Genomic DNA, 144,179 nt, shown 5'->3' with positions numbered 1-144,179 from the left:
TCCTCAGAGGGACCGGTCCAAACTCAGAGCTTTCCCCGCGGTGAGTCCTGAGTTAAAAGTAAGCGAGCTGTTGAGAAGGTTCTGGGGTTTTGTTCATCTGTTAGGTTTCTTTTGTAATCACTCAGTGAAGGATCTGACCTGGTCCATGACTGTTTTCTGGAGGACCTACGTGTGACAAGGCCAGCTGGTCCCGATGCTCACAAAACGTCCCTCTCGAGAGAGCTCCTGGGAGAAGTTGCCAGAACGTGAGATTTCTGGTTAAAAGGAAAGCATGTGGTAACTACTCAAATCGATAAATGACCACACCCACCATCTGTGTGGCCACAGGTGTGGAAACAGGCTGGCAGCACAACCAGTGTCTATGCTCATGTTCCCACACTCAAGGAGAGCCCGGCTGTGCTGTGTAAGATGGGTGGGCCTCTTAGAAGGCCCCCTCCCACCATCTTCCATGGGACAGCTGTCTAGGCAGCGTCCTTTCTCATCTCAAGGACAGGCTGACAGTGTCTAGTCTCCTCCCCACATAATTTCCTACCATCCCCGCCTACACTGACAAACAGGTGATTGGATAACAAGAGGAAGCCAGGCAGATCCCACAGCCAACCCTCCTCGCTCTCAGGCCCTACACACTTGGTGTCCCCTCCACCTGAAAGCCGGTCCCCCAGGTATTTCTTTAGCTGGCTGCTTCTCACCGAATTCAGACGCCCTGACTTCCCCTGGTACAGTGGGGTCCATTGCCCTCCAGAGTGACAGGACCGCACTTGTCACTCTGAAATGACCTGAGATGTTCATTTTTCTTCTACCCCACCTGAACACAGGCTCCATGATGGCGGGCACCTAGCCCATCCTCCATGCTTGGACCAGCGCCCAGGACAGCAGGCACTAAATATTATCATCCGAGGAGCAAAGGCTTGACCTCAGTGACTTGGGTGGTGGTCTCAGCGCCTGGCGGCTAAAGATCTTTTTTTTTTTTTTTCAATTGCTCCATTCCGATGGGTTAAATCCTTCATAAGCAAGTCAAAGGGAAGGGTTGTAACAATTATCCGGAGAATTCAGGTGCAAACATCCCACTTTGACCTCAGATATCCATTTCAAGAGAAAGTGAATCTTTCCAGTTCCTTCAGTTTTATGTGTAAATCTGGCTGTAAACATGTACTTTTCTGCTGAATGTGAGCTCTAGGTTCTTCTCCTTTCTCCACAATTAGGGAGTTTCACACCAGAAAGCTCTAAAGAATTAGGGCTACATGTGCACTGGGTTTTGGTTTTACAATCTTTACTTAGAAAACAATTGGATCGAGATGGGTCCAGTCTTCCCAGCTGGGAGTTCCTGACCACTGCGCAGCTCAGTTTCCTCCATTTTTTGAATGATAAGTTTTAGCTAATAAGAACATTTTTTTCCACCTCTCAAAATTACAGATTTTTCTATAATTCTAGGATGATTTTTGAGCAAGATTCTGCCCTTTTGTTTTAACACGAGGGAGGAAACATAGTTCTTTTTGTTAGCCAGATCTTCAGTATGTCCCCTGGCCTGTTGAACTTTGCTCACCATAAAGGATTGAAGATTTCTGTAAGCAGAGTCTCCTCTAAAAGAATCTCATGGTCAGTGTTTATGCACCAAATGTTTCAACTGTATTATAGAGTTAAATGTACAATAACCACAGTGAATACTTATCTGCACAGCACTTAGCATGTGTTCCTAAGTCTCTTACATACTGTCACTGAATCCCCACATCGGCTTTGTGAAGTAGGTAATAATGTAACCTTTTCCGCTTTACAGATGAAGAAACTGAGGCACACGGGGGTCAATGACCTTTGCTTCAAGTCGCAGAGCCAAGTGAAAATGTGAGCTGTCGCATGGCTCCAGAGCTCACACTTAGTCACCATGTCATATTGTCCGGGGTGCAAGATTTTTCCAAACCCGGAATGGGGAAAGATGATGTAGGCCTTAAAAAGAAGGAAGTTATCAAATATTTGGCTATGTGGATTCATCTACTTAAAAATGAAAAGTGCTCTATGTCAGAAAACAGCATATAATTTAGAAGGCAAATAAAATTTGAGGAAAATATTTACAACACTCGTGACAGACAAGCTAATATCCTTTTCATACAGAGTTCTTTAAATAAGAAAAAGGCCAATACCAGAAAAGAAAAATGGACAGAGGATATGAACATACAATACAAACGAATGAATGCAAATTGCAAACAGAATTTTAAAATATCTTCAAACTCTTGGCTATCGAATAAATGCAAACTGAAAGAAAATCATTTTTTTCCTACAAAATTTGTTTTTTTATGCAATAATACTTTCACTAAGGCAGCTCACAGGAAAACAAACTGGCACAACCTTTCCTGGAATTTTTTCCCAGAGTACCTGGAACAGTAAAATTAATCATCCATAGATGTGGAAAAATATTGATAATTGTGAAATTCTTGATAATTGCTGAAATTGAATGACAGGCATATGGGGCATTCACTGTATTGGAGTCAACTGTGTTTGAATTTTTTCACATTAAAAATATTTATTTAATTTGTAAACAGTCAATTCTTTTTATGCAACAACTCAAAAAGCTTATGTACAAGATTATTCATTTTGGCCTTACCTGTAATAGCCAAAAAGTCACCAAAAACACATTTCTAACATTAGAATTTTTTTTTAAATAGTGCCAGTTTGATACAATGGAATATTAAGTAACTGTGAAAAAATCATATTTATAAAGACAGTTCCATAACGTGAGAAAATATGACGGGTAAAACATCAAGTGGGAACAAAAGGAAGCTCCAAGATTTTCTGTCTTTCAAAAACATATTTGTATCCCTAAGGAGGCAGAAAGAAAGAAATTCTCAAATTATACACAGATTTTCTTTGATGTTAGGATTATAATTTTTTTTTAATTTCTTACACCTTTAAAAATATTTTCTACATTTTTCTGCAATAGTCATGCAGCAATGTTACAATGAGGGGAAATGTAATCTAAACATTTCCAAAAATTGAAGACAAGGGTGGCCAGTTTGCTCCGTGGTTAGAGCGCAGTGCTCCTAACACCAAGGTCACCGGTCCGATTCCCCACATGGGCTGTTGAGCTGCACCCTCCATAACTAGATTGAAAACAATGACTTGACCTGGAGCTGATGGGTCCTGGAAAAACACACTGTTCCCCAGTATTCCCCAATAAAAATTTTTAAAAAAAAATGAAGACACAAAAAGAAAGAAAAAGCAAGAAGAAGAGAATCCCAGATGTAGAAACTACTCCTGTGGGAACACATTTTGCTGAGTTTCCCTAACATGGTGCCGGCCACCCTTGAGAGGCCTGTGCAATAAACATGACAACGTCGTGAGCTGTGTCACTCACAGCCCGCATCTCCTGACAGGACTCTCCTCCTTATCAAGTCCTGGGATTTTACAAGGACTGGCATTTGGTCAAACAGAAAGCATGTGCACACTCCCAGTTCCAATGCCTTAGGGGCTCCGGTCTGCAAACATGCAGGAGAACAGAGTCGAGCTGGGCCACAGGTGATGGAATAGCATGTCACCAGCCTCCAGGGACCCGAGGTGACCGTGCTGGCTGGCAGCACATGTGTGAGTCTGGCTGGCTTTTCCACTTAATTACAGAACATTCTCTGGAGGACAGACTTTATAAACAACAAAAATAATTCTGACGGCCGACGATAGAAACAATCATTCCTCCCTGTATTTCATTAGTATCACTCCCACTTTTTGGGGTTTGTTTTTTAATGTTCTTTTCAAAATGGAAAGTCTGCATGGCCCTACTCAGCCAGTGTGCGTTATCTGTTTTTTTCTATGACCAGCAATGGAATGCCCAGGATTTGAAGGTAGACGAGATGGCTGATAAATACTCCACTTCTCCAGATGGAAGACATTTGAGGAAAATTCAACAGAATGTCAAAATGTTTATAAGAAATGTGAGATGGGAGAATTTGTGATGCAGAACAGATAGACACAACAAACAAATTTAGCCTCTGCCACCCGTAGGCCTCATTACAAATCCCCTAACCCCCTGAACACAGCCTGAATTTGCTCAACTGGGGGAGAGTTGAGATGAACCAAAAGCACAGACACAGAACAAGTCAGGGAAACCATGTCTTCAGTGACATAGAAACCGCTGCCTTCCTTTGGTCCTGCACATCCAGCCTTGGGGAGCCCAGCGACCTCCTTCTGCATCCTTTTGCCAAGTGGAGTGCCCTGCATGCCCAGGTGGCCTGTCACCTGCTTCTGGAGTACAGCAGCAACCAGATGACTGGGTGACGACAGGGAGTGGTGACTGGGGATCCATCGTGATTGAGGGGCTGTGTTTTAAGGCATATGTGAAAGGGGACTGCCCAGTTGACAAATAATAGAAATGTAACGTTTAGAATACGACAAGTTAAATTATCTCTAAAGGTGTGGTTCTATTTTTTAGTTTTTTAAGGAGGGCGCAGCTCACAGTGGCCCATGTCGGGATCGAACCAGCAACCTTGGTGTTAAGAGCACTGCGCTGCAACCAACTGAGTGAAGCGGCCAACCCTGTAAAGGTGTGGTTTTAAAGAAGCAGAGATGAGATTTTAAATCATAGACGAAAAATCAAATACTTCATACATTTCTCCCTAGCAAGAGTGCATTTAAAAAAATTTTACCTTGGTTATCTCAAATTAAATTCTAAAAGAAAGAAACCTACGTATGTCTATTACTCACTTGTGTGGGGTCTTTTTACTCTGTTTTCAATATACTTTTTTTTTCTTTTTAGCACTTTCAGGTTCACAGCAAAATGAAGTGGAAGGTACAGAAACTGTCCGTGTACCCTCTACTTTCACGCATGACAACCTCCCCGTCACCACCATCCCCACCAGGTGGTACATTTGTCACCACTGATGAGCCTACACTGACACGTCATTGCCACCCAGAGTCCACAGTTGACATGAGGGTCACTCTCGGTGTTGTGCATTCTACGGGTTTGGACAAATGTATCATGGCACGTATCCGTCATCATAGAGTCACACAGAGCAGTGCCACTGCCCTAAAAATAAAAACCCTGTCTGCTTTGCCTCTCTTGTGTGTGTGTGCGCGTGTGTGTTGTTGTTATTTTACTCTCCTGTGTTCTTAAAAGTCCAAATGCATGCTTCACTGTTATCCTACTCAAGAAAAAGATGAGTGCCGAGTTCCCAACCTATGTACCATGATGTCTGGCATTCACATTCAAAGAGATACAGAGTAAGATTAACAAGTGAATCAACTTAGCTTTCCTTTTGTTAGTTCGGGAAAGAAGTCGGCATTCAAGGCTCTTCATATCAGACTCAGAGTACCTCCTCATCATCCTATCCACACTACCTGTCCTGTTTCATCACTGTTTAATCACCTCTTGGGCATTCCAGCTTCTTTCTCTTTCTTTCGGCTACTTCTCACCATAATGTCCTCTCATCTCATTGCCCAGCCATCCTTTAAGATGCCGTCATGTCCAGCTCACCTTAGAAGCTGCTGCCGACGCCCCCACCTCTGAACTCCTGTTCAGTCACTGTCCCATCACTTGGCTCCAATTTGTATTCTGGTTTTCACTGCAGGTTAAGTTTTCCTGTGTGTAGGTCTCGTCTCCCAACTGAGCTGTAAACAGCTAAACCACAAGGGCTCTGTTCTCCCCTTAAAAGAAAACATACTCCCATGCACATTGGTGCAGCTCACTAAATTCCTTGCATTTTGGACTAAAAGGCATCAACCCAAGTCCCATGTGTGCACACCATAAGAAAAGCAGGAATGGTCTGAGACCAGAAAGCCCATCTCTTTGTGCCTCCACTGAACTGGAAAAGAACCAGAAACCTGGATCAGCTGGATTCACTATGGCTCATCCAGAATTATCTCCAAGCAAAGCTTCCCATTCAAGAACCAAGCGTGCAGATCCCACTTCACTAGAACGGCCTACAGCTAAGCAGCCAGGCTTTCCGCAAATTCCACAGCCTGTTGAGTCACCGTATTCCTTCCTAGATACTGGAATTGTATACAACAGACCAGTTATTAGCAAGGGGGTACATTTGCTCTGGACCCAACCTGCCCTGACATGCCTTAATGAAAGCCAGCTCCCGGTCCTTCTAGAAAATAAAGTACTTTAAAAATATTTCTGTACAAACAAATATATTTTCGGCATAATCTCGCCTGGAGTTCTGTACATGTGGAAACAATTATAACATAAAAGGACCGAATTGAGAAAGGTGTATTTGTGTAATGAGAATAACCTGTCTTGGTTGACATAAGGCTATTTTCTGTCTAAAAGCTATTTTAGTGCTGTTGTAAGAACCCCCCCTCCTTTTCTTTGCAAGCCCATCCCTTAGAAGAAAAGAAAATATGGTTAGTGATCATTAGCCTGTTTTATTTTATTTACTCAGATAAGATTTATAGCTTTCAAGTACGAATAAACTCTTGTGTGCTACCCACAATTGTCTTGTGACACAGAAAATAGCGACTGGGTCTCTTTGTAAATGCTGGACTCTCCCAAGACTGTGAAAATTCCTGGACACCACTTGCCCCGATGACCTCAAAGAAATGGTCCAATCACAGCTCATTACTAATTAGAACAGTCACATAACAAAAGGTAATGTATGAAAAAATAAGTTATCATAAGACAATGGAAAAGAGAAGAGTCCTTTTAAATGGTTTTGGGATAATTAGCTAATTCTATGAAAAAGGGAGGTAAGACCATCCCTGGAAAGCCAGGGTTTATGCTTTCTCCAGCCTGGTATCTCCAAAACCAGCACAGTGATTTAGAATATGCACTCAATAAATATGTGTTAAATAAATGAAGAAACAGCAAGGCAACAAAATCTTTGGCAGGTCAGAGGCGCAGACAATACTGGGTCAAAGCATTGATGAGGCCGATTAAATCAGTAATCAAACCCTGCCCGCCCACTATGAGTCAGGACTCGCTGAGGCCACTGCCGGCAGCAAACTGCCCAATGACAGACTGAATTCAGGGCTGGAACCAGAGGGGTGTCCTTGGGGGCTCCTGGCAGCACTCAACCCATCGGTTATGCTCGCTGGCTTTCTACTTCTTGGTCTGAAGGTTGGGGCCAGTAGGTTCAAGCAGCCTAGAGATAAAATCCTGAAAAACAACGAATCTACCAGGAGGACAGGAAAAGCTTTTTCTAAGGTGATGGGGGGGAAACGTACGCTATGGCATAAGTTCAAGTGATTCAAAACAGCACGTGGAAATTAAACCCCAATTAGAAAGTGGAAACTATGAGGATTCCCCAACCGACTTCTATGATGCTGGCCCTATTTCGTCAGCAATCTGAACCTCATCAAGTTCACCATGGGACAGTCTCTTTCGTTTGCATGAAGGATTGTATTACCGGATTATACAGGTTTCTGCAAAACGACCCTTTTGGCGTATGGTTGCTTAACTAAAAACAGAGGAAAAAATTCATAGAGATAATTATGCATCTAAAGGGGAAGAACTTAGGTCATTCTCATCAGTGTTCTATATTACTTGAAAAAACAACGTATCCTCTTTTGGTTGTAACCTTCCCAAGGCCCATAAGGAAAGGCCCTGAAAATCGATCGCTAGTATCAAATTGTGCCTTAATGGCCACAAAGTATTGTCACAGACTACAGTGGGAGAGAGGGGCTACTCAATGAAGACAAGATATTGCCACAATTTAATTTTATTCTCAGCCAAACCAACTTTACAAAAACTAATGTTTTTCAGGGCCACTGGAATGTCAGCTAAGAAGTGTTATCTGACTCGGCCAGGTCAAGGTCAACTCCCATCTGGGGTTAGGGCTTCCCACCCATCATCTCCCAGCTCCTTACTAACCTAGTGCGACCTGAATTCTTCTCTTCTTTCCTCTAAGCAACCGGTGGAAGCCCATATAATTCTCATCTTATAAAAGAATTCATTTAAAGGTGGTTTGAAAGTTAATGGTTAAACCCATTGTTTGTGGTTCCATGAATATAGGTCACAATGGTAACAAGCCTTTAGACAGAAGATACACAAAGAGGTAGTGAGCAGTTCAGGACCTTGTTACGACATGTCTGTCAAACCCAAAGGAACAAACAATGTGTCTCATTGATTTTTTTTTTTTAAGTCTGGCCCAAAGCTCCCATTGTGCCATTAGCCCCAAATGCTGCCCCAAATTAAAACTGGAAGTTGAAGCCAGAGCTTCCTGAGTCAGCGCCGCAGGACACACTCCCTTCAGGGCAACACTCTCAGTCACACTTAAGATTCTCATCTTCCATCTCACAGATTCTGCTGCTGGTGACCCGGAAATGTCTATGTGAACACAATCGTCCCAAGGATGGAGAGATCTCAGGAGAAGAAATCCAGACCTGCCCATCCCGCCCCAACAACACACAACATAAAAGCTCCTTTTCACTTTTAACACTTCTGGTCCAGTCAATTCTCATCTTGTTATGGGAAAGGCCAAATACTAACCCTGCAAATGAATATGAGTGTGAGGACATTTATTTCTCCAACTAATATTACATCTAAGATCTCAATACCAGTTACTGGCACTCTTTAAAGCCCATATACAATATAATGGTGGCTTTTACCACATTAGATTGCTGTCTCCTATGTGATCATGAACCCTTTAAAAATATAAAAGAATAGCAATGATCAAATCAAACACTAGCTAGTTTTCAAAATGATAAAATCTTTATGTTCCAAGACAGTACTTCCAGTGTTTTTAACACATCCATGCACACACGCAAACACACGTGTCTCTAGATGTAGAATTATGCTTTAAGCTAAGCCGAGAAGAATAAAATATTTAATGTGGATTACAAGAGCTATAAAGAAAAATTGTCTAAAGTTATAAACTATGTTGATAAGTTGAACGTAGAAAGGTGATTAAATATTCCATGAAAGGCTCTGGAATAATTTCTCTCCATCATCCCTTTCAGAGATCTGATAAAGCAGATATATAATTACAACCAGTTTTTACAGATAACGTAACTAAAGTTGAAGAAAAAAACATCAAACTTAAGCTCTTGAAATCATATTCCTTAGTATTTGGGTATAACAAAAGAATTTATTTTCAAATTCACAAGTTTATGGCAAATTTAATGAAAGGTCTTTAGATGTTAGATCATGGCTCAGAAATGTTTTTGAAAATGGTATTTCTTTAAAAAGCTTCGTTTGAAGTACATTTGAAATTATCTAATAAAACATTTAGAAAGTGTGAACATAGTCTCAATTCCCATAAAACTTTAAAAGTTGTCGATACAATAGGTCTCTGTTCCTCTTAGTGATTTTAGGACTAAAGCAGATCCTTGCAGTAATTCAAAATTGTCCAACCACCTTCTAGAACGGCAGTCGTCCAACTGAGGCTTAAGATAAGATACAAAGTTTTGTGGATCCCTAAATTGGGCCAACTTTTGATAATGTTTTCCAGGAATACCTAATGTCTTATCAAATGGCTTTGAAACCCATTCTTCAAGAAAATATTCCTAATCCCTGAAGTCATTTCATACATGCAAGCATTTCTCGAAGGTGTTTTGCCTTTTGACTCCCACTTCTAAATGTGGGCAAATCTCATACACCTTCGTGGACCAAACAGTTAATGGATGGATACTCCTACAGAAAATAGGACATACGCATGTGCAGGTGGGAAATAGACGTATAGCCCAGGTACCAGCAGGTGCCACCTCACCTAGTTCTCCCAAGTTGAGACCAGATCAATACACTCAGTGCTACCACCTGCCCACCCCCATGAGAAGACTTCTAGGAGACACTGCTCACTTCCCAGACCACACTTCACAGCTCATCTCATGCCACATCCACTTTGGTATCAAGAGAAGGACAGCAAAGCAGCTTTTCCCAAAATGGCAATTTCCACGATTCTGCCCACACAGATATTAGGGTGTTTTCTATTAATATATATGCAGGTTTAAGATGAAAAAATGATTGTTAGGGGGTGGCCGGATGGCTCAGTCGGTTAGAGCCCGAGCTCTCAACAACAAGGTTGCCGGTTCAATTCCTACAAGGGATGGTGGGCTGCGCCCCCTGCAATTAAGATTGAAAACAGTGACTGGACTTGGAGCTGAGCTGCGCCCTCCACAACTAGATTGAAGGACAACAACTTGGAGCTGATGGGCCCTGGAGAAACACACTGTCCCCCAATATTCCCCAATAAAATTTATTGAAAAAAAAATACTTTTTATAAAAAATGATTGTTAGAATCAATTCCAATCAACATTCAGTAATTTTTTAGCTCCAGCCAGAAATGTCTATCTTGGAAGCCCTGGGGGGTATGCAAACAGTGGGGAGGAACTCAAAGCTAACATTGACTGTGCCTCTGTGCCAGGATTTCGGTCTAATTAACTCTTAACGCTCATTGCAACCCTAGGACACGAGTACAATTATCATCCTTATTTTACAGATGAAGAAAATGAAGCACAGAGAGGTTAAGTAACTTTCTCAGGGTCATCCAGCTCAGCTGAGCTTAAATCGATGAAGTTGTGGCCTTTGGAACTGAACCCCAGCACTCTACTGCCTCTACACACACACACACACACACACACACACACACACACACACACACACGTGCACACACATACACTCACCACTTCAAATTACCATCCTCCTTCTCATGTGGTACTACTAGGAATGTACTTTCTTAGAGGACACGCAGGGGACAGTGTGAGCTGATAACTCACCGAACACAAGTAAGGAACTAAAACTACAAGGATCAGTTAGTTCTCGGGGGAGTGCTGCCTCTTACTTTGATTTTAATAATACTGACGGGTGGACAATGGAGCTCAAAACACAAAAGTCAGCCCGGTTTCACTGTGCGTTCATTCAGACATTAAGATCGCCCCTTTCTATCAGAGGTAAACACCTTCTGAGAACAAGAAGAAAAGGCTTCGTGGTGTGTTTAGGGCCTCTGTGAACACAGTGCCTGAGTGGTCACATACAGTCACCACGGCCTCTCAGATTGTGTATTGGCCAGTTCATACATGGACTCACAAATGTGTAATGTATGAGGTGTCAACCAAAGTCTGCCTTGGGATTCCAACTGAAACTTAGGAGACGTTGTCAGACGCCAAACAATCCTCAAAAGGGCAAAACTCACTAGTGAAGAGACTAACGGGAGAAGACGCTTTTGCCATTCTCCTGCCCTGAGGGTAAGTGCAGCCGCTTCCAGTAAAGACTCCCTCAGGTGCCGGTGGCAGGCTCCAGGCTCAGGGACCGGCTGCACAGCAGGGGTCACAGTGTCGTCCACTAGAGTCCCCTGGGCCGCGTGCACATTGCACAACCGCCCCGTGCGTCAGTTCTTGACCTTTCGATTGGGAGTGAGGATGACACTGGCTCCCGGGGTCGTTGAACAAGTGAGCGAATGGGCTAAGCGGTGTCTGGACAGAGATGTTTCCTGCCCTCAGTGACACAGAGAGAGGACAGGAACATTCGAATGAGATCACATGGGTCTGCCCTTCTGCTGAGCCGATTTTCTTTCCTTCCTTCAGTGTGTACAGCATGGTAACGATGCCCAGGGCAGTGAGCCGGGGCTGGTTTGTGTGGCTCTGTTGACAACAGAGAATGTCTGGGAACGATGGCGGCTCCAAGCTTCAGCACGGCCCCAGGCAGGGGTCCTCAGGGCGCCCAGCTCTGGCACATCTTCTGCCCAGGCGCTTGGGTAGGAAGTGGTGCTTCGTGGGGAGCTGTGACCGCCAGCCAGCCCGCGCCCCTGCTCCGCGGACACTGCTCTCACCTCCTGGAGTGAGTCCCCTGTCCCCCTCACCGTGTCCAGTGACGCCCCACAGACTGCTGCTTCCTAACTTTGCAAACTCCCCTCCCTCGTTATGTGAAGTGAGCGGCTGCCACCATGACACAGGTATGGACAGGGCAGGAGGAGGACACAGTTACGGGGCACAGCAGACACAGTACCTGCTCCCCCAGGCCATTTTCTCTCTCTTGTCCTTGCCAGCAGGACCCTAACGTTCCCCACCGGAAAACGGACCCTATCGTGAGCTCAGCTAGAGGCTAAATCCTGAGTATTCCTGCGAATCGTGGTCACTCCACGCCCCTCCCCAGTGACTGCATGTGACCAGGAACTCATCCATTACAGGAATCCGCCAGGCATTACTGATTTCTTTTCTGATGAAAACGTAGAAAAATAGGACACCTTCATTGCTTACATTGGACGTTATTTTTTTGTCTGATGTGATTCATGAAATTGTACAGCCACCTGGCAACAATGAAAGCCACCTGAGGACATGTTGCCATACAGGCAGGGGCAGGGGGAGAAAGAACTAGGACGTGATGACATCCCCAAGCCCTAATGTAACCAGCCCTGGAGCCACCCCACCTCTGACGATGTGACATTCGATTTTCTCCTCAGCTCAGTTGGGGACTTTCTGCTACTTACAGCTTAACTAAACCAAGGAAAATGCACTGTTTTTAAAAGGGAAATAACTTAGAGCTATGCATGGAGAGAGAGAGACAGACAGACAGACAGACACAGACAGAGACAGAGAGAGATGCTTAATGAAGGATATAGAATATATTTTAATCTACTGTTTTAATTGTAAGAATGGCCTATCCTTTTACTTACATAAAAGCTGCTTTTTAACATTCCTTCAGTAAACTTGGTATGAAAAGTGTTCAGTGCAATACAGACTACAGAACTGTTCTTTACGGTGAAAACCCAAGTCACTTTAAATGTTTCCTCAAAAGCCTCAAGTTCATCAGATAACCACACAGGACGTCAAGTCTGGCACCCCTCCCAAAGGTTGGAGCTCACCTTACACATTATTCTGGAAAGAAAATTGGTGTCATTGTTCAAGCCATTAGCCCCCATTACCTGGCAATCGAATCGCCCCCCAGGGTGCTTAGCCACAAACAGCCCCAAGCACCCAAGTGACTTCCCACTGAGCGGGAGCCAGAACAGGGAGCCTGTGAAAGTGTTCCTACTTTTGATGAACTCAGTTAAGGGGGAAACATCCCTCCACTGGGCAGACCTCTTTGCAAGAACCTCAAGTCCAATCAGGTCAGAAATGGGAGCGCTGGTGAGCTGCGGTCAGCCCCTAACAAGTGTACATCCAGCTCGGAATCCCCCAGTAAGAGAGCACAGGCAGGGCCGGAGGGCTTGGCCGCCCTGGGCCCTTCTGCAGCAATTACTCCTTCACAGTCCACTGCCCCGCACAGCTCTCCAGAGCTGCGGTGAGAAAGCTTGGTGTCCTCAGCCTACAGGCTCAAATCTTCATTGTAAAGCAGTCCTTCCCTACAAAAATGTAATTAAATTAAAATGGTAAAGTAAAATAAAATAATAAATAAAATGAAATGAAAAATAAAGCAGTCCTTTCCTTCCATATACTCTGGACTGTGCCTTTCTTGAGGCTCACACGTTTGGGATTTTAAAAAATACAGAGGGTGCCAAAAGAATGTACACGCAATTTAAGAAAGGAATAAACTACTAAAATTGTAATATTCAATATATACTGATAACATAATATGAATACAAGTCATGTGCATGCATTTTTTGGCACCCCTGGGATATTCTCGTGTTTTAACCATTAGCTCCTCCACTGTTGAAGGTTTCCAGATTCATCTCTCTGTTTAAGAATAATCTCTCTGTTTACCTTGCTGACGTTTCCCTGCCTCTTTAACCAGCACTGCGCGGCCGTCACCGCTGAGCACAGGAAAAGACCACCTCTCGTCCCCACCTGTGGCCGCCCAGTGTCTTGTCTTTTCGCTGATAACTCACAAGCAATGAGATAACAGCTGTGACTCTGCAGATGTCCCAGCCGCACGACTGTGGATGAAAAAGCACGAGCACTGCGGACCTTTAGCAGGTCCACTGAATGCAGGCTTGGTGCCATCTCAGGGACACTCCGACCTTTTCACGTTCCCGCTGCAGGACTGTCTCTTTTCAGATCCCTGGAGAGCCCCGGAAGAATGTCCATTACTGTACGCCAAACTATGAAAGGGGCCCAATCGAGGGCCAGGCTGGCTGTGCAATTTACCACGGTGACTGACAGGACACACTTGACCTTATTTGCCGAACACTGAAGCCAGGGACCGGAACCAGACAGAGGCATGAATCACAGCCCCATTCCTTACTAGCTGAATGACCTTGGGCAAATAATTGAACTTCACAAATCTCCAGTTTTCTCATCCTTAACACAGTGCTGGGGCACAGCTGCCCCACGGAGGAAGCCATATCATTTACCTAAGACACGGTGCTCAAAATGATTGAATAAGACAATCCATATCAAAATTTAGCTACCTGACGGGCTCAGAAGTTAGCTGTTCATGGCGGAGCAAAGGACCCCCGCCTGCACCCCGCCAGCCAGGCAGAGTCTCTTGTTTCCCCCCGAGTGATCAGCCTGCTTCTCACCACAGAGATTCTCACCAAATTCACCACCGCTCCCCTTATCTGCACATTGCCGTCCCTTGTCACCTTCTCCATTTCCCCTACAGTTTGATCTCGTTCCCCATGGTCATTCTTCTTTTGTTTTTTTCTTCCCCGTTCCTTCAAATAACTTTCCTCTTAAATCTTCCTTCTCTCACTACCATTCCTTCTGAGTCATTGTGTGGGTGCTGGGGACAGACAAATAAAGGGTGCACATCGTCACAAACAAGTACAAGAGAAAAGAAGCCCTCCCATACAGGGCGCTACATCCTAGAACAGAGTGATGTGTGGGTGCTGTGTGAGCACAGGAAGAACACTGTACTCACCCCAGAGACCCCCAAAACCCTGCAACATGTCAGATGCCCGGAAACCACTCACAGCGGTGATGGGAGGCAGCCACCGTCATCTCCACTTCACAAGAGAAAGTCTCACTCGCAGCTTCACAGAGCTTCCTAAGAGCGGGCATTTACTGAGCACTTACTACTCACCAGGCTTAGTTATAAGGAAATGTTGTTGAACTCATTTACACATTACAACTACCCTATACTATTCCTATGTCCTTTTCACTGATGCACAAAAAGATTAAGTAAGTGATCCATGGTCACGCAGCTAGTAAGTAACAAAGCCAGGATTATTTAAATCAGCAAAATACATACATACACACACACACACACATACATACACACACACACACATACATACATACACAGTAAATGACCAACAAGAGAAGAGTGGTAGCTTATAAAGGATCCAGCTGAAGGAATGGTGGCTAGAAATTAAAATTGTATTTCAGAAAAAACATAATGGGATGGAAAAACACCAATCATATAACATTTAAAAGGGCAGAATATGAAGCACTATATAAAATATGATACTAATTTTGTATGTATTTCAGGACTTATATACATAACAAAAGACTAGAAGAAAATGCTTCAACTATTAAGATCTCAAGAGGTCATGATTATAGGGGATTCATAGATCTTTCCTTTATACTTGTCTGCATTTTCTAAGTTGTTTTAGTCTGTTTTATTTGTATACGTACATATGCACATGTACACACATTTTACATAAATGCCTCTACTGCATTTCCTCTGTTTGGTCGGTTCTCCCACTCACATAGTCACCTTGCTTTGCTCAAGCAACAGTAAACACTTCCCATGATCCCGCCCCCATCCCCTGGCCATCCAGTAAGGCCACAGTAGACCCAATGAAGTGGAGATACTAGGATTTACTCAGCCATTCCCCCATTGTTGGCCATTCCTCTGTTTGCATGTGCTTCCATTTTTGGCCACTATTAAAGAAAAGCTCCAAGGACATGTCCTTCAACATGGGCCAGGCTCAGCTCCAGTGGACTATTTACAGCACTGAGCGTGCCGTCGCCATGCTTCCGGGGCACTCTACGTGCTCTTCCTCTCAGGAACCCTGGTTACCTGGCTGACTCACTCTCCCGCTAGAAAGCCCAAGCATTCCTCCGGGCTGTTTCCTCTCATCTTTCCTAAGGCTGATTCAGGACCCCGAGTTCTGGTAAATAACTGTCATTTGTCTCTTTCCCCAAATTGAACCAGTTGGATCTGTATCCCAGCACCAACTGCTCCAGCACATTTTAGTCAGTGAAACAAATGGATGGATGGGTGGGTAGGTAGATGGATAGGTGGATGGATGATGGATGGATGGATGGGTGGATGGATGGATGGATGGATGGATGGATGATTGATGGATGGATGATGGATGGATGGATGGGTGGATGGATGGATGCATGGATGGATGCATGGATGATTGATGGATGGATGATGGATGGATGGATGGATGGATGGATGGATGCATGGATGGATGCATGGATGATTGATGGATGGATGATGGATGGATGGATGGATGATTGATGGATGGATGGATGGGTGGGTAGGTAGATGGATAGGTGGATGGATGATGGATGGATGGATGGATGGGTGGATGCATGGATGATTGATGGATGGATGATGGATGGATGGATGGATGGATGGATGCATGGATGGATGCATGGATGATTGATGGATGGATGATGGATGGATGGATGGATGATTGATGGATGGATGGATGGGTGGGTAGGTAGATGGATAGGTGGATGGATGATGGATGGATGGATGGATGGATGGGTGGATAGGTAGATGGATAGGTGGATGGATGATGGATGGATGGATGGGTGGATGGATGGATGCATGGATGGATGCATGGATGATTGATGGATGGATGATGGATGGATGGATGGATGGATGGATGCATGGATGGATGCATGGATGATTGATGGATGGATGATGGATGGATGGATGGATGATTGATGGATGGATGGATGGGTGGGTAGGTAGATGGATAGGTGGATGGATGATGGATGGATAGATGGATGGATGGATGGATGGGTGGATAGGTAGATGGATAGGTGGATGGATGATGGATGGATGGATGGGTGGATGGATGGATGGATGGATGGATGCATGGATGATTGATGGATGGATGATGGATGGATGGATGGATGGATGGATGCATGGATAGATAGATGGATAGGTGGATGGATGATGGATGGATGGATGGATGGATGGATGGATGCATGGATGATTGATGGATGGATGATGGATGGATGATTGATGGATGGATGATGGATGGATGGATGATTGATGGATGGATGGATGGATGGATGGATGGATGGATGGATGATTGATGGATGGATGATGGATGGATGGATGGATGGATGGATGGATGGATGCATGGATGATTGATGGATGGATGATGGATGGATGGATGGATGATTGATGGATGGATGGACGGTAGATGGAGAGAGGAAAATAAGATGGATGGATAGATGGATGAATGGATGGAGGGACAGAAGATGGATGAATGTGTGGATCAAGGTTAGGTCCTAAAGGGTCTTGTGTATCACACTTAAAGAGTATGAACTTTATCCTAAAGAATATGGCAAATTGTTAAAGAATTGTAAGCAGCAGAATACCATTATTAAATTTTTAAAATGTTTTGGGCATGAGTGTGGTAGATAGAGTTGAGGAAGCCAGAGTAAAAGCAAGGCCCTGCTAGGAGACAACAGAAATGATGTAGGTGAGAAATGATGAGGGTCATGTCCATGCTACTCATTGGGCAGACATACCGCATATGTCCATTTCATCTCCCACATCCCAGGAGTCTGGGTCTGCAATGTCAAGGGGACAAAGACCTCACAAGGGTCACGCTGTCAATCAGTGCTGTGCTCTGACTGGACCTCAGGTCCCGCTGGCTCAGAGCAAGTGAGTCCTCCAGCGTGGACATTGCTAAGCAAAGACAATGGCAGAATGATGGGGCTGGGGGGTGGGGGAAAGGTGCCATTGGGAGATGGTAAGGAAATGGACGGAGCTTGTCAACTGAATAAAAGGAGTAAGTATATCAGAGGGAGATTTTAGAATGATACCCAAATTTCTGATTTAGCAACTCATCCAAAAAAAAAAAAAAAGTGGCATTCGAAATGAAAGATAATGAGTTCCATTTGGTACCTGATGAATCGGATTTGTACTTACAATTGCCTCGTATTTTGTATATGTTTGCCTCATTTGTGGACTCAATGCATTACCAACTCTCTGTTTAAAACTCTTTGCATTTCCCAGGGCAAACCTTCCCAGACATCAATATCAATATTGATCACTGATGTTTACTGAATGGTTGTCCTGTGTGAGGCGTACCTACCATTTAATTCATAACGTAGTTTTTCAAGGTAGGATCTTATAATCATTAAGACCTTGAGCATTGAGATCAGACATGAATTTGAATCTAGCTCTACGATACACTACCTGTGTAGGACTGGACAAATGACATAAATTTCCAATTTTTTCATATGTGAAATGGAGGTAAATAAAATAGCGTGACAATTAAGTGGTAGAGTGCATGTAAAGCTCCAAGCAGAGTGTCTGACATATAAGAACTACTCAAAAAATTTAGAAATGATACACAAGTGTATAGAGGTAAAAGGGGCTGAAAAACTAGTCAAAAATGATATATCAAGTAACTGCTGTTCTAAATCTCTTATATATTCTAATAGTAATAGAATTGATTGGAATAAAGCTTTAAGGTCATAATAAAGGCCAAAAAGGCAGTAAATTTAAGCACAGCACAATTAAGTTTGGGTGGTAATGGAAGTTAATGAAAGAGAGAATAGATAACTGGAAACTGACCACAATTCCAAATTTTTTATTTACCCGTAATCTCAACTTTCTCTCCTCCTAGTTATTAGTTAAAAATCAAAAAATTAAATAGTTTATGGCTTTCTCGGAAATGCTAAAGAACTTGAAAAAAACCTAAAATATATTTGTATCTAAATCAATACTGCTTGAAGAAATAAACAGGGAAATAAAAATGACAGGTAGACAGTAAGCCCGCCTCTTTGAAACTCATTTTTGGCTTTTTGTGTTTTTTTTTTAAATTTCATATAGTATAAGATGACACTTCTAAGTAGCTTCAGATTTTTTCAATTAACCCTTTCTGTTTGAGGTTTATCTTTTCTTTCTCAAACTATAATGAAAATATAACATATGTGCATTTACGCCTTTATTTTATTACAATCAGTAGTTTTGACTAATCACGGATTACTCTGTGTTGGGAAACTATGTAAGGAATAGCTATTTCTAAATTCTACAATATTTATCATTTTTGAGTAAAGATTTTCTTTTTTCACAAAGAATTGAGAGGGCAAAAAGAATGCCTATTGGAATAACTGAAAGATTCAGTTCTGTATCCCCGTATAAGTTTGACCCATATAAAATATTTCATTCTAGAGGAATGCTTATAATTTGAAAGATTGTTTTATTCATGTGGTCTACCAGATCACGTTAGCTAATCCATAACATCTCATTTCATGAACTAAGGCTGTCTGACATCTGTTTTTTGGGTCCGTATTTTAAAACTAATTGCTATGTGATTCCTAGGCAAATCACGTTGGATGTGCTACAGACAATTTAGTTAATTGCCTAAATGTTAAAAGGCCTTAAATGGAAATAAAACGGTACCAAGTTTGTTTCCTTTACTCTAAATAAATATATGTGCCATAAGTCAGCAGACATAGATCACAGATTGTGATAAAAATGGGGAACTCAGCACAAGCCTAAGAAAGTCTAGAGCACTGCAGTTACCGAAACATTGACTAAGGCTCTGTTTAATTATCAGCGCTATAAAAAGTGAGTAATATTTACCTGACCATAATAGTACTGTGTAAAAGTCACTTATCTTTTCTGCCAGGTGCCGTATTTCTCACAGTTATTACAAAGAATGAGAAGAAATCTTTAGTTAGTCACTCCTTTCCCAATTCTGCCATCCCACCATCTTATATAATTTGGGGGTTGGGGTGTTTTTTTTTTAAAAAAAAAAAAAGGTAGCTGATATAAAAAATAAAAACAAAAGTGCCAGCTAGCCCAGATCCTAAACAAAGACAGTGACTAACACCTTTGTTACTGAAGGGTACAAGCAAAAGTTAGGCAACGGTTTGGCAGGAACTCACTGGCTCAGTATTTCTCAGTCTTCTGTAAGCTGCCGAGTATCTGGTGTAATCAGAGTGGTGAGTAATCGAGGGTGCTTGTTCTTAGCAAGCCCAGGTTATGAGCAGACTGAAAGGGTCCTTCTGGTATATGCTCACGCACGGAGCGCATCGGAAATCCAGTGTTCCCAGAATCAGCTCCTAACTGACATGGAAGCGTGCACCCAGGAAGTTCAGTGAATGTAAGTCATTAACCGAGCTTCACCATCGTCGTGCAACGTGAGTTCCGGTGACATTGTTGAAGGCCTTTTGGATTTTGGCAAAGATGCTTTGGAGTCATTAGTTATCTGTCAATCATTTACAAACCTTTTCTGAAATCAGTGAGCAAATAATGCTTTATCACTATAAACATGTATCCGTGTAAATGTGAGTCATCATAAGAGTGCTCTGTGGAGCAATCTGGGAAGCTGAGTGGGGGAGTGAAGGTGTTTCGAACAGAATGCGGTGATGGAAAATGCCCACACGTGCCAAAAAAAAGTGGTTAGACTGTGCCTTGACTGGGAAAAATAATTAATAAAAATTGAGGCCGTGATTCATGCTGTGTTTTGCCCCAGCACAGGCGGAACATAAATTGCTCATTAACTGTCGTCACCCGGGCTGAGTTCTGAGCACCTGTTATTTGTGTCACATGGGAACCTTACTCCAGCACCTCTTTCACAAAAATATGTTCATTTCTCACAAAGTACCCAGTATCTATTTCTATTAAATTCGCCTGACAGATAAGCTTCAAAAGACCAAAGTAACTCATTAATGCAATGTTTCCTCAGCCTGCCAGCCAGCCAGCTCTACAGAAAAGTAAGACAGTGACAAATAGCAAAGAACATTTTTAAAACCTCCTAGTAGGACTTATTAGGGATCTGATAATGCTATGAAGCCTCAACAATTTTTCGTACATTTTGTAAAATAACTCTGTCTCATCAGAAGCACGTAACAGAGCGTGAAATTCAATTGTTCTTGTCATTGCATGTTTTATTAGCCATATACCACAAGGAAGAGAATCAAAGCAAATCAGTACATAATGCTATTAAGTTATAAGAATCCTGTGAGATCTTCCATAGGGTCAAACAGTATCTGTGACTAAGATAGAACTGGTGCCAAGCACGAAAGGCAAACAAGGAAACGTGTGTATGTCTTGCAGAATTCCATTCAGGAGGGTGGGTAGGACTCACCAACCAAACTGCGAGTTCGTCAGGGAGGCCACTGGGTCTCCAGCAGCGTCCGGAGGGTCAGATGGACAACACTCTGTCACCGGCTGGGCAGGACGCAAAGCCTTGACAAATGCATGCTTGATACTTCGGCGTGAACAACGGGAGACCCGCAGTAGTGAGAGACCCCAAAGGGGAGACCCCAAAGTAGTGGCGGGTGTAAAATGTGCCCACAAAAACATATGTCCCTCCTGAGTTTCCATGGGGAATTAGGGAAGAATCCTCGGTTTCAATACAAATCATAGTTTGAAATCCACTACGTAGTGCAAAGAAAACACTAATCGAAATAAACAATGCCCACCCCGGTGTTAATGCACGGCAGGCTGCTTGGTTACCTGCAGACATGAACCTCAAGTTCAGAGGGAGAGCGCCGCGTGTCTCCAGCCCTCCCTGGCCAGCCGGGCCCTGGAGGGTGTTCTGTTCACAAACGAAATCTTTGCAACATCCGGGGAGGGGGGGCTCATAATATTTAACAGAAGAAGGTGGAATCGATTTTCCTCCAATTCGCATTTCTTCCATACCCCCTATTTCATGAAAACACAAATACAAAAGTATATTTTTGAAACAGACCCAATCAACGGACCATTTCGTTCTATAAAAAACTTCCAAACGCTGGTGGCCTGCCCAGAGCACCCACGCGTGTATTCCGTAGATGATGTGGGTTGTAAACACGAACTGGGGAGCTGCTCTTAAGACCACGGCTCCGTCAGGACGCAAAGCTCGCCACTAACCAAGTGGAGCCATAGAATTAAATCCCCCCCCAACTGGGCGCACCCGGCAAAGGTCTTCAGGCATCTTTAAGGCTGAAGCCGAAGGATGGCAGCTGCCTGCAGGCGCGGGCTGATCAAGCTGCTTTGTGTAGAGAAAATTATTTTTACATTTTAAGAATGACTGGCACACAAACGATGGTTAGTTAGACGTGGGTATTTTGGAGACAAATAGGAATGAAGTGAACCTGTTACTTTAAAAACAAACTGATGGTATTCAGGGTGATTTAAAAAAAAACTGATGGTAATTTTTTTCCAATTTTAAAATTCAAGTTTTTGAAGTGAAACGTTGGATTTTAGAAGCTTGTGTGTGGCAGCGCCCCAGTATTTCAAGACTTCTGACAGGCTGAGTGGTCATATTAAGGAACACAATAATCAATATTGTATAATGAAACGTGTCAACATTTGGAAATTGGTCACATTTGATTAACCTATATTTCCCAAACTACCAATTTAAAATGCAACAAAATCATGAACAATGAAGCTGCATCTGGAGCACCAAGCAGGCTGATATGGTGTCAGACCTCACAGTGAAGTAATGTTTTTGAAATAGCACTTGTGGTGTTTTGCTGCCACATCGAATTAAATTTGCCACATTTCAAATTAAAATTATTTGAAAAAGCTATTATAATACTCCTCCTTTTTCTAACCTCATAGCTTGAAAATCATATGGTCTTCTATACGTCAGCCAAAACAATATATTGCTACAGACTGAGTACAGAAGCAAAGGTACAAATCCAGCTGTCTTTTATGAAGTTAGATGTTAAAAATATTTGTGAAAATGCTGCTTTGTTTATGAATTATTTTGTTTTGGAAAACAGTTCTTTGTAACGTAAAATGGGTTGTTTAAATTAATATGTAGTGGGTTTATTATTGTTATTTTAATGACCGTCAATAAATTAATATATTTATAAATAATTATTTTGTACTTTCCTAATTTTAATATCTAATACAATTAATACCAATGGATACAATTCACATAAGCAAAAATTTGGGAGGTCCCAACAATTTTTAAGAGAACAGTTGCTATGTCCTTTGACACATACATAGGTATACTTCTAGTATTGTGCCATGCAATTTATTGATTATTGAAGCAATAACAGCAAAGAATTGACATGGTTGATCATAGTTGCCCAATCCTTTTTAGTTTAAAACACATATTTACTTGCCCCCATAAAATACTTTACGTCCCAGCCTCCCTGGCAGCTAAATGTGAGTATGTGTCTAATTTCTGCTCGTAAGATGCAAGCACCGGGCTTTTGTGGTCCTTTCAGAAAGTGTCCTTAAAAAGGAGCGTGCGTTTGTTCTCTTCCTTCCCCTATGCTGCTTCCCAGGAGTAATGGCTGGAGCTCTAGCAGTCATTTTGGAACGTGAGGATGAGAGACAGATAGTAAAACAGAAGGAACCAGATTCTGGACAACTTTGTAGAGTCATGTCACCTCTGAACATTTTATACAAAAGAAATAAAAGTTCCATTTAAACCTTATTAAACTATTGTTCTGGTTTCTCTATAATATATATACTATCCCCCAAAATACAATTGTGATGGAGAAAATGCTGTATGTAAACATTTTGGGTTTTCCAAATAGAATATCAGGGGGGAAAAAAGTTTGCTCCATTAGCAAAACCAAAACAAACAAGAAAATAACAAACAAAAATCAAAACAAAGAAAACAATATGGGAAAAGACGTCTTGCTCTAAGAATCCAGATTTCATTACTTTGAAAAAACAGGGATACGTGACAAAAACCTAAACCTACGCTTAGTCATTTGAGTAATAGTGCTTTCATGGTGAAGAGTGATACAGATTTTTTCCAGATTCCATAGAAAATGTATCACACATTCATCATTTTGCCAGCATTCACCTCATAGTATGTTTTCTTTTATTGAGACAAAGAGATAGGCTGTCCTTTTAATCAACTGACCAATGTACAAATAAGCTCAGATTAACTCCTTGGCTAATTGCTAGGCATGATAAAAACACTGGTTGACAAAACATGAATAAATAAATGACTGTAAGCTTGGAATTGCTACCTGCAGTGTTTCAAAGTGTAAATCCTATCTCTAGTCATCACTTACAGCATTAATATCTGCCAACGTTATCGTCTAGAATGTATTTGCAGAGGTCAGAAGAGCTACGTCTCACTTCCCCTAAGCACAGAGGGGGTGACATCAAGGAAGTATGTGACGAGCCTAAGGTGAGGTCGTGGATTTAAGCTGGTCTGGAGTTTCCTCCATACACCACGTCTCGTGGGCTGATGCCCCATCCCACAGCCTCCCACCCTGCACTGCATAGCACCTCTCCACTTCTGAGTTAATCATTTCTTGGCCATTATCTGCCAAGAGTTCTTATCTCTTCTGCTGTCACTTTATAACAGGGTCCTCTTATCAACCTGCATAGAATCATGTGATCAGTTCAAACCTATCAAAAGTTTCCATTCTTCAGATTAGACACCATCATGAAACTGGATACATGGTTTACAGCAGGTCAGTAATCCGGGAAAAAGTACAGAGTCCAGGGAAAGACTTGCTTGTACCTTTCTGAATTCTCGGATTTTTTGTGTGTGTGTGGTGTTTTTTTGTTTGGTTTTTTTTTTGGTTTTTCATAACTTTCACTAAGGATCACTGTAGTCTGATGTGTCGTCCCCCAAGGACACAAAATTTGACAAGCTGCATTTTTTTCTTATGCTCAATGATTTCTGCTTTAAGCCAAAGGACCGCCTATAATTTCACTAAGAATGTGTTCTAATTTGGATACTGGGAATTTACAAGAGTCTCTAAAGCATGGATTTACACCTGTTGGTAAGTAGGAGCTGCTCTATTTATCATCTTTTTATACTTTGCTATCAGATTAATACATGTAGGTTAATCTCACTGATGCATTTAGTATTATAAATCACTGCTTTTCCTCGTCTGTTAAAAGCACATAAGCACGTGTACATATCACACATTTATCTTTCTTGAAGTTCAAAGAAAGTAAATGGATATTTCAAATATTATGACATCCACTATTTTGGGATGTCATTCTATTAGCCTAAAACAGCTGGGAAAATATATCGGTTTCATCCCTAATATTTCCTGATCATTTTTAATCAGAAATAATCAGCTAAAACTTGAACGACTTGAACAACAAGTTGAACAAGTTAACCATATGGAGTGATCGAACATTGACCCAACTTTCGTGCACAGCTTTCAGGTATTTGTGAAGTTTCCAGCCACAGCACAGGACGGGTATCATTCACTGCAGACACTGCAGAAAATCGTTTTGGTTTTTCTGGCCCATGGGAGTCATGCCAAAAAAAAAAAAAAAGAAAAAAGGAAAAAAAAAATCGCACTAGCATTAATTCAGGATTAGAAGTTAAGGGTTACTGTTTGTTTTTCAAAATAATGAAAAACGTCTTGTTTTCCTAATCATTAGTGCATAAAGCTAATCTTCAAAGCAGGCGAGGCGCGAGCTCGTTCTCGCCCCAGCCCGAGTCCACGGAGTTCCCGGGACGCGCAGGGCTGAAGGGCGAAGGGTCCCAGCGGCCGGGCCCCGCCCGTGGCCCGCGGAGCCACGACCGCTTGGCCGCAGGCTTAGGAGGCCCGCGCCTCCCGGGGCCTTTCCCGGCTTCGGGGCTGGGCCTGCGCCGCGCCCGCCGCCTCTGCGGGACGCGGTCGGGAACCCGCGGTCGGGAACCCGCGGTCGGGAACCCGCGGTCGGGAACCCGCGGTCGGGAACCCGCGGTCGGGAACCCGCGGTCGGGAACCCGCGGTCGGGAACCCGCGGTCGGGAACCCGCGGCCTCCGCGCTTCCTCCGTCTCGCCCGACACCCCGCGGACCCCACTGGGCGCAGCGATCGCTCTTTTAGGGCCCGCACGCCCGACAGCGTCTCCGCGGAGGACACGGTTACACGGGAAGCCCCGCACTTCCGAGAAGGAACCCGGGCTCGATTGCTCTGCCGATAAGAGGCTGAAAGGGACGCGAAACGACGTCAGATCTTCTCGCGGAGGACGCCTCCCGGCAGGGGGCGGCCGCGCGCGCGGCGTCGGGGGCGCGCGCGGCGTCGGGGGCGCGCGGCGAGAGCGCGCTCGGGCCGGGGACGCGGGCGGCGCGGGCCCCGGGGCCACACACGCCGCCCGCCCGCCGCGTGGCTCGGACCCCGGGGTGGGTAACCCCAGGTCGGGGGGTGGCAGGGGGCGCGCTCGCATTGCCCTGCGCCGCTGCGGAAGCACCGCGCGTCCCCCCGCACGGGCTCTGCGGCGACGGGCGCGTCCCTCGGGAGCCGAGAGGACAGCTGCCAGGCGGGTGCGCGGCTGGCTGCAGGGCCGGGGGACCCGCGGGGCGCCCGCCGCGCCCGGAGACCGGCCGGACACTGGCCTCCACGGAAAGCACCGGGGACCGCGCTCACCCAGCCGCCCCAACGCCCTGCACCTGCCCGGGCACCTCCGGGCGCCAGAGGGGGGGGGGGCAGAAGTCCAGGCAACTTTCCGGTCAAGGAGCCCCCTTTGCGGATCTTGCTCGCAGCCACCCGCCCCCGGCCGGCCCGGGCACACTCCTCCCCCACCCCCCGGGTTGCAGCCCCCCCAGGTGGCTGTGAGACGACCCTGTTTTCAACATCTTAGTCGCCGAGAGGCGGCTGCTGGCACTGGAGTCCATCTGTTCTCGGGGTAGGGTAGCCGCTGAGCGTCATTCCCTGGGATCTTGGCTAGACACTCACGCAGAGGACCCACAGGAAGGCAGAGAGGACAGCGTGGAGCCGTCACACACTGGACAGCTGGCTGGAAGGGGCTGACCCCGGCGCGGAAGGCCGTTGCCTCTTGGACTGGGGTCTGGCTGCCCAGGGCCGGCCCGCTGGGCGGAACCCACGGGGCAGCTGTGCAGTGTCTGGGGGCCTCCCGCGGCTGTGAGAGGGGATAGGGGTGCCGCGTGGTGCACAAGACTGTCCCCAAGTACGTGAGCTTTCCAAGTCGCCATTAAGTCCCATGTGTCCTGTTAGCAAATGTGTCTGTTTATTTTAAAAGCTGCCTCTGTAGGTCCCAGCTGGACACGAGTTTTGTTCTGTGCACATTGGTGGCTCCATGAAAAATGTGTCCAGATGTCTGCACTCAGAGAAAAATGGGAAATGACAAAGTGCTCCTTCTGCCTACCTGTGATGGGATAACCAAGCAGAATGGGGTCCCGGAAGAGCAGCAGACACGGGTTATACCCAGACTGTCCCCTTAGGAAACGCTCTGGCACACAGTTCTTCTGCCTCCCAAATGGTGATTTCACTGAGTGACATGCAGTAGTAACTTAACAGAAAGAGAGGAACTGAGAGAGAAAATAAAATACTTGTTTGTATCAGCAAGAGCCAGCTGTGTGTGGTAGGAACCAAGCCACATAAGAAGCATCCGTTAGTCCTCCCGCCGTGTGCCCATAGTACGCTTGGATTTGTATTACATGTGTGTAACGCTGCAAATTAAGGGCACTCATGGAAAATGTTACATACATTCGATACAACATTGTGTATTATCCACAGGAAGGCATGTCTGCAAAGTGAGGGGCGCATAACGCCCAATGCAGACGCCGTATTGAGAGTGGGACATCAAGTTGCTATCTGGTCCTTAGCACTCTTGGGGGCTGCTTTTATCCAGTGATAACCTCCAGTAAGCTCCGTGCCCACAGGATCTCTGAAAGGAGGTATCTTGAAGTGGAAAGTGACAAAGCCCACTTTGTCACCCTAACCTCTAGCCAGCTTTATGTGCGGTGGACCTAGCCTGCCAGTCACTCAAGCCCAGGTTCGGATTCTGGCTGCTGGAAGCTAAGCTCTGCGCCCCCTGTCCTTTCAGCCCTGCCCACCTGCCCAACAGTACTTTCTGGAGTCTCTACTGGCCTCCACCCACCACTTCTGACCTGACCAAAGGGAAAGGATTTCTTTAGTGCCTCTCTTAAAAAAGCAAGAGAGATTTACGGAGGAAGGGAGAACAGAGACTCGGCAGGGCTTTTTCACTTGCTGCCTCTACCCAGACACAACGCCTAGCGCTATCTTGGATTCAGCCTTGAACTTGAGCTGAGCTAGAGAAGGGCTCTGGGAAGGTTCCCACCTGGAGGCCCTGCCCCCTCCCCGACTGCCAGGGAGGCTCCTCCCAGATGCCTCTCTCCGCAAGCCTGTAACCCACCTCAGGATAAAGCTACTTCTTTGAGTTGAACTTCCTCACTCTTCTCCTTATTGGAACAAAAGCTTCTCTGAAAAATCTGGTTGGCTTCAAGGAACTTCAGGAGTTTGGGGGAGGGGGGTCATGGTAGCCTGGGGGGGTGAGGGAGGCCTGGGGAAGAGTTGAAATGTGACCAACGTGAGCTTGAAGAGAGTAAGCCTGGGAGGGCCTTGCAGACTGAAATGAAGCAGGCACGTTAGTGAAGGTTGTTATTTCTTTGTCTTACGTGAAGTTTTAAGTGTGTTTTTGTGCGATTGATAAGCAAGACATACTTAACTTTTAAACTCCAAATAATCTGAATACAGAAGAGAATAAACAGTTGAGTCTGGGGGTGATGTAATTGGCCCTGGGGACAATGGCATGCCCTGCAAGAGGGTCCCCTCAGCAGGGACCTTGGTTGGGATGGCCATCCATTCCCTCTGGTCAGTTTCCTGACACAGATAAGTTTGGATGAACTTAGAGGGGAGGAGACAAAAGAGACAAATACCAAGGACAGCTGGTCTTCCCAGCAGTATAATAGGGTGCTTTCCTGACTCTGTCTCTGCAGCTATCTGGTTGACTGGTAGGTAACCCCACTGATGAAACGATGGAGTCCAAAAGGTCAAGTGACCTACCTAAGGCCACTCAGCTTGTCAGGAGAGTAAACTGGAAACAGAACCCAGGGACTTCAATCTGAAACCCCTGCTTTTTCCTCAAGGGAGTAACAACTGTCCTTATTGATGTAAAGGAATTATGATTAAAAACATGGCTGGTTGACTCAGACTTTCTTCCGAAAGGCATTTGGGGATTAAGACAGACATTTCTAAATAGCCCTTTACCTCCCGTCTCATTCCACACTGGAAATCAGATTTAGATCCTGGTAGGCTGATTCAGAAGGATGGGATGGGAGAGGTGGACGGCAGGGTGGGGACAGCACCGGGCAGCCCTGAGGGGGGGGCGGGGTGACAAGGGACTCCTGGGGTCCTGGAGAGGATCTCAGGGTCTGGCTGAGGTTTCGCATGTATGATGATGGCTACTGGGCTACTGAGAGCGGCCCTGCAAGACACTCAGAGCGTCTATTGGGTCTGAGGACCGCAGTAGAACCACTCAAAATGAGTGCGTTTCCGGAGAACAGGACTTGTTTCCCTAAGAAGCAAACAGCAGTGGTTCCAAGGGGAGAGGAGACCGGGTAACCACTCCCCCGCCGCGTTTAAGCACGTTTGACAAACCCAGGTGTGCCTGGAGCAGGGCGACTCTGATCCTGCGCCCGTTTACCAGGGTCCGTGCTGATTCCTGTCTCAGCCACACCAGGCTCCACCTGCTCCCGCGGTCTGTACAGGATGGGGAAGAAAACCCCTCTGAACCCTGCGCCAGGTCCCCAAAGCGACTTCCCACAGTTTCCACAGCAGAAACACAGGGAGAAAGCGAAAGAAACTGTCCCCAGCTTCGGTGCACGCTGGCCACCATCTCTTAGTCGCAGAAGTTTTCTCGAGATTGGAAAAGCCAACACCCTCCGAATCGCGCAGCCCTAAGGCGCCCAACTCCTGTGCCGCGAGCCCGAGGTGACCAAGCCACCGCAAGCCAGGCCTCTCCAAACCACCACTTAATCTGCGGTCCAAGAGGGACCCCAATTGCTCAACGGCCCGGCCCTGCGCAGCACTCTGAGCTTGAGAATCAGAGCCCCCGGGGGGATCTCCCACGGCAGAAGCCCTCAAAGGTCCATCCCAGCGCTGCACGAGCGCAGAAATTCGGGAACCTTCCCTCAAGAAACTGCCAGTGTGGCGGGGTTCAGGTGGCTGCTAGTCCCAGAATACACTAGTCCAAGTGGGGGGCGCTGGGGTCCCAGGGTTAGAGCTCAGCGTCATTTAGCGCTGGGCGGCCTGCTGGCCCAGGAGTACCCTGGAAAACGGCCGCTATTCACTGTTCTGCTTTGTTCTGAAGAGGGTCGGGGTGGTGCCCGTCAGGAGTCTCCCAGTTTGTAGTGGGACCTGACTCACATTTCCACGTCACTTGCAGAGAAGAAGACCACCTACCCACCGTCATGTCCCCAGCCAGGCCGGCTCTCCAGGTTCACTCCGAAGGGCATCAGCTATCCCAAGGCCAGACCCCTGGGTGGGGACAACGCACCCCAGAGAACATGAAGTCCAAAAGTCCTACAGTGAAGCCTTTTTACAGAGAGAGGCAGCTGCCCAGCATCGGGGCCCAACTCCCCAAACCTCACCTTGCCGTCCAGGGCAGGAGGGAGGTTGTGTGGGGGAGGGGCGCAGGCGCCCGCTGTCCCGAGGTCATTGTGTCCCGTGCAGTTCCTCCCCAGTAAAGACGCCTCCGTGTCCTACTGACCGTGAACAAGGCCACGTGCGGGCACCCCTGAGGTCTACACCCGCAGTGGGGTCCCCTGCAGCAGGGCCGGTGCCGACATCTGCAGTAGTTATTTACACAGACGCAGAAAGGGTTTTGTTTTGTTTTGTTTTTTAACGAGGCACGACTTCTCACCCATTGCAGTTTATGTTTTTCAAAGCCTCAGCCCATACGACGCTCCTCGGTAATGTGTGTAGGTCTGCGCTGAAATCTAATCCCTCTTTTCTTAAAATCTAGTGCCGGGGCCGCGGGGGTGGGGGCCTGGGAGGCGGGCGTGACAGCCGGGTCCCCTAAGCTCAGACGCCAGCTCTGGAGTTATCGCCAAACTCGATTTTCAGAAGAGAGGGAAGAGACTTCTGCTGAGCTTTTCGAGTGGGAGTGGCGGGGAAATCAGGCGAACCGCGTCCGTGGGCTGAAGGGCTCGCTTCCTCTCTCCCCTCAAGCCCTCGAGGCCTCTTCTGGAGTTTTTTCTAGAGACTTTCAGGGGGGAAAAAAAGCTAGGTTTCTTCTGGGGCTGAACAGTACACACGTGCTACAAGAAAAGTCATTATTCTGGTTTCTTAAAAACTCCAAAAACATAGGCCTGGGAGAGGCGTTAGCAATTGTGTGCATCCCTGTAGATTTGCAAGTTTTGTGTGGGGCTGGGTGGGTGGTGCCAGGCTTGTCCCCGCCGCCCCCGCCCCAGGCGCGCGGGACAGGTGGGTCTCCCACTCAGGACTTGCGGGGACCTGCGCTTGCCATGCCCAGGAAGCCCGGGCTGGACGCGAGGATCTCGACCTGGTGTCCGTCTGCGGCCGGCACACGCGCAACACGGGCGGCGGGCACCTCTCGGTCAGGTCCAGGGCGGGCGCCCCCGCCCACCCTCCGGCTCCGACCTGAGGCCGCGCCGAGGGGCGAGCGGACCGAGCGGAGCTGCGCGGCGGGTCCTGGCGGTGGGGAGGGCGAGACCCCGGCGCGCGGCCCCGCAACGCTGAGCCCGCATCACATATGCCAGGACTGGCTTCCCGCGCTCCTCAAGGCTGCGGGAGCCTCCCCGAGCCGTCAGCGTTCGTGATGGCAACCGTCAATCAACGCTGTCAGACGGTCGGACCCCGCCTGCGCGAGCCCAGGAGACCCGTCTCGCCGCGGGAAAGGAGCTGGGGAGCGTGGGGCGCGGGGAGGAAAGTTTGCCCGGAGTTGGCAGGCGCGCAGGGCGGGGAGCAGCGCGGCTAGAGCCGGCGACCTCCCCGCCTCGGGCCTCGGGCCTCGGGCCCCGCACCAGCCACGCCTCCCGCAGCCGGGGGGGGGGTTCCTGAGCGCCCCCCCCAGAGGCAGTGTCCCCGGAGGAGGGAGGGCGCTCGGCCCGCCCGCGGGGGCTTCACCACTGATTCCCGCGGGTCGCAGTGTCTGCGTCCGTGCAGCGCACCGCCGGCCTCCTGTTCAGACCTCACAGGCCCCGATCCCCCTCCCATCTCGGCGGCCCCCCCGTCCCGCTCACACGGCGGCCTCCGCCACCCGGAGCCGTCCCCCGGTGGCCGAGCCGAGGCACCACGGGGGCCGCTCCTCGCCTGCTCTCCTGGGGAGGGTCCTCTGGGAGAGGCCGGGCCCATCCCAGGCGGCTGCTGGAGGGGTGGGGAGCTGCACAGCAGAACTAAGGGTCGGGGACCGAGGCACCGCTCGGGAGGAGGCGTTCAGAGGGTGGGACCAGGTGACACTGCGGCGCGGAAGCCGGGTCCCGCGCCTCCCTTTGCGTCCGCCCCAGGTTTGGGGCCACCGCTGCTCCCCTAGGTCCCTCGCGGAGCAAGGGAGGAGGTGAAGTGTGCCCCCGGGTCGCTGACCAGAACCGACTCCAGTGGAGGACTGCACCCGCCTCGTCCCCCGCAGGCCGGGTTTCGAGGTCTCCGAGGGAACCTGGAGGGGCCGGCCCTGGGGAGGCGTCCCTCCGGGGAGTGGAGGCCTGCGGGTCTCAGACGAGGACGAAGTCTCTCCGCTTGAGACCGCCCTGCGCCTTCGGTGCCCCTGGGCTCACTGCTTCCTAAGCAGAGCGTCAGCCTGGCCTGGCCCTTCCAAGCAAGGCCGAAAGCCTTGGACCTTTCCTGAGAGGCAGACTGCGCCTTGTTTTAAGGGCGGGTTTTGAAAACCTTGTCCCCAGCCCCTATTCTCCTCCATCTCATTTTGTTAGGAGATAACTGAATGCCAGCTGGCCCTTTGTCACCGTCACTGCTGGTCTTTGGGGTGCGGGTGATGGAAGGCCGCCTGGTCTGGACTTCAGAGCGTCCCTGGGTAACGAGCATGATCACGAAGTCCCCTGGGGCTAGTTCAGGCTGAGCCTCAAATCCAGGCAAGGACTTCTGCCCCATTCCAGCGACGAGGTCCTGTCAGACCCTCTCCCACTTTCAACTCTCCTAACCTCTTCCTCCTGCCACCCCCAGCACAGGACCTGTCCTCCCCTCCCAGGACCCAGCGTCAGGAGTGGGTCTGAGCTGCCGGCCTGGTGTTGGGGGGTGCCCCACTTCCCAGTGGGAGGAGGTGTTCTGAAATTAAGGCTTTGTACTAACCTGATTTTCATACTTCTGAATCCACAAGCTCTGAGATGAACTCTCTTTCTGAAATATGTATACATATATTCTTAACTCACAATGATATTCAACCAGTCTAGGAAATTCTGGAAAAGGACTGGCAGGGTTACTTGACAGGCAGGAAAATCTGAGCATCTTAAGCGTTACTCATTTTGCCCACTCCCCCCTGCAAACTAATGGAGCCCCCACCCCAAGTTTAAATGTCTCCATGAAACCAGAAGATGATACTAATACTGAAATGTAAATAAGGAAGATTCCGACTACATGCTGAAGAGCAAAATGACCAGTCAGTATGGAGAGCCAACAGTGTCTGAACTGTGGGTGAGGATGGGTGGTAAACCATCCATTTCATAGAACAGTGTAGCTTATGCAGAGTGATTAGCGTATTTCTCAGTTCCTCAAACACGGGCGGGGCAGGTTGAATGTGTGGTCTCTATACCATTCATTCACACAGAAATCAATTCAGATCTTTTGAGATTGAAATTCACCCCCTCCCGCATGGACTCCGATGATGACGGGCTCTCAGAGCAGACACTGACGACGGGGCCTTTCACACGCAGTCGGGGGGACAAACCATGTACGTGTCGTTGGGATGAGATCTGAAAACTTGCGAGGTTGGCTGGGTCGCGGGCCCAAGACCTCGCCTAACAGATGCTTCTATAAAACTTTTTAAAAGTGCTGGGCCTCTGGGCCTCCGGGATTCGGCCACCACGGAAACCCCAGAATGAAAAGGCAAAGGCCAGACCGACTGCGCTCTCGGTGGAAGCACAGTTCACTGGAACTTAGGAAGTGTGTCGCCCCGATGGGGGGGGGGCGCATGTATAAGCGAGGGAAGGAACCGGGAAGAGCGGACAGACGGGGGTAGCAAGGGAGCGAAGTCGAGGCCACGCGGCCGCTCCAGGGCGCCCGGGGCCGCCAGGGCCTCTCCGCGGAGCGCGCGGGGCGGGAAGCAGCGGGGCGACGGTGGAGAGCCGGCCGGCTCTGCGTTTGAAAGGAGCGGTCAACTGAACTCAACGTCTCTTTCCCTGTAGGTTGTTGAATTGGGTGTTCAAGGCCCCCCCAGCCCCTCACGGACGCCGACGCGGGGGCACACCCCAGCCCCCCACCCCAGCCCCCCACCCCCGCCCCCGCCCGGCTCCCCCGCGGCTCACGCCAGTCGCCGCCCGGCCTTCCACCCGCCGCGCGCTCAGACAGAGGTCGCCGCTCGCCCGCCGTACGCGCCGCCGCGCTCTCAGCCCCCGCCCCGGGCCAGGGTGCGCAGGGAGGGGGCGAGGCGGGGTGAAGGGCTGGGGCCGCGAGCGGCTGGGGCGTGCGCCGCGCGCTCATTGGCTGGCGGCCGGGGCCGACCCGAGTCCGGACCCCGCGTCCGCAGTCGCTGCGGGCGGCCCCCAGCCCAGCCTCCCTCCCGGCACGACCTCCCTCCCTTCGCCTGCTCAGCCCCTTCCTTCCCGCAGCGGCACCCGCGGGGCTGCGAAGGGCTGTTCCGGGACCCGCGGGAGGAGGAGAGGAGGCGGGAGCGAGGCTGCAACTTCACCGCCCGCACTTGGGAGCGAGCGCGACGCCGCGGGGAGCGGGAAGGGGTGCGGCGGAGGGGGACGCGACCGTGCGGGCCGCGGGCGCGCGGTGCAGGGGCCGTGGGAGGCGCGCGCCGTCCCGCAGCAGCGACAGCGGCCCCGCGGCGGCCCCTCTCCCCGCCGCCCGCGCTGCGCGCCGGGATCCGCGCCCCGGGCGGCTCCGCCGGGTCTGCAGCCCCGGTCTCCTCGCCAGCGACTCGGGAGCTGCGGGGCTGGACGGCGCGCAGGGGTCCGGACGCGCGGCGCGGGCGAGCAGGAGGAGGCGCACCCCCGCGAGCCGACTGACCGGCGGGGAGCCCCCCAGGCGCCCCTTCCCCCTTCCCGCCGGAGGTGAACCTGCGGCCACGTTCAGGTGCGGGGCTTGCGGACCGCACTGAGCCCCTCTCCCCGCCCGCGGCCGCCTTGTCATGCTGCCCAAAGTGGAGACGGAAGCCCTGGGACTGGCTCGATCGCATGGAGACCAGGGGCAGATGCCGGAAAACATGCAAGGTAAGCGGGCGCGGCGCTCGGGTTCCCGTGGCTACCGCGCCCCGGGCGCCCCGAGCCTGAGTGGCCGCGCCGGGCCGCGCGCGGGCGTCAGGCCCCCTCTCCAGGGCGGGCATCAAAGTTTACGGCTCTTGAACCGTGCGGGGCGGGGGTTTTCCTAGCGATGCGTAATTGGCCGCTTCTAATTAAGCAGAGGCGGGGGGAGTTCTAGCTGTCTGGCAGCCCGAACGGTGGCTTTAGGCTAAAGGACTCGAGAATGGGAAAGTCGGTCGTTCTAAGACGTGGGGTGTCGCACTGGAAACCGGGGCAGGATCTCAGTCACCGGAATCGGTGGGAAGGTAACCAGTGCTCTTGCGTGGAGGAAAAACGCGCTGCCTAGGAAAGTCACCTGCAGAAAGAGAGGGTCACCCCGGCGAGGCTGGTCTTAGGTTTTAGAAGGTGGGCACCCCCAAAAGCCCAGGCGATCCCCGGGCAACAACTTCAGACGTGTGGGCAGAACTGAAGGACCAAAGTTGGCCCCGACCCCAAGCTCAGCGCGGGTCCTGCGGAGGGAGAAGGGCGAGCTCAGCAGCCTCAGCTTCATTTGCACCCCGAGAACTGGGAATGTGGGAGCCCTGGGTGTTTTCCCAGCGCCTGATAAGTAACAGACACAGCGAATCTCGCTGGTCATCTTTTCACCGCATTCCCAAACAGCGCTCCCCGATCAGGCTGTACCAGGCCCTTCAGAAGTTTGTCGCAGTGGCTCTGGGCCGGGAAGGGAACAATGCTAGGAAGAGTCACCGGTGCTCTTCCATCCTCGCCCCTTCCCGCGCGCAGGAAGAGCGGGCCGGCGGGCCTGTGATCCCCGAAGGCTTCCTGCCATCCCCGTGGGGAACTTGAAAGGGCCGGGAGGTGCGGGGAGCCGAGTTCAGGGCTGGTGCACGCCGCGCCGAGCCCTGGGGCCTGGCGTCGACCCGCGCGCGCTGCGCAAAGCGGGTGGCCAGGAGGCGTGCGGAAGGCCTGGGGTCGGTTAGCCCTCGGCGATCTTGGGGTCTCTCCAATCCTCCAAGAAGGGCTGTGTAAGTCCCTTGGGCTGAGGACCCTGAGACTAACTTGAAGATTGGCTGCGGGGCCGAGGGTATCCCGGTTGGCCCAAAGCGGCCTTGCTGCTGGTCCTGGGATCCTCGAGAAGTGGGGCCGTGGAGGGCGCGGCGCCCAGAAGCCCGGTCCCCGGTCGCCTCCGGCGGCCGAGAGGGATGGTCCGTTGGGCGCCCGTGAGGCTGGCGCGATTCTTGGGTTCAAAAGGGAACTTGCTGCTACTCGTCCCCGCGCGCGCTTTACCGAGGGACGCGAGGAGACGCTGCAGCCCGAAGTCGAGGAGGCAGGGGGAAGGGTTTGGGGAAGGAAGATGGGAGGGAAAGGCCATTGTAATATTTTCTTTGTAAAGTTGGAGAGGGGCGTTCGTGACACCACGTAGTGCCCCAAGGCAGAAGGGTGGCTGTCCCTGTGTCCAGGGCTGCAGAAGAGCCGCCGGCCGCGCGCTCAGCCCTGAGCTCCGAAGCAGCGTGGGAAGCGCCTGGACACCGCTTCCCCGAGGCTCCGCGGCCGGAGAAGAGCCCCTGGGGACGGGTCTCCGTTCCCGTGTTTGCTCAGGTCTGAGCCGGGGACGCACCACAGTCTGACCGGGTGGGGAGGTCCCGCTGCAGCGCCTGCGGCCCCAGCTGCCCAAGGCCCCACGGTCCCCTCCACTTTCTCAAGACGGGGACTTCTGGGTCCCGACGGATTCGGTTCTCCAAACGCCTACCTGGGTTGCAGCACCTAGAAAACTCTGCGAGACGCCAGGTGTGGCGCAGCGGCGTGCGTCTCCTCGCACGGCCTCCGACTTCGCCTTTTCCAAGCTAGTCCCCACCCGGCCCGGGTCTTCGCGGGGCTGGGTCCCCTAGCAGCGGTGGCCTCATTGCCCCTTAGGTGCGAAGTCAAAGTTTACTTCGTTGGGGGACGGGGAAGTAGAAAAGACACGGTAAAAAAAGTACACTTTTCTTCCGTCCCTCAAACGTGCCTCAAACAATCGTCACAAGTTTTCGGAGACGTGGGGCATGAACGAACTTCTCGAACCGTCTGCCTCCCCGAAACCCGAGCGCGGCCCCCTGAGGGCTGGGACCCCGGCCGGCGCCGCAGGAGCGCCGCGCTCAGTCCCCTTAGTTCTGTGTCGCGGAGCTCAGCGCCTGACTTTTCTGGAACACCTTCTCCCTGAACCCCCCCCCCCCAATCCCCACCCCCCAGCAAACTCTGCCTGTCTCCGGCTTCAGCCCCAGCCCAGGGTCTGCGTGGTGAAGAGACGGCTCCACTCAGCGGGTGGATGCTGTGCGCCCAGTGACACCCCCTCCCCACGGCCCCTTCCGGGGCCCTGCAGAATCCTTAGAGAAAAAAAAGAATTTGAAAGAGAAGAGGGGGACGAGAGCAAGTCTTTGGCTCGGAGGCCTCCACAGGGCTGGAGTGCCAGGTACTTTGGGGGGGTCGGGGGGGTGCTGCTTCTCTCTTTCCCGTTTGGTAAACAAATCCGGAAACTTCTGCGCGGTCATCGGTTCCCCACCCCCCACCCCGCCCCCTGCCAATGCCACTGATTAACTTAAAACAAACTGGACCCGGTGTTTGCGCGCCTGTGTTAACCGAGATTGAGCAAGTGCGCCCCGGGGGTTCACAGGACGGGGCCCGAGGGCGCGCGGCGCCGGGCTTCGCGACCTGCCCCTCGCCCTCGGTCCCCGCGCGCGGACGCCGAGGCTCGGGAAGTGACCCGACCAGGTACGATCCCGGGCCTCCTGGCCACTGTCCTGCGCGCGAAGACGCCTCCGCAGGGCTGCGTCGGAGGCAGGCGGTCACCCGATCCCCGCGGCCTGATTTCTGTTTAACTTTCACGGGGCGATCCGGGGTGTTTAGATTTTTCAGGGAAGATCGGAAACATGTGAAGTTCATTACAGGACTTCAGGGCTTTGCAACGAGACCAAACCCTCCTGTGCCTCTTGTCCTCCCCCCCTGCCCCCACCCCCTGGTCCGGGAGCCCTCCCGTTCCCCTTTTAATTTTTACAGGAGATTTTCAAATGCGTGGAGATGAAAGTGTCCAGATCGGGAGTCCTGTCGGTGCGGAAATGCCTGTTTCCACAAACGCGCCCGATCTGAGCGTAGGGAGCCGCCGGCTGCCGGGACAGTGGGGCTGCTGAGAACCGGGTTTCTGGGGCTGGAGTTTCTCCGCCAAGTGTTTGCAAACCGGTGTTGCCGTCCTTACTTACTATCAGCGCGGTGCTTGCTGCAAACTTACTTCAGGAGTGGGGCAAGAGTGGGTATGCTTGTTTGCCTTCCTCCCGCAAAGGCGACGGTGTTGGAACTCTGAGCAGGGTTCAGAGAAATCCCGAGTTGTTACTGTAGGCGATTCCTGTGTCTAGTCTGATTGGTCGTTTTGCAGACTTGTGTTCAACAGTGGCCACTGGATACATGTTTAACAGAAGTTGGAAATATTTTTAATTAAAAAAAATACACAAACTGCGCGCTCATTGATGCCCAAAGATGCTTTACTTTCACTGCAGAAAAGTAGTTCTCTTCAGTACACCTGGGTAAAAATGATTTTCATTTTATGTTTTCCCTGGTGGCATTTGCCCACCCATCACCGCAGTGCTTTTCGTTGCAGGGTGAAAACCTGCCTAGGAAATTAATGGGATACCTGTGTCCATTTCTCTTCTTGTTCCAGGGTCTCAGTTTAAAATGGTGAATTACTCCTACGATGAAGACCTTGAAGAACTGTGTCCGGTGTGTGGAGATAAAGTGTCCGGGTACCACTATGGGCTTCTCACCTGTGAAAGCTGCAAGGTGTGCTCCCAGGCTGCTACCTGAGAAACGGGGTTCAGAGCCCAAGCCAACCGCTGGGTTCCTGGTTAAAGCTCAACTGGGGCCGTCTTTTTTAGACCCAATTAAACATGAGAGGGAGAAAGCGTCTGAAGGAGCTGATTCTTAGAAATATGTGTCTGATTTAATTCAAAAGGCAAAGAAATTTATGCTGTTTAGAAAACTGCCACTCTCGTGGCTTTAATATATTTTATTGTAGTGAAGTGATGTCGCTGTAGGAAGACTTCTATTTCTAATGGTCCTAAATATTGATTTTGCTTGACTTATATATATTTAAAGCATCGTTGTTCATGAGAGGAAACATGACAAAGTATTTTCCAAATACCTTTTAACTTCAGCGTATTCTGTGCTGCAAGTCTACACGTTTTATCCACAGACATCAAAGTATAAATTCCCAACGGTATGATTTCATCCTGATTTATTCTAAAAATAATTTTTGGAAATTTATATCATACAGAACAAGAGAGCAGATCTTAGTTTATAATAGAGCAGTTTTCACAAATATATTATAGGACCTATTTAAATGCAAGGAATTTTAACACGTAAAATGTACTCTATTGTTACTAATATCAACTAGACATTAAGGATTTATCTCAGACCTTTTTGATGTGTTCCCAACAAATTTGATACTCGATGTTTCTCAACGTTTTTTTAAAGCAGAAAACTCAGTACGATTACTTACAACATTGCCAGGAAAATCCCTTCATTTTCGATAACAAAGTAAGATTGTTTCACTTTATGGCTAGTAGGATAAACAGAAAGAATACAGCATCCTGGTAAAGCTGTTATTATATTATAAAGCTACAAGTGTTATTTTCGATTAATTTCTTGAGTGAAATACAAGGAGAGCATACACTGCTAAAATTCAGCTCTCTGCTGTACATGCTTTCATATTAGTTTCACCCCCCCCCCTTTTTTTTTTAACAGAGTTCCCATACTGGAATGCATTCCAGTGGAATTATGAACATTTTCCCATTTTGCTCTTTAAATCCTTTTGCTTTTAACTACCTAATGTTGACATTTGTAAAAGATCTGACATGTTTTGCTATTCAGTTTTTCCACTGGAATTTTGCAGTAGTTTGTCACTGAAATTGTATTAGACTACTTAAAAACAGTGCAGATTCTCAGAGTACCTGTCTCTGGACGTGAAGGTTAATGGGAAAACAGATTGTTTTTTAAAAATTGGTCAATATAGAGTGTATTTTTCTCTGATGAAATGGTGTGGAGCCAAATCTTCCCAAGATTTGATGTAATTCTTCAGGAATATAACTCTGATGCCAGAAAACCCCTCAACTGTAGCCTGATGCTGTTTTGGGGGTTGATTGTGTTAACGTGTAAAACAAACCACAGACTCTCAGAAAGGCTCAAGTGGTGCAGTGGAAAGATTGACTGGTGATTTCCTTAAAATGAAACAATGGAAAAGAGGCATGTTAGACCTCTACGATATGTCTCACTATTTTTTCTGTCTTATAGGGATTTTTTAAGCGAACAGTCCAAAATAATAAAAGGTACACATGTATAGAAAACCAGAACTGCCAAATAGACAAAACACAGAGAAAGCGGTGTCCTTACTGTCGATTTCAAAAATGTCTAAGTGTTGGAATGAAGCTGGAAGGTAAGATTCTTCTCAACTTACTGCCTGTGCAAAGTCTCCAAGGACATAGAATTGAAAACAACAGTGTACTTATAACATGGTAACATTGCTTCCCTCCTCTTGTAACACTACTGGCAACAATGTAAGAGTTTTTATGTTGTGTTACTCAGAGTAGTGTGTCTCATTTGAACGCTGGCAAAATCAACCAGGAAAAAAAATATTAATGTCAGTTATGCCCCTCCCGTTTGTTTTGTTTCGTTTTGGCAGTGGATGCATTTGACACTAAAAAAGCCAGGTCGATGAAAACAAAACCCAAGAAATTCCACTGAGAACAAATAAAAATAATTTGTAAAAAAAAAAAAAATCCTCAATTTAAGTTTTCAAGTCAGGATACCCTAGTAACAGTTTGATCGGAATCTTTTCTAATAGGTGTGCTTGTCATAATTGTCACTGTCAATTCCATGATTCCTGAGCAAGGGTTTAAAGCCCTGAATTATCAGAAGGGGTTTCTGACGTAGAGTGTCGTTTTTGATAGGGTGGGAAAGCACTTTTTTTTTTTCTTTTTTTAAGATAACGACTGAGCCTGCAAAATAGAGAGTTGAGAAGCGGGAAACATGAAACATAGTGAACTATGAAACCAGTAGCAAGGGTGACACAAGAACAAGAGAATGCTTCCCCAAAGGCCACATACAATTTTACGTTGATGGAGCAGAACCCGTTTGTACAATGTACAGATTGGCAGGTGGTAACGTTAACATGTGACGGCTGAAAAGATTCTGTAGTTCATGGGCTACTGTGGTGTGTTGCTGTTTTTCTGCCTCTCACCTACTGACTTCCACAGATTAAAGCCACTGCAAAGATAGTAATAATAAGGACTACATATCACTGACATGTGCCAGGTACAGAGCGCATTTTCTTTGATCAACGAGGCACAGGCTAGTAATGGTGGGAGCTTTTCTGTTGTGTGGAACCCAGACTTGATAGAAAGACCCCCCCAAAATCTCCAATAAATCTGCTGAATTACTAATAGATCCCTTCCCAACAGAAGGAGCCATCTTGGGTATCACGAGAGCTGAGAAGTCTGTCTTGCTTTTAAGCAGAGACTGAAAGGAAGCAGTTGATGCTTCTTAGTTTTTTTGTTACCAATCACTTTTTATTTTCCAACAGTGAAATATTGTAGTAGACACTTACTATAGTAGGAGACCTTGAAAATAAAATGTTAAACATTAAATCTTGTGATTTCATAGGATGTCATTTAATTAATTAGTTTATTTTAAAAAAGAAAAGAAAAGAAAAACACTGCATTTCTTTACCTTAAAAAGTGTGCTTTCTTAACTATAAGTCACAACTATAAGGACTCATACTTCCTTATCAGGGTTGTGAATCTTCAATAAATTATCATCCACATGAAAAGCTCTTTATTAGCTCATGCAGTATTCTGGATACCTAGTATTCACAATAAATTTTTAATGCTACACTAATCCTACGATAAAAAGCTCAAAAACATCACCTCAAGCCATTGCAGCGTGACATAAGCTGTCTGAGTTGCTGGTTTCGGCCTAATTGCCATTGGCCACCGTGGGATCGGAGAGAACGGCTAACTTATGAGACAGGACCACAGACATACAAGCATCGTGACAATGGGCTGTCTTCACAGCTTCTGAAATGAATGTGCTTTCATTATATCCAGTTTTGCTTAAGTTAAAAACAATATCTGTGGTTATCTGATGGGTTCTCATCACGTCCAGGTGAAAATGATTTTCTAAGAAAAGTACGTACCGAACCCTTCTGCTGCAAATCAGCCAACATGGCTTTGGAGGAAGACGTTCTAAGGGAAAATATTCATGATTTAGTCCAGAGATGGGTTACTTCATTTTCTTTCCCTTTCAGCAGTTTGAACTTCCATTAAGGAGAATCACAGTGGAACTGGCATAATAAAAACGGGTACTCATAGTAGAAAAACTGATCCTGTTTCTCAACCATAGAAAGTGCCCTCTGTGTGTGGCCCGATGAGGACGTCTCTGTAGCCCAGTGAAGGGTTAACACAACCCTGCGTATCCCAAATATGTTTTTGATGACAAGCACACTTGGAGGAAAAAATTCATGAATAAGGGAAGAGGCCAGGGCTTTGGGGGGAATCTCTGTGGGCTATTTTGAAGAAAACCACACACATAGCACTTCTGGTCAATTTGCAGTATTTTCCAACAGCTGGAATTCTGGGGGATGCTAATAACTTACATCTTCATACCCTTACTTCCTTTTCTTTTTTCCCCCCCTCTAGCGGTAAGGGCTGACCGAATGCGCGGAGGAAGGAATAAGTTTGGGCCAATGTACAAGAGAGACAGAGCCCTGAAGCAACAGAAGAAAGCCCTCATTCGCGCTAACGGACTGAAGCTGGAAGCCATGTCTCAGGTGATCCAGGCTATACCCTCAGAGCTGAGCATCTCTGCAATCCAAAACCTCCATTCCGCCTCCAAAGGCCTACCTCTCAACCATGCCGCCTTGCCTCCCACCGACTACGACAGAAGTCCCTTTGTCACACCCCCCATCAGCATGACAATGCCACCTCATGGCAGCCTGCAAGGTTACCAAACCTATGGCCATTTTCCCAGCCGGGCCATCAAGTCCGAGTACCCAGACCCCTACACCAGCTCGCCAGAGTCCATCATGGGCTACTCCTACATGGACAGTTACCAGACGAGCTCTCCGGCCAGCATTCCGCACCTGATCCTGGAACTTTTGAAGTGCGAGCCGGATGAGCCTCAAGTCCAAGCCAAAATCATGGCCTATTTGCAACAAGAGCAAGCGAACCGGAGCAAACACGAGAAGCTCAGCACATTTGGGCTGATGTGCAAAATGGCGGACCAGACCCTGTTCTCCATCGTCGAGTGGGCCCGGAGTAGTGTCTTCTTCCGGGAACTTAAGGTATGTTGCCTGCCATGACCACTCACAACGCCCCTTTCCAGAGACACCTCTCTCTCTTCCTAATTCATACCTCCCTGCTGCTGGACATACATTTCTCTTGCCTTCCTTCTTTGTGTGATTTACAGAAGTAAAAGAATTGTAGGACCTTGGCTTCAGGACTAGAGCAGCTTAACTCTGTGAGGCTTTTATTCTGCGTATTCTTAATTGGCAGGGTGGGGTGACATTTAGTGTAAAAGATAGGAAAAAACGGGTTTGTTTGGGCTTTTTGTCCGCTTTTTTTTTTTTTTCTGGAACAGTAGGATGTCTTTATTTATTCCCTGTAACTCAGATGGTTTATGGCTAGAAAATTTAAGTCTGTGTGAAAGAGCCTGGTAATCTTTTTAAAAATTATCAAGTCCAGAGCTGAGTTATGATGGTGCCATTTCAAAAGGAAGAATGCCGGCACTCAGCAATGTGTGGATCCTAAAGAACGTGGGTGAGCCCACTGCTCAGTGGGATCAGGTCTGTATTTACGACCTGTTCCCCTTGCCACTGGGTGGGTAAAGCCTTGGTTTTCGGAGCACATTCCAGTGGGTGTTTGCTGTCAACGCAGGGGGGATTGGCAAGGGCTGGGGGCCAGTCTGCTGGGCTCGGGTTTTAGGTAACCTGTGTCTATCGTTGATTTTAATGCACTAATACATGGTAAACACAGTGCTTGTTTGTAGAAGGGTCTCTGTTTAACTGCATCATTATTTTATTTCCTGAAACTTAAGCCTGAATTAATTTGGGAAAGTCATATAGACGTTGGGAATTGCAGAGTGGCTATCACACCAACCACACTTGGTAGTCGGTGGTTTCATTCTTTGTCTTGAAAACAAACGTGGATTCTGGATTTGATTTCTAAGTGTATCTGTTACAAAATCAATGTCTTCCTTTTGCTGTCGTGGGGGTGGGGGCGTGGGGAGGAAGGAAGAGGGGGCGATGTGCCTGCTTAATATTCGCCATCTCTGATCCCCTTGGACCGTTGGGGGAGATTTTTAAATCTGAGAGGAGGACAGTAGAAAGCAGACTTTTTGTTTAAAGGGTTTTTTTGTTAAAAACTGTAGATGGACTAGAGACGATTAAGCAATGAAGCGCTGCTATTTGTTCATGGAAAGGAGAAAGTTATCTGAACAGATCCAACTCAGTGAACAGACCCCAGCATACTGCTTTTCTCTCTCACGTCCCTTAGTGCTACAGGGGAAGGTGGCCGAAGCCGGGATGTCAGGCTGCTGAGTTAGCACCCTTAGGCCACTGCGTTTCCGAGTGTGTCACCATCTGTGATAATCAGGGTCTTTGTCATGAAAACAGAAAGCCACAAAAACTTTCCTGGTGTTCTCACACTCACAACTTTGTCTTTAAGAGAACAGATGAGCTTTTTGAAAATGAAAATGAAAATGACAATTTAAGTACAATTGAAAGGTCAGGAAATATCAAAACGGGGAAAGCAGAGCCTTTCCTGTGAGATGGACTGGATTTGAATTCGGCCTTCGCCACTTTAATACCTGTGTCTTATGGGCGGGCTGTCAATCCGAGGAGTTTTCTCATCTGTAAAACTGTTTATGTGATGTTTAGAGGGCAGGGTGTGGAGGGAGTAACAATACTTCTATTGAGGTTTAGCAAGAAATAAATGAGGCCAGTACCGGGAGCCTAGCATGGATGATACTCAATACATCGGTGCTCTTTTAAAGTGGTTATTATTACTGTTTATGACAAGTGTGTGGAGACTTTACAAAAATACTCTCATATTCAGGAAAAAGCATGCAGTTGTTGTTGGGAAACAATGTCCCTACATGTGCTGTAGTAGCACGATTGTATAATAAACAGTCACCACTGGTTCAGGACCTCAGACTTGCCCGGCAGTAAGTTGGGCATAAAATGGATACAAAGTTGAGTAAGACAGAAATATTTCCTGTCAAAGACTTCAGGAGAAGACGGTTTCATAAATAACTATTAAAAGAAATAAAGACGCTGAAGTTGCATTTCACAAATCTTCAGACGCCAGGACCCTGCACATTATTTTATGTAAAAAGGAACCTTACAGAGGGAATATGGATCACTACGGTGGAAAGTCGAGTACTGGGAAAACACTCTTTCTCCAAATTTCTCTGTTCTTCCCCCTGTAGCGAAATTCTATGAGACTCTTTTATAGGTCAGAAGCTTTAATATTTGGCTGAAATACAAGTACCTTTGGGAACGGGCATGTTAAAGTGTCACCAGTCATTTACATTGTTGTGTAATGCATTTGTCAGTCTTTCGTGAGACTATAATTTAAAAAGGAAAGGGAAAGTACAAACCACTGGGGGTACCTGCAGAAGGGGGCGGGGCCCCAAGAAAGACAGATTGATGTCGCCTCAGTTTGCCTCAGGCTTACGTTGAAAGGCGTGATTCAATTCAATTATTTTTCAGAGGAGGAAAAGTAGAATTCAGGATAACTTAGAAATAGTTTAAACACAGAGTTGTGAGGTGACTTTCCCATTTGGAAGAATTCCTTTTCCTTTTTTTATAAAGTTGCTTTGAAGCTAGCATTGAGATATGTGCGTCGCAGTATATTTCTCCAAGGCCACAGTTTTTTAACTATGACCTGCAATACGAAACTTATTTTGCACTAGAACTTGGAGTACCAAACGCATCTCACGCATGCACGCACGCACAACTGAACCAAAGTTTCACTAGGCAGTACACGACCTTCTCCATGCCACCCACTCTGATATTTTCTATTCTGCTTCAGTTTAATTTATTTCATGGTTTTTTCAAACTTTCTGGTCGTGCCACACTGCGTTGATCTGACTATTTAGGCATGAGCAGCAGCAGCCCTGTGGCCGCTGCTCCAGTGATGCTTTTGGGGCCATCCCCGGGTGCTGCCCACCTGCCACTCCACAAGCCCCTACCTCCTGGCGTGGCCTCCAAGAGCCCTGAAGCCCACAGCCCATCCTCACGCTATGTCCCTGCAAGCGTGGGGACCTGGGGAAATGCATGCTTCCGCGTTAAACGTTTGTGTCTTTCTTCTAACTTCACAGCAAATTAGCCACCGAGAGACAGACGAACAGGGCAGATCGTTTATAACTGCACCACCCCGAGAGGAAAAGTCACATATTTGCTCCTGGAAAGTAATAGGATAATAAGGCAATTTTGCAAATGACCTCTTGCTCACGCTCCCCGGACACGTTATGTTCTCTGCCGTGTATGAAAGAAAACATGGATTCCATTTGTTGACTATTTAAGGAAACAGAGGGCCAGAGGAATTGTGGGGGGATTGTTTGTGTTTCTACATATTTACAAGGTGTAAAAGAGGTATTGTGGTTCTCGTTCAAAAGACTAGAATGAGAAAGGAAATTAGGGCTCCCCAATTTGCAGCTTGAGAAATTGCACAGGAACAGAAAAAGGGAGGGAAAGATGGTATATTCATGTATAAAATGCAATGTCAGAGGAAGGTGATGGGGGAAGACAGCTAGAGGACATCTGTAGAAGTGAGCTGCTTGTTTTCCTCTGCCCCTGAGGGGGCCAGTTCTGATCTCCGGCCCAAGAGGAACCAGTACTCTGAAACAGCACGTAGCCTCCAGACACTCTTGTCCTAGCAGCACAGATTTTCCAGAACTGGGAGGGCGGGTGGAGATGCCTTGACCCTGCCTCCTGCTTTTACAGATGGAGAAACTGAGGCAGGAGAGGGCGCATGACTTGCCAAGATTACCCAGCTGTTGAGTGGCAGCTCGGGGACTGGTAGATTCAGGTCCAGCCCCCCCCCCAGCCCCACCCCATACACACGCACGTGGACCCTATAACCTTTGACTCCAGTGAGGCTAAAGCAAACCCCTGGGTTGTCAGAAATCCATCACTGCCATCAATTACTAAATCACTGGTGATCGGCGAGACAGATTTTGTCCAAGTCCAGCCTCCAGAAGCGAATGAGTCGCTTTAGAAGCTCTGGTAATTCTTTCTGGCCACTGGCGGGGGTCATTCAGAGCGGGTCTACCCGCCAGCTTTCTGGCTGCACTTGGGGGTATCCTGGCTTCTGCGTGTTGCCGCCATGGCTAGCGTGGGTTACGGTTTACGAATGTTTGTGAAAACAGGCAGGAAGAGAATGCTGGATTGTGCTGGGTGATAGACGGGCCACTAATCAAAATATTAGGAATGCTTTCTGAGATACACCCTTCCGTTCAACGCACCTCCTAATCTTTAACCCGAACCTGTCTGACAAAGGCCTGGACTCTTGACTTTGTCCTTGTGATTTTGGAGATGGGCAAATTCAGGACCCCCGTCCCCACCCCCCCCCACACACACACTGCTGAGAGAGTCTCTGTGAGTCAGGAAGACTGTGCTTGTTCTTGCCATGATTTCTCTCTCATCTGGGCCCTGACTCGCACAAACCAGAGCAGGGAGAAAGGAATTCCCACTTCATTGACCCACTAATGAATCTGCACCATCTATTTGATCTCATCACGAGACCAGATGTCCTGAGAGGACGCTGGGAACGGGTAGAGAAGATCCTCCCCTCCACGAATGCTTCTGATACAAGGAGGAATACAAAAACAAACAAAAAAATTAAATTAATTCTGACTGAAATACATAACTAGCGTTTCTGTGGAAAATAGGTCTCAGAGACTTGGGGAGATTGTGCCAGAGGAATTCGGCCCCGCCGAGGCCAGTTTTAAGCACATTTTTCTCTGAAGTGCAGAGGCTGGGGTGGGAGGAAGTGCCCCTTTGTCTCTGACGGGTTGCAGAGGCTTTCTGAGCAGTTTTCTTTCTTTCTTTTTAACATTCCAGATCCCTTTCCCCAAGCCCTAGCTCCCCTCTGCCATCCAGTCTGAGACTTACCTGGGTCTGCCCCCAATTCTAAGCTTATTCCTTCATAAGCTTTCTCCACCCTTGTTGTGTGTGTGCATGTCCCACATTCACCTGCCATCCTGCTCTCCTTGGCCCTTGCCCGAGAATCAGGGTCCAGCCCCAGCACCCCTACATGCTGACGTGGCGTCTCAAAGGCACAGTCGGGCCCCTCATTGCTCTGTGTTTTTCCCTCTCTGGATGCAAAGTGGTTAGTCCCAGAAGGAGCTGAGAAGCAGGTGTGAACTTCAGAGAACATCCCATCAGGAAGGGAGAAGTGTTTGCCTCTGAAGGCAGGTGAAAACACCCATCACCCTCTCACCAACTCCTCCGACAAGATGGCAGAACACAGCAAGTGCACTCCAGGCAGGCTGAGAGGAAGCCAGACCCTGGCTCCTCTGCCTCTGGAATGAGTGTGGACGCCCTCGTGTCCTTGTGAGTTTGGAGAGAACGTGGGAGCTGGCAGGTTTGACTCGATGCTCTCTGGGTATCAGGCTTTCGCTTCTCTGCCGTCTCCAGGCAGAGGTTGGACACAGCGGCTTGCGGTCTGGTTGGTCGTGTTGAGAGTTTCTGTTATTCTGGCCTTACTTGCTGTACATGTGTTTTTGCGTCCGTGTTTTACTGACTCAGGAATCCACTATTTTAGTGTGCACCATCCCCTGGACAAGTCAGCTCTTCTCGGTCAATACCATTTGTGCAAAATGGTTCTTTGGGGGCAGGTGAAAATGCCCACCTGACTGCAAAGACGTTGTCTGCACGCGGTCCTTTCCAGCCATGTCATGGGAGTCACGAGATTCCCGGCGGCTGCTGTGCACTCTGGCTCTTTCCCTCAAGGATTACATTTGCTTCTTTCAGGGACTATGCTTTTGCAGACCTGGTTAGACTCTGACTTCCCGCTCTTGGCTCTGGGATGGCCAGTCCCAGTGGTTTCCATGACCATGTCCTCCAGGGGAAGCGGGGCTCATTGGTAGGAGTGTCAGGAGCATGTCCACAGCTTCCTACGGGGTTCTCTTGTTCACACACCCGGTAAGCTTCCTGTTCCTATTAACCTATTTGTTATCTACGAGGCCATGGGGAGAGCCTGGGACTAGCCAGCCACACCCAGAAACCAGAGTTTAACTGGCTTGGCCATTGCCAGGCATCTGAATATGAACAGAGAAGGCGGGAACCATCACTGTCTTTGCTCCCCTCAAGGTCAGCTGGTGAAGGGGAGCGGAGGTCACCTCTGTTGGAGCCTTCAGGCCCTTTTCTGGCTGGGCCCTGAGGACACAGCCCTGCGAGGGGAGTGTGGCAGAAGGCGTCCCTGTGCTGACAAGTGACTGTAACAGCCTCAGACCGCTGCTGTCATGACACTCTTCCCAGGGGACGCATCCACCCACCGCTTCTCCTGCTGAGGGCTGCAGCGGCCCATTGCTTAGTAAAAGTTTGCTAACTAGTTTTTCAACCAAACCAGTCAAATAATCTGTTAGCACCAGCAAAATTAACCAACACACTTACGTCAGTTTGGGATCAGGGGAGCAAGTGGGAATGAGAAAGATGGGGAGAAAAGAGGGACGTGGTGAAAAAGGCCTCAGGAGGTAACACCACCCCCTCCCCAGGCTTGGCCTATGTTAATAGGGGAGAGTTTAGGAGGGTCAGGGTCAGCAGAAAGCACTTCCATTTTCCCGAGGCTGCAGAGCTCAGACAATAGACGATAATAATAGCTGCTGCCATTAATTGAGCCTTAGCTATGAGTCAGACAATTGTTAAGTGCGCCACATGTGTTATCTCATTTAATTCCCCCTACTCCTGCGCGGTGGGCATTACCATCCGCAGTGCACACACGAGTCCGCGTCCCAAGGCCCAGACGCATGCCAATTTGTCCTGGGTCACACAGCTAATGTGTGGCGGTGCTGCCATCAGAACACACACAGACATGGCGGTCTTTGGAAAAGTGGCAAGTCCTGGGTGACAGTTTCCTTGTCACGGGACCCTCAGCACCCTTCACAGCAGGTCTTAAAGCTCCTTTGTCTCCTCAAATGCACAGGGCAGTGATCTTAAATGGGCCCAAGGAAATGCAAATTCTTCCTTTTCTTAATTAGAGAAGGACATTGTAGGAAACGAGTAGGGAGCAGCTAAGTCCTTCCCCTGGGAAGGGGACCAGGGTGTGTCCTTGGTGACAGAGCTCCGAAGCCTTCATTTGCAGAACCAGGCTGTAACTGGGGGGGTGGGGGGGGCATAGAATGAAGCAGGCAGTGGGCAGTGGCAGTGGGGTCCCCCAATAGAAGAACACCTGGGTAGACTCTCCCCACCCCTGCCCATCCAGTGCCCCCCCAGCAGCTCCCACAGTATCAGCAGGAGATTTGGTCCGTTTGTTGCTTAGAAGCAGTATGTGCCTGCTTGCTGAGAATAATGAGGGCCCCCGCCCCCGTACTTAGCCCAGTCCTTGTACTTGCCCAGCAGGGCACACAGTTGCCCCAGATCTTACGGAAGGTCTGCCTGCATTCGCTTCCCTTGTCAGTGTGGGAGGGGTGGGACTCCGTGAGGCCCCGAGTCCCTGGGCCCTGTCTGTGAATGGCATTCACTGTCACACACAGTCAGGGAATGGGTAAAAAACCCTGACGACATGACTCATGGGTGACACCCCTCCGCACACTTTGAAGGACTTTGCCCTCTGAACCTACAAGGTATAAAGTAGGTCTTTTATTTTCCAGGGTAAGTGAAGGATGACTTGGCTCTGACTTATTCTCCTACTTCTTGGGAAGTAGATCATACAAATCTTAGAGGGCTCAACATCCATTTGCAGAATGACTGCATAGAAATTGGGCGTTTCGTCTGTTCTTCACGAGAAGAACATTCCTCTCTCACCCAGGAATGCCACCCACACTCGGGACGAGGACACATGCTGGCTCACCGATTCCAGCAGCTGGGCCTTCCCTCAGTGTCCCAATTCCCTCTGCCCTTCTGTGTGCTGCGAACGCCAGGCGGAGCTTGGGCAGCCAGTGGCCTGGGGCCGGGCCGGCTGCTCTGACATGCTCGGACCTCCTGCATCATTTTCCTGATTTTCTCCACTGCCCCCCACCTCCACCCCTCCTTGTCTCGCTGTCCAGACTCCCTTTTTCCTCCACCTGCTTTTCTTCCCCTCCCTTATTATGCCCCAGGCTTCCCGGAGGCATCTGGAAGCATCGCTTCCTACAGCTGTGTGGCCTCAGGGACCCCGGGGCTGCCCCCCAGTCATTAGCTGTGTCGGCATTTGGCATTTTCCGTGGCAAGTGAAGTGTGGTGGGCTGAGGGCAGCCTGACGTGTGCAGGTGTGAGGATTCACAGCCAGGGCCAGGCAGACGGTGGGCAGATGGGCCCCCGGAAGCGCGGTCTGCAGTGGAGGTAACTTCTGTCCTGAGCAGGGGCGCCCACGCGGGGTCTCCTCCTGGGGCATCAGCTCAGCTCCAGGAGTCACGAGCAAGACAAAATCCTGAGGCTGCGGGCTCAGCCAGGTGAGCGTGAGTGCATCCCATGGAACGCCCGCACGGGAACAACTTGGAAAGCCTCCCCTCACCTTCAGACAGTTTGCAGGGCATCTGTGGGTGGTGGGGCACTTCTTCAGGCGTGTGGCCATGTCTCCACAGTCCCGCAAACGGTCACCAGGGCTGTCTTCACTGCTACCTTTCTCCTTGGAGACCATGTTCCAACACCATGTTTTTGACCCACTGGGACCCATGTGGACATTCCCACGTATGGTGGACTCTGAAGGAAGAGCCAACACCTGTGAGGAAAATGGGAGTCTGACGTGCATGGGGCTCCGGGCACTGCTGCTGCCCCTTTCTCCCAGAAAACTGAAAGAAAACCACAGAAGCCTACATATTTAGAAATGTCCCTAAGATTACGCAACATCGGGATTAACTTTACACCCAAACCTGATCCGACTTCTAATTCTGTAAGAATGCTTTTTCTTTACACAGCAGATGGAATAATTGGCCAATGGGTCTAAAGTCCACCCTTCATTGTGCAATAAGAGCACTGCAAGGCAGAATGTCACCTCCCCCTGATCTCTGCCTTTCATTTTGGGAGCGTGGATGTCACTGGCCTTTCATCAACCATGCACAGTGTTGGTTTTTCGTCTCCAGCAAGACCACCTCACTGATGATCGCATTTCTAAATACCCTGTTTACACAATGCTTTACCTGGGAGAGCAGTATAATTATTTCATTTAAATTAAAAACACATTTTTATGGGAATGAAACACAGGAGACCCTGGAGACATGTTGAATTAAAGACTTAAAGGAGAGAGACGAACCCCTCAGCGGTAACGGCAGCACGTAGACGTCTTGTCTTTACTTTGCAGCAACATTAAATGTCTGCTCTTGGTACTCTGAAAATTCTCAGCATGATGCTTTAAATGACTTTGTAATTAGTGTTTCTGATTCTCTGCAGGCACACACACTCATTGGCTAGAAAAGAATCGTGCACACGTAGGTCTTGGGTCCCAAAGAGTTGTCCCTGGCCAGTCCTGGGTGTCTGTCCCAGGGTTCTGCGTACGTAGCCTGTTTTCAGACGTGTTCTCTGAACCATTGGTTCATTCGAAGGCCCGTGGTTTTACTTTGACCCCCGTATCCTGCCTACTCTGAAATCACCACAAATGGGTCTTTACCACACACGTCCTATCTTCACGGTTCTGCTTGTTTGATCTAAAGTTGCAATGCGTAAGAGGCTTTGCTTATCTCCTAATTAAAGAAAAAACACACACAACTCATTACATATTACATTTCCCCTTGTAAAATAATGACACAGATTAGTGTTTGTGCAGAGTGTTGGCAACAGAATTCTTCAAAAGTTTTCCTTTGGGTGATGAAAAGCGGTTCTATTATTTTGACTTGCTAATCAAATGTAATTGGGTGGCTTGAAGTGCCTTAGATGTTCCCCGTGCCCTTATCAAAGCAGGACGAGTCGCTCGTGGAACTGATGAAAGGCGGCTCTCACGGTGTCCTTTCAATTATAGTTCTTACACAGTGAATGAAAGCACAGCTCTGCGGCTGACAGCGCCAGGCTGTAACGGGCCCTTCACGCTAACTGCGGTGTTTGCTAGCAAACACATTTCTGTGTACTGTAATTGAGTCTTGCTCCAGCTTTGGAGGAGAAAAGCGCTCTGGATCTGTCGGGCAAGTAAATTAAGGGGTGGGAGGGTGCCTGGCCACAGTGATGTTACTGCTGGCATTCAAATCACATCAAGTATCTGCAGTGCAAATAAGAACCCTCACTTTTGGGGGGAATAACTTCCTTTCAACTCATTCGTAGTTTGCACTCGTACACTGGGATCTGGGGCTCCGGATGTTTTGGAAAGAGCTTCCCTGACCACTGGGAGTCACTTCGCTGACACTGTCCCTGAAATGTTGCCGTCTTGAACACAGACCTTCGTGCCCATCACATACTTGGGTGGGTCTATCTGAGGCTTTAGCTTCTGAAAAGGAAGGATCAGGACACTCTCTGCCTGCTTCTCACCAGAGGTGGCATTTTTCGTCAGGGCTGAAACCCATGCTCAAGCAGCCCCTGAGGCACTCCCAGTGTAAATGGCCAGTGGTGACCTAGATCAGGCCCGATTCGGGTTTTATTCATTTACTAATTCACTTGTTCCCTAGCTCATTCACCCAAAGTTTCCTGAGTTCCTACTGTGTGTCAGTGTCCACTCTAAGTTCCTGGAGATAAAGACGGAAGCAGTCTTCACTTGACATCAGTTCTCACTTAAACCAGAGCGCCCTGCTGTGGGTGAGGCACTAGATGGCAAACCCCCACTTGGGAATCCTGCAGGACTTGTGACAGGCACGCAGACGACCCCGGCTGTGCGGGCACTAATGCTTAAGCCTATACTTTAACTGAGAAACGCAATTCCATTCGCGCTGACACAAGCCAGCCTCTGAGAATGTGGCCCTGTGCTAATAACAACTAAGAGAGAGAGAGAGAGAGAAAGAGAGAGAGAGAGACACAGACAGGGGTTTGCCCAGAATGCAGTGTGAGCACTTTGGGGGAGCCGGCCAGCCGAGGGGGTGAGCAGGAGCGTGGGCCAGATGGACAGGTGGGAGTGAGGGGTCAGGAGGCGTTCCTAGCAGACAGCGTGCAGAAACCCAGAGGTACTGACATGTACCCCTGGGAACTGTGAGCAATTCCTAGGCCTGCAAGGGCGCGTGCGTAAGGAGAAGAGGCAGGGAAAGCTGGGCAGCCGAGCGGGGTCACGTACAGAACTTCCTTCTATATGGATTTTGTTCAAGACCAAGAGGACCCAGAGGGGCTGGAATGTAACAGTGACTACTGGGCATGCGGCCGTCACGTCGTGTCACAGTCTGGTTTGGGTGCAGGTTGGCCCGCGTCTGCCAATGGTTAGTGGCACGTGCATTCCAGTGTGTGTACACGTATGTGTACGTGCACACACACACTGCTTGACTTCACTGTTGTTGCAGACCAGGCATGGAGCTGGTATGTTTTACATACTGGACTATTTCTCTTACTGTTTCCAGTAGGACTTTTCCTTGCAGGTAAACTTACGTATTCGAGGTCCTTGTTTCATGTTTCATTGACACAGCTGTAGTGTTTTCAAGTGTCTTCAGTATAACATACTTTTTAACTAGAAAGGCTTCGCCCCCACCCCCCGTTTTAACCTCAATCTGATCTGCTGTTTATTTCAGTCATTGATTTAACAGCACCAAACCAACCTTCTAGTTTATTCGGTGGGTGCAAAAGTAACTGCTTTCTGCAAATTTTTTTAACCTTTTAAACTGCAATTACTCTTGCACCAACTGAATACATACACGTGTGTGTGTGTGTGTGTGTGTGTGTGTGTGTGTTGGGGGGGTGGAGCGCTGTCTAATCCAGTGCATGTACAGTGACCACATAGCTTTTGAAATGATTTGTTCCCGAGTCCCACCTGCAACCTGATGAATTATTCATCCACTCATTCCACACATGTTAATTCAAAACCCACTCTGCCAAGTCCTGGTCTCGCTCGGGATACGGGGCTGAACAAGGTCAACACGGACACTGCTTTCATTGGTGCGCATGTTCGAGTGGGAGTGGAGCATATTGACCAATATAATAATGATAACGTGACCTGATGGGACACAGGTGAGAGATGGCGTGGGGAGGGCGGAAGCCGTTACAGGGGTTCAGAGGAGACTGATAAGCAGAGCTGACACCTGAACTGAAATCTAAATAGCAGGAAAGAGAAACCTGGAGATACGGACACCCGGGTACAGGGGAAGCAAGTGCAAAGACCCTGAGGTAGAAACTGGCTTGGGATTTCCAAGAAACACGAGGAAAGTCAGCGTGCATGGAAATCCGTGACAGAGAAAATAGTGGCTCTGGGTAAGTAAAGTCCAAGAGTTTGACCAGGTCCAGCTCACCTGGGCTTCGGTTTTGTTCCGGTTGGGACAGGAAACCACAGGAGGCTTGGAAGCAGGGGCGTGGCTCCATCATGTTGTCAGGATAAGAAATGATGCCCAGGCTGCAGGTGGGAATGGGCTGAAAGGAGGCGACAAAGGGAGGAGGCCTGGCGTGGAGATGGGGAGAGGCGGGCAGACCAGGAATGTATGTGCAGCTCGAACCCTGTGTGTCATTCCCTCTGGATCTGCCAAGGGACCCGAAACCTGAAGTCCCCCTTCACTCGATTCTAACCTTTTCTATGATTACTCGTTGACTTTTAGCTACACGAAAACCCAGAAATTGTGTGTAAAGGGTCCAAACGTGTTTCAGTAACTGAGGCTGAGGAGTCCAGTTAAGACTGGACCACTGTGCTGACACAAACTGACCAGGCTGCAAACTCAATCAGAAGGTGCCCAGGGAGATTCCTGCCGAGAACATGTGCTGCTTGTTCCCCCAAGACTCCCCTGTTCTGAGATTGGCTCTGGCCTAAAGGAAGAGGGGAGCTTTGGATCCCTTTGTTAGAAGTGTAGAAATTATCTGTAGAAGTACTTTTCTTACTTCAGTATGGATTCTATAGAAGAATTTGACCCAAAGTTTGAATCAATGCCCTGACAGACCAGTTTGTTTTTTTTCATAGTCCTGTTGATGAGGATAAAATTGCTAGTTATTCAAAATGGTCTTTCTAAGCCTTGGCTCCAATCCCTTAGTTATCTTTGTTGTTCTTTTAAGAATCTTTTCAACTCTCTTTTCTGTAATAACACAGGATATCCAAGCCACAGTTTTTCCAAAGCTTCTCTCCCTGCAACGCAGAGCAGTGGGCCGTGTTTGGATTATCAAACAAATCCAGGAGCTTATTCTAGATGAGCACGAATGTGTCATATACGCCAGAATCAATACCTCTGCTAATAATGAGTGTTTTATCTGGGATAAGTCTTAAATCTCCCATATTCCAAAAGGACTTGGTCTCCCACTACCGAGTACCTTACTTCATTTACTCCAGGCGTTGAAAAAAAAAAACACCTGATATCATTCTGTCTACTACCTTTGCAGTTGAAAATACGTCTTGCCAGCTCACTTATTAGCCTGTCAGGGTTCACTTGCAGCAGAGACTGGTTCCGACTTTGTGGACCTTGAAGTTTATGCCATTTCAGAAGATCTTGAGGAAACAGAATGCAAAAACCTATCTTCTCTTTTATACGAAACGGTTAGACCTCGTGCATATACAATGCTTGGAGCCTCTCAGCCTAGGATGTGGCTGTCCGTGGGAAGGTTTCTGAAATTCAAGCTCACTAGTTTTAGGTAAAATTGCTTCTGACTTGCAGGCCCGTTATGGTATTTCCTGTGTAGAGTATCATTGGGGTGAGGAGGGCGGTGAGAATAAAGCTGACACTCTACATGGATGATAATGGTTCTAAGTGTCATCGAATGGGATTGTAGTACAGTCCATCCAACTTGAATAGAACAGATGATAAGCTCAGACACTTTGACGAACTTTCTTTCTTTCTAAAAATAATGTCTCATTGGCCAGGGGCAATCAAGGCAGATGTGCCCATTGACTAAAGACATAACTTTTCCATGAGCAAAACTCAGCTTCTGTAGCAGTACTGACACGTTCTGGCTCTCCCGCCTCATCCATGCCCCCTGCTCACCGCCCCGACTGGCCGACACCACATGGTCCCATCAATTCTACTCCACTCTCCTTACCCTAAGAAACGTCCAACATGCATATTACACAAGTGGAAGTGGAAAGTTCTGGAAGTTCTATTTCAGTTCTGATAAAGGACTCGTAAAGAATTAATACACTTCAATAACAATAGTACTTTATGTAGACACAGGTTCACAAGTGATCTCAGAAAAAAGAGGGGTGTCCTAAGATAAGATTAGGAGACATGTTATAAAGGTGGGGGGGTGGTTCTTCATATTACAGGAATTCAATTTTTCTATTCTTAAGAAGAATCACATCAGAAACTATTAAGTCATCTCACATTTCCTGTTTGATTTTATTTACTCAGTCTTGCCATACTTAAGTGACTATGTAAGAGAAACACTGGAAGGTAATCCCTAAATATGTCTCCATACTATACACACGTCCATGCATGAGTGGTTACCTCTCAGCTGGACTCTAGTCGGCTTGAAAATGGGGTGTCAGAGAATATTCTGATGCAGACCTTCCACTCAAGAGCTCAAAGCTCAACATAAACTTAAAAGGCTTTGAGAAAGTTATTTATTGTATTTATTTATAGTAAATATTTTTTGTTGAGAAAATGCATTTTAACATTTTTTTCAAGTAAGCTTTTTAAAAGTGAGTTTTACTCACTTCCAATATTGTTAGATAAATGAAGTGCATTTCTCGCTTACTTTTCATTTGTGAGGTAGGATGACTGATACAAAAGTACAGGAGAGGAACATAAATGTTCTCATCAAAAAAACAAAGTGTGAGGTGGTTGTGTTAACGAGCTGGATGGTGGGGTCCATTCACAACATCCATCAAATCCCCATGATGTACACTTTAAGTATCTTGCAATTTTATATGTCAGCTATACCTCAATAAAGCAGGAAGATACACCACTTGTACAGGGGACCAAGGGAGGAGTTCAGTACAGGGTTTTAGGCAGTTTTCATGGGCATCTACTTTCCTGTTGGTGGTGAGCAGTGGGACTGTGCTGCTTAAATGAATGCACAGTGGAGCCCCTTCTGCATTAGGCCGTGGGCTTGGCTTTTCTTAATCTTTCGTGTGGGGAGTAATTCAGGTGGAGAGAGAAGGCACCTTGCAAGCTCTGTGAGTCCTATTTTGGAGTGTCTGATGCTTGATGGAGCCAAGAATATCCTTTAATAGACTGATCCATCAGATTTTACCAACTACTCCTGCATCCTCACTAACACTGAGTAGAAAGTCTGTTCAAAGAACCGAGGGAATGTGTAAGGAAGCTTGAGTCAGAGCTGGGCTCTGGGAGGACATACCCCACCTGGTCAGGTGTGTGTGAATGGGAGCAGTGATGGCGCCCTCTGTGTGTGCAAGCTGTCAAGGGAGAACGCGGGAAGAATGGGTAGGGACTCACAGAAGCACGTTGGCGTTCTTTATAAGAGACAGTGAGACGAATTTATCTTTCGCAATGAGGACAAAATGACCTACTTTCCCCCAACCTCCTATCCTTTTAGGAGATGGTCTTTTGGCGCCTTTCTTCTTGGAGTAGGCACTAGTCACCAATGGGGCTGACTGGGGAGAATTTGGGGATCAGTCATCTCATTTGCAGAACACTGATTAGTGTTCTTGGATTCCTAAGTACGAAACACCTACCATGGGAGACACGTTCCGAGAGAGGCACTAATCTCCAGAAAATGCTGCTTCCCGTGCTTTGGCAGTTTGGGTTTACCTACAGCTTTACACCCAATCTCACTTCACCTCAGGAGGCAGGAAACTATATATCGATAAGTAATTATTAGGTCTTAGCTATAACTAAGCTAATATATCAATAATTAGCTTAGATCTTGCCTGCACGGGGGCACTATTTTACAAAGGTTTCTGAGGGGAGGAATATAGATTTCGCTTTAACTTTATCAAAACAAAATGTTAGGTAAACACATCGAAATGACACTTAAAACGGCGGTACCCAAAGTCCGTTGTTTTAATACATTTGAGTGTCGGGCAAATCTAGCTGTGAGGTTACCTCATCGTGAGAACTGGTGAATAAATGTTTATATAATTGCTCCCACTTTTCCTGACTTTCTCAGTTTGATCAGCTTTCGAGCAGAGTACAAAATACTTTCATTAAAAGAGAGCAGTGGAGGTTGAACGCTCTAATTAATAGCTGACTATTTCTCTGATAAAACAACACTGGATTGTCTCCCTTCTCCTGGATTTGGGAGTTGTGATGAAAAGCAGAGCTGAGTGAGACCACGGGAGCCAGACCACCTCAGCCTCTCACGCCGACACAGAGCCAAGTATAATATTTAGCAGATCTCGTTTTCTAAAAGTCTGAACAATTGGTGGTTTCCACATAGATGCGCAGAAATGAGCCTGACCTTGCGGTTGGAGCATTCTGGGCCATGGAGGGCTCCAGGGATGCGGGCTGGCTGGTGTTGGACAGAGCTGCCTTTGGGTCGTGTTGCCTTCGATAAGGCGAAAGACGATAATTCATCTCTGATAGGACTTCTTCACAAGGAAATACTTAGAAAGGGACAGGGTCAAACTCACTTTTCAAAACTCAAATTACAGGAAGAGCGAAGTAAATCTGGCAGAAATTGATCTTTCTGAGTTTGGATGCTTCTTATTCTAGAAAACTCATTGGCTTCAAAGGGAATTCCTAGGTGGAACCACTTACAGAAACACTGAACTCCAGCAAGCAATTTGAAGGGATGGGAGGGTAAGAAGAGGCATTTTTAGACATTACATTGTCTAACCATATTACATAGCAATCGTATTTTTATTGCTATATTTTTGAGTGACAGTCTGTTGATTAATAAATTCCTCATGGATTAGCTCTATGTCGATTTTGCATCATTATCAAAAGACAAAGTTTGAGTAATGAGAATGCATGGTCCACCACAGAAAGTGGGATTCTGGTAATCAAAACACCTGAAGGTCAAATAAGAACAATTTCATATAAAATTTGGAAAGAAAACAGTTGTATACCCCTTCCCCCCATTGAAATCTGTTTTTAGTTCATCGGAAATGGGAGTAAAATATTTTATTGAGTCTAAATATAGGCTTTCATATATTAAAAGAAAAGCTATTTACAGGTGATTTGTTACTAAATAAATTCTTGGAGGAACACTTTTAATTGCCAAAAAGGTAAGGGAATAACAAACACAGGAAGTGTAAATGAATGAAGTGTTCGCAGAGTCGGGCTGCCTTAGGGGCTATAAATAGCCCCCAGCTCGGGCCCCTATTATTAGCATGTGTGAACAAAAGAAGATTCCAGAAATAGAAAGGGGGCAGCATCTTGCTGAGCCTTGTATTCCACGGCATAGGAAATGTTTCTAGCAAGCTCATGAATTTAGGGGGTTAATTGATTTTTAAAAAGGACATTTCCATGCTGTCTGTTTGCCAAGGAAATTCTTTTACTGGCATGTTTGTCAAATTGGCAGGCCGACATTTCCTCTGGAGGACACAAGGTGTGAGGAAGAATTTTATCTTTACTTCCTTACTAAAATCAGCACTGATTGCTGCCTTTTTGTTCGGTTACTTAGTTATTACCAGGTTACACCCAGAGAGGGTCAGTTAATGCAGCTGGGGGTGGGGGGAGGGGGGCAGTGGACATCCAGGCCAGGAGTCAGGTCTCCCTTTCGCCCGAGCCCCCGGGGAACTGGGTGACTTGGGTCCAGGCATTTGTGGCTATCTCATCTCCATGTCCCCCTCCCTATATCTGTAAGGACACCTGTAGCATCTCTAGTTCATTCTCGGTCTCTGACTCTGTATCATCTATCTATGCCTATCCCTACCCCTGGATCTTCTCTATATTTATATCCATCTACTGTGTTTCCCGGAAAATAAGCCCTACCACGATCTTTCAGGAGGACATCCCCTGAACATAAGCCCTAAGCGTCTTTTGGAGCCAAACTGAATGTAAGACCCGGTCTTATTTTCGGGGAAACGTGGTGCCTACACCCATCCCTATACTATCCCTATCCCTATCCCTATACTATCCCTGTCCCTATCCCTATACTATCCCTGTCCCTATAGCATATGTACCCCGGTGTCATCTCTCCATCTATCTCTGTGTACAGATCCTGAGCCACACTGTTTGCTGACTGAAGAATGCAGCAAACATAATTGAGCCCCCGATATTCCAGGCACAACGCTAAGCAGTCGGGATACAAAGTAAATAAAAATACCAGAGGGGGCAGACTTGTGAAGAGGTGATTAGAATTTACAAAGCACGTGTCACAGGGATGATGGGTGTGTGTGTGTGTGTGTGCGCACGCGTGTGTGTGTGTGTGTGTGTGTGTGTGTGTGTGCGCGTGCGCAGAGCTACTCTGTCTGGAGGGGCACCAGGGAAAACCTGACAGGGGCACCATTTGAACCAACTCAGTCTGGAAGGACGGCTCGTCAAAAAGGCATGCAAATGCCCACGACGGCTGATTGTGCCAGGCCCCTGTGAGGGCCAAGGGCGTGACAAAACGTGAGCTGGGAAGCAGCACACACAACACGCAGACTGCGTAACACACAGGACATGTTTCTGTTTCACCTCGTTTTTAGGGCAAAAGGAAACGTGCATGAATATCACAGATCTACTCCTAATTTCCGATGGTTTAGTAGATATTTTTCTGTTTTGGTAACTAATAAGGAGGGCCATCATTCAAGAACTGATTGTAAAACTGTAGTTAAAAGTGAGAGAAACACAAATTTCAAGTACTTTTGTTTTGTTGTGTTTTTATCAGTATAGAGCAGAATCAAATGAAGAAAAAATAACTTCTCCAAATTCAGATGTATTTTCCCATAAGTAGTAATGATAGTAATTATTTTTAAAATAGTCGTGTTTTTTGGTGATTTTCAGGATAGGAAATTATGAGGATGTGGGGGTATTTAGTAATAAGTAGCTCATTTGTTAAACCATAAATTATTCACAAACCATACATGTATTGGTAAAAGACGTCATCACCTTCTAGACAGAATAAGTACTAGAATTCTCCCTCCCCAGTAGAAATGCATTATGTTCCTGTCTTAAGCCAGACAGCTCTATGGTTATTTCATTTCATGATTTATTCAACAGATATTTTTGGAAGGCCTACTGTGTGCAATGTGAAACAAGGTAAACAGCATATTAATGGACTATGTCCCAATACCGTTTTAGAATGAAACATTTTAAAATTACATGCAAGTCAGACGCTGACTGCACACACACCCCACCCCCACCCCCACCCCTTCCAGCAATATAAGAGATTCTATTTTTAACCACAAAAAAAGGAGAGGAGCCTTTTCTGCTTCACCCACCACACAAATTAATTTAGAGTAGGCAAATGCTTGGAGTGGACGCAGGTTTAGAATTACCACTGTAACTTTCCCTCCCCTTATTGCCTGTGAGAATAAATGCCGCACAGAGGAGTATAAACAGAGCAGAACTCTGATCTGGGCACTTGAGTGGTTATTGATGGGCCAGCAGGACCTGTGGCCCTTTGTAGCCCACGTTCAGTGGCAGAGGCGCAAGTCCCAGGCCCGTGTCAGTGGCCCCCTCCCCGTTTGACCCCTTCATACTGGCTTTTCTCCCAGAATCTCTTTGCCTTCCTCCTTGTGTCACTTTGGACTAAGCTGAGGGTATTCCAGTCAGGAGTCTTTATTAGCCCTGGCTGCCAGGTTTTCAGAGAATTTATAAGCATGGTAGTTTGACTTTAGAAAAGACACAATTGTATATAAAAAAAGCCCTTCTGGTTTCATTTGATTTTTTTTTTTTTTTTTGGTTAAGAAACAATAGTGTTTATTTATCATGTTTGGCTTAGAAGAATGTCTTTGGTATTTGGTTCTTTCAATGTGAACAAGAAACTCCACTCAATAACATCTTTAAAAAACAAAATAGTTTTCAGCTGAGGGTGGGTGAGGAAGTTATATGAAGATTGAGTGGGAACCTCAACCCAAGGACATAATAGACAAGAAACAATTTTTTCTCTCTCTTTTCTTCAGAAGTAGCCTTCCGCATGGTTTAATGTGCTAACATAACCCCGGTTCCAATATTTCAAAAGATACAGAACTTCCCAGCATGGTGATAAAGTTTTCCTGTGTTCCAATAATAAAACCTCAGCGTACCAGCGATTTCCAGTTCCTTTGTGGCTCAGCAACTTGTGAAGACCGACTCACTGCTAAGTATCAGTGTAGGAGTCGGAAACAGATGTCCCCGGGACAATGCCATTTGTTGTCACTGTCGATACTATGTGGCAATGTTCCAAAACGAAATTGTTTGTGGATGGAAAAGAATGTAAGCGGTGATTCATGCCCAGGAATTTTTTTTTTTTTTTTTTTTTGGCTGCAGGCTGACCATATTTTATTTGTTTTAAATCCTAGAACATTAGTGGATTAAACATTTTAGGATAACTTAACTATTAGAGTATCTATTCCTTTTTGTTTTCTTTCTTTTGGGGGGGGGGGCGTGTCAAGCATTTCCTTCTGAAAGGAGTGAGCATATTCGGTGGTTTACTGAAAATAGGTATCTGAGAATATAGACAAATGAATGACAAGCCCTGCTTAGTATTTTTGTTAATAATTTAGTTATTTTTTATTTTGTTAATAATTTGGAGAGAGAATTCAAAATAGTCAAACATTCAGTGGAAATATTTGTTGGAGATAGGCAGCATGGCATGATCCTGGTTTGAAATTTTCATGAATATTATAAAGGATCAACCACTAACTCATACTTACTGTAAGAGACCATGGATTTATCTGGGCAAATTAAATATTAATTTATAGAGAAGTTTAAAATGTGCTCTCAAGGAAACTGGTAGAATAAAACTACCTAAACATCAGGCCCCCACGACCATGTTTTTCAGGAAGAAAACCTAACATGAATTCAAGGCACACTCTCCATCGTTCGAGTGCTGTTCTTATAAAAAAACAAATTTTAATCCACAAATGAAAGATTTTTTTTAATGTTTCTTCATAACAACAGATGCCTCAGGCCATTAATTGTAAAATGTCTTGTCTTCTATTAAATACATAGATGTCTCTTGCACGAAGGTTTCTGTATCCCAGAAAAAATTATTTTAAGGCACATGAACAAAATCTGATTTTTAAACAACAAAGGAAAGGTTGGCGCCACGTGCTGTGGGGAGAGTCCTGGATTCGGAAGCCAGAGGCTGGCGTGCCAGGCCCACTGCCCTCCTGATAAATTGTGGCGTCTGGCTCCCGCGTGCTCCTCCTCCTTTATTTCTGCGAGAGGACGGGTCAGGCTGGGTGGCCTCTAGCATCCTTTCAGACATGCGCAGTTTCTGATTCTAGTTTGGTGATAACTTTTAGGACCTCACGCTGCCTTCTAGCATTCACTGTCCGTGACTTCTTTGGCTGGCAAACACCTTGGCACATCTGACGAAAGCGGTGATTAATCCTCCAGGGAAAATGCGTAGACAGAAAATTTTGCATGAAATCCTGGGGCTTCCCAGACCCCTTGAAGCCCAGGGTGGTCCCAGGCTAAGATCCCTGTGACTGTTAAAAGGTTGGTATCTTCACATTGCTGGATAGATTGAAGCAGGAATTTTTTAATTGCTCCAAACTTTAGCAAGAAAAGTTTCTAATTATTTCTGACGCTGATTATTTTTATTTCCTAACACTTCCACATGGTAGAAAGTTGACACTGGTATGGGCATGCTTGGAGAACGAAAACACACACAAGTTGGCCAGCTGAAGACCAGGATAGCACTTGAAAGAGATTCTGTGTGCAGGGCTAGAGTTCAGGACGCCACGGGTGTCCCGATGACTCAGCTAGCGTCCTTGCTTTAGACAGGAAACAAATAAAGTAAGGTGCTCCGGCATCTCTTACTCGGTGGTCCATTTATGAAAAATTCATTTATGAAAAGTTCAAAATGAGCTGCCCCTATCACAGAGCTAATGGCCTGGGGATGACTGTCTCAGGCCTCGTTCATTTTCGGGACCCAACACAGAATACTGGGAGACGCAAAATAATGGAGAAAACAGTCATTTCAGTAATACATATACAAACTAGAAATTAACTCTAATTCAGATTTAAGAATATTTAAATGTTAATTTCCTCCCAGTCTACATATATCCTTCCAGTGCACATCTCTGGGGTGTTTTTGTTGTTGTTTTTTGTTTTTTAAGCCATTCATTAAACCATGAATAATTATGATTTTCCTAAATTCTAATATCATTTGGAGAAAGCTTTGCACTTTTTAAAGTACTTTCATGCACAAGGTCTCATTTGATTCTTTAGTTACTCTCATTTCTTTCTGCACATAAGAGAGAATGAAACGTGTGACTACTTTAATGAAGAGTGCAAGTCTCAAAAAAGTCTAACAAACCACTTCTTTCACGGAGCAAAGGTGGAAGCTATAGTAAAACTTTCTCTTTACCTTCCCAACTGTAGCTCCTGTGTTTTCAATCTAACAAATTCTTCATGGGCTCATTTTCACATTTTTCGAATTCTGTACATTTCTCTTGTATTAGGGTCAAATTAGAGAGACTTATATTGCCTATTTCTGGCATTTCCAAGCATAAGGCAGTATCAAGAAAACAGAAATTGGATTTCTGATGTTACAGGAAAGCCCCCAATGCTTGGGAGAAGTGACTGCAATGAGGGAACCCCGCCTGCCTTCTCTGTTTCACTGGCACAGATGTCCCCGGTATCGGGGCGTCCTGGGGTACCAGATAACCCGCTCCCTCCGTGGGGCAAGTTACTCAGAGCGAGCCGAAGCCCATCTTTGATCTCCGGCGCTATTTTTCTCTGTTATGTCACAGAGGTCACCTGGCTCATGTGTGACAAACTGCCTGCATAAGTCACAGTGCCAGTGGCAGAGATTTGTAACCTGCCCCTGGTCCATTGCCTTTGAGTTATTTCACAGGCCGGCTGTTTTACATTTACACTCTGTCGGAAGATGAACAGAGGACGGGAGTAAAACCAAGGGCAGGGTCTCGTCCTGAAGGACAAGGGGGAACAGGTGGAAGGTTAATGGCCCTGGAGCGATTCCACAAGCCTCTCAGGCTTGATATATGGGCCTCGGGCCTAAAACGGGCATTGGCTTTCAAAGATATATTATTTCATTTGAGGAGAGGCATTCTGGAGCTCCTGCATTTGTCTGCTGATAGATGACCCTCTGTCCACAATTGGTTATGGCGTGTGAGTTTTCCTTGGGCCTGCTCCCGTACATAAAAATTTTGCTGAGCTCTCCAACCTTCCGCAGGCCTGTAAGAATGGGATATGTGCAGGCCTGCTGGCAGGCGGCTGGATTTTTGTTGCTGCTATTTTAGTAGTTCCTTTTGAACGCTCATCCCCCAGGAGGCTGGGGGAGATGAGAGACACTTCCATTCATACATAACTTGATAAGCATGGCCTTACCCCCCAAAAGGGGGTGAAAGGGACTTCGGGAATCAGACCACGCGTGTCAGTCAGGGCGGTACTGGTTTCAAAGTCGCTTTCACCCAGAAGGAGATAGATACCACCGGACAGCCATTGACTTCCTAACTCTTTTGCTTCCCCTAAGCGGTTACCAGATGGCTTACTCTGTTCTATGCCTGTGCTCTGAAAGTTTGAGGGGATTCGGGAGTGGGGGTGAATAGACAGTTGGAAAAAGATGCTTTCCACAGAGACCGAAGATTGATTTGCCAGGACCACTGGGCAATGCAACCCAGAAATGTGTCCGCTGGCTCAACTGTCACAAATGAATTGGACTGGTCACTAGATTAATGGAAGCAGTCTCTTGAATGAACCTTGTGCGGCCTCTGAAAAGCTGTACTGCAGCCCCAAACTGGAAAAGGCTAAGTGGCTAAGCCAGGCCCCTTGACGGCCAGAGATCCGATATTCATCAAGCGTCAGGAACCCCAATATGCCTCCACGTGTCAGTGTTCTGAAATTACTGACCCTGGTTCCAGGTGTGTAGATAGGAAATCTTCGAGTTAAGATTCCTGATAACCGTGATGTTTTAGCCTTGTCAGAGATAGAATGTGGATTTTCATGGTGAGCGTTAAGGAAAAAAGAGCTTTGTGAACTCATGATCCTAAACAAAAGGTTAGTTTGCTTTCGAGTTCTTGTGTGTTCCGCGGACCTTGAGTTTGGCGAATGCTCAGAGCGCTGTCTGAAATGTCAGAATTCTGAGGGTGGAATTCTTGTCCTGAATGGCTTTGGGGAAACCTTCCATGAGCATCCCAGGTACATTGGTCTGTCTAAGAAGTCAAGATTAGGCAACCAATTGATACTAGGAATTTAATTTCTGAATGAGAGACACTGAGGAGTGACAGCACACAGTTCCACATGGCATTTACCAAGCATGCAGATGACAACCCTTATTCAGACAATCAAGCCCCGCCCTCAGGAGGAGGACGCAGTTCTGACCGCTGGTCCTGGGAATGCTATGTACCATTATATGTTACTATGGATACGGTATGTGTCATTGATGAATATATGGGATTATAAAGACGGTCTTCCCTTTTCCTCGAGAATACTGCCAAGCACTGGTCAGAAAGGTTGCACAGGTGTGTTTAGTCCCTGCAGGAAAAAATCTCATACCTTTTGTAACGGAAAGCTTTAGAATCACTAGTTTACATAGAGTGTTGAATGCAGAGTGTCAGCAGTGAGAGAGTCCGCTTGTCCACTTGTTGCCTTGACAGATGGGTAAAAAGGTTGCTGAGGATGTCACGCCTCCAGCTGGGGGGACCCTGAGATAAAATTCCCGCAGGGGGGCAGGCCCCAACCCACACTGGCATCTTTTCAATCACTGAGGATCTGTGCTTCTCTGAGTCCTTCCGGCTTCTGACCTAAGAGTCTCATGTTCATATTTGAAAATGTCCCACCTTTATTTCCGTCATCTGTACCCTTCCTCTGTGGTGTCTCCCCGTTGGCAGACAGTCCTGTGGGTTATAGTAGTGCCTAAAGCAGGGATCGAATCAAAGGACCTTCTAGAATGGAAGCTCACTCTGCATTAGTCAGTGAGGCCAGCCTGCCACATCTGTCCACATCCCGCAGCTCAGAGGGACACCTCCCCAGGCCCATCCATGGGAAGCCCAGTACTTGCAAACAGGCCCTTAATTGCTCATTTGCAGTTGGACAAAATGCTAGATGCAGAAAGAGTTCAAAGCCAATGTAACCCGTGTTGGAAACAGGATCTCAATGCACACAGCCGCTTATTGTTGCAAAATTAGAATAACAAATGTTCCCAGCGTGAAGCCCACATGAACTTGACTGAGTATTATTATTCAACCCAAGACACGGTCAACTTTTTTTTTTTTTTTTGTTAACAGCAACAGGAGAGGCATACTTAGCACTCTGTTACTCTCCACTGTTCATTTTAATGACATATTTAGGCCTCCATCACACTTTGTATTTTTACGTGTAATTACCCGTATTAAAAAAACCACTCATTAGTGTTCTGTTCCACTGACTTAATTACGCCCTTAATTAAATCCTGACTAACTGAGGGTCACGGCGGTGGCGGTGGGATTTGTCACTGTTTGTCAGCAGGTGTCTGGCTGCGTCTATTTCTGCTTTTCCTATGGTTTAAATCTATTCAAGAGCTTGCTTTTCCCCTGAATGCCAGAGACAGAGAGATCTCATTGGAGAGAACAGCACGTATGGCAGCATGACAGACAACTGCTCCCCGAAAGCTCATCTGGCGACGACATTTCTGTTACTGTTAGTCTAGGAAAATCTCTGGATTGCGAGAGAGATGCTGAAAACAGACTTGGGATACGAGAGACGCACTTTTTAAAAGATTAATGTGTTCGCGTTATAGAATTTATGATCCTATTTATCTATGCAATTCTGAAAGTTCCCTAAAGTACAAAACATGATTTTTTTGTGGTGGTTGTGAGACCATCACAGATGCTTTGCTCCAGGATACCATGTATGGCGTAAACTGTTTGGCCCACATTTGTCATTGTAAAACCATACAACAAATTGCAAAACTAGGACTCAAAGGGGAGAAAAAGTATTTTATGTGTCTAAGGTACACATAAAAGTTCACTATTTGGAAGGGGTTTCACTAACATATTAAGACTGCTGTGCCTTCACATTTCACAATAGAATGCTTTAGACTCACGATTTTCGTACGTCACTTCAGGGAGATCTAATTCCCACGTTGACGTGTGTAAGGCTCCTAATGTTCAGAGTAATTGATTAGTCCGGGCAAGCTTTTATAATTAGTTGTCAGCCTTTCAACATAAGCCCTCAAAACACTCGCTGAGAATCTGCAAAGCTTTTATGTTTATTAATCAGTTTTTAATCTAAAACTGTATACAAGCTACCTGACAAGCAAAAATATATATATATATATATTTTTTTTTTTTTTCTGGAATTAGGATGGCCCTTCTATGTAAGCCCCGAGAAACTAAACTCAGATCATATACCTTTGAGTTTCTCAGTCAAGAAAAGTTTTGGACTGTGAAATTCTGATTTTTTTAAAAATAATAACACTTATTTTCATTTAAAGGTAAAGTGTCACAATTTTTCCACCAGTTGTGTTTCAGAACTCAGATTTCTAATGCCAACAACAAACAATAGGTGAAAGGTATCATCAGGCTATCAATAACAGAAAACAGTAATGTGACTTTATTGTCATTATATTTTTATATTTTGTTGTTATATTTTGTCATCACATACGCAATTTTTATTGGTTTACCTATTAATATGGTAGGGCAGAGTAAGGAGGAATTTTAAAAGAAATGTATACAATAGTTCAACTCTATTTCTGAAATTGAAACCAATTAATTTTATCCTAAAGCATTAATTCTACTTCTTCTAAGAAACAAATATCCTCATTTGCAATTCTCATTTGATGTTTCCTATCACTTCAAAGTAATTTAAAATTTAAATAGGTGAGCGTTCATGGTTTTCCAACCAGTTTAAATGGTGGGGTGACGAGAAATTGTACACATGCTGTGGGTTTCCGTCCAGCCTCGTAACTGTCCCAGGATGATGAAACACGGGGTCGTGTGTGTGTGTGTGTGTGTGTCTGTGTGTGTGTGTGTACCTGCTGAAGCAACATGGGTCCCCAGGTGTCTGACACTTACACAGTTGGGGTAATCGTGGTACAGTTTAATTACCACAGGGTGGGTCAGAGATTTTTAAGATTCCTTCTTTTGTTCAGTAAACACTTCTCAAGGGTCAGTTATGTACCAGTTAACACTTTAGGGCCTGGGGATCCATCGTGAGCAGGACAGACAAAATCCCTCATCAAACAGATTTTATTTTATATACATATAATATATATATTCGTGATTATGACTATTTCTAGAATAATTACACTGACTTATGAAAAGCATTACCATTAGCAAACCAGCCTAGTCAAGGATTGAAACAGCAAGTGATGGACCATTTCTCTCCTCTGTGTTTAAGCCTCTGAGAGACGTCACCAGCCCCCCCGCCCCCCACTGTATTCTGTCAGTTCAAGCCCACTCCCCAGATGTGCCCCAGGATTACTGTAATGGTTAGTATTCCTTTCTGAAGCTTGGAGTCACGGGGGAAAGTACAATCATGATTTGAGAGAATCATTTTTTTGTAAATTTATACTTAGTAACTTTACGTGGTGAACTTATCACAGAGAAGGATGGGAATGACATTGAATCAACAATAGTTTTAAGGCATGATGGACTCTCTAGGAAGACCGTTCCAGCGTACAGCTGAATGACACCCACTGGTCGCCTTTCAGCTTTCATCCATGTAAATACTTCACAGGTCGGCCATTACTAGAGAATAACAAGGCAGGTTGTACCATTTTGTTAACGATGCTTTAATTCTTCTGCAGTAACTTCTCTAACTCACTGATTTGTTAATACAATAATAAACATGTGGGGCATGACAAAAGTCAGCATCAAGGTGTACTGTGCCCACAAAAACCAAAAGGATCGGGTTTTCTAGGCACCCAATGAGGCGGTGGCTGACCACTGCTTGAATCTAGCCTAGTATTAGGAAGTGTGTCCTAGGCTACCCTGTGAGCTGGCTCGGACCAGCTCAGATGATTCAAAGATGATGGGCAGCAAGAGAGTCTGGGTTCTCCCCGAACATGAACACAGCTCCACTGATTCAGGGGGAATGCTCCTGCCCCCTTGGGGACGGGAGGAGGAGGGTCAGGGGCGGCATGTCCCTTCTCGGGTGGTAGGTTATCTACTCGGCTCTTTAAGGCTCAGTCCCCTCACCTGTAAAGCACAGTGTCAGCAAATGTCAATTTCCTCTTTCCTTAATCAATACCTGACAGTTTCTGGTGCTGTGTTTGATTCATTCAACAAATGGGTAAAGAGTGACTCCCTCTGATGGCAGTTAGGTGCGCTCTGGAGTCCAAAGCCTTGGCCTCAAATCCTAGCTCTGTGTCTTGCTAGCCCTTAGGAAAGTCACTTAACTTGAGTGTCCTTGTCTGTCATACAGGAGACTGTCCAACTGACAAGGTGCTTTAAAATTGCAGAGTGTCCTAGGCTAGAACCTGGACACAGAGATGAATTAGAAATGGTCGCTACTCTCCCAGAGAAGGACACACTTGAGTACCAGTGCTGTCCTGGGGGCGACGGTGCTAGAACACCATTCCTGAACTTGCATCTCATGTTACCAAAGCAAGAATTACACTCCAGAAATTCTAACAAACACCCGGTAAAGACCAACGCAATTCATTGGTCAAGCCAACAAACACAAGTATTCATACACACTAATCTGCTCTACCCTTACCTCAGGTTTTATAAGCCGATTTCCTTGAGTCTGTAACCCCTCAGTTCTCTTGGGTGGTGTAAGGTCTGCCTTATCCCTAGTCGCCTCAAGGAGGAGCAAGGACAGAGAAGTTGGTGACATTATCAGCCCATCTAACTCCATGATCAGGACATGGAAACCTGGTTGGAGTCAGGGTGGAGAGAGGAAAGGGGCTCCAAGAGTCCAACACGATTCGTTCACTGCTAAGTGACTTTCTATCAAACAGGGTTTATTCAGGCCAAAGAATCCTGTCTGTTGTTCATGGGAAAGGTGAGGAGACAAGTTGCTCCAGAAACGTTATTAGAAATTAGAAAACCCAGACAATTACAATATGGTGAGTGCAATCGTAGGGGTCCCCCAGGGAGAGTTAAACAAACCCTTCCTTCCAGCCATTCTCCCGGGGTTTCTGACTTGATCAGGTCTCTCCCACCGTTTCATGGCACTGACAGAAAAAGTGACAGTTCTTCACAGGTCTGTTGTCACTCCTTGACCATGTGCCACCCGACTCCACACACACCACACTCATCTTTGGCCCCACGTTTGCAATCTTCACACCTCCAGGCACTGGCCGGCCCTGCTCTCTGCTTAGATCCTCCACACAGGGCTGACCTTAAACACCGATCCCCAGAACTGCTGTCACTTGCTTGAGCTGGAACCAATCACTCTCTTTCCTCTATTTCTGTATTTTGCTTGTTCTTCTATGTTAGCTAGTATAAATGCATATATTCCATCATCACCAAACTTAAAGCCGTTGATGTGACAAGTCTACAGGTAGTCATGGAACTGTTGGACCATCCGACAAAATCAGGGATACACAGTGATCATGTGACCCCCTCAGTGTTACTTACATGTCTATCTCCCCAACTCATCCTTGTGCCTTACTTGTCACTGTTTTCTCCCACAAACGCTAGCACAGAGCTTTGAACTAAGTAGTTACTCGACAAATTTGTTGTTAAGAGATTCATTTATGTTCACATGAAAATGACTGATACTGATTTAGACAAGTATTTCACATGCGTTTTGACCTCAGGCCCCCTTTGCACTCTTGAAAATGACTGGGGACTGCAAAGACCTTTAGTGCACGTGAGCTGTAACCGCCGAGAAGAACGTACTGAGATTTAAAACTGAGAAATGGTTAAAACACAGGGATTCACAAGCAGACGTTCCAGCTGTCTCCAGAGCAATGATGTCATTTCCACCCTGTAGCTCAGTCCAGCCGTGAGAGGCAGAGGGTCAAAGGGCAGAGAGCATCTCAAAGAGGTCAAAGGGCAGAGAGCATCTCAGTGTAACGGAGTTTTCACCCCTGGGCCCTCTGACCACACTGGGGAAACCACTCATTTAAACACCACTTCTGTGGTATTTTCCTCTTCCGTGGGGATTAAAGCCGGGTGGCAACTGAATGCAATTCCCAACCTGGAATGTTCCACTGAGCAAGGAGGTGGGGCATGAGGAGAGACACCAGGGAGGGGCACCCTCTGTGCTGGTGGTGTGGCAGCCATGAGGACAGCACACAGTGTGTGTGTAGGTCACTACAGGCTGCGTGCCAGGCTTCGCCCCTCCTTCACACACACACTCACACTGGGGCCACTCTGGCCCCAACCGCTTGGAGCTGCCATCCAAGAGCAGCTGGGAAGCACTCAAGTCACCTTCTGAGGTCCACATCCCACTGGGCCTCTCCAGCAGCTGGAGGTTCTGCCTCGTCGGCCCTCAAGGCACGTAAGAAAATCAGTGGGGAGACCATGACCGCACAGAAGCCTAGAGCTGGTGCTTTGATCTGCATTTTGCATTCAGCTCCTACCTGTTTCGTGATACTTGACGGAGTTAAGGATGACGGACTAACTCTGACTCTTACAGAAGAACTGTGATGTCCTCTAGGAAGAGCTGTCACTTAGGGAGACCAAGCCTTGTCCTAAGCTCTGGGTGTGCGTTGGTCAATGAACCCTTGCCACAAGGTGGGTGGGGGGCCATATTAGAGTTTGGCCGAAGCAGAAACAAAGTGAGGCTCAAGGCATTACGTCATTTGCCCAACGTCATGCTTATCTGTTGGCCGCCGGGGTAGCCTGGGCTTGCACAGGACTGTCCAGCCCCTAAGCTCTTACTCTGCCATCATAGTGTACTGTTCTCATACCATGTCCCTGAGCCTAAAATGTTGGCATGAGAGTGTGTGTGTGAGACTGTGTGTGCACACACGCACCTGTGGAGGGAGCTGTCTTTGGCTGGAATTTTCTACAGCTTTCCATTCAAAGGGTGGCATGTTCAGCCAGCACTGGCCTCACTGGTCAGCGGGTTGGACGGGCAGGACTCCCACCCGAACTGCTGAACCAGAACTTGCATTTCAACAAGATCCCCAGGTGAACTGTAGGTGCCTCAAAGGCTGAGGTCTTAGGCACAGCTGTATCTCCCTGGACACTTAAGAGAGAATGAAGTGAGGCCATTGGTAGGGCTTCCTGCTTAGAAAGCTATCTAGCACCTTGAGTAAAAACGAAAAGAACACGCTTTGTTTCAAAGGCATGCGTTCATGCTGATTTGCCCATAATTCCCGACATGACATGCTAATTTGGCAAGGACCTCCTGGTCCGTACAAAAGATGGGCTATGAAGTCTGCAACATGCTTTATTAAAAGCAAGCCAAGACCAAAGTCCCTGTTCAGGAATGTGGTTTGCGGTGCAGCCTAATTTGTACCACGGGCAAAGGTCAGACAGAGGCGCTCGTTAATGCACTCGCTCTGGGAGGAGATCAATCTCCATACTTCACCATATTGATCCGAGAGCTCGCTTCCACCTTGAACTGGTTCACCCACGTGTGAGTGGAGACGGACGGCTTTCCGGGCCTGTGGGCTCCAGCAGGCGCGCCACCCGCAGCGAAAGCCGGACTCACAGCGTCCTCATTCAGGCAGGCCGGTTTGGTTCCTAGCGTGCGGATCTTCTGTTTACCAGGTACTCAGAAAAAAAGGGTTCCAAAGAAATAGGCTGCTTTTCTACCATGAGGAATGCTGTTTCTCTTCTGTAGTTTTTACAAATTGTGTGTGTTCAATCCAGGGGCGAAATGTGCCCGAACACAGGCGGATGGCTTGCTTTAGCGTATAACATCAATGTCACCAAACGTGGTTCACTTTTTAGTCACATGTGTGACCTTCAGGACCCAGGAGTCAGACTCGCTGCCGGCCCTGTATCCATGCGACCCCTTCACTGCAGACATGCTGAGGACATGGTGGCTTGGGGAGTCAGTTCATAAAGCGTTTATGTGGCCTTTGTGTGTTTCTTTCTCCGTTGAAGGAATGGGCCATGTGAATTCCAGAAGTGGGAGAGCAACATGCCAATAAGCAGACATTTCCCTTTTTTCAAACAAAATATTGTACCTCCCAGACTGCAACAGGACAGAGGCAGGCTCTGCCATCTTAATGCTGTCACATGTGGTTTCCCAGAGAAAGTGCGGACGGTGGAATGACAGCAGCCCCCACCCTCCTTACTTCCCTCGTACGCAGTGACGCAGTGCCGGGTTCCCTGACACGCATTTCCCCTTCGTCCTTGCACCCCTGTCAGTGCCATGCACAGAGGGAGCGGTGCTTTGCCCCTTGTGCACTTCTCCTAGACTTCCTTTTCCTCGTTTTCAAACCAATTTCTGCCTTGAGAAAGAGTGAAGCTCGACTCTGAGGCAAGTCCAGTTAGGCCAGATTTTCCCCACATGGAATTATACCTCATTCTTTGGGTGGGTGTTTTTTAAATGTCCATCTGTGAAATACCACTTGGAGTGCCAGCGTGTCGCCATTTTCACAGGACGAACGGCCTCGTTTGAGCTCAGTGAGATACCACGTCTTAGGATGCACCTCGCAGGTCCCCACCTTGTGACAGCAGGGTGTCACAGTCAGGGACGGGGAGCTCACCCTTCAGACGGGCTCTGTCCAGGCTCCTTCTGAGCAGTGAAACAGCAAGGAGACCCTGGGGCCTCGGTCTGATCGGCCATGTTCTGCCCTCACCGGAAATGAGCAGGCAAAGTGGAATGGGGCTCGGAGAAGTAGGATGGGACAGGGCTGCACACATTCTCATCACCTTGAGCACCTGGCTGGATCCCGCCCTGGTGGGACGCTCGCAGTAGGCGCTCTGTCCTGTGAGTGCCTTACGAGTATCATCCAGTACCTTCTAGGTTCTGAATCGCCATAAAGAAAGAGTTGAAAAATACTTTCTGGCAGAGAAACGTCCTAATTGGTCACAGAGAGATAACAGGGAAGGAGCTGTGTGTTGGAGCTACAGACGCTTTCCTTTCTAGCAGGTGTAAAAGGGCCAACATCAGTAAGACGAGGAACGTACGCTCATGCTGCTGCGTTTTGATTATTCCAGTGATCAGGCCCTCCCAGCCCACACACTGCTGCCTCAGCACTCAGACACAGGAGGGTGCTCCTGTACGACTGACCACCTGTGTGAAATCGGAGCGGTGTTGTGATCGATGGGTCGTAACAACCCATCTCTAGGCCTGTGTCTACCTACACAGCCTGGGAACTGATGGTCAGTTTCATTGAAAAATGAATCAACTCTATGAGGTGGCTGAATTACTGTAGTGTTTGCCATGAATCGACCAGCCTACTCCAAGGAAACTGCCAACCACTCATTCTGTAGACACCGCCTGTCGTCCGACAGTCAGGCAAGCAGCCTGGGGGTAGGGGGAGCATGATGGCCGGCACGTGTTGCTCCCTGAGACTGGAATAGCGAACATGGGAGTGGAAGAAATGGGCACCTCAGTATAAGGAACACTGGACTGCCACCAGGTGCCATCGAGCTAGATATGGTGTTGCTGAAAATCTGGAGGGTGTAGTTTTGATGCCCAAGTCAGTACCTTGCAGTGGTGTATGTCTAGGATGGTTTTCATGCTTAACAGGCCACAACTGGGGAACGAAAATACTGGTCAAAACTAGGGCCGTGCCATACTGGTGAGAAGCATCTCCATGGCAACGAGGTCCCTCGTTTTTAGGTTCGGGGCGTTTAGCGGGGTCGGGAGTCCTATCCTCTACATGGCCGAGCTGCAGGCAGCTGTAGGAAGGGACACAGGCCCCCAGCAGTTACGTGATGACTCAGGTCGCCTTTGGGTCTTCTGGGACTGCGGCCAGGCCAGGTGGCCCTTTCAGTGGTGAAACACCACTGGGAAGGTGCTCCCCTCTGACTACGGGGTGAGCACTACACACTCTGTTGTGACCAGATGGACACATCCTGATAAAGTCATGTGTGGGCTACTGAGAAAATGTCCCCCAGGTCAAATGAAGTTATTATTTGCCTAAATATCTTGACAGAGAAATCTAGCCAGTCATATCATATAATAATTTCTGGATTTTCAAAAATACGAAGAGAGTGAAATCTTTGTTTTTCTCTACGCTCCTTCTCCATCTTGATTCCAGAAGAACTTCTTTCCTATCTCAGTTTCAGCACAAAACGGACCCCCATGGGATTATGTAAATGATTAACTGAAACCTATTTACATAATTCAGTTAATCCTCCATCCAAGCCACCTTCATAGCCTTTCCTCCCAAAACCAAGAAAGGGCACCTATCTGGATTTTATGTCCAGAGAATTCCGCGGTTCCATCATTTGGAAGCCATGTTTCTGTATTTCCAAATACAGGACTTCATTCCTCGAATCACAAGCTTCTTTACATTTCAAATAGAGAAATTAAAATACCATTCCTGTATTTCCTTGCGGAAAAGAAATCGAGGCAGCTCTGTATTTACAAAAATAAACTTCAACAGAAAAAAATGAGAAGGTTGTTCTTCAGTCCTGCATGGCAGTAGGCCGGGCTCCGATCCACAACCCCCGGGTCCCCGCCCCATTTCTGGCACCCGAGTCACCTCATATAAGTCACAGCACACTGACCCGCGTGCTCCCCTCTGTAAAATGGAGTCCATGAACTAGAGGTGACCGCTAGGTCCTTTCAGCATCACCCTACTCCAGAAATGACAAGCATAGTCACAGATGCTTTCCGGACATTCTAACCAGGCCGAAAGAAAACACATTGTGCTTAAAGAGTGTTGTCGTCATTGCTTGACGAGTAACTGCCTGATCAGACATGTGAGGAGCATTGCATTGACAGGAGATTTTGAAACTAGACAACAGGAAACAGCTAATGGCATAAATGAAACAATACCCAGCCAGGGAAAGCACTGGAAAATATGTCACATTCATCTACCTTAAAATATATTTTTTTTCTCATTCGTCAACTTTTTCCATCCCCTGACATGTTTTCCTTTGGACTTCACTTAACACCTCTCATATTTTGCCTCCTTTTATTTATTTCGGTTTAGATTTAACTACCATTAATAGGGTGTCTTGTTTGGGGGACTGATCCTATGCTTGCCTTCGACTTCTCCTGCCTTTATGTTCCCTTTCTCTCCATTTCCTCATTTAATTGATTATTCGTCTTTTATCATATGTACATATAAACTGCTTCAACTCATTTCTTAAAGATGTGGCCTTCTAGATATCTCACACATATAGAGGTTGCCAAAAGAATGTAGATACATTTTAAGAAAGAAAACCTATTAAAATTACGCTGATGGGAACCACTTTGAGCACCTCTTGTCGTTGCAGAAGTCAGACATGACTTGTATTCATCTTTTGTTATCGGTATATATTGAGTATGACAATTTTAATACAGTGTTTTCCTTTCTTAAAATGTGTATAGATTTTTTTTGGCACCCTCTGTATACGTACTCATTTTCTAATTACTGGTGCCACAGAGTTTTACACAGTACATGTTATCTTGTGCACTAATTATTTTGCCCAGCTAGATGTCTTATTTGTTCAGTTCGTTTGTAAATTCCTTGAGGATAAGAACAAGTGGGGTTTTTAAAAATTAAACTATAATTGACTTTCAAAAGAATTAGTTTTTATATTTATTCAAGTCTCAACAATGGCCAGCACCAGTAAGTGTTTGATTTATTGTTGATTGGGACATGTCCCTTATCTGACAAGAGGAATGACTCCTACGTTAACACGCCCTCATCCAATCCGTCCTTTGTAATACCCGTCTCACTGATCTGGAGCTGGGCTGGCCCAGAGTTCAGCAGTACGTTAATTCCTACCTTCTTTACTTTGCAAAAGACACTAGACTGAGTTGTCATGTCCAAGCAGCTCTGGGGAAGTGTGGACCAACTAACCTGGTGTGATGGCACAGACGCCCTTTCTTTTATCTCATTACATATGCACGTGCTCTGACTCTGAAGCAATACAAGCCACAGGGAAAGAGCCTCGCCCATTACCTTTGAGTACCACCGAATCAGAACACATGAATTACGTGTGTACAGACACTTAACAGGACTGCTGTGTGCCAACTCCTGTCTGACCCCAAACATGATGAACGTACTGTTAGCTTGTAAGTAATTGATGTTTCAACAAGAAGCTTTTGGAAATGTGGATAAGAGGAGTAAAAGCTAGGTAAAGTGCGTCCTTAGATTTGACAAACTCTGAGAATGAGACTTGGAAGGACTCGGAAAGGTCACCAAGAGCACAGACGTGTCATTAGGGACCAAGGCTGAGACCATCACACCCTTGTGTTCCCTCTTACTACATACGGACGCAAAGGTTGGACGGGGAAGAAGGCGGATGGGAAAGAAATTGGTTCATTTGCACTATGGTGTTGGGAGGAGCTCTGTGGAGACCCTGGACCACCAGGAAGATGAACGAGGGGGTCCTAGAGCAAGTTAAGTCTGACCATTGCTGGAGGCAAACGCCAAAGCTGCAGCTGTCCTACTGTGGGACATCATGAGAGGGCAGGGTTCTCTGGAAAAGACAAGAGTGCTGGGAAAATAGCAGGGAGCAGGAAAAGAGGGAGACCAAATAGGAGGTGGACTGACTCCATAAAAGAGGCCACAGGCTGAGTCTGCAGGAGCTGAGCAGGGCTGTGAGGACGAGACACGTGGATGGCACTCATCATACACCACCCAGAGTCACAGCCAACTCAATGATACATAACACGCAGCTACAATTCTAGTCGAAAGAAACTGGCTAAATTACATCATGCCGTCGAGTGCCACCTACCTCAGTAGGGATACGTAACACTTACACACCATACTGCCTGTCTCCAAACCTCAGAGGTGTCTCTCACTTCAATAGCTGTGTCACACTCACACAAATGAAGACGACACTGAGTACCTGGCATTAACACATCTTCACACCGAGTAATGCTGAGTCCCACATCCCTGCAAGGTAGGCCTGACAGCACGTGAACATGCTGGGGAAGTGGAACTTACCTTTGGAAGCACTGGGCTTTGGGAGGAATGGTACACTGTTCGATGGGGGCCCCCGAGAAAACACGCGCGAGCCCCGACGTCTCACACGGGACCTGCCGAGCCTGTTCTTGGTGATTCGTGATCGGGCATGTCCTGTGGGACCCTGGCTTCTACCGGCTCCTCGGGACACCTGACGTCCAAGGCCTCCAACCATGTCCATTGAGTGACCCTACACTGAGCTGTGAGAAGTAGAGGCTGGTCTGTCTTATGTTCTGTCTCCTCCCTCTGCGGACAGCTATCTTGTTTCTCTCTTCCACTTGACAGGTGGACGGGGGCAGGGCCCAGGTGGCCCCGTTTCCCCTGACATTTAGGAGATCAGCGGAATGACAGCCCCTTTCCTCCTGTTCGCTCCTCAGTTCCTGGCTGCCTCAGGCCACCCCGGGCTGCAGGGTCAGTAGCCACCCTGAGCAGTGGCCACTCCCAGCATACACTAGTCGGGCAGAGAGCTTTGAAGGGAAATTGAGGGACTTTGGGAAAGGTTTGTGAGCAAAGGAACAGCGTGACCAGAGTAGGTAATTGCAGTGACTGTGTCTGGATGAATCAGATCAGGAGGGAGAAGTGGGTGGTCCCTCTGGGTCTTAGATTCTCTGCACTGCTCCCGTCCTGGGTGGAGTGGAATGTGTGTAGCTCGGAAGGGGCTGGTGGGAATGGCCATGGGCAGACGTCATGCAGTTAAACCCTCTGCCTCCTGCATCCCTCACCTGAAGTGAGGGACACACAGGGGAGAAGAAATCCCGTGTTCAGAGACGCCCGGGCGAGGTGATGACAGCTAAGTCTCCGTATTATAAAATAACAGCCACCCACTTAGAAAGTCCTCTGGGGCCACGTCTGCTATCGCCGAGCAAGGAAGACCGTCTGGCCGTAAATCCACTGGGTATTCCCACAGTTGACAGGGGAGTTTTCCTGGCTGCGGTTTCTCTTGTGCAGTCGTGTTTTTAGTGCTTGTTTAATCACTGTTAATGTGAAATCATTTCTCGTTGGACTTTGTAGCAGTTTGCAGATACCCTTCCGTGTGTTTTATACAAACAAGGAAGGGTTGGAGCAGCTGTAGGTCTGCCTGGCTCACAGCGGCTGTTAACATTCGTTCCGTTGGTTTTGATTTTTGTTTGGGTTTGGATTTTCTCTCCCTGCTTCTGGATATACCTTTATAAATGTCATCATTGTCACTAAGGGAATGGGGGTCCCACCTCCAGTAATTTTTCATTCTTTTTGCCAGAAACAAGGAAGGAAGGATGGAAGGAAAGAAGGAGGGAAGGAAGGAAGGAAGGAAGGAAGGAAGGAAGGAAGGAAGGAAGGAAGGAAGGAAGGAAGGAAGGAAGGAAGGGAAATAATACGTGGACTTTATTTGTAATGATTCTGAAGAATCTCTACACCGCTTTTTGAACGCTTTGTTCTAAGAGTTCTTGCAGGAGCTACTGAGAAGAGAGTTTATTAAGTGATTCTCTGGAAATGTCTGCTTGAACACACCCTTCTCAGAAGCGTCCAGGACCCCTGGGGGCCTCCCCAGGAAGTGAAGCCGGGTAAAGTGGCCCTGGGATTATAAGAACAGGTTTGCATTCGTGTCTCTGCTCGTTGAAGGCTGGATTGTGCCTTAGTCACCCATTTCCCACCAAGTTTCTCACACCAGGCCTGGCACACCAGGCTTTGTGACCAGAAATAAGAAATGGGTTCACATCCCCTTTAAACGACCATTCATGTCAGCAGAACGTTCTCCTGTGCAGGGGGACAGTGGGCTCCGGGTTCAGTTGCTGGCTGGTTAAAAGGGAAAGGGGAGGGCCGACAGAAAGTTTTCGATAAGGTACGTGTGGGCTGGAGAAAGAGCCACACATTTTTCTTCCTTGGGTTGTTTGCCAAATCTCCCCCGTTCCCCTGAGAAAGCACACGTTTCTAATGATTAACCTCCTGAGTTGTGGGAAGTTGAGCTTCGTAACAATACGGGGCTTGTATTCCTGTGCAGGCGCGTCTATAACATCAGGATAAATAGTTCCCCTGATGAGTAACTAGGTTTCCGAGATAAGTCCTCCCCTTTATTACCGCTGATAACACAGGATCACACCAGAGATGTTTCGGGGGGCAGAGCGGGTTACGTGCCATCAGCCCCCCTTCTCCGCTCCCCAAACTGTCTACTGACAGAGTCACTGCCGGGAAAAGTTGTCTTCACTTCTCCTGACCCCAGATCGCTCCTACGACTCTGTTTTCCCTTCAAAATTGCCAGCGTTTCTTATCTATAGATAAGGGACACGTCGGCCGTCACATTTCCCCTGTCCTTCTATCCAGAGCCGCACACCCACGAGGGCACAGCCAAGGTGCAAACTCACCAGGCCCAAGATACCGTAAAACAGGACACAATCCATTAGGGAGCCCAGTGACACGGAATGCGGGCGTGGACGCCTCCTCAGAGCGTTCAGGCAAGGACTCAAGGCTCAGGAGGGCGTTGAAATTACAATCCGTCAAGACGTCTGCACCAGAGGCCACCTGTGGGTCCAGGCAGGGTACGGGCAGGCGCCCTGACACTGAAGGGTGGCTCCCCGATACTGCAGGCTAGGTACCAGGGACACAGAGCACAGCAGATACCTGCGAAGTGAGGGCAGCTGGCCGCCCAGTCGTTCACTTCACAAGCATTTATAAGACGCATCTTTTATGCTTGGAGGTGGAGCTTCAGTCCCACGCGCCCCTGCCCTCAAGGAGGGCAGATGGATCAACGAGCAATGCCAGTCCTTGTGTAAACAGATGCCAGGGGACACATGATGACACGGACAGCATGAAATAGAACACTAAACATGAAGTGCTAATTAGGGGAAATCGATGTTTTCACCTGTTCCCGCAATTCCTGAGGAAGCAGAGGAACAGAGAAATATGCAGATTTTAGAAGCCTACCCATCATCTCCTTCCCGCCTCTGGACTCAGGCAGCAGGGGAAGGAATTGGGGCCAAAAAACATCCAGCCCCTTAGTGAGGAACTTCTTACTAAGGGGGGCGGTTTCTGACAGCAGAAGCTTTGCTCCTTCCTGAGCAATGGGCGCGCTCTCTCTGTCTTTCTGTCTCCGTCTCTGTCTCTGTCTCTGTCTCTCTCTCTGTCTCTCTCTCTCTCTCTCTCTCTCACACACACACACACACACACACACACACACACACACATACAGACACACAGAGTCAGGAATAAGGTCTGAAAATGATATAACCCACTCTTTTTCTGAACATAAGACAAAAATACATCCTATTTGGAAGCACATTCCCAACATCCCAGAAGAAAGGAGAGCCAGGAAACGTCAGGTTCTTACCTTCCAATCTGAACGTGCCTCGATGCTGGCAAACTCTGTTACCTGAGTATTTCTGTCACGTTACTTAGGAAGGGTGGGGGACCTTCGAATGTGAATAAAGAGGAAGAACCCCGTAACGCGCCAGGAAACACGCTTGTTTTCATTGCCACTCACCTTCCCTCCTTTTCTGCGTGGCCAGCAGACACTCTCTCAGCTCTTTCGTTTTTCCACCTGCAAAATGGGAATACATTTCCTTGCTGTGTAAATAGGTACAGAAACTGGCAACCCGTACAGACACCCATAAATACACTTGGGGGAGTCCATATTCTCCCACCCATTTTGAAATTATTTGCAGCATTAATGTGCATGCTAACTGTTTCTTGGGAGACAATCTCAAAGTACAGTGTTTTAGGCTTCCTTGAAAAGCGACCTAAGTAAATAACAAAAGCCCCACATCACAGAAAGAAAATGTACCATGGAGACAAACGGCCACTGTAGTCTGATAAACTTGAAATGCGATGCTGGTAGCATGTTTGCTGGCACGAGAACATCATAAAACCCACAGGGTGAAGTGGGCTTTGTCTGACATCAGCCCAAGCCTCTGAGATGGCTCCCAGAATCTGCTCTGGGGGCCAGGATGTGTGGCCACAGTTTGCAGAGAACGTGTAGTAATCTCTGTGCCACTGCTGCCCACAGCCTGATGTGTGACAGCACACAACACTGGAGATTTCCACTAAGCCACCAAGTCGTGGGTGGGTGAGCATTGTCCCCACCAGAGTTATTGTCACAGGTGGGGACCCTGTGTGCCACGTATCCCAGGTCTGGCACTTATACCCGCCAAATAACCGGCTCCTAAAAATATCCATGTATGTAATGAGTGCATGTCTGGTTTGAAGTATTTCTGATGGAGATGTTTGGGGAGCCTTTTCCTGGTCGCCGAGCCTGGTTGCTGCTTTGATCCCTACAATCGCTTTTTTCCTTCAAAACAGAATCAATATGGCCACCAGTCGCGAGCCTTCTGTTTCCCCTCGTTTCTTCATTTTCTATTGTTTTACACTTTATGAGGGGATTTCCCACCTACTATCTACTATCTCATTTATCCTCAGGACAAGAACAATCTCACATATTTTTAGGTAAGAAAATCAGGCTGAGAGAGCCAGGTGGGTTGGCCAAGCTCTCACAGTCAGACGTCTACCGGGGCTTCTGCTCCCGGTTTTCACTCCAAGTTCAGGGCCGTGCTGGGCACTGTTACCGTGACCTGGGCTCATGGAAATAAAATCAGCCACACGCTCCTGTCACGGCTGCTGGCTGACTCTTCCCAAGAATCATCCAACTCTCCAGAGCCCCACAGAATGGCCGCTGAGAACTGAATCTTTTTAAAGTGAGTTAAATTAATTTGGTTTAGAACATTCTAGCACCTCTTGGACTTTGGAGGCAGCCTGGAGCTTGAGCGGAAGAGACTCCCAGGCGCGCCGCTGACCCAAAGACCCCATTTCTTCTTCCGCAAATGGACTGTAATGAGGCCTGTTCTCAAGGGCAGGTGTGTGAATCCAATCTGAAAACCTGTCACACAGCTTCTCCATGCCGGGTGTTACTGTCATCAATGCACAGCGGATGTGTCAACACGGCGTCCGCCGTGACAAGTAGACATAGCAAGGGACCGCACGGGCCTCTGGAGCGCACCTGGAGTAGCTGTGTTTTTGTCATGGACGCATGATGGGCTCTGCATCGCGGTCTGTGAGGGAGGTGCCAATCCCACGCCTTTTCCACACAAAGATAGTTGAGAGAGTTGGTGGGGACCCGTGCGACTCGGTGCTACTGGGCATCGAGACCATGCTCGGTGACAGATCTGGTCAGAGTGGAGCCCCGCTTGGAATTTCAGTTCTGTCAGCGGATGACAGGTCATGGCAGGCCGCCTCTGTGTCCCAAAGTCACCTGGGCTGCCAGCCTCCCCGTCTGTTCCATAAATCCCCCTGGTTTGGCAGCTTGCTAATATCTACGTACTCTTTCGGCTCTGGTTCAATGCATGAGCCTCTAGACACATACGCGCAGGCCAGCTGGGGTCGTTGTAATGGGGTCTGCTGGGGACAGGCTAATGGTGTGGTGACGTCGGACAGACCCATCTAATGGAGTCCCTTTTCCTAGCGGCTCATTGATTACAAACACTCAGCTGAAGCATTTCTGTGCGGACTAGAAAGTATTTGTCCAAATGAAAATCATGATTTTCAGGAGCGCTGAGGGACCACTGAGCACCTGCGCTTTGGTGACTTCTCTTCTGTAGAAAACGATGCAAAAACAAAAACGTAGTGAAGAATGGTGTCATGTTTTTTTCTCTTTCTTCTACAGGTTGATGATCAAATGAAGCTGCTTCAGAACTGCTGGAGTGAGCTCTTAATTCTCGACCACATTTACCGACAAGTGGTACATGGGAAGGAAGGATCCATCTTCCTGGTTACTGGGCAACAAGTGAGTGTAGAGACCAAAAAAAAAAAAATTGCGTCTTTTTATTAAGCGTGGTCAGAATGGCAGGAATTTAACTGGCTCAGAAGCACTCCTGTGCTTTGAAAGGACGAGATGGGCTGCAGATAATTGAGAGAAGCCAACTTGCTGTCTCCCCACCCTGATGTTTTCCGTTAAACGTGTCCCCGCACACAGAATCGCAAACACACAGCCACGTCCAGTCTGCCAGGACTGAAAGCTGGGCTTTCAGGGGTCGGGACAATTGCTAAGTCAAAGTTAAGGATTAATATCCAGGGTCTTTCCTCGAGCTTCTGCATTAATCAGCCACACTGGTTTGTCAGCTATTGAAAACCCTCCTAAATTGTGGAATCCTTCTCTTTTGGATTCAGATTGGTGGGAGAGACAGGCTCCATGTCATATGTAACCTAAAATGTGGCATGATGGTCTGCGAGGAACAAGGAACAGGAGGTGTAGTGGTCAGGAGTCAGTTATCACTCTAAAGGAAGCCAGCCAGGAAAGGTGCTGTTGGGTCCCACGCCTTTTTGAATAGCTACCTGTTCCATCAACAAAGATTTCTGGAACCTCCTAGGGTGTGCCAGTCACTATTCCATTGCTTTGGCGTATATTAGGGAACAAAACGGGAAAAGATGTCTGCCCTCGTGTCACTCACCGTTGTGACACGGAAAAGCTGGCAGTAAATAATCGCTGTAGACAAACCTATGATACGTTAGAGGTCAGCGCAGTTGAATGAAAGAGAAAAAGGAACTGTTGTGTGAAGGGGAGTCAACACACGCTTATGCCCATGTGTGGCAGGGTGATCCGTGCACGTGTATGAAATAAGAATGGTTGGCTTGGCCTCTCTGTGAAGGTGACGAGTGAGCAAAGTCTTGGAGGAGATGACCTTGTGGGTACCTGGGGGAGAGAAAGTCTGCTCACTGGGCCTAAGCCCAGCTCCCCAGGACTCTGGCATGCCCTGTTCCTTGCATTCCACCCTAGAACTGAGGTTTATCAAAATAAGTGCATGGGACATCGTGATGCCTCTGAGCGACTGGTCTTGCCCATTTGGGCATCCCTGCAGAGCTCAGCACGGCTCAGCCCTCAGGGCTCGGGTAGCATGAGCACTGACATCAATGTTTACAGGCTGTCAGTCCACGGCGGTGCATATCTGAGAGTGAAAGGCTGTCTCCACAGCATTTGCTGTATTATTAAATAAATCACATTTTCCCCATCAAAGCAGAGGCAAGTGCCATCGCAGAGTTTCTGCCGATTGGACCAGTTCCACCCCCTCCATCACTGCTAGGTCCCTGCTTTCCACAGGTCTCCTGAGAAAAGCGTTCTAGATGAGCAAATAAAGTCTCAGTGGGTTTGGCTTCCTGTGCTTTCAAGTCTGGGTTTAGCATTTTTACCCTGTGACCTGGCATACCCCTTTCCAGAGTGCAGTCGCTGGCTTTTGCGCCCCCATCCTCCCTCCTACCCTGGCCCAACTAGGAGATGCATTAAAAGGACAAGACTCAGTCCACAAATTAATGTGATTTCATTTCCTTCGGAGTCTCAGAAATGAAATGGGTTGTGCCATTCTTTCTCAAAGCACTTTCATTCCTGCTCTTTAGAAATATTCCTTAGTTCACATTTCATTTTCCCTTAAGTGCTGTCCCTGGGTAGACGTAATTACCATGTAAAAGTAGAGCAAGTGCATTTCTTGTTTGATTTTCAGAACCAGAACAGTCAAGGAATAGGTGGTGTTTACAGTCTTTAGGATTGGGTCTTGCTACTCGTGTTTGACCGTCACAGGGGATGGAGGGGACCCACTGGATGGAGAGCTGGTGGCTTCCTTACACCTCTCCTGCGGTCCAGATTCTTCTAGCTCCCCCTTCCCACACTTTAAAAAAAATTATTTTAAAATCATAGTTGACCTAAAGTGTTCTGTTAGTTTCAGGTTTGATTCTTAGTGATTCGACATTTATGGACCTTCCACAGGGGCCACCAGGATGAGTCTAGCGCGTCTGACCCCACCTCTGGTTGCTAGGATACCGTTGCCTCTCCCCTCACAGTGACTCCCATTTCTGTCACACACCTCCCGCCCTTTTCCTTCCAATCCCGGCCAATCGACTCATAGTGACTCGTTATAACTGGACACTCTCATTGATTGAAATTGTGGAACAAATGGTTTCTTTTCTTCCACGGAATAAGCTAGACCACACATTTGGCACACCTCCCTGGGCTCCCTGTAATCTCTTGAGATGAAAGCTACAGAGGAAGACTTTCCAAAGCACGTGGCCATTCTAACAGAATGAGAGAGGTTTTCACGCGGGTCACGGACTCACGATGCAGAGTGTTCTCCGTCCGTGTTCCCTTCCCTCCACCCCACCCTCTTACCATGCCAGACTACAGTCACAAGGCCGAGAAGTCACACGGCCCCACAGTGACAAGCCACCTTGTCCATGGCCCAGGGAGCCTACGCCATCGTCTCCCCAGAATGCTAAACACCTCTCTGATTGCAAGGCTGGGGAGACCTAGATTTTGTTAAAACAACAATAGCAATAATAAATCATTTGGTGTACGCTAATGTTACGAAGACAGTTAAAACAACGATGAGAGGAAAGAAAAGAATATATTAAGTACATGCATAGAGCAATATTCTGGGGGAGGGATTTTTAAAGGAAAAGATATAGAAGTAGTGGAAGAAAGCAAAGAAAAAAAAGTAGAGAACATCTTGTTACGTTTACAGTCCGATAATAATCAAACTACGGGTAGACTATATTTTCATTACACCTTGGCATGAAAATGGTGTGTGTGTGTGGGGGGGGGACGCGCGCATGTGCCTGGTTGTAGAGTCTGACCTGTGCTCAAGCCCACATTGCAAACTGTTCTTTCTGTGTCGTGTTGAGCAAGTTGCTTTGCTTTTCAAGCCTCACCTGTTCGGTGGGGATGATTTACAATGGAGTCTACCTCGGGATTGCAGTAAGTTACAGGAAATAGTTAAGTTAGAAGTCATTGAAACTAAGCTGACACGGAGCTGACATTTGTGGAGTTGGCAACCCTAGAAGAAAGTACCATCATCATCATTATTGTTATTACCCCCATTTTCAGCCGAGGAACTCAGGCAGAGGCAGGTGAAGTGCTTGGTTCAAGGTCAAAACACAGTGACCTCGTATGGTAGTAGAATGTTCAGGTCTTGGGACCTGTGGCAGCGGGAGGCACTCCCCTTGGCCTTCGTGCGTAATTTCAGCATGTGGCAGCCTCCGTGGAGCTTTCAACAAAAACAAATTCTTTTCTTTTTCATCGAGCCCAAATGTCTTCGTTTTATTTGGGGGGTGTAGTGTTGGAAACACATTGTAAAAATAGATTTAAATTATCCAGAAGCAATTTTAATGTGATTGTGACTTACGATTATAAAATTATTTCAGCATTAAGGAAAAGCAAGAAGAAAAAAACAATCACTCATCATGCCATCACCCTAAGTCAATTACTTCTGTGGGTTCTCTTCCAGTCTTTGGAGGAAGCATATGTCCAATGGGGGTTTTTCTTAACTCTTCTGAGAAGAGAACTCATCTCCACACAGCCGTACTGACCAAGTCCCATGGGTCTGTCTAGACTGTGAACTTTGAAATAGTGACAGAGCCGGTTTCCGTGACGCATCACGTCACGGTGCTGATAGCACAGGACACATGGTAAATGGCATTATTGCAAAAAAGCATGCGAAATTCCCTATGGGCAGCTTACCACTCACCTACAGGACAGGGATGGCTTTATCCATTGAGTATAAGAATGTTGAAGGGAAACCTAAGGTGTGAGGGGGTACAATGAGACACAGCCCTGCGCTCGGCAGTGGTGAGAGGTGTGGCCCACCCGCCTAACTGTGCCTGTCTGACCGACCTTTGCACAGCGCTCAGCGCCGGGGCTCTCACAGGTAAGGCCCACGACGTGGGTTCAGATAAAACAGGAGGAAGTGCTTGGGGACCAGGGGGGGCATTCGAAGCTGTCGGCGTGATTCAGCTTCTAGAAGAAGTGCCTTATTCCTGGAGTGATACTCTCCTCGACCACACTCTCCTCCCCGTGGGGTTAGAGAAGCTGTGACGAGGAATTGCTGGATAAACTTGAACCCCGCTACTTTCTTCAGATTCAACCAGAAGAAATACAGTACAGTGCTCCCAAATCCCGCATGATAAATTTCCAGGTCTGCCGACAGAATATTCTCAACTGCCCCATGGCGATGCCTTCTCAAACAAATGAAAATGTTTCCTCGCAGTGTGTTAAGACCAGTAGACAGTAATTATTGTGTCTCCAGCCACAATACAGGCCACGGTCCTGACGCCAAGAGGACCCCACACAGCAAACGTGTGTCACCTTGACGGGTGGATGTGGTGCCCACAGAGTGCTTTATGGCAACTCTGCTGGACAGGCTAGGAACGCACGGCCACGTTCTGGCTTTTTCCTACTGACCGCAGCTCACGGTAAAGAACGTGTGAGCTTATTACTGCAGAGGATGAAGAACAAGGCCAGACTGAGCTGTACACAGCGAGGGGGCTTCCAGGAACTGTTCCTGGAGATGGAAGAGGGAAGAAAGTGACATACAACAGCACAGGTCCCCTCTCAGGCCCAGAGGCTGGCATGGGGCTGGCACATGGGGTGTGCTCCACAGCTGTTTGCAGAAGCGAAGGCCCTCGTGGTGCCCTCAGAGGGCCAGCAACTGAAATAGCCCCGCTGTGCTCGGCAGCCTGGGGCCCAGACCTAGAAGGGGAATGGGAGTACGAGCTTCACACCAACTGTCCTGCTTAAACCTTAGGTCAGCCACGCAGTTTTAATTCTTTAATCCGGCATCTATGTAATACATACTAAACAACCTTGTTAAGCAAAAAGGAAATCATGATTATCAGTAAGACTAAGCACTGTCAAATCAATTCTGTGCATGTAGCATCTTGGAATTATGACAAGAATTCATTTCTAGCCGCATTTCAAAACTAAACGCACACACAACATACATGTCCGTATGTATATAAAGCCACACGAGGACTTTGTAGTGGGCTCACTTTCAGTATTTGCATATTGTAGCCAATTACCAGCCACTGGAACGTCTTCCCAAGGGGAAGCTCTACTGGCAACTCACTCATTATCTTCTATTATTGTGTATCGTAGGAAAATGACAAGCATCTTATAATCCTCAAGTCATCAAAAAAAATTCAGCTATTAGAACTAAAAGCAATTTAGCTAAAACTGTTTCCACCTTCATGACAAGTGAAATTTATCCAGAGGGGACAACCAGCTTAGAGTATGTCTTCAATACCTGCCCTGAATTTAACGGCACAAAGATTACATGTAAAAGGGCAATAAATTAATTTTACTAAGTACATAAAGGACAAGGCCAGCTGCTCCTAAACTGACTACAAACTCTGCATTCAACAAGGAAAATGTTTGAAATAAAATGTCAGGAAGTTGCAGCCCTGTGTGCGCTTCCAGGAATAAATTGCTGAGCCTGCTTCAGAGCTGCTGCAATTTGATAAATCCTCCTTGAAGGAAATGTTATCAGAGCCCCCATTTAATAAGCATGTTTGAGCTTTCAAATCAGCTTGTAAACAAATGTCTGGCTATGAAGGCGTTGGTATGCCAATTGATTTCTGGAAGCCATCTCACTGAACACAGAATCAATCTCTGAAAGAATTTCAGTTGCTTTTGCTCCCAGGGTGTTACGTTTTCAAGTATGAATGTCTAGTGCTTGAACTTGTTATTTCACACCTGTCTGAACTACACACACATTGACTTTTAATTAACCCATCTGAATAATAAAACAATTCATTCTTTAGGTTCTTTCCAGTTACAATGGACTCCATTTCCCAGTATGAGCTCCATGTTTGAACTTACTGCAGACCCGTTAGAACTACACACGTATCAGAACTGAGTTAACCCTATCTTAATGATAAAAAAGTCAATAGCAACATGTGTGTGGTTTATTTTAGTACACCTTCGGAATTAGGGCTCAACGAGTGATTTTGATTACAATGTACTGTGTACATAGTAAGAAACTGATTCCAAGCTAAAGTTGGCAGGATGGTCCCAACTGCTCTGATCCCCTGGGAATCACAGATGTGGGAGCCACCTTATTACCATCTGGCTTACCTGACTTATGTAAGTTCAGGGCACTGAGGGCTGGAGACTTCACGTGGCTTCGTTTGGAAGGGGTCACGGTGGCCCAGGTCTCGCTGTGTCCTATCCAGGTCACTTCCACCTCTGTGGCCCTAGCTGTCACTCCTCTATCCCGTTGGTCTCTGGAGGGTTTATGTTACTATCAGTAGAGCATGGACTGTTTTTACATGGTGCAGCGCTCAGGCACCCCGGTTAAGTCAGAGCTGTGTGTCAGGCAAACCATATACTCCGTGGTGTCCAGCTCAGCTTCAGGTGACCTGTGCACCAGCCCTGTCTTCCACACGTTCAGAAACGGAAACCAGAGGAGCTCTGAGAACCCTTGATGTTTGCAGGTGGTGGACAGGTGCCAGCTCAGTGACAAGCGGGGGCCATTGCTAGGCTCCGTCAGGAGCTCCCCCAGCTCACACGCTAACGGTGGCTTTTTCATGCCTTGTTGATTCCATATAAACTGATTGACACCTTTGGGGGTCATCTTTCCACGGACTCCTAATTTCTCTCACTCTTGAAAAAAAAGGTTTCTGTACACCCAGTATTCTCTAGTTAAAGCCGAAAATTCAACTCATCATATTTACACAATAAAAAAAAATCCATTCTGCCTTGTTTTTAATTGCAAATCCTACTCAAGGGACTAGTTCTTCTGCTCAGGGGGCAGCCCTGTGCCTTCTCCTAGAGAAGCAAGTGCAGTCAATTATGGTAATGAAATGTCAATAAATATAAAAGTTTAATACAGCCTGCTCTGGGTGAGTGGCAGATGAGACTTGCCTCCCAGACAAATTTGCTGCTGCTGCAGATATTAGAAGCTCCTAAAACACGGTGGTGGCCTGAGAGCTCTCCATGAGAAGGATGGGGCGCGGGGACCACCAGGGTTCCCCGCCAGGCTGTGACTGCGGCCCCAGAGCCCAAGCATCACTGACAGCCACCCCAACATCTTCACTGTTCCCGTCTCCAGAAATAAGCTCGGTACATCGCAGTACCTTTTGTGCTTTATGAAGAAGGAAATGAGCCTTTTTTGTTTTGTTTTCCCAACCAAGACATCCTTCTTCTTATAAATGAGATCATGGCTGTCTTTAGAGAGGAATGCATCCGTGATCCTATGAAAACTTAGTAGGTGCAGCTTTTTAGGAAGCCGCACACTAAAGGATAATCTAAACGTGATTCTTTCATCATCCGCGAGCTGCGGTCTTGAATGATGGTGACTTTAAAATAACTCAATAAAATAACAAGGGAAGCACATCTCTGCCTTCATTTTCCTCACGTACTGGTTAATAGCATTGTGCGCACACAAAATGTGCCGGATTCATTTTTTATGACAGTCTATTTTTCTTTGAACTAATCCCAGAGAGTTAACATTTTTAATCTTATGTGCGAATATAATTTTACAATAGACAACAGAGTAGGTGTATAAATATCTAACATGTCTTCCAAGTTACCGAAATGACCAGGTTTGTCAGAATGACTGTGGCACATCTGACAATCCTAGAGTGTCTTCCAGCTCTTTCCCAGGGAGGGGCCCCTCTGTCGTAAAGCTGTACTGGCTCTGCGTTGACACGGGAGCCTTCGGTCCCCAGGGAAGGGCGGGTGTCCGAGGCTGACAGTGACACGTGCTCTGTGTTGCAGGTGGACTACACCATCATTGCATCGCAAGCTGGGACCACGCTGAACAATCTCATGAGTCACGCGCAGGACTTGGTGGCAAAGCTCCGTTCCCTACAGTTTGATCAGCGAGACTTCGTGTGTCTGAAATTCTTGGTGCTCTTTAGTTTAGGTAAGAAATCCTTTTCTGATACTACACAACCCAGTGTTACAAACGATGCCGGGCGTGGGGTGCCTGGAAGGCAATACAGGTTTCTGTTCTGCCAGGGTAATGCCCTTCTTTTCACATCATGACCTCTTCAAACGTGAATCTGTGTATTTTTGTGCATGTATGTTGTCTGCATGATTCATCACCCATCTATGGATAGGCTGGGGTGGGAAGGAGTTATGCGACTGGAGTCCTGAACTTTCTTCCTTAATGGACATAATGAGTAGACCGAGACCTACTCACGTGAAGCCGTGACCGAAGGTTTGGGGAGACAGCTCAGGGAAGACGGATGGGACTGAGTTTCAGCCTCGTTGCTGCCATCGGTTGTCTCTGTGTGTCTTTTGTTTCAGCTGCTACCTACGTCTGTTGTTATTCTTGGACAATATGGATAGTAATTAAGAACCTGTTTCTGAAATCTCTATCAAGATCAACTAGAAAGTGTTTCTAACCATGAGGCACATCTAAAAGATGATGGTTGTCAAGGGGAAAGGATGCTTCTTTAGGAAAGCTTTGGAGAAGAAAGATAACTAAGCAAGACAGATTAGCTAAATCAAGGTTCTTAGTGAGTCAGTTGAGAAAAATCACCACTGCTTGGAATAAAAAAAGGATTAAGGAGATGGATTTTTATTGACTTCAAAGGAACAGATTTTTCTGCCTGTCCCATACTTGATTTCTGTATTTTGTTGGCTTAGTAAAGCCAACTTAAATAAACTTTTTGCCAAGTCCATTTATTACTTATTGGCAGACAGCTGAGGAGGCAACTCCCCTTGAGTGAAAAAAATGCAGAAATGAGATTTACTAACATATGTTTTTTCTTTAGTCCTCTGTTATAAGATAGTTGTGAATTCATAGCCTAAGAAATAAAGCACTAAAACAAACTGCAAAGTAAAACAGATGTGTCTACTCTCCAAATTTGGTACTTTGGTTTTAAAATTCTTCTTGACATCATTGCACAACTGTTGCTAATAAAGGGACAGTTTGAAGTAATAGAACCAGAGTTAATTTTTCACAATGTAGTCAACATTTAAAATAAAAAGAACATTTTCATATTTTGGAAAATGTGATAAATATAGCGAAAAGAAATGTTACTGAAAATTTAAAAAGACAACAGAATTTCATAGATGTAGTATTCAAAGCTTTATGATGCCAGGATGGGGTCCTGTGTGGTTTCTGTATTAACCACAAGAAATAGGAAAGTTCTATCCAAGTAAATCTCCATCTTTTATCCAAGAACAGTTTTTTTTTAGAAAATCAAGAGGAAGATAGCATAGGTCTGCTTGCTGTAATCTCACAAATTATTCTGGTTTATGGCAAGATCTTAGTCTTTCCAACTGGTACATTTGATCAGTAATTAAATGAAAAATGTGGTAATATAGAGGTAGGAAATCTTACAGCCTCTTAGTGATAAAACACTTACAGAGGGTCATCTCACTTCAATGGTATTTTAAATTAGTTGCGTCACTGTATTACATTGAAAGAGGTAGGGATTTACCATGAGCCATGTTTCATTTTCATCGCTTTAATCTTTCCTTCATCATGTTTCAAAATTATTCTATTCTCCGTCAGTACTGTAGGGGTGGCAGAGGTGGGGGGAGCAGGGGTCTGAAGTACTTTCACCCTTTGCACCTCACAAATTATCTTCCTGAGCCTTCGGGCTGGAGATTCACAACCTCAACCACACGCTCCCTTGTTTGAGGAAGGTTGGCTATTTCAGGAGCTGAGGCACAGTGACTAACTAGCCTGAATGTCCCTAAAATGATGCCTATTTGTTGTTTAAAGAAGAAAGGAAAGCATGGCTTTCAGATCTGAGGTAAACAGACTTTGGGCCAGGAGTTTATTTTTAAAGAAGCAGGAAATAAGTAACTGGCAGCAAAGTTCACGTAGTTTCCAATTTATGAATGGAAAACTTTTTCCCCATAGAAACCATAAATAATCAAGGTTTTACGGGGGCAATTCTGTTAAAGTATATGGGTGATTAACCTTAGGTACCCAATATATGGGTGATTAATTTTATTCAAGTATTTGGGTGATTCACCCCCAAATGCCTGCTTTCCCTGTGATGGTAATGAAATCATACCAGGACCACCCTGAAAGCCAAGCCCAAGTCCAAAGCCAGTCAGTACCTGCCGTCCCAAACCTGCATGAGCCTTGCAGCCCCCCACAAGTCTAAAACCTCATATGTTGTGACCCCAGCCCTGCCTTGAGCCTCTTCATCCTGGGGGAAATTTTTATTATTATTATGTTATTGTTATTATTTTGCCTAACTATGAAATAACAAATTTGAGCCCACTGATAACTCGGCAGGAAAGGAGATATTCCAAGTGGGCCAGTTAAAACTCCTGACTCGAGAGAGGCCAAACTAAAATGTTTATTTCCTGGTTTGTCCTCCCACTTCCTTCTAAAAAGGAACCCAAGTGACCGATGAAAGGAAATGTGCTGTCTGTCACCATACACTGCAGAAGTAAGTGTCCTAGGGGACAGGTGTGTAGGAGGACCACAGTCCTCAGTGACAGCGTGATGGCATGAGTGCCACAGGCAGGTACACTCCGCCGCTGCCCCTCCGGGAAACGAATGCAGGACTGCGGAAGCCTCCCATTGCGGCCTCCCAATAGTGTCATTCCACCCTCAAGCCCATCACCGACATTACCGAGGCTCCAGGGCTCAGAGCAGCAAGGGACTGGCTAATGCCAGCTCAGACGTGACTCTGGCCCTTGTGTTTGTTTAGCCTGGAGATTCAGTGGCTGGACGCTGCTGGACTCTTGTTACGTCCCAGGTGGCGAGAGAGTACTTGAGGCACATCGCGTCCTAGTTGCCCTCTGAATGGCCTCCATTTGTTCTGTTATTCTCTTCTCTGGCCAGCCAGTATTTCTGAAGGTACTTCTTTATATTTAGCCAAGTTACGGAGATGGTTCTTCTCTTTGATGAGATTTCCCCAGCCTAAAAAGGAGCTAACGTTTGCCTCGAGTTTCTCCGGTTCGGCTAAGTCTGCGCCGTGGGTAACAATGCTGCCAGGCCCTGGAGTGTGTCTGTGCAGGAGGCCTGTTCTAGCTGAATCTCAGCTGGGGTTAGAAACTGGCCCTTCCTGTTCTCTGTAGCCCGGGCTTCGAGCACTTTGGTACACAGTGGGGACTGAGCAACTACTTCTGATAAAACAGACTCAAGCCCTTCACCAGAGCAGTTTGTGCGTGTCAGAGGAGGCAGCTTAGTGTAAATGGCACCTCGCGAGTACAGCTTAGTTTTCTGAGAATACTCTCACAGACCCTGTGCAAAGGCACCTCGGCCCTGGCACCATTCTGCACTTTCCCTGTGTGTGGGCAGAGACTTTCGTGTATAAGCTCTCGGGCAAAGCGAACTTGCAGAAAGATGAGAAAGACTGTGGATGGCTAAAAGCAGGTGATAAATGCACGTCTACTCCAAGAGCACAGCCCACGTTAAGTGATGGCAGCTGAGGCAACGTGTTGGTGCTGACAGAGCCTGTTTACAGTAAAAAGGACACTCACGTCTCTATTCATCATATTGCCGCACATTGAATTCCAAATTTTGAACATGGCGTCCATTACCCCAGGTGAGACCCTCCCCCTGGAAGCAGACACCCAGGGAGCTTGGGTGTGCTTGCCTCAGGGATGTCTCAACTGGGAAGCGCGTTGCCCATCAGATGCCCTCATTGAACTGCCATCCGAGTCCCCTCTGTGGAGAAGCCCTCAACGTGCCAGGGCGTCGCCCCAGGGCAAAGCTGATGGAAGGTCGTTTGCTTCATCCCAGGGTCGGTTCAGGCACTCTGCGGTGCCAGACCCCACATGCCTACCTAAAAGGAGTCAACCACCTTATCTTAAATGTAAACAATGTGCCACACAACTGCTGGAATGTCCTAGAATGAAACAGTGTTGGTGCGACTGAACTTACAAGTTGGAAAGGATTTGGAAAATGGATGGGTGACACCTGCAGGTCCTTCTAATCGTACTTTGGAAAAAGAGAATGAGGAATTTCTACAGCAGAGCATGACTTTTCCCTCTAGCCCACTGTGACTTTCAGCTCATGGAGTCTTACACTGACCAGGGCGGCTCCAGGGTGTCCCCACAGTCTCATGAGCAGCTCCTCTGCTCCTACCAAACTACCCGACGTCATGTAGGTTTCTCATATATGTTTATTGCATTTGTGAATGAAAGAATGCTTTTAGGTTAAAAAGAAAAAGTAATGGGAACTGGGAAAATTAGTAAAAAAAAAAATACGAACACAAAAATTGGAGAAAGGGAGGTCAGTACGTAGATCCTCTGGATAAACAGGAGAGCATTTGACATCTTCACTTTAGACGGTAAGGATATGGATCAAGGCTTCACGCGGTGAAGGGGATTCTTAGAAGGACAATGAGACTAAAGAGTCCTCTTTGCAAACAAGATAATAGGTGGAATTAAGTACTGACGACAAGTAGTTAGGTTCTGTTTGAATTTGTGACACTCAGAGTGTCAGGTGCCAAAATGAGTGCTATGAGGAAGTAGCAGAAGTGCTTTTCTTCCAGGAGGTTAATAATAAACTATCTTCAGGTGAGGAAATCACCTAGTCTGTCTCTCACAGGGCAGGGCCCCAAGAGATCGCCTCCCTCCCACTTCATAGATGAAGAAATAAAACTAGGCAAGTCATCCAACCTCTTCTCAGAGGCAGGTCAAGAACTAACTACCCCAACAGAGGTCCATGTTTTCTCTCCTGTTCCGGGACATCTGAACTCACCGGTCAGTACTTTAAGAGCAGGGTGTCCAAACTTTTTTCAACGTGTTTCACCAAGGACCATATGCAGTAAAATACACAAACAGCCGGGCCACTCACTCGAGGTATAGTACGTATTGCCTCAACTGGTTTATTTAAGTAAACTAAATATATTTTTGGAATTTGCTGCGGGCCAATAAAAAATGGATTGCGGGCCGCAGTTTGGACACCCCTGTTTTAGATACTACATACATACATACATACTACATACACACATCCATCCTACTGTGTGGACCCAGTGAGGTTGGAAATTAGCACGTTCATCTCAGGAACCAGCCTCCCTTGGGTAGAAATGAGGAACCACTTTACATGAATTTCCAATCTTTAGCAAATGTGCTGAGTAATTGTAAAGCATCTTCCTTCCCTCGGCTACAAACCTAAGTTGTTATGGCTGTGTGAACGCTGGGTTGCAGGGCTCCCCAGAGCTCGTAGAAAGCTTTTGCCTCCTACTCTTGGTACCTTTGAGTTTATCGCTGCCTCGTAGGTGACATTGGCGTTGGACCACTCGCTGAGCTGCAGGGACGCTCAGTGATCATCAGCTTTCCTGACTCGTATGTCTGTCTTATCATCTATGTGAACTTGTGCTGTTACAAGGAGAAAGTTAACACAAGCAACTCAGTGGTCATTCCCTTCCTCTTTGGTGGTCATCGCCTTGAAAACCCTAACATGGGAAAAGAGGAGCCCCCAGTGTGTGTAGGAAGATGAAGCTCTGTGGGGGGGCAGGGGGCAAATCAGCCAACCCGACCCCCAGGCAGACCCGTGCCCATCGCTGGAGTCCCACTGTGACTGCTCCTGCCACGTGAGGCTGAGGTCATTGATGGTGAATAAAACGGCGCCGTTTTGTAGCCTGTAGCGTGGGGAGGGCAGCCCTGGGGGTAATGCGAATTTATACTCCATGACTACTTTTCCAATCGGCTTGTGCTGGCAGCTTTTCCTTATCTCGCTTTTGCCCAGTGCGTCCTCTGCTTTGGCATTTCCGTAGAGATCGGTGCCTTGTTTTTCTTCCACCGAAATCTCTGCGCGTCATCCTGCCCCCAACGCACAGTCAGCTCCCCGCAGTGACTGAACGTTGGCAGCCAGGTTTCGCAACCTGATGGCACTTAGGGCGGTAGCCCAAGCACTCACTGGGGGGACTCACCAGGTTTTCTAAACACACACTTCTCACGGCTGTGGATGTGGGCAAAGAATTGGACAGCAACTGTTGACCTCACGTCTCGTCTCGTTTAATAAGGGACGATGAGGCCAGGGGAATAGTAAGCCTGCAGTCTATAAGCGTGTCACACAGAGGGCCCTGCCACAGTCGGTAGGAGGGCTCGGCTCCTCTGCTCGCGGGGAAAGGCTGTTATGACGGCAGCCCTGAGGCCAGAGTGGGCGCTCCTACGACAGCCGACCAGCGTGCACAGCTGCTGCAGCCATCCTCTCGGCCGCCTGTGACCCTGAGGAGGGTGCTCAGGTGCCCTGACCATCAGAGGACGGTGGACACTGGCTGTTCCACCCACCATTGCATCTGCCGACCGAGTGCAGACAGCAGCCTGGCTTGCAGTGTAGACTTCAAATGGGTTTTTCTCCCACCCCAAGTGGAGGGTGGGAGAAAACTGACGCCTGGCCAGTTATGGGCTTGTCAGGCTGGGAAAGAAAACTTGTTCCGTAAGCTCCACGCACACATATACTCACACACTCACGCACACACTCACACACACACTCTCTCACTGACTGGCTCACAAAGTTTAGTGGTGGAGAGCGTCCACCTCACACCTTTCACCAGCTGTGCTGGATAAAGCATTTCTCATGTGGTCACATGAGACATCCCTGGGTTCCCACGACAGCGCCCTCTCCGTTTTTACGCTCTTGCACATGATGCATTCTAATTCGGATGAACCCTCACTGGACACTGGAGTAACCATGACATCGCCACACCAGTGACTCACAGATGTGCAGCCGACCGTCGTGCTGGAAAAGAGCACTTCCTTCCGCGTGTGTCATCCCGTGACAGTCAGGAAGCTCCAATCAGCATTTAGCAGAACCACCGCTCCATATTTACACCAGAGAGCGGGCAGAAGCGAATAATGGCACAGAAAGTTGATGACTGTCTGGATTAAATGCGGTGTAATAGGTGTTGTGTGGATTTGTTTTCTTTCGGTGAGCAGAGCAGTTTAGCGAGAACCAGATATAATTCATTCTGGAGTTCTGGGTTGGAACTTAATCAATATGTGTGGACAGCCACGGAGAAGTGATTCTCGTCTGTTACCTGCGGGCACAGGCACAGAATGGCCCAGACAGCCTTCACTTGGGCATATTTCTGAAGAGCTCACGCCTAAAAGTATTTATGATTTTTGAGGTGCTAATACTAAGGCTGCCCTTCGTGCCAAGTGCGGCTCTTCCGTGAGATGCCTTCTCAGAGATGGGTGGCCTGGCACACTGGGAAGAACCAACAGGCAAAAGAAGAGAGCACAGCACTGCGCTGGACCCTCCTCGGCTTTAAGCAGCACCCGCCGTGGTGTGAACAAGCAGCCTCTTAATCCCCACGCAGAAGACGTTGGTTGGTTGGTTGGCATGGACTCCCAGGGCCTGCACACCAGCTACCTCTGGACGCCCAGGGTCGGTTCTAGAAAGCAGCCACCCCAGGCTTCCCAGCTGGGCCACTCCTTAGCCCCTCCTCCTGGTTCACTGCTAAGACCCAGGCACCCCAATGTCACCTTCTGGCTGCTTGCGGAAGAAGGTTCACTTCCAGACAGACCAACTCAAGCCATACGCCCAGAACACACATGGGCATCAGAGGCCCTTCCTCGCTTTGAAACAGTCAGTTCCATGACCTCTACCAGACGGCTGCCGTGTGCGAAGCCGCTGTGCAGGCCATGTGTGAACTGGCACGGACAGTCTTGCCCAAGACAAGGAAATGCCTCAGTACAGTCAGAACCACACGATGCGCTCTGGGGACCCTGATCCCCAAAGGGCACCGTGCACTCAGCCAGGAGTCCAAAACGCGACCCGCCTTCGCACGCCCACATGGTGTGCTGGTACCACTTGGCTTCCCACTGAGCCAACACGCATCCCACACATGTGAGCCTTGTCAGGCCTGTGGTGTCATGCACACGACTTTCCCACCCTTCACCTTACACAGTCTGGCAGCAATCAGAGGCATGAAGAGCTGGGAAACGGCAGCGGGTCACATGCGGGAATCCCAGCAGGGGCCCTGCCCCAGTGCCCGGATTTCTGACAGACACTTTGCCCTCAGCCCTGAAGAGACACCAAACCCTAGAATTCCTGCAGAAAAGAACTCGCGACGTTGCCAAGTGTCACCACCTCTCGTTTCTGGATAAGGACGTGGGGACTCACAGAGGTTAGGTGAGTTGTCCACGGCCACGCAGAGCAAGGCTTGAGCTGAAATACTGGGACTGACACGGGAAAGCAGCACGAGCAAGGACGCCCAGCATCAGTGACACTCTGCTGCTGCCTGGCTCTCAGAGTTAGACCTGCATGTTTCCTGGCCACCAGGCGGGTCAGCAGTGCCCCGACTGAACGACGTCCCCCCGAGTCCCCCGTGAGCGTAGCCTCCCTGACTGCGGACCAGACACGGCATCTGCCAGGCAGGGTGGGCGTTAGCGTGCGGTCCGTCCTTCCCTGGAGGGGACCTACCTGGAGAAGGCGGCTCCAGCTTCATACACAGAAGGCCTGTGACCTCGTGCTGCTGCTCACACAACCCCCGCTCACCGGCCCCCACTCACCGACCACCACTCACTGGCCCCCGCTCACCGGCCCCCAACTCCAACGCCAGCCCCTTCTCAGTCTGCACCCCCAGCTCTCAGCGCCATGCCCGGAGGGGAGTCCCTCTCAGACACCATATTGCTTCCTGAGGGGATCAGAGAGAACAGCTGGCCCACCTTCCACGCGCTGTTTAGGACCGCCCAGCAGAGCCTAGCAGACAAGCATCGTTAGCCACTCCTGTCACCACCCTTCCCTGAGATCCATCACACAGACACCCAAGAACGTGATGGGACGGAGATATGCTCGCTCCAGATTTCTCTACCCCGACTGCTGCTTTCTGGATGAAAAGATTAAGTTGTAAACCATAAGGCACTGCACAAACGCCTGTCGTTTATGATGATGACAACCTATTCTGAGTGGGCGGGTCAGGCATCTGGAGGAAAGCCGATCCTTCTAGATTTTTCTCGAAAGTTACCCTCTTCATGGTACGCAGTACCCCTTCACCAGCACCCCTCCAGGCTGCCAAGTGTGAGTTCCTCCAGGGCTGCTGCGATGTACCGATTTGGGGAATGGGGGTGCAAGTTTTGTGTGTGAAGTCAGAAATGCCGCTGAGGTTTTAGGGTACGTATCAGCAGACCTGATTCTAGGCAGATTTCCCTTCCACTGTGAAGGAGCTTCTGGGGCCCACATTCCTGCTCTCTTATGAATCTTTGCTGTGAACAGAATCTGGCAATTTAGCAGACATTCTTAGCCTGGCGTCTTCAGTGTCTCCCTTTTCCTCGTATGACCAGTTTCAAACTCAAAGGACTGGACTGCGTCGAGTGGGAGAATAGGGGCTTAAAAGATGAATTTGTGCATATTTTTAAGTATTTTAAGAATACCTAAATAAAAGTTTCGTCATAAAATCTTTAATATATTCCTGATCCTTGTAGTCAGGATAGCATTTTAGGAATTAGCAATTTCTTTTAAAATTAAAAACCAAGTTGTTGTTCCTGCTGGTTCCACAAAATTGGAGGGCAAGTCGGAGAGCCACATGTGCTGGCACCCATCCAGGACAACTCATAGCAAAAGCATTGGGCCCATGGATATTGTAACAGTATCCTTTCTAATTATAACTTCAAGGAACTTCCTTTCTCAGAGACGTAGCTGCAGAAACTTGTTCTGATCTTACAAAAGAGTAAGGCCTTCGGGATTGAAAAACATCTTACTTGACCCTTTTCACTCCAGATTTCCATTTTGATTCATGTCGCTCTGGAATCCTGAAGAAATCCAGAGGCTGGGTCATCATTTTCACCGACATATAGTATTTCGTTATTTAATGTGCCCCATGATTCGTGGATTCGTTCTCCAGTTGATGAGTATTGGTTACAAACAGTGCTAAGGGAACCTTTTTTCTATATGTCTGCCCGTACCTATATTGCTGGGCCAGCCTTCTCAATTCTCGAAACTGCCATATTGTTCTCCACGTAGCTGTACCACACTGCAGTCCCGGCCACAGTGCCTGAGAATTCCCGTTCTCCTTACCGTCAGCACCATAACTGAATCTGTGTAATTATTCGGTTTCCGTTTGCATTCTGATGATGAGTGAGACCAGGAATCTTTTTATGTTTCTCTGAAGTACCTGTTCACGTCCTTTGCCCACTGGTACCTGGGCCTTTCCTTATTGACCTGAAGGTCCCTCTTGAGATCAGATTGGTTTGGCTGCTCCTTTCACTTTATTTATGTATCTTTCCTTTCACAGACGCATTAATTAATATAGACGCATCTTATTAATATAAGACCCGGTCTTATTTTACTCTAATATAGTAAATTATATGAGTAATGTACTAAATTTGTGTAAGCCCAGGTCATATATTAAATTTTGCTCCAAAAGACACATTAGAGCTGATTGTCTGGCTACGTCTTATTTTCTGGGAAACATGGTATGAGGTTACACGTATTGATTCTTTGAAATACGTTAGGACTTCCTTTGTGATGTGCTGTTTACTTAAATTTTGTAAATGTGGCATGTGTTAGGTGCCCAGTTTTATTTGTTTATATTGTTATTGACAATTTTGTTATATCTTCTTGGTGGTTTGTTTCTTATATCACCATAGTGGCCCTCTTTTTTCCCTTTTAGTGCTTTTATCTTAGAATATGCTTTGTCTGATATTAAGAGAGTTTTATCAGCTTTAATAATATCTCTGATTATTATCTTTAATAATAATCAACTGTTCAGTGGATTCAGCGGAGTTTCTTGCGTTTCTGTAATTTACCTGGGTGTCCTGTAAGCAGCATGACTAGCCCATGGCTGGACTTTGTTTTGTTTTGATCCCGTCCATAATCTCTTTAACTTTTAATTTTGAGAACATTATAGATTTACAGGAAGTTACAAGAAAGATCATATAGGGAGGGGGTCCCACACACCTTTCATCCAGTGTCCCCAAAGCCAGCATCTTGTACAACTACAGTGAATATAGAAACGAGGAAAATGACATTGGCCCAGACCACACAGCTCATTCAGGTTAATAATATCACTAGTTTTACACGTATTCATCTTTGTGTGTGGGTCCTGAAATTGTCACGTGTAGATTTGCATAAACACCAACACAATCATGATCTAGAACTCTCCATCACCACAGCCATAGTTACGTTTATATAACTATGGCCACTCCTGACTCTTCCCCCTCTTCATCCACTAACCCCTGCTCTCCATCTCTGTAACTTTGCTATTTCAGGAATGTTAATATAAATATAATTAGACAGTTTGTAACCTATAGGGACTGACTAATTTCACTCCGTAAAATTCCCTTGAGATCCATCCATGAGTTGGCTGCTTTTTACGGCTGCGTAGTATTCCATGGTGTAGATGTACTACAGGTTGTTTAACTATTCATCTATTGAAGGACATTGGAGTTTTCTCAGTTTAGGGCTATTACAATCAAGCTGCTATGAACATCATGTACTGGGCTTTGTGCAGACATGTTTTCATTTCTCTGGGATAAATGCCCAAGAACACATTTGCTTGACCCATGCAACAAAAGCATATTTATAATCTATATTCTAAGAGGTAAGGTTTGCTCTGTTTGCTGGTAAACTATCCCAGGCTTTGTACATTTTTAAATGTTTTAAATTTTCCTTCATCTTGAATGATACTTCAGTTGGATATAAAACTTTAGGTTGGCAAGTTCACCTCTCAACACTTGAGAAGGCTCTCAGAAGTCTACTGCCTTTCCTCCTGGATAACTTTTAAGGTTTTCTCTTCATTGCTGATGTCTTATACTTTCAAGACAAAGTGTCTAAGTATAGATTTATACAGGAAGTGCACATTCAATCAGAGGATACCAGAAAACTCTCAGTATTCTCTTTTCATGTATTAATTCTATGTGAACCCTTCTGCTAACCCCTACTAGACATGTTAGAGTCTCTCAATCTATCATCTAGGCCTCTCTTTTTTATATCTTTGCCCCTCTTCTTACTGTGCTGCATTGTGCTAGTGACATCTTCTAATTCTCTCGTCAACTATATCTAGTCTGGCATGTATCCCATCAATTAAACGTTTTATCTGAATAATTATTTTTTGTTTTAAATATTTCTAATAGGTTATTTTTCACATATACCTATTAGTGTTTAATGTTTGCCTACTTTGTTTCTTTTTTACTTTTTTTTAAGGAATAGCATCCCTTTATTTATCTCTTGAACACTCCAAAAAATTCGGAGTTTTCATCCAATTCCTGCACATACAATTTCTTCTGCAGTGAACTGATGTGTTAATTTTGTTGGCTTTTCCTTAGCAATATACATCTTCGAGATTTTTCACATTATGATTAGCAGACTGATTTTGAGTGAGATTTTTTATGGTGATCATTGTTCCTGCCTCTCTTTCCTTCCATCCAGCTCTACAAGATCCCACGTTCAGAGCCAGGTCTGATAATGACATGCAGGCCTCTGCATTGTGGTGACTTTGGGGATAGCTCAGCTCCACTGACAGAGACCCAGTCTAGGGACATGTTTTTGCCTTACTTTTACCTTTTCTAGTTCCAAAGCTTACCAAAATAGCACTCGTAACTTGAGTTGTAACTTTGGAACAGTTTCTTTTCTTTTGTTTTTCTTGGTGACCTCCTTTTATAAAAGGAGTGGGGGCTCAGCCCTGTGCCATGCCCTGACTCCACACAAGGCCTAACTCTGAATGCCTGATCCCATCACCGTGCAGAAGCTGAACCCCATTACTGTTCACCATTTCAGCCACGGCCCCCTCTCTGCATTTCTGTCCTGTTTCCAACAGAGATCGTGATACTGGTTTTGAGCCTAGCTATGTCGTTGGCTCAAAACCAGTATTTCAGTATTTCTGTCGTTGATATGTCTGAAACAGAAAGGGTGCAGCAAAATGTGAACTCATTGAGACATCTAGACTGAAGTCCAATGGATATTTTCTCTTTCCAAAGATCATAACATCCTTCAACCCCTAGTACTGACACCAACACCACACACACACACACACACACACACACACACGGATCATTTAGGGCCCATCCACATCTTGTCTCTTTGAAGACACCTGCTTGCTTCCCCTATGGCATTTTCATACCTCCATGTAGCAATTGCCATATTGGAACTATCTGTTAGTGCCATAGTTTGTACCACTTGTTTGAAGTCTACACACCAAAGCTTGGCACATAGTAGGTGTTCAAGCAGCACAGGATGGATGGATGGATGGATGGAACATTCATTGATTAGAAGCCATGTCAAGCGATTTGCAGAAACACAGTCTACACACTCTGATCTTTATGCTATTCCAATTCTTTCAATCCCCAGAATAGCATATAAAAGGGAGCCCAAATTAAATGGAAAATTAACCTAACCTGATTTTGTCACCCTTGGTAGATACTTAGTTTAGGAAATAAGAAACTGTGCTATTCATACAAGGAGTTAATGGGTAGACCAGTTGATCCATCACTAGCTTGGTTTTCTAGCCTCCTGGTGCAAAGACGAAACCAATCGTGGACACCAGTAAGTATCATTTATATTTAATGCCTCTGTTTATAGCAGTAAAACCCTGGATGATTATCAGCACCACTTAAAAATATGGCCGCTTGTTAAATAATTAATACATTTGATGGGGGTGAGCTTCAAACAATGCTCAAAGCTCGAGTAATGAATGGACTAATTACAAGATGCTTGTAAAATGGCTTAAACACTAAAAGTATAGCATAGGCATAATTGTTTTAGAGTTAGCCCTGTGCATATAAATATGGTTACATATTCAGGGAAGGTGGTGGAAGGCGTGTTTGTATGAGAGAGAGAATAAGATATCATACCAACATAGCGGTTTTAGTTATTGATGTAAGAGTATTTAAAAGGCTCCATAAAAGCAGAATGCAGGCATTCCTGAGGCCCCAAACATTTTCCGAGCATGTCTCTAATCACATAAGAGCATCACCCGTGAGTCACGGGACCCCGGGTACCTTTTGGAAGGCAGAAACTGCTAGAATGCGAGTCCTTTCAGCCTAGTTACCTTCTCTGACCCGAGGCTAAAATTCTCCTACAACCACTGCTCCAGTCCCAGAAGAGCTGTCTGCTTTTCATTCCTGGCCCGTGGGAGGTAAGAATTAATGGTAGCTTGTTTTTCCCCCTGTTGTTTGCTGTTCTCAGAAGTGATCTGCACTCTAAGCTTTCTTAGAGTCGATGACATTTCAGGAGGCAAGACAGGAAACGGTGCTCCTGACTGCAAACCCCCTCCCTGAACGGTCCCTCACGGCCCTCCCCGGAGGGAAAAAGAGCCTTCTGTCCAAGATGACACACGGGCTCGTGTGCGTTAGCGCCGTTCTGGGCCGTCAGTCTGTTAGGACATAGCAGGCGATTATAGGACAGTCTTTTTAAGGAAAGCCATGGGTTTCTAGTTAGCAGGAACCATCTATCAATTCCTAAGATTGTGCCGTGATTTACTGTCAGCATCATGTATTCTCTGATTTTCTGCCGCCCGTGAAACATTGTGCTTTCCTTTTCTATTGATGTATCAACTATAATAGTTACAAGCAGCTACAGGAAAATCAATAGTGAGCTTTCTTTACTGTGTACATCAAGTAGAGCCCCACACTGCCGGCACTCGCCTGCTAGACACTCCCACGGAAGGGGCACGACACGTGACTGGTTTTCCCCAGACAAAATGAAAAACTGTAGAATCCAACAAATCAACTGTAGGGAATGTTAAAAAAACAAAAAACACGGCTTTATTTAAAACAGAAGAGGGGTGAGCCTGGGAAACCCACTCAAAGGGAATGGACAGGGAACACAGTCATTTTTCCAAAGGAAAGCAGCTTGGCCCATGTGGACTTAGACGTGAGTCCCATGTGTTCTGTTTTGCACTTGTCTTCCTGAGGGCATCGGGACAGTGGGCGTGAGTACCAGGTTAATGTTGACAAGTCTGACTCTAAGCAGAAAGTCCCTACCCCGGAGCCAATGGGGCAGCAGTGCTGCGCTCAACACCCGGCTCGCAGGGGGGGCTCTGAAAACCACGTGACTGTGGCTCCACTGCAAAGGCTTACTCTTAGGATTCAGGACCTAGATATAACTAGGCACACAGTCTAACACTCTCTCAAAGCACATGTTGGAAAAAGAAAGGTAGGGGGTTGCAAAGCAACAAATACCTTCATGTGCCTCGGGGAGCACATTAGCTACCAGCTAGTGCATGGAAATCAAGAATGCTGAGAACGAAAACGTGTGCACTAGTCTTGGGCCCTCAAAGCCTGGGGACTCTTCCAGCCCGTCAGCATCTACGTGGGCCCCTTAGAGAGTTCCTCAGCAGATCCTGTAAGTCCTGAGTCTGGGCCATGTGAAGTTATAAATCCTGCTGAAATCCTAATCTGAAAACATACGTACAGTGACGAGCATTCACACACACGTGCGTGGGCATGTGTACACACACACACGCCTGCACACACACGCGTGCACACACACTTTCTGACATAAAGGTTTTCCAAAGTTCACTATTATGACCCAACTCCAGACCCCAGTCATAAAAATTGTCTTTAGAGGTGCTAGATTGAGTGAGAAGGTAGAAACTTACGCCGTGCTCATTTTTGCATTCATGTAAGAGTCTTAAAGAATGACCAAAATATTTTTGGAACCATCACTCAATGACGCACAAACACACACACCTCCCCAGACACTGTTTAAAAGTCTTGAGGAGTCCGACTAAGCAAGTGGTTTGATTTCTTCCAGTGGGTGTGTTTGGGGAGGAATATTTCAATGATGAACTTTTCAAATATTCGATTTTGTTTCACATTTTCACCCACTTCTGGGTTGTTGTTTTCTCCCCCTCCCCATATTTCTATGCAACCAGGAATTGTGTGAGAATTTAAATTTCCCTTTGACGTTCTGATGACAGAATGAACTGTCCTTCAGCTCTGGGCACTACCGAAGTGCTCGATGTCCCAGCAGGCTTGCCCCCCAGGCTGCGGGAAGATCAGCTCACCGTGCCACACGCATCTCAGGGCGCTGTGAAATCCCAGCAGCCCGCTCTCCTCTCCACTGCCCCAAAGACCGACCCTCCTGCCGCTGGTAACCAGTGGGCAGTGCCGCCCAGCGGGTTGTTGGCCTTTTTACTTGCCAAGACCCCCAACCATGAGAACTAAAACTAATTCCTGGAACGCCAATCTCCCATGACAATCTTACTTTCACGTCTTTCCTCTGCTACTTTCCTGGTTGGTGTTTTGCATACTGTTTACACACAGTATTTCCTTATTGTTTTAACCGACTTCAGATGTGGTTGTGCTAAGTGGATGTGGAGCTGAGGATCACGGGATATCACTGGGATGGCTTTCAACCAGGCGCGGCTCCAGAATCTCTGAACTAAGCCAACACTTCCCTCTCTGTCACACTCCTGCTCTTTTTAGTTCTGTCATCTGGCAGGAAAAGCGCATTCTGTCTACATACTTTGTCTCGCAGAGTGAGAAAGAGATCCCTGCGTGACCAACTGAATCCTTAAGACCAAACACACTGGTGCTTCTTTCCTGAGCTGCCAGGGAGAATGTCCACTGTGTAGATGTCACAGTGACCCGACGGCAGAAAACCCGGGAGCAGGACATTCGGCGCAGGACGGCTTTCCAAGCCGACCCTTCTGAGCCCTGCACAGTCACTTTAATGGGGAAACCCACAGTGACAGCAAATTCCCCATCGAATCACCAGGCGTCCCGCCTGACAGGCCACTGCTCAGACATCTGCACGTGTAGCTGGTGTTTAACATGTTTTAAAAATGTGAATAGTGAGAGAATGCATTTGAAGCAGAAATTTAGAATGAGGTAATCGCGTATGAGCAGATAAACAGGAGGGGGGAAAACAGGGCAAGGCGGAAGAGAGTGAGAGAGAGAGAGAGAGAGAGAGAGAGAGAGAGAGAGAGAGAAAATCAAATATGCACTAGTCATTTCATTCCCTAATCATGTCAGATGTGAATTTTCTTTCTAATTAAAAAAAGTAAAGGAAGTTCATATGCGAAAAGAAACAGAATATATTGAAATTGCACTGGCATAAATATTACTCTATGATCCACTACAGTTTCTGCAGTATTTATGCAAACTGTTTCAGAAAACATGACTTTAGGTAGTCTTGTTTCACAGCACGCTTGTCACTGGTCCGCGTGGCTCCAGCAGGGTCTCCCATCCATGGGGCTGCCCCGTGCACGTACGTGTGTCCCCGTCACGTCTGCCTCAGCAGTCCTGAGCTGCGTGTGTGAGCGGATGAGTACTTGGGGAGTGTTCTAGGACTAGCCGCACAGGTGGGGTGATTGCCTGGCTGCCGGCTGTGCTCACACCTGACACGTTCGGGAAAGGGACTGGGGTGCACTCAGGCAGAGGGCACGCACCCTCTCTAAATACCTCCAGCCCGGCCGCGAGCAAAGCCTTGCCGTGGTTCGGCTCACAGCGGTAACCACAAACCCTCATGACTCACCACAGAGCCACAATGACACCCGAGGACCAACACCATCCCTCCCCCGCCCCCCGGCGGGCCCACAGCTGCGTACCACTGGGCAGCGGTACAGCAATTCCAACAGGACCTTTAGGAAAGGGGCTTGGAGGGGACAGTGGGCAGGGGCTGAGGTGCCTGGCTGGCACGCCCACTCCCCTGGGGTCTCCTGAGGGGCCGCAAGCTCTTTCCGAAGTTTCAAAAGACGTTGCATTTCACTGACCCGTAGATGTTTCTGCACATCCAGCCTCTCGGGGCCGCCTTGCAGGCCGGGCTGCAGCCGTCTCTGTGTTCACAGCCTGGCCCAGGAGTCAGCAGCGCTTCCGGAGGGAAGTGCTCGTGTCAGCTTTCTCCCTCATCTCCACCCCCACCGAAACCTCAGACCCCCGGCAACAAAATGCAGGATGTGACTAAAGCCACAGAGACCAGATTCAGAGCAAATGTGGATTCCAATGCCTCCAACCAGCACAGAAGTGGGAACAGTAAGGACATAACACCATCATACCTCATGGGCTTCTCAAGCATTAAATGAGGCCGTGCGAGCATGACAGACACTTAAGAAATGTCCTTTGCTGGTATTTTGATCAGCTAATAGGTCATCAATAATAAATATAAACGCTCCAAAGTTGACAAACTGAAAATGCTTCGTCGGCTATGGCAAGACCATATATATTTGCAAACCTGAAACCGACGTCCTTTCCACCGAGACTGTTTTAATCAGAGAACTGAGAACTTCTCTGGGTCAGATAGCGGTTGGGTGACGAGGAATTTGGTTGCTTTGAAAAAGTGTCAGGAAAAATAAACAGTGTCTCTGTTCACCTCACACAATCTAGGATTTATGCATTTTAAAGGAAACATTTCTATACCCAAATGACATTCGTAGAGTTAAAAACAAAGCTCAACTTACACAGTTTTCACTTATTAATAATTATACAGTAGACTGAGAGAAAGACAGCCAAGCATCTGAAGAATCCATTTTGAAGGCGTGTTTAATGCTTCGCAGAAGTGTTTATTTTACAACTGGGGGAATGGAAGCCCCTTTTCCTACTCAACCAAAGAGTAACCACAGCAGTTTTCTCTGGGAAGCAGCCACTCTGACGTCAGCACTGACTGGTCACTGCCAGGTCGATGACCAATTTGCTGTTTGTGATCTAATTTCACGAAGTTGAAACTTAAAAAGTTACCTCTCGGGCCGGCCCGGTGGCTCAGGCGGTTAGCACTCCATGCTCCTAACTCCGAAGGCTGCCGGTTCGATTCCCACATGGGCCAGTGGGCTCTCAACCACAGGGTTGCCGGTTCAACTCCTGGAGTCCCGCAAGGGATGGTGGGCTCTGCCCCCTGCAACTAAGATTGAACACGGCACCTTGAGCTGAGCTGCGGCTGAGCTCCCGGATGGCTCAGTTGGTTGGAGCGCAGGCTCTCAACCATAAGGTTGCCAGTTCGACTCCCACAAGGGATGGTAGGCTGCGCCCCCTGCAACTAGAAATGGCAACTGGACCTGGAGCTGAGCTGCGCCCTCCACAACTAAGATTGAAAGGACAACAGCTTGACTTGGAAAAAAGTCCTGGAAGTACACACTGTTCCCCAATAAAGTCCTATTCCCCTTCCCCAGTAAAAAAATTTTAATTTTAATTTTAAACAAAGTTACCTCTGACTTTCTCTGTTAATGGAAGCTTATGGACAACACGGAATCCACAGATAAGCCAAGAAATCAAATTTTAAACTGTTACCTACATCCTCTACGTTCCAAGCTGAGAGCTATTCTGAAATGCCTACGGCCACATGGTGCAGGCGTGACCTCGAACTTGGCGTGGTTATATTCACTGAACCACCAGGAGGCTCGAGTGAAGAGTCTTATATCTTGGACATGGAAGTTTCGGGGACCAAGAGATGGCACTGGTCCCCCAGAGTGAACCTCGCCGAGGGAGCTCCTCAGGAGCCGGGGTGCCCGCCCCCCACCCCCGCCAGCTGCAGGAATAGCCATGGACCTGGGTGATCTCTCAGGAAGCACAGTGAAGGGTCTGAGCAGCTCAGTATTATTAACGTGACCCCTGATGTCTTACCAGAGCCGCTCTCTGTCTAAGGGGCTGACCCCCGGGGCTCAGGAGATCCCACAACTGAGCTGGCCTTGGGACATGGGTGGGGAGCCGGCGGGCACCTTTCCTGTTCTCACTACAGGAAGACAGGAAGACGTGGTAACTAATGGTACCTTACAAGCCACACACTCCCTATTCTGCTGTTACAACGCATTTAAAAGAGACCTCAAGGAGTTTCCTCACCCTAAGGTTCCCCTGGGCAGTGCAGGGTTCACAGATTTAAAATCTCTTGTTTTCATTTTTCCCAGCTGTGCGTATGCAAGAATCAATAACTCCCCTAAATAATCAAGAGTTGGCATAAACATTTTCTGACGTGTAAATCAACGCTGCCTGGCTGTGAAAAGGCCTGGTGAGCACACATTCGTAGTTCCCTTCCTGGGCAGGGCTTAAAACGGAGCATAGCATTTTATAAAACAAATATGATCCGATATAAGACATTTCAGTATCACTATGATCACGGTCTTAGCAAAATCTATGAGTACACGACAAAAATTAAAGGGCAGCTTCTTTGCAAAATGTTGCAAGCTCTCTTAGACTAATCTTTCCTGTTATTTCCGCTGCCACGTGGTTAAAAAAAATACAAAACGAATTGGTAATATAGATTTTCTGTCTTTCACATACAAATACATATCCCTGAGCAATCTGATGAATTATTAATTTGTTATGTCCAAAAAAATTGGTAAGTATTTGGCTTTAATGATCTCATTAGGTAATCAGTTCCCCTCTCCCCTTAGTTCTTCACCCCAAAGACCCCTCTTTTCTTTTCACAGTCCAAACGATTCAGAATCAGTATTGGGTCAGCTGAATGATTTTTTTTTCCTTTATTTCAACCTCTGATCTTACTGAGCAGAATTTTAATAAGCTAAGGGAAATGATATAATAATAAGTAACAAGTATATCTACGTCTTAAAGAGTAGTTTTATTCTAACTCTACAAACTTAAAAAAAAAAGGAAAAACCTTGGCTATATAGAACAGACACATATAAGTAACAGTTCTCATGAGTAACAAGTTGCAAGAATTTTACTGATTGTGATGTTACTTTTTAGTACAAGTGGAAACAGAACAGACAAAGGACAATAAACCTCACGAATTCAAAACAATTCAACTGGGAAACAGAAAGCTGAATATACGTTACTGAAAAGCAATTTTAGTGATCTCACCCCATGCTTTCTCTTAAGCGATATACTTAACATAATGCCTCACATCTAACGGGGTTCATTGTGCCCGATGCAACATTAAATTACCAAGTTTTCCTCCCAGTTCTTTCATTAATTCATTGTGTGTGTGTGTCTCAGAAAGGACCTGTCAGAAGCGTTGGGTGAAGTTATATAAAATAGAGGAAAGGGCTTTGATAAAAGCTCAAAGATCTAAGCAAACATTTTCTCCTCCGAAATTGTATTATACACTAAGCTTACATTTCATGAAATACCTCATAAAAAGTGTTTAACGTTTACAATTGGATTTTTAAATAGATGACACTGGCAATACTTTTAATGCCCTGAATTTCTGCTTCTGCTGCTGGTTTTAAATAGATACTCATGCGTTAAGACACTCAGTAGGAAACAGGCATTCTTTAAGTTTCCTATCAAAAAGAAAACCTTAATACAGTGTCTGAGTTGGCATAGAGTTCAAGTTGCTGAGTCGTAGTTACAGGACCAACAACAAATAGTGTAGAGCATTGTGGATTTTCCTGGATTCTGTATTTCTTGCTGGTTGGAGGCAATAATTTCTTACTGTGTTTCCCATTCTTGTGTTATTTGACCATCTTGTTTCATTCCTTTAAAATGATCAACACTTATTCTTTCCAGCGACAAGTACATCATGTTCATACCTTGGTTTCAGACCTGTTTCAAATGCCTAACCATACGTGTCCTGGGGCGATATTGCAGCAAAGATGTGCCCAGGTCCCGTGACCCAGGGAACCAGGGTGGGGACCACATGGCATAGGGAAGAGCACATCTGTGTCTGACCATTTCATGGCCTTGGTGCTCAAGGACTAAGTTCAACCAAAGATGTCACCAGGTTTCCTAGCCAATCAACTCAGGGCATTGAGGTTTGCAGGATACCAGTTGTATAAAATGAACGGATGATTTTGTAGATTGTTGAATGCCTTTCTTTCAGCAATTTCTGCTGAAAAGATTTCTGAAGAGTGTTCTGCTGATAATCTTTAGTTTCGGGTAAGCTTCTCTTCCCCATGGTGCTCTCCTCCCTGCTCTGGGTCCCTCTCCTGCCTGGTCACCCTCTAAGACCTACAGGAGAGGAAACCCCTGGCTCTGAGCAGCCTTTCGTGGGGAACAAAGCCGGGCAGGAAGCTGCCCAGGGCCCTGCAACCGCCCTGTGGCCCGGGGACTCAACAGGAGTACTTTAAAAGAGGGATTTCGTTCAAACGCTGAATTATGAAGGAGTATTGATTGGATGGGTAGAAATACCCAGAAGAGTACATCTTTTGTCTTCTAGACTAACGTTATAATGTGGAGAAATGTTTCAAGTCAACCATTTATTTCAACTAGAGGAGCTTGTCGGCTAAATGCACATTTATATCCCCAGGTTACCTTTTCTCTCGGTAGCAAAGTTGCAGAGCACTACTGAGTAATGTGTGCTGTGTTGGGCTCGCAGCCACACGCATACAAAATAATATTTTAATTGGCTAAGCTAACATTTGATCCAGATTTATAAAAGTTTGAAATCAAATAATTAAATGCAAATACAGCCTTCATCCCAAAGACGATAAGAATGCCTTTAAGCTAATATTTTTAACAAGAACTCTTCCACAGCATTCTCTTGTAAATTTTATCATACCTGAGGCGGTTTCCCCTTTCGATTAGCTGGAAAGCTGAATTTATCCCGAGGCAAAGCAGACATCTAGCTTGGGCTAAACCCAACAACCGGAGCTTAAATTTGGCTTAATATATCCCCACTTGGATCTGCCTATTTAATTCTCTTTCATATGATAACGTTGGTTTATTCAGTCCCAACTTGCCACCTGAACACACCGAACCTTGTATCTTATTCTAAGAGAATAAGAAAACTTTGCAAAAACCACAAAAGTTCTCGAATGGAGATCAAATGGCTCAAAATCTGCGTTAGGGTGTACTGCAAGAATGGGGGGACAGCTGTCCTGCGAGGGAGACTGCTTTGCTTCACATTCTGAGGGGACAGATGGTCTTTACAATAAGGACCGCACCCCCACGGTGTGCACGTCACACACACGCGACCCTAACGGTGAAGTCTGCTGACACCCGCTTTACTTGAAATTTAGGAGAAAACCAGGAAGTGGCCTCATCCTGTGCCCCTTTGAATTCTGTCACCCGGCTCAAAATACTCAATCAAGTCCCAGCCAGAGACCTCATTTTTGCCTTTGATTCTCATGTGTTTTCATGTGGTTTTCACTATCATCTGGTATGTAGAGATTGATAAAACATATCACATTTCAATTCATGGTCTTCAAACCCCTTTAGTAAAGCCTCAATCCTCAGTTTCATCCCTAAGGATGATGGGAAACAGACGCAAATTAATACAGAAATGGGAATGTCCTTTGTCAGCTGAGAAGGACCCTGACCCAGCGCCCCCCAAACAGGTTTCCCTCAGCAGGGTCTCATCGCCACTTCCTACCTCAAACCAACCACCTTTCTCCTGCTCCTGCCCATTGAACTCAAGTTCTTCACTTTTGAATACAGACTTTTCTAGAGATTAATTCTCGGAGACGTGTTCTGTTGTATGTGACACTGGCTCTGAATTGAACAAGGTGAGGGACTTTAAGATGTTTAAGTGTCTCACAGATCGGGCTCTTGGCACGCGGAAGGCGCTCACTAGCTTCTTAGAGAATGAATTTGCTTCTCGGCTCCATTCATGGATGGAACCCAAATCAGCAAGTTCAATAGCACATACATTGGTGTCTTTTATGTGTGTGGGGCTGTACTTGTGCTGTGTGGGAAATAAACATTAGACGGGCTCACTGCCTTCAGAGAAAATGCAGTTTGTGGGGCCATTGCGGGGGGCACGGACGGGTGACTGGGGGGTCAAGAAAAGCTTAGCAAGGAAGGGCGATTGGAAATATTGGGAAGATCTTCCAAATGCAAGCAAGGGGGAGACTGATGTATGAGTGAGGTGAAAATATGTTTATTCAACAAGCGGGGAGCGGGTCCCACTTTGTCCAGGCACGTGCTGGGACGGGAAGGCGGCCAGGCGACCTCACAGGGCTCTCACAGTGGACAGTCAGGTCACACCCAGTGCCTGTCCTGCATGATGACAGGTAGGGTGCTGCAGACTCGGCAGAGATGGGCTACGGGGCCTTCCTGGAGGCAGTGATGTCCGATGCCAGGGAAGGCTAATCGGTGTAGGAAACGCAGAAGGAGCAGGCTCAGAAAACTGGAGGGTGGGGTGTTGGACGCTGTTATTTGGGGATGCCCACTCGCCGTCCAGGTAGAGCTGTGCAATCAGCACTGTGTCCACAGCACCTGAGACAGCCCCCACCTGGGTCCCTGAGTGAGCTGCGGGAGGAGGGGGCCGGGCGCGGCCCCCACCCTTCTGCCTACTGTCTCCATGAACTTCACTGCTCTAGGGACCTTGGATAAGAGAACCGCGCGGGATTTGTCCTGTTGTGACCGGCTTATGTCCCTGCGCAGTGTCCTCCAGTGCGCAGTGCCACCGTCCAGGTGGCAGCAGGGCTCAGTGTCCTCCCTTTGTAAGGCCAAGTGACAGTCCGAGAATGTACATTCCATAAAGAAAACAGGCAGAGTGAGGGGACAGAGTGACTTGATAGTGAGGCCTTCAGACTAGGAAGGCGGTCAGAAAGGTGATACCTGAGCAGAGAGCGGGGAGAGGGGAGGAAGTGAGTCCTACGCAGGAGGGAGAGAACCATCCAGAAGGAGGGGACAGCAAGTGTGGAGGTCCTGAGGCAGAAGCAGGCCTGTGTGCCGAGGCCCACCGAGACCAGACGTCCACCGAGCACGAGGCAGAGCCGTGGTCTCAGCGTCAGGTTACGGGGAGGGATTTCACTTTTGTTCTGGGAAGGAAACGCATGTCAACACACAGAATGTCGTTTTGTTCAGAGTATGTAAGTGCCGCCGTTTGTATTCAGTGCTGCATTGTGCGTGCTCAGAAAAGACATCTGACGTGTGTCAGCACACGGGCTGGCTGTGAAACCTCTGCAAGCTTGGGATGTGTGCATTGTCCCCTCTGCCTTCATCCTCTCGGGTTCTGGGGCTTTCCTCCTTACGCCCACTGAGGAGGACTCACTGCCGAGGTCTGGGCCCTGATTTCCACCTCTGATGCCCTTCATGCTCCTAAAGTCAGCTCCTAAACTCTCCTGGTACCCTGCATGCTCCTGCACTCATTAGACACAGCCCCTCGTTCTGCTCTTCTGCCCAAGTGGTGGCCACCCCGTCCCTCGCTTGACCAACACCCCGAAGCCGCCGGCCCTCGCTCTCGCCTACGCTCCACCCTCAGCCAACAAGCTCTGTCGAGCCAACAACCATGTGGACGCCTGTCACTCCATCCGCGCCCTGGTGGCCCACAGTACGTCCCCCCCATCACTGCCGCAGCCCCCCCACCTCTTCCCTTCACGCTTTGCTGCCCCCCCCCCCGCCCTTCGTCATGTCCCCACCATCCCCTTCTCCACACTCTGGCGCGGGGCTCCTTCAAAACCAGACAGCTGGTCATTCCTTCCTCCTCAAAATCTTCCAAGGCTTCTGTCTGTTGTTTTCAGAACAAAATCCAGACTCTGCCTGACGTGCAAGGCCCTTCTCAGTCTTAAACCCTGTGGTCCGTCCTTATCTCGGCCCCCGCTCTCCTTCTCCTCGGGAGTTCAACCCTTTCCAGTGTTCCAAGGACCTCCTGGTCCCTTGTTGCCGACGCTGTGTGTGCAGAGAACACTGGCTGGCAGGCGCCTTTCTCCCGTGCGTTGCTCGGTTCACTCTGCCTCATTTTTCAGGACGTGCCCGTGTCACCTCCCCCAGGAACCCTGCTTGTGCCCCAAGCCCTGGGCTAGGTGCCCTTCCTGTGTGTGTTCAAGGCACCCACTGAGGCTATGTGTGCTGTTCCTGTATCAACACCTGGCCAGGGCGGTCAGACAGAATGAATGCACGAATGAATGAATGAATCCACATATCATACGTACATGGACGTATGAAACAGCAAAATGCAACTCTTTGGCAGGAGCTGTAAAAACGTGTTGCTTATGTACATAGAAATAATAAGCCCTGACACCTGATTTACAATGCAGTCTAACGTGCATTTTTAAAAAATTATTCTTTCTACGTACATAAACAACACATATCCTGCATGTCCACAGTTGTACACACAGCTCTTGCCAAGAGATGTGTTTTGTTGTTAGTAATTTGCATATGAAGGTGCTGAATTGTATGTTCTGATTGCTAAAAATAACTCTTGGATGAATAAGCATATACACAATATATTTTTATAAAAGACTTAACAGTGATCAATTTAAAATCTTGAGTTTCAAGCTCTGCTGGAAATAGCAAATCTTAGACATCAGCACTAAAAATCCCTTGCTCCCATCTCTAACCCCTCAACAGCCCTCACCCTCCAGAAGCGAACTTTGTTCAGAGGAAAAGAATGCTGATCTCAAACTTCTCACCAAGTTATGTGTACCAATTATTTCAATATAGCCCTTTAAAAATAATTTTAAAAGTAATTCCTACAGAAAATTCACTTCCTTTCTCCTTTTCTGGCTTAGCAAAGGAAAGGGTCCTCTGGGGACAACCTGTGTGCCAATTTACAGACTGTCATCCCTCCAAAAACCTCAAGGAAAAGAAGTGTTCTCTGGTGCGACGTGATACCTCTTTTTCCCCACTTTTATATCTTTTAAAGGGCAGGATGAGATTTGTTCCCCCATGTATGGAAAATTAACAAAGATAATCATCTTCTCAGCAAAACACGGCGCCTCCTACCCCCCAGCCCCCTTGCTCAGCGAAGTACCCATCGCTGGAAAGTGTGCCGAATGGGGGACCCACAGGTCGTGCCACGTGGCAGGGACCAGAGAGGCAGAGATCAGCATCCCTGCCTGCAGAGACAGCCTGAGTGCTGTGTACGAACGAAAAGCCGGCGCTGTAATGTATTCAAGAAGACCTGAGGGTTTACTTTCCAATAAGGATGGAAGAAAAGCTGAGACCCCACTGCGAGCTTATCATAATGCAGCTTCATATCAAAAGTTGGTAATTAGTCCCTGAGTGAATAAAGTAGAATAGATGATAAGAGATTGATACTTAGAGGAGAAGCACAAAATGCTTTACCAGTCATCAAAATTTAAAGGCTATCGAGACAGGGTTGAGAAAATGCCTCTGTCTGTTTACACACAATTTTCAACTCAGAATTTGTAATGATAGGGTTCATTAGCTTGTGTTTTTAAATTGTATTAAAATGAAGCTTACGTGGATTTCAAAGGAACACACAGTGCCAAACGCAGGAGACTCTGAGATCCAGTGTAAAACGCCACAGGAGCACTGGGGGTGGGGCGGCTTGGGTCTCATGTCAATCTCTGCCCTCCAGCTGGGTCTTTCTCTGAAATCCAAATGGGGTCCATTGCTTTTAATATGGGAACCGGACAGCAGATCTCAAAAACAGCTATTTCTGAGGATTCCAGAACGTTTGTCCAGGTTTTGTTTTCTCACGTAATTCAATGTCGGTTCATTCATGGATTTCTGGTGGGACCGCCTCCTGCTGTAGAGAAGACCCACCTCCACCAGCCCCCACTCGTTCCTCAGCGTAGAATGGCATCGGATGGGAGGAGGGACGGCCCAGAGAACATGGTTCAGAGTGGAAATGTATCTCATGATGAAACGTTCACGAAAGGGTGTGAACTGACAGAAAAACCAATTCCATGGGAATTGTAGGAGCACTCTTACATTTCTGGACTCTCCCTAAAAACTGAATACAAGTGAACTACAGAAAAGAGAAAATTCCAAGTCTCTGAGGCACGCTCATCGTGTTTTACACATTATCTTCTCCACACCTGAGGTCCTTGTGAACCATCTCACCATGGTGGGAAAACCAAGGTTCTCGGGAACCAGGGACCCAAATTCAGATGTGGATGGGGTACCTTTCCCTTAAAGCAAACTGACCAGGGAGAACCCTCATGTAAATTTGTAAACCGAGACTTGTAAATTCAGGTCACAAAGGAGTTCCCTGCATGGTTCCTTAGAGAGAATATACTGTGGCATTTAAAATACTTATTTCGGGGCTCTATTGTATTTACCAATTTTTGAAAGCCGGCTTTGAATTAGCAAAGGAAAGGAACTTGGCTTATAAGATACTTGACAGTTAGCATAAGAGGTCATTCCACACTTCCATCAATCTTGGACAAATACACCAGTAACATAAAGCAAACATTAATGGGAGTACTCCCGTTGGTACTCTAGGGAGTACTCCCAAGAGTAATGCACAGCCCTCACCCCAAGACGCTGACAGCCTACCTTGGGAACAGACGGTGAATAAAAATGTGCCATGACAGGGACACACGGCCGAAAATAAACCAGCCAGCACAGAGGTGGTCCAGGAACTACTCGGTCAGTAAATGAAGGAATCCAGTCAAAATCTTTTTCTTTCTTATTTTATTTCACCTTATAGCTTAAATATCCGAATCTTTGCCACCAAATTACAAATTGCCTTTATAGACATAGAAACAAAATAGACAGTAAGAAAGTACCTTCAGGGCCGTCGGCATCTCTGTTGTTGTATTTGATGATAACTGCACAGACAGTGGAAAGGGTGATTGTCATGTGACTTCAACCGTGATGAACTTGAGAGAAAAACTGTACATGTGGCCACGTGTGAGAAACCTTACAATTTCCTTCAGAAGGAAACTGCATATACTTTTAAGCTCTTGGAAGAAAGGTGCCAGTTTGGACCAGAATTTACGGAAATTATCCAGCGAATGCTGAGGACTTTAAATGATCATTCTATAATAATTGCAAGTGAATAAACCTGACCTAGATCTATCCTTTAGCTTATGTTTGTTAGTAGTTTTATTCTTTCTTAACAGAGCGGCATAATTTATCATAGGAGGTTGAACCTAATTCTCAAAAAGAAACAACCACATTTATCAGAAACAGAAAGTTTCTAAAAGCTAATTATGCATTTATCTTACATTTTACACTGCAAATTCCTACTCTTCCCTACTAATCTCTGACTTTTGTTAGCTTTGCTTGTGAGAATATCTTTCATTGTAGTACAAAATAATCCTCCACTGCAAGTTTTTTCTGGACTTGTGGTTAAATCACTGGACGTTTTCTTTTGTAACTTCTTTGGCACATGTAAACGAGAAAGCTGTCTTCTCTAAGTTGGGTGGAGGGCAAAAGAAGCAGGTCGAGGAATCTGTCAGAACTCAGATGAATTATTTGAATTAGCTCGGCTCTCTGCCGTGCCGCTGAAGGAAGGATCTGTCTCCATGACCAGAAGGAGAGCCTGTGAAAGTGTAACAGACGAGGCAGAGCCAGAGGGCAAAGCTAACCTGTACGTTTTTCAGTCCAGGATTCAGGTACAATGTATCAAAGGTGTTTCCAGTTGTTTCCATTTTGTAACATTGAACCAAATGTAACTAATATTTATACCTACTTTAATTTATAATAAGTTTTAAGAATTTGAAAGGAGATAGATGGAAAATGTTTTTAACTGCTAAGGGCCACGTGTTTGTAATAGGTCAAGCAGATAGCACCTTGGCTGCCAGTTTCAAGGCCACAGGAAGATGCAGAATTCCTCATGGTGTGGCATTTGTCACAAGTTCATTAATAATCAATTATCGTTGATTCTGCCATCTCAGTTTGAAATAGACGTGGCCCCCAAGGCTCAGAGCTTCTATCTATTTCAGTACAAATCCCTCACTGTTTTGAACCCGGGCCAGACTTGGGGATGGAAGGAGGGAGCATGCTTGTGGCTCAGAACGTAAGCACGGAACTCATCCTGAACCCATTCCAGTAGAAACGCAAGGCGACCTTGTAAAACCTTCAGAGATCCCAGAATGGACATGGCCCTAAGTGCAGGCTCAGAGAGAAACAGCACAGAGGCCAAAATATTGGCGGGAATTATTCTGGTGGCGACGGACGGTTTAGCACTGAACCGCTGAGTCATAGTCTGACGTGGTTTTCTTCAGAATCATTCTTACTCATTTTTGTCCATTAGAAAATAAAGCGGGGGTGGAGGGTGGCTGCATTGTTTTCCTTCCTTAGCATACACTTATGTAAACACACACACACACACCTCTGAATTTTTCCAGAGGCTTCTATAAATACATTGGATGAAAGCTGTACTGAACGTAAACAAATCCCACAAGAGAAATGCCAACATCACCATTCTCCCTGCTCACTGTCTGTCTGCCTGCTTGCCTGTCAGTCTGTCTTCTTGGACCCCGTGTCTCCCTGTCTTTCAGTATTTACCCGGACCTTGAGAGCGGGTGCCTTACGATTGGACAGTCCCCACCCCCACGTCTGTCTGAGGGACCCGGGACAAAACAGAAAAGGAAAGCACGGGCTTAGTTCGATACCACTTTCGGGTTAAAGGGCACCAGCCACCCTGGCTTGTGTTCTGCCTAAAGGACAAGGCTTTCATTTGATAAAGATCATTAGTCACCGAGATATATATTTTAGAGTGTTCCCAGCAGCGAGCAACCCGTTGGCAGTCAGTGGAGTGTACCAGATGGTTCATTAGCATAGGCCAGACGAGGCAGAGGCTTTCAGAATCATTTAGAAAATGTCAAACAGAAACAAGAACCCTGTCACTTTTTATTAGAATTAACTACATCATACCCTGGACAGAGATTTCACCTTGGGTCAGAAAAATTAATACAGAATTATATGAATTGTACAATATACTGGGTTAAGATAGGTCTTTCTCCAGGGACTCATTTGCTGGCGATACATCATGGTCCCTCCACTTTCGGAGCCCTCAGACCTTTCCTTTTGTAAGATAGGAAAAGAGTTGACCTTGCTCGAAATCCATTGGTGTCTAATTGATGTGAGGTATATGCAGAATTTCATCCAGACCTCCTTCCCAAGCCCTTCTGTGCTCATTCTCCCCGGAAGCTGGGTGAATGGGGCTCCCTCGGGGCTGGGAACTTAGACAGTCAGCTTTCTGCCAGGAGGAAAACACCGCCGTGAGCTGAACCCACGGCTGGAGTAAACAGGAATTAAACGCCATTGAAATTTTGTGTGCTGCTTTTCTTTTTTCTCCTTAAATCCAGATGTCAAAAACCTTGAGAACTTCCAGCTGGTGGAAGGGGTCCAGGAACAAGTGAATGCCGCCCTGTTGGACTACACGGTGTGCAACTACCCACAGCAAACGGAGAAATTTGGGCAGCTGCTCCTTCGACTGCCGGAAATCCGGGCCATCAGCCTGCAGGCCGAAGAATACCTATACTGCAAGCACCTGAATGGGGACGTACCCTACAATAACCTCCTCATCGAAATGCTGCACGCGAAAAGAGCCTAAGTGACGTGCCCAGGGCTCTGCTTCCAAAACAAAAAGAGACAGTGGGGGGGGGGGGTGGAAGAACAGGAAGAAAGAAAGGGGGAAAGCTACTCTGAACTGCTCCAAGCAACGCTAATTAAAAACTTGGTTTAAAGAGATTGGATTTAAAAAGGCATAATAATCAAATACTTAATAGCAAATAAATGATGTACCAGGGTATTTGTATTGCAAACTGTGAATCAAAACCCCAAAGGAGTCCAATCAGAGACACAGAGTGGACTCAGCTCCCAAGTGGAGACGACACCACACGTCAGAACAGAAATGGACAGAACAATTCCTGTATATTTAAGCTGATCTCTGCTGTGAAGACACTTAGGAACTGGTCTGGGTTATTAATTAGGCTTCTGCAGCAGGGGATCCGGGCGTACAGAATTCCTCTTTGGTGAGGCTGAACTCAGTGGTTCTCAAGGGTCCCTCAGCTGCACCCAGAGAAGCCCTTCTTCCTTTCAAGGACCCAGCACCTGTCTGACCTTGGACTCTGTACTAAGGATTCATGCTCAGCCACACCCACTAGTTCCATGGTATCAGGAAAAGCCTAATTTTGAGTGTCCTTGTCTTAGACCTGCAAACAGCTAATAAGAACAGTCTCTTAATACGTTAGCTTGCCATTTTCAATATGTCCTGGTATGTTTTGTCCTGTGTTCATAATGTTAAGAAAAAGCAGGCGGTGTGCCTCTTCTGACCTTATATAAGCATTCATTACTATTAAGGGAAATGGCTACAAACTTTTAAAGCACACGCACCGTCTGCTGCTGTTACTGAAATGTGGCATTGTAGAATTTCACAAAAGTTTCCGGCCTAAAGGCTTGTTAGGGTACATCCGTGCTTTTAACCATCCAAGTTTGTAGTTCATTTAAAGATAAAACCCACAACCTATTTGGCTGGGATGTCACAGAGTCACGGTTCTAAGCAGTTGAAAACCACACTGAAGCGTGTTATGGTCTGCAAACAGAAAAGACAGGAGGAGCTGAAGGTCCATTCTGGCTGCCGCCAAACATCCCCTAACATAGAGTGGAAAAAGTGATTTTCACAGATGGCCTGGAAGGATATTAGAGTAATGCGGATCTTCCGCAAAAGGGATAGGAAGAGAGTCATACTGACCTTTCTAAGTCATAGACCAAAGTCTGCTATGGAACAAACACTGGAGGGCAGGGAGCTGCCAAAGAACTCTCCAGCCAGCACTATCTGTTATCAACAAGCGACAGCACAGGTAGGGGTCTTGCCTTATTTCACAATTCCGAAAGGTAGATGTGGATCAACATTTGTTTAAATAAAGTATTAATACTTTCAAGTCAAATAAAATATAGTGTTTACATTCTTTAGGTCCTGGGGGTGTGGGGGGGCGGGAGGGAGACCGGGACATGACAACATAGCTAAAGCAGTAATTTCCTTAATGTTATTTTTCTGATTGGTAATTATTTTTAACAGTCCTTAATTATTGTATGTCGTGAGACACTAAAATCAGAAACAGGAATCTCATTTAGACTCTAATTTTTTGTTGGGTTTATCGGCCGCACAATCACTTGTAGAAACTGTAAAGAAAATAAAAGTATCTCCTAGTCCCTTAATTTTTTTCATAAATGTGTCTGGCTTTTGAACAGTTTATTTATATTGTATATCATAGTTTCAAGTGTAGACAATTATGATGCTAATTTATTCCTTGGTTTCACCTCTGTGTAAGATGTAGCCAAGATTGAAGAAACCAAATATATGTGTTTACTGTAGCATGTCTTCAAGTTAGTGAAACATAGTTCAGGAACAGAGAAGGGTCTTAATGAATTAAAATCAGTCACTTGATTAAATGTCTGTAAACCTTTCTAATTCTCTCTGTAGTTTATTTAATATCTATTGTAAATTATGTGACTTGTAGCTTCCTCCGTTTTCAAATGAATTTCACAAGGGTGGAGTCTTACCTGGTTTTCCTTCCCAAGCATTGTAAGTTATATACCAAAGATCTTAGTTATTACTTCTGTGTGTACAAAGGACTCTTATTTTTATTAATCACCTCCGATACTCGTCCACCTGAAGGGTACACGTTAGCTCAGCGGAGTGCTGGCCACCTGTGTTCTCTTCGTGGCTCAAAGGACAACGGCACCTGCAGCCCAGAGCCCATCTCCAGAGCACTGAGTAGGGTGACAGTGTCATTTTTCTTCCAGTTAAAGACTCGGTTGGCTGGAAGACGCGTGCAGAGGGATGGGGTCGTCACCAGTCAGTCACATGGTTCCATCGTGCATGTGGGCCACTGATGGGGGCAGTTATGAGAGCTGTGGGGTCGTTATTTGAAGGGTCTTTAACATTGCAAAAATAAAAAAAAATACACTTACGTTTTCTTTGTTTAAACATACAGTACTCCCCAATGAATAGTAAACTGAAACAAATGTCACGTGTTGGTATGTTGTTCACCTAGTAAAGTACACCCTGAGAACAGTTAGAAAGATGGGCAACACGCAGAGTTCCTTGTACCCCACTTGCTGGTGACATCAAGGACAGAAGCTGATACACGAAATTCACCACTGCCAGTGTGCGTGGCCCATGGAACGTGTGAGCCAAAGCTGGCAGATAACAGTGCTCCAGGGTTCGTGGCTAAACGGTTCGTAACCAGACATCTACTTAGCAACCACCTTATCCATGACAGGACTCAGAGGTAGAAGCAGACTCCAAGAGAAAGGGTTTGGGCTTAGTCGGGTCGGTTACAGTTGGTCACTGTTTGTAAACAGACCATCTGTAACGTCTGAATATTTCCATGACGGATCTTCTCCAGTGACCTTGGACCTGAATCCACGCAATGTTTAGAGTGTGAAGTCGGTTACTTGTTGATGTTTTCTTACTGTATCAGTGAAATACATATTGTCATGTCCGTTCTTGCCAGGAATTTCTCAACAAAATGGAATTTTTTTTCAGTATTCCAATAAATATTGATATGCCCAGCCTGATAATTTTTAAAAGTCTTTATGTTGTCCTCATTCTATTGGGTACTGAAGCTTCTAGGTAATTAAGATACTTGACTGGCAATGGAGTCCAAAGAATTCCACACGAATAGATACTTTTCCATGCCTGGATAGTTTCTAGAATGATCCACTGTCCTTAGTGGGGTACTTGAAGCATAAAACTCAATGTGCGCATTGTTTCTCTCTCCACAGAAAATGAAGCATTTTATGCCACTCACCGTATAAGTGCTGGGTGGAAAACCTCACCTGTCTGACACATGTGTGGAGCTTACTGTGCCGAGGTCCTCAGAACAGCTCATGAGCTGTTACTCTCCTCACCTGAAAGCTTCCTGCTCAAAGCGACACAATAGTTAGTGGAGGCCAGGATTTGAGCCCACGCTGCCAGTGTGGCTCCAGAATCCACGTTCTAACCACAGCCCCACACTGTCTCTCAACCAGGGTGACCCTTAGGACTTGCTTCAAAAAGAAAAGATATTAGAGAAAATCAGGCATCGCGTCGCCACTCACTATACCAACCATGACGCAGAAACAGAAGCCTTTACACTTTCTGGAATTTAGCCCTAAAAAGTAGCATCTATGTTCCAGCAATTATTAGCCTCCTTCAGTGCCATTGAAGCTTAGGAGATGGTTAAAGCCAGAAAACACCTCCAACATCCATTCTGGAAGTTAATAATTACCTCTATTACCCAAGAGTGCAAGAATCACTAGACAGTTAACAGCGTACATGGAACATGTGACCCAGCCCCCCCTTTCCCATGCCCCCCTTCACACCCCTGCCGCTGCCAAGAAAGCGGAGCCGTTCATTATCCCTTTGCCAAGCGCTGGGTTTTCTTAGGGTCCTACAGAAAGATAGTGGGAACCGACCCAGCACACTGCATTTCGGGTCCAGTACGTTCCAGAACTGAGACTTTTAAGCAACTGCAAAGTGGCCTGCAGACCACATGGCCTTGGTGTCCCTCTTACTAGGAGGAACTTAAATTATTCTAGCTGGCATTCCGTGGAATATGAAAGTATACATTCACACAGAAGACGGTACAGTCTGATACGTTTTTGCGTGTGTCTGTACACAGCCACACCCTCGTCACACAGGGCAAGCAAGACGCAGGACGCCATTTTTCTAAATGTGTTTTTAGAAGTGCTGGTATACATTTTTGAAACATTGATGGAGAGGGGGTTTCTGGAGAGCCCCAACCAGCAGCCAGCAGAGGTCATTCTGATGGGAGCAGAGGCCTCCCTGCCGGCTCTTAGGAAAACACGCCCCAAGTTGCTAAGCCCGTCAGCGTGGGGCAGCCCCTGGGAGAAGTGCCGCCAGGCCGAGCACATTTCATTGTTACAGCCCCGATTCACCCCAGCTTTGAAGAGGTCTGTACCTTTAACTAAGTTTGACGTTTAGTTTGAAGCCACCTCTGATGTGTGTTTTTATGAGAAACACGTGGACAGTGTGTTCAGCCTAACACAGGTCAAAACGCTGTGAAACTTAGCGATCTTGACATTTTCCTGGAATAATAAAGACCAATTTTCCTTAACACTGAACAGGAAGTGTATAGTTGAGTCACTCAAAATAAATATTCTTGCAATACTTCGTTCCCTGTAGGCATTTGTTTTATGTTAAGTGAGGAATTAATAATTCAGGGACCGATAGCAGGCTGTGATTGGGGTTTCATTTGTAGACGAGCTGAGAACCAGTCTGAAAGGTTGCATGTTTAATTGTTGCTAGGAAAGAGCAAAAGAGGCAAAAGAGGGGTGTAATTAGGCTAATTGCTGCGGGTCCCTGAAGTGAGTTTGACACAGACCATTAAGAAACCAGCGGATTGCAGGGTGCTGTGCCCTCCACACCCCACCGAGCTGAGGCCACCACGGCTCAGACCCCAGGCTGCCCCCGGAGGTGCTGCAGGTCCCAGACTGGACTGTCTGGGACACGAGCGGTGAGGCGGCCCTCAGGCCACGTCAGTCAGAAAAAGCCAAAGGGAGACGGAGCTGTCTTGCACGGAGACAGTTGACCCCTCGTTTGTATCTAACTCTTGAACTTCAGGGAGTAGGACACAGTCGTCTGTCCTGACCCAGCAGCAGCCCCCAGCCCCGTCTCAGAACGAAGCCCAGTGCCTCTGACTCAGCCAGGCCCCCAGCACTGCAGCGACAGGAGCAGACGCCCCTGCAGAGTGTCTGCAACCTGGGCCACCCCTAGGGCTCCCCACCAGCTTTCTCAGATGCCTGCCCCTCCCCCCCACAGCACCCCACTCTCCGGGGCCCAGCAGTTACGTTACCTGGTTCTCTTTTACACCCACCCGCTCCTCACCATCCTGCAGCTTCTGATCGAGCCCTTGGCTTGTCTTCCCTCAAATGACGCACTCACCTCCGGGCTGGTCACCTGCCCTGGACACCAGTGCTCAGCAAACCTCACTTCACACAGCTGCCATCTTCCTCCAACGTCAGAGACAAGCCACCTTTCTGACGCTGGCTCTTCTCCCTCCCCTGCCCCCTAGGGGACCCGCAGTGTGGACAGCGGTCAGATGATGGGGCAAGATGGAAGGACCTGGGTCCTTCGATGACCTGGTGAGACTCAGGAGAGAAGGAAATAAACCGTTCTTGTTTAAGGGTCGATATTTTGGGGTCTCTTTGTTTCCAAAGCTTAGATTTACCCCCGATATACAAAAATGATTTCACGAATGTTCAAGACTGCCCCATCTTACAACTAAGGAAGCTAACATTCAGGAGAGAAACAACCCGCCCAGAGTCCTGCAACAGGGGGTCCTGCAAGAAGGGATGGGGCCGGGTGCTGACAGTTCTCTGATGCCAGAGCCCATGTTTTCCAGCCCGAGTCGCGGTGCCTTCCTAAAAGCACCCAAAAGGCATCCTGCAGGAGCAGTCCTCAGTTCACCAACGGAACACTTTTCTTTAGGATTCAGAACCAGCAATGGTGACAGACAACGTGTTTTTAAATGATGCCACCAAAACCAAAACCGTTCTCTGCCTCAGCAGGAGCCCGGATAAGCTCGGTCACCGCCACCGACCTGTAATACAGGATTCACTGCCCAGGCCCTTGGGAATCCACAGCACTAAACTTCTGTGACTCTTACAATACAGGAGAATTTGGGTAACGTGGTAACATGTACCTTCCACCATCCCAACAAGAACCGTCACCATAACCACCACCTCTGCTCAAATGTTAGGCCTGACCATGTTGTAACTGTAAGAGCTGCTCTCGTGTTCTCATGCCTCGGTTTGACTAGATGTTTCCCAATTTATTTTATCACAAAATCATTCGAGAAACATCCTACATGTATTAACTACTGTGAGCTATGAGACTCCTAAGCAATAATGTTTACGAAGAGGAAACATTTTATGCTGGTCATTTCTGCTCACGTTCCATTGCCACTGGCCCAGTTACTACTCACTATTTAAAAGAAAATCTAGACCTGAGGATTTTCCCCAGAAATAAATTAGGACTGTTGAAAGCTCTCTGCTCTGGAGGTAGAATGAGCTTCTATAAATAAGTGTGGAAACACGTGTCCCTTTGCCCCTGAGGGTTGCTGTAATGGGTTTTATTTCCCCTCTGCTCCTGCCATGTGGCCTTGTGTTATTTGAGTGTCAAATGTCCCTACGACCATTGTGCGGCCTGGCGTCCAGCCAAGCTCTCTGGGCAGGCGATGCCCGGCCAGGGCTTGTCCCCAGTCCATTACAGGAGCCGGAAAGCAGTGCCACCACCTGGGGGAGAAAGAGGGTGCCTCGCATCTCGCGGTGTGGCTGCCAGACACGCAGCACATGGGCGACCCTTCCAGCCACCCGTCCACACCCAGCGTCACTTAAGAAAATGAGAATGAGGATGGTGAACAACGACTGTGGCCTTCCAAGCGCTGGCTCCCCTTTAGTTCAACTGTCTCCTTTCATGCTCACAACAAGTCTACCAGGGGGCACCATGCAAGTCCTGCCGCAGATGAGGAAGTGAGCTGCGATGCTGACCGCTCCCCAAGGTCACACAGCTGGAAAGGGGCCAGGACACAAGCCCAGCTCCCTCTGACCACAGCCCAGGCCTCTCAGCGCTCAGCCACACATCCTAGTTTGCGTGAATACAGAAGCTTTGACACAAAACGTGGACGGGCTGGGATGCTGAACTCCACATCTACATTTTCATTGGCTCTCGGTGGGACACATCTCCCTTTTCTCAACTTCCCTTAAGACACATCTACCGAGAAAAGGCAAGAAGACACTCCGTTATCACGTGATGACTGCACACCCGTAAAAAACGGTCCCCTTGGCATCAGTAAGCACATAGTAAGGAGAGTGCCGCTCAGGGGTTTCTGCTTTGTGTGCTTGTTTCCTTTTCGTTTTGCTTTTATTTCGTTTCATTTTAGACACAGGCCCTCATCCAGCCAGATCAGTGCCAGAAATGTTACTGGCCAAGGAGAACGTTATGGAAGGTGCAGCATTTACATGGTGTGGGTGCCGCTTCCAAAGGCATAAAAGGCTGACCACCGAGAGGGAGCGTCACCCACCTACAGGGAAGAGACCAGCCGACAAGGGCATATCAGGGACAAAAGTATGAGCTCAGAATATGCAGGGATTTTCTTTTTTGTTTTTAGGAGGTGTGATAAGGCTTTTATATGGCAAAAAAAAAAAAAAAAAAGCATGTCCACTAGGATCAACCAGGTAACAATAAGAAGCGTAACTGTTTTTCTAATATTACAACCGGCGCTTATTACCTCATTCTGTGGAAAACTGTGGCCAAATAAGGCATCATTGTGCTGAGAGCTGGTACCAAGGGATTTTACGTATCATTTTTTAGCTGCACGAAGCCTCCTCAGAACTTCCTGCGTTTTTTCACAAGGTGCGGTAAGAGCTCAGATGGCACAGTGAGCGTTTGTAGAAGGGGGTTTCCATCCGACTTTGATTTATGATCCACAAAGATGCCAACTTCCTGTTTTTCAAGCGCTGCGGAAACTTTCCCAAGTCCGATCTGATATTCCACAAAGCCTTGTCGCACGGGGAGGTGCAGGGAGGCCCGAGCACGGCCGGCGCCATGGCTTTCATCTTGAGGCGAATTTGGGGCTGCTTGTGTTTTCAGGCCCTAACGCAGCTCCCCGTCGTCAGGAGAAAACTCAGCTAGTAAAAGACTTGTTGTTAATACCTGGCTTTGCATCTTAGCTCTCCAAGCAGAATGACGCCGTGAGGTGGCTCTTCAGCCCCCCACCAGGGGCTTCTCAGGGGCCCGGGGCCAGAAACCACTCGTCTTGTCGTCCCATCAGTGCTTCCTCGGGGGCTCACTGACTCCAGTGTGCAAATCGGGGAAGGGAATGACAGCAACTGTGCAAACACGGGGCGAGGGACACATCTGCCACTTGTTTACCTGGGGACTTCCCAGAGAAACCGGCAGGCTCCCAGAGATGGAGGAGGAAGGGATCTCGTCACACTGCCTGTCCTCACGCTCCGCTGTGTGGTCACTTACCCTGAAATCAGGTCCCTGAGCTCCAGAACCAGCCAGTCCTTGGCCCAAGCGGCCTGTCCGTCACCGCACCTGTGGCTGCAGCACTGGCTTTCTGTGGCCAGCCTGTCCCTCCTCCCTGTGGGAGAGTCCTCCACGAGGGCCTGGCCTCCACCTCCGTGCCCCAGCACCTAACATACTCCAGGATCCTTCCGAAGGCTGCTTCACAGGCTCTCACTAAATAGTTCTGGAATAAATGGTTCCCATTTATTTACTAAACTTGCTCTAGAAAGGACGTCTCCTAGTCAGTTGATTCATAGCCCAGCTTCTTCAGCTCAGGGTCCCCAGTGCTTAACGCACGGTCTGTGGACAAGCAACCTCATGTCACCTGGGAGCTCGTCAGAAATGTCGGCCCCACCCGGACCGGCTCATCAGAATCTGCTCCGGATAGTGGAAAGTCAGGCAATTTCATTTCTTTTACAATAACTCTGTGACTCAGACCTTTAACCCTTTTTTCTGAAGTCATAGACAAGCCTAAGCTAATTTTAAAAAGAGATTTTACTAAAATTCTGGTCTGCTAATGTGAGGAGAACGTTTGATGGAAAATACAAAGTCTCGTTTGCCTTTGATACCATTGCAGCCACAGGCTGTGAGAGGCCCAGAGCAAAGGTGGGGCAGGACGTGGGGATGGCATCCTGACACACAGGCAAGGCAGAGGACACAGACGGAACGAGGGTCCTGAGGGAGAGAAGAGCCGGGCACAGACAGCCCTGAGCTCAGAACTCCCTGTGTCATTGCAAATGCTCAGCACGCCAGTGCCTGGGGGGTCAGGGGTGGAAGGTGAGGCGGAGGCGGGCCGCCAGGAGGACCAGAAGCTGATGGAGGGTGTTCAGAGAATCGGGTTTGTACACTGGGGAGCCCAGGCCCGCCACAAGCCGTGGGGTGTGGGGGGAGGACAGGGCCAGATGCTCTAAGAACCACTGAATTAAAGGCAGCTTCCAGCTCATTCGCGACAAGAAGAACGTCTTTTCAAACGAACGACCAGTTGGTATGAACTTGATCGCGTGGCTGGTACACCCAGGACAGGCTATGGGACCCAGTTACCATACCTAGGAGTCACAAAACGGCCATCCACCTACGCCGGAAACCAGTTTCTTCCGTGAGGACCACAAAATGTTTATCTTCTAAACACGATGAATTAGCCCTGCAAACACTGGGAGGGTCAAGTTCGAAACACTCTGAAATTCAGGGAGACGGAAAATGCCAGCTTCGCCTGCCTCTACTGCTATGTGGCCACAGTGTGTGCGACCACGCCATCCACGCTGGCCACGCTGGGCTTTGCTGTCCCCACTGAGTACAAGGACATCAGCTGCAGGTCACCAGTAACTCAGGGGACCATGCTCCAGTGTAACTATGTTAACACCGACTCTAGCATGTGAATTCCTGTGACCCTTCAGTGTCATGCAACACTGAAATCTGCCTCCCACATTGGAAGTAAAAGAAAGACAAATTCTGCCTCAAACATGGAGGAAAGAATAAAACAACCCGACAGGCAAACAGTCAGTGTCCCGAGGCAGCCCCATTTGTCTGCAGGCCACGGGAGCAGCCTGGGGACAGAGAGAAGGAAGGCCCGTCAGAAACACTGTGTGGCCCTCAGGTCAGAAATCTCGGCCACCCTGGGCGTTAACTCAACAGGGCAAGACTCAGACTGGGGGACAACGTCTAAATAAATGTCACACTGAGGGAGAAATCAGACTCCAACACACGGACGACAAGCAGGGTATAATCTGGAAAGACCCGAGTCCCGCCCGCAGTGTGCTGGGTGGGGGCCCCACAGAAGTCCAAACTGCATGTAGAGTCTGTAAATCAGCAGAACGAGGAAAGCAGCGGCATTTACAACAGCAGCCTGGTACCTTAACCTCTCCTAATGAATTCCTTTTCTCCATTAATTTGACCTGCTCCCCAGAGCTGTCTGGAAGGATCCAGGCAGGAGTTACTCTTCACCCGTCTCACAGAGAAGAAAACTGCGGTGCAGAGACAAGAAGTGTGTGCCCGACCACACCGTGGCCGTACTTCTTTACTCCCTGCTCACGGCTCCGTGTGACACTTAGTCCTTGAAGGAGTCGCAGGGCAAAGAGCCACTCCTTTTAAGCAAATCTGTGCTTTCAAAGTATAAACATATTCGTACCACCAGGAGGACTGGCAACTTTGCCCGACGTTTGCCCACAGGTGGCAGTCCTGCTCAGACAGATTTGCCCCCACACTCCTGAAAGCCACTGCCTTTGTCAATCATTGCAGAGCTGGAGACCGTCAAGAAAGAATTTAGAAAGCCACTGAAAAGAACGCAGCCGTCTGCCAGAACATAAGCATGGTCGAGTGGTAAGAGCGCAGCCGAAGGGAAATGACCAGGGCAGTGGACTTGGGGCTGGCACGGCCCAGGGGATCCTGTCACCCCGTCTCCAACGTGCATCGAGAGGCGGGTCCCTGAAGGCAGGCCAGACCGCAGGGACGCCAGGCTGGACCCTGGGCTCCCTTGCAGGTGTGAGGATGAAGGGGACCCTGGGTGCACTTGTGGCCCCACAGCCGTAGGGGTGCTGTTGCCGGCCCTTTTCATTCCTGGCTCATCATTTTCTCTGAGTTCACAAACCCTCCCACAGCCAGCCCACAGCCGCACCCCCATGAATGTCCCCTCCTGCCGCTGGTCTCCCCTGAAACCTCCCCTCCCCTGGCCTGCACGTCCCCTTGCAAAGCGGCTGCTGTCCTCTGCTGACGTCCCAGTCCCTCCCCATCCTTCCCTGCAAAGGACTCCGGCCCCTGGGCCACACGCTTCCGCGCCCACACCCACAGCTCATCATCTCCATGTCCGGGTCGTCATGTCAAAGGCTTAGTTAGGTGACGCCCGTCTTGAAATTTCTCCTTGGGCATCTCTCATTCCGTCTGTCCAAATCCAGTGGTCACTCAGTTCTCCCCAAGGGTGGCCGAGTTCAGCGTCGGGCACATCCACCCCCCACCCCCAGCTCCACAAGCCAGACCCGGGAGCCTGCATCCCTCCCTCATCTCACGGCCGAGTCATCCCCTCGCCCTGCGGGTGTTCAGGGGGTTCACAGGGGAACCTCCTTCATCTCCTCAGGCGCAGGCCAGCTCATCAGCGCGGGCTGCTCTGCCCAGAAGGACCCTGGGAGGGAGGGGCGCCGCCCTTTGTTTCACCCAACCTTGGCCTTCGCTTTTTCATGAGATACCAGTATGCTGGAATACGTACTAGAAATATCCCAATTTGTTGTTATTTTCACAAAAAGTTAACTTCTGAAAGTAAGAGCATTTCTATTAGTATTTAATAAGCTAGTTCTGAGCTGCGTTTGGCTGAAACCAAAGGTACAATCCAGTCGATTTAAACACAATTCCTTCTGAACGTTCTTGGAGAGACAGGCAATCAAACGGGGCTGGGAGAGTCTCCCTCGTGCCCATCACGCTTCCCTTCGCCTACACACGTCAAGAACGTTCAAGTATTAGGACACAATGTTCAGCATTCTAGTAATTAGCTCAACAGAACCTGGAAATGAAAACGAGGAAAATGAAATAAAACGACTCTGAAAGCGGACACAGTGCACTTAGACCCCTCAGGATACGTCCCCAGCTGAACTGCACACGTTCGGCTGAAAAGGAAACCATTTGTGACCAAATGCTGAAGCATTTCTACTAATTATAGTGTTTAAAATACACACGCTCCCTATGTCTTCTTTCTACATTGGAACCTCAATTTTCCTTTCTGCTTCCTAACGTGGAAACATGTGGTTTCAATGCTAAGTTGCCATTTATGTTTGTTTTGTCCCATGAAGACTTTTCTTCAAAGTCTTTTGTTTTCTTCATCCACTGGAAAATCATGTCAGTAATGGTAAAGCTGGTAGGCCATAAGTGCTTTACATTTTTAAAAACACTTGGTTGAATAAACGAAGACCCCGATGTACCTAAATTAGAAAGACCATAAAGTCTTATTCCTTCAGTAGGAGAAAAACCCACGGTCATCTAGTCGAAACAGTGACACTGGGGAGCCATGCACACGGGGTGCCCTGGATTAAAGTCTGGGACAGACCAATTCCCAGCTTTCAATTCCCCCAGTGATACAGTTGCATTTCAGCGATTATTTAAGGGTCCCATGAAGAAGGTGAGGAAGGCAAAATTCTAATTCCGAGGTTGAAATTAAACGGGTACACTTTCATGAGGAATTTGGGGTAGCTCTACAAACACAGAGCACAGTGGAGTTGGGGAATTGCTTTTTCCTGTAATGATTTCATTGTATTCAATAATCCATGGAAGTAGTCAGTCATGGCAGGAGTGAGGCGGCGGATTTTCCCCACCTGATGTGTCTTGAGTTGGTGAGGACTGAGCACAGGGAGCTCCCACTGCCTCCCGAGCCAGCCCCCGACCCCAGAAAATGTTACAGCTGCGCTTAAAGAGGAGTTGAACACACTGCACAGAAATCCAGGCTCGGGGTTGCCCACCCGTGATCAAACGCTCTATTAAGTGAAACAGTGGACGGAGAAGCTGGGTCGTTGGGTCGGTGGTGACGGTCGTAAGAGACTCATTGGGACGTGAACAGATTAAAATGAGTGGCTGGGATTGCCACAACAGACGTCTAATTTTAGTGAAGAGCAGAATGAAAGACCCGGTAACACCTCAGACAGCTCTACCGTGTGCCCCAGTCTCTGATCGTGGACAATTCATGCCACTTCCCTAGACCTGTTTCTCCATCTGTAAATGAGAAGGGTACCTGGACGGACCTCGGGAGTTTCTCCAGTGCTAACATGCGGTGGTTCAGTTAACGGGAACCTGCACATATCACATTCCAAAACCAGGAGTAAATGAACTCGAAGCAGGAGGGTACAGGACGACATGATCCAGCCACTAATATCTTAACGCAGGTACAAGAATAGATTTGCAATTCCCAGAAATTAAATAGAAATGGCTCGACATATTCAAAGATGTTCCACTTCACTTTTAATTTTAAAATGTAAATATAAACAATGACATACCATTTGCACCTACCTAACTCTCAACAACTAGGTTGCTGGTTCGATTCCCACATGGGATGGTGGGCTGTGCCCCCTGCAACTAAAGATTGAAAATGGCGACTGGACCTGGAGCTGAGCTGCGCCCTCCCAACTAGATTGAAGGACAACCACTTGGAGCTGATGGGCCCTGGAAAAACACACTGCTCCCCAATATTCCCCAATTAAAAAAACAAACAGATAACCTGCGTCTTTGGCATGATGGGCGGACGAGAGGAAAGCACAAAGAGAACACATCTATTCACAATATTGAAATGATTCCTCAGTGGCTGCAGGAAAATTCTAGAAGCCCCTCAGCCATCCACCGCCTGGACTCCTTCCTGCCCACGAAAGAGCCCATTCCAGACAAATGGGCTCAATTACCGCCCAGTTCCCTCGCTCATACGAGTCCAATTCCCCAGAAACCTTCTCTACTTTTATTTATGCCACTAACAGGCTGAAAGGATCTTGAAGGCAGAAATTATTTCATAGTCATCTAACCTGATGCTAGATAAAATATAAACACATAAATACGAAGCAATAGGTGATTAATAACGTTTTGAATCGATCGATTACTGCTTGTATTGATTGACTGATCGATCGATTACGCCTTGTAAGACCCAGCTCCGGCGCCATCACTTCCACAGGCCTCCACGCCCTTCTTTTTCTCTCGATCCCTTCCTCCTCTGAACGGTTCTAGAACTATTGTCCATACAGTTCCTTTAGCAAACAACCATGACATACACCCCTTTCACTAGTTTCCAAGCTGCTATTTCTATTTTTCAGGAGTCGATGCTTTATCTCTCAGGGACCAGGAAATGCCCTTCCCTCCCACAGCCTCTGGAGTCCCAAATCGGTCCCTCAATTAGCACAAACAATATCCACCTCATTTGCCAAAGTGAATTCTAACTGGGTATGTTGTTTAATTACAGGCAATTAATATTCATGACGAATGAAAGCCAGACAGGTTTTTGAAGCATGCCAGAATTTTGCAGCCCGGCATTGTTTTCCCATAAATCAAGCTCTTTCTCCACATCTTCTAACCACAGTGCATGACACAGAAAACATGACCCTTTGGTACTAAGTCTGGAACCTGAAGTGTAATTCCCACAAGCAACCTTGTAAAGGGAGATGTGCGAGTTGTGTGCTGCTCCGTCCTGACGTGTGTACACGTGTATGTTATTTTGTCTCTCACCTTTCAGAGCCGCCTGCTTCCACAATGGCGCTCGTGGACCTTGCTCGCTGATCTTCACACTCCAGGTAGAACCGTGGTCTCCTCCCGAGTGGACAGGGCTCCCCTGTAACCAAAAGGACATTGTGCAAATGAAGGGGTGTGATTTCCAAAGCTACATCGGAAAAGACCCTGCGGCCCCGCCCTTTGTGCTCTTAGGTCCGCTCACTGTCATCAGGCCCGTGTGACAGGAACCAAGGCCTCCTGCCGACGCCAGTGCTGACCTGCCAGCCCAGTGAGCCAGTCACCTGGGAAACAGACCCCCCGGCCCCGGTCAAGCCTTCAGCTGACGGCAGCCCCAACGGGCGTATCAACCCAGTTTCCGGAGAGAACCTGAGCCAGGAAACGCAGCTTCTCCCATTTTCCTGACCCACAGCAACTGTATGAGACAGTAAGTGTCCACTGCTAAGTTCGGGGGTCATTTGCTATGTGTCTCTATATAACCCACATATCTTAACATGAAAAACCTCACAGAAGATAAAAAATAAAAAAGAGTTTCTATGCCAAACCAGGCAATTGTAAGTACAGATGAAAAGACTGCACTTTGTATGGGACAAGACGACTTGAGAGAAATTAGTTTCCTATAGTGCGATGAATTGAATGAACTTATATTTGAAATGTGGAGAAAATGTTTTAAAACTTAACCAAAGTGGGGGTAAAACATTGAAGCCCTTGTTGTTTTAGGTCCTATCGATTGGTTAGGTTGATGAGAGAGTCCAAGGATATACATAACAATCACGACACGTAACAAAAGGAAGATGGAGGCATCTGTGTCACCCTCCGAGACCAGGCCGGTGTCACCTGTCACCTCCACCACAATAACAGCCTCCAACTAGTCTCCCCACAACCTCTCTGTCCCCAGTATGTTCAGACAGAAGCCAGAGTTCTTTTTAATGTTAAAATCTTATTACACCACCATTGTTTGAAAACACGTTCCCTTGCTCCTGAAACATTCCCCTTCCCCTCCCGCCCTGAGTCCCCAAGCTTGTCACGGCCCCTCCCAGCGCTGGGCCTTTGCACATGCTGCTCTCCGGTCTGACACACTCCTCCGGCCCAGCCCAGCCCAGACCCGCCTCCCCACCCTTTGGACCCTCCAGGGTCAGCCCCTCAGGGAGCCCTCTGGCCTGGGCCAGGTGAGGGTCTTGAAGGCTGGTGGAGACGAGACCCTCTCCCTTTGCCCCCGGGCCTTGGCTGGCGTGTGTCTCCCACAGCTGGGAGTAGAGCCACCCTGACTGTATTTGCGTCACTGGCAATAAAATCCTGCCTGGACTCTGCTTGCCAAGCTGTGCCCAGCTCAGCAGCACCCACCTTTGATCCTCCATCTTTAGAGGGGTAGGTGGGGGGAATTTACACTTCTCACACTACGAGGACAGAGATGGTTTCTGATTCGGGTCACCCTTGAATCCCCAAAAATTAGCACAGGGAAGACACTCGACAAATACTGGTAAAAATCAGTCAACGTGCTCATTAAGGACCAGTGCAGCCAGGACCTACCTTAACCTCGCATTTCCCCTGTTCTCCCACCATGCCTCAGCACTGCTCTGACCACAAACACCTCTGGGAAGGGTAACAGACTAACTCAGTAACAATTTAACGTGAGCTAATTTAGCCAAGGTTAAAAAGCCAATGGTTTCATAAGACCCCAAGAAAATAAGACAAGGAGCACATGAGTTTTAAAGGGAAAGAAAGCTCCAGAAACTTCCCAATTTTTTTTTCCCAGGCTCTAAGCTCTTTCTCTGACAAGAAATAGTTATAATAAATCCTAACATACACTTCTTTTCACCGTAGAATGAAAGAATTATTTGGCATTAATCAGTTTCCTACCATTTAGACTGATGAAGACCCCAGTACACAACCACAGCCCTTTTTCTCTTCTAACTTTTCCATGACATACTTTCAACCAGGGGACAATGTAGGGGATCTTGTTTAAGGAAAACATTTAAAGTACAAATAGGAAACGCCGTGATGGTTATGAATACGAAACGTCCACAGCTACTCTGACATCACCCAGCATGAGAGGGAATGCAAAGTGGTTGTGGTTAAAATGCATGACTTTTCCAAATTTTGTACAAAGCTATGACTGTCTGACTATCAGCGTGACACACCCCTCGCAGAGGCATGGGAGAAGCCGCTTTTGGAGACCTTGAGGCCTCCCCCAAATCCTCGCCCCGCTCTCTCCTATTTCCTGCAGAAAGGGCCCATTTCTCATTTCACATCCATACGCCCACTGTCCTTCTCAAGCCCTGACACTGCATTACAATCTCTCTTTTTCCATTCGCTTTGTAACACCTCATCCTGAATCTTCTCACCCACTATAGCTGTCGTCACTGTTGGTCAATCAACAAACCAGCAGTCTCTGCTGCTAGACCCCCTTGGCGAGCACTTCCCGGATGCCAGGCTCCATCCCAGGCTTTCCCCCGGGTTCCAGGAGGGAAGCGACCCACACGTCAATGAACAGTTAAACGTCAGGGAGAGGTAAGATATGAGCAGTAGGGAGTTGTGGTAAAGAGTGACGAGGTGACAACCTCTGGGATAACCTCTCCAAGAAGGTAGCACCTAAAACGAGCCCTTAGTGACAAGAAAGGAGCGGCCACTCAAAGCTGGTGAAGATCATCGATGTATGAGAAAGGCCTCAGAGCCCCGAGCCCTGCCGAGGAGCAGCCAGAGGTGGGGCTTCAGGGCAGTGATTTGATCCTCAGCGCAATGAGCAGCCTCCGGAGGGAACTGAGTAAGATGGCGACATGACAGGATTTGCAGGTTTAACTCATCTGTCTGGCTACTGGGCAAAGGATGGATTTACCGTGGAAGCACGGGCACCAAAGAGGAAGGGGGCTGTGGGGTGGGACTTCAGGGCCAAGTGGAGTTACTGGTCACCAGCAGAGCCACCTCCCGGGGCCACACGGCACCCAGGCCGGATCAGGCATTTGGCAGGGCCCCAAGGAATAACGCAGCTGCCCAAAGCCTACCCAACATTGCTAAGCTCTTCCAGAACTGCTTTTCCAAATGCCATGTCTTTAGTGGTCGGAGGGTGAGGATGGAGGCTGGGAAGGACGGGAAGATGATGGCTTCTCCATCTTCCCTTTAAAGAGAGAAAGAAAGGATTCCTCGAGGCAGAGGACACGAAATCAGAACAAACCCACCCAACCCAGCTCAGGAGTTCGACAGACAGACCGGAATCAGGACTCTCGTGACAGGACCTCACTCGACCTCTCGGAACCTCGGTTTCCGGATCCCAAAGATCAGCTTCTTCGCACGGTCCGGCATTTCAATGGGGGTGAAATGAGATCACACAGGTGAAGTGCACGGCTTCTTGCTAAGCAAACCACAGGCCCGCTGCCCTCCCTCACGTGAACACTTGGCCCCAGACATGGGTTTCCAGGGGCCTGGGAGGAGGTGCCACCGTGGCCCTTCCCCTGCAATTCAACCCCACCACTCCCGAGCAAGCCTTTGAAGCCGACACAAGCACACAGGACTGCTTTTATTGGTGACACGTCTCTGAGAAGTTCAGTTGTGTTTCGGTCCAAAACCATTTGCCATTCTCCTGCCCGGACACAGAGGTCCCTGTGTGTTGATCTAACCAATCGGCAGTGTTTTGAGTAATACATCACGAGGCCGACGGTGCCGTAAGGATGGATGACGCTCATACATCATCCGAGCCATTGCCTGTCATGATATATGACTTTCATACGTCATTGGGGTGCCACGGCTTTCATGATGCATTGCTCGGAACCATGGCAACCACGAGGAAGATCAAGATAAGTTTTGTATTTTTTAAACTTAGTCTCAGTGAGTACGATGTTTTAAGTTTCCACAATGAGGTATGTGTTCACAGGAGGACGCAGGCACTCCTGCAAAGCCCCGAGACGTTTCCCTGGCCATCTTTCTTCCACTCTTCACTCTCAACCCTGCTCTTAAGTTCATTTGAAAACACGTATCCAGATCCCGTAAAACATAATATCACTGATCAGCTGTCTGGGATCTCCACGTCAGTGTTACAGGTGCCCATTTGGAGAGCAATTGCTTTTCTCATGGCAGTTCCAGCATTTTCTACCCAACTTTCCACAGGATCCTAGACCGTGTACGGGCAGAAATGTCCATCAGGACTCTTCTGGGGAAGCTAATTTGATACACGTGACATCTGAACCACCTGCGTCCCTTCCTTCTCTTCTTTGTTGCCACATGAGGGAGCGTGTGCGTGTGCGTGCATGCGCGCGTGTGTGTGTGTGTGTGTGTGTGTGTGTGTGTGTGTGTGTGTATAAGACGAAGGTTCTCTCTGAGACGTTTTCAATATGTCAGAGGGATTGAAATCTAAATCACAAATCTCCCACCTGACGGCCTTGAGCCTTCACTATTTTCAGCACACTGAGAATTGGCAAAGAAACGAGAGGAGTAGAATCGCAACGATAACAGTATCAATAATACACGGAAACGTCTTAGTCCAGATCCTTGTGGCAAATCTAAGAGTTCACTCACCTGGGAATGGTCTGAAACACACACACACACACACACACACACACACGGAAAACAAGACACTGCTTTCAAGGAGCTGGCCCCAAAACAGGCCTCCGTGAAAAGACCCTGGTATTCTACTAACCACCGCCCCTGGAATTCAACTATTAAAAATGAATTCGTAAGAAACTCCAGAATCAGTGTCATTCAGAGAGGGATAATCCAGTTCCAGAGCAGAGTTCTGAAGTTT

The 144,179-nt window shown here is 47.3% G+C and overlaps 1 protein-coding gene across 1 annotated transcript; it reads left to right on the top strand.

Annotated features, from left to right (window-relative positions):
• Window positions 1-34,741: 34,741 nt before the first annotated feature.
• On the top strand, window positions 34,742-126,131 carry NR5A2 (nuclear receptor subfamily 5 group A member 2). Its single transcript, XM_081039048.1, has 7 exons — window positions 34,742-34,978; window positions 38,697-38,815; window positions 40,325-40,466; window positions 42,727-43,370; window positions 85,798-85,917; window positions 93,670-93,817; window positions 124,551-126,131. Exons 1-7 carry the CDS (start codon window positions 34,897-34,899, stop codon window positions 124,796-124,798), a joined length of 1,503 nt encoding a protein of 500 aa, XP_080895174.1. The 5' UTR covers window positions 34,742-34,896; the 3' UTR covers window positions 124,799-126,131.
• Window positions 126,132-144,179: the final 18,048 nt, after the last annotated feature.

The sequence above is a fragment of the Rhinolophus hipposideros genome (genome assembly GCF_964194185.1).
Source record: "Rhinolophus hipposideros genome assembly, chromosome: 26".
In the NCBI taxonomy this organism is placed as follows: Eukaryota; Metazoa; Chordata; class Mammalia; order Chiroptera; family Rhinolophidae; genus Rhinolophus; species Rhinolophus hipposideros.
Note: the sequence above shows the minus strand (reverse complement) of the source record. Positions and strands in the feature narration are given on the sequence as shown.

Coding starts and splice junctions, on each gene's coding strand:
- NR5A2 (XM_081039048.1), top strand. CDS start 34,897: ATGCTGCCCAAAGTGGAGACGGAAGCCCTGGGACTGGCTCGATCGCAT. Junction 34,979..38,696: donor GATGCCGGAAAACATGCAAG/GTAAGCGGGCGC, acceptor TTCTTGTTCCAG/GGTCTCAGTTTAAAATGGTG. Junction 43,371..85,797: donor TCTTCTTCCGGGAACTTAAG/GTATGTTGCCTG, acceptor TTTCTTCTACAG/GTTGATGATCAAATGAAGCT.